The 142324-nt window shown below is 46.7% G+C and overlaps 9 protein-coding genes and 1 pseudogene across 19 annotated transcripts; 3 read left to right on the plus strand and 7 right to left on the minus strand.

Annotated features, from left to right (window-relative positions):
- Positions 1 to 21391: 21391 nt before the first annotated feature.
- On the plus strand, positions 21392 to 27538 carry LOC133924587 (inositol phosphorylceramide glucuronosyltransferase 1-like). Of its 2 annotated transcripts, XM_062370185.1 has the most exons (10): positions 21403 to 21990; positions 22390 to 22510; positions 22611 to 22796; positions 23891 to 24039; positions 24676 to 24783; positions 24885 to 25022; positions 25126 to 25266; positions 25606 to 25885; positions 25954 to 26077; positions 26587 to 27538. In XM_062370185.1, exons 1-10 carry the CDS (start codon positions 21757 to 21759, stop codon positions 26726 to 26728), a joined length of 1623 nt encoding a protein of 540 aa, XP_062226169.1. In that variant the 5' UTR covers positions 21403 to 21756; the 3' UTR covers positions 26729 to 27538. The 2 variants fall into 2 exon arrangements, with proteins under 2 accessions (XP_062226170.1, XP_062226169.1); XM_062370186.1 differs by lacking the exons at positions 24885 to 25022; positions 25126 to 25266 and having other exon boundaries at positions 21392 to 21990.
- Positions 27539 to 28488: 950 nt separating this feature from the next.
- On the plus strand, positions 28489 to 30256 carry LOC133924588 (phosphoenolpyruvate carboxylase kinase 1-like). The gene is made up of 2 exons (XM_062370187.1): positions 28489 to 29687; positions 29882 to 30256. The coding sequence occupies exons 1-2, from the start codon at positions 28871 to 28873 to the stop codon at positions 29935 to 29937; spliced, it is 873 nt and encodes a 290-aa protein (XP_062226171.1). The 5' UTR covers positions 28489 to 28870; the 3' UTR covers positions 29938 to 30256.
- A 14363-nt stretch (positions 30257 to 44619) lies between these two features.
- Positions 44620 to 51593, minus strand: LOC133924589 (putative wall-associated receptor kinase-like 16). 3 transcript variants are annotated; one of them, XM_062370191.1, is made up of 4 exons: positions 51497 to 51593; positions 46538 to 47428; positions 46187 to 46330; positions 44620 to 45985 (listed from the first exon to the last, which is right to left on the minus strand). In XM_062370191.1, exons 2-4 carry the CDS (start codon positions 47409 to 47411, stop codon positions 44790 to 44792), a joined length of 2214 nt encoding a protein of 737 aa, XP_062226175.1. In that variant the 5' UTR covers positions 47412 to 47428; positions 51497 to 51593; the 3' UTR covers positions 44620 to 44789. The 3 variants fall into 3 exon arrangements, with proteins under 3 accessions (XP_062226175.1, XP_062226173.1, XP_062226172.1); XM_062370189.1 differs by lacking the exon at positions 51497 to 51593 and adding an exon at positions 50452 to 50798; XM_062370188.1 differs by lacking the exon at positions 51497 to 51593 and adding an exon at positions 50407 to 50798.
- A 9090-nt stretch (positions 51594 to 60683) lies between these two features.
- LOC133925547 (auxin-induced protein X10A-like) lies at positions 60684 to 61046 on the plus strand. Its single transcript, XM_062371438.1, has one exon. The coding sequence runs from the start codon at positions 60684 to 60686 to the stop codon at positions 61044 to 61046; it is 363 nt and encodes a 120-aa protein (XP_062227422.1).
- A 2283-nt stretch (positions 61047 to 63329) lies between these two features.
- On the minus strand, positions 63330 to 65976 carry LOC133925548 (adenosine kinase 2-like; annotated as a pseudogene).
- Positions 65977 to 71999: 6023 nt separating this feature from the next.
- Positions 72000 to 73036, minus strand: LOC133925550 (adenosine kinase 2-like). Its single transcript, XM_062371439.1, has 4 exons — positions 72920 to 73036; positions 72742 to 72815; positions 72591 to 72667; positions 72000 to 72118 (listed from the first exon to the last, which is right to left on the minus strand). Exons 1-4 carry the CDS (start codon positions 73034 to 73036, stop codon positions 72000 to 72002), a joined length of 387 nt encoding a protein of 128 aa, XP_062227423.1.
- Positions 72531 to 74841, minus strand: LOC133925551 (uncharacterized). Its single transcript, XM_062371440.1, has 5 exons — positions 74219 to 74841; positions 73662 to 73715; positions 73282 to 73328; positions 72920 to 73169; positions 72531 to 72815 (listed from the first exon to the last, which is right to left on the minus strand). The coding sequence occupies exons 1-3, from the start codon at positions 74839 to 74841 to the stop codon at positions 73283 to 73285; spliced, it is 723 nt and encodes a 240-aa protein (XP_062227424.1). The 3' UTR covers positions 72531 to 72815; positions 72920 to 73169; position 73282.
- Positions 74842 to 79195: 4354 nt separating this feature from the next.
- On the minus strand, positions 79196 to 82066 carry LOC133924591 (phenylalanine ammonia-lyase-like). Its single transcript, XM_062370192.1, has 2 exons — positions 81593 to 82066; positions 79196 to 81239 (listed from the first exon to the last, which is right to left on the minus strand). The coding sequence occupies exons 1-2, from the start codon at positions 81955 to 81957 to the stop codon at positions 79493 to 79495; spliced, it is 2112 nt and encodes a 703-aa protein (XP_062226176.1). The 5' UTR covers positions 81958 to 82066; the 3' UTR covers positions 79196 to 79492.
- Positions 82067 to 95781: 13715 nt separating this feature from the next.
- On the minus strand, positions 95782 to 98430 carry LOC133924592 (phenylalanine ammonia-lyase-like). The gene is made up of 2 exons (XM_062370193.1): positions 97960 to 98430; positions 95782 to 97861 (listed from the first exon to the last, which is right to left on the minus strand). Exons 1-2 carry the CDS (start codon positions 98349 to 98351, stop codon positions 96115 to 96117), a joined length of 2139 nt encoding a protein of 712 aa, XP_062226177.1. The 5' UTR covers positions 98352 to 98430; the 3' UTR covers positions 95782 to 96114.
- A 35439-nt stretch (positions 98431 to 133869) lies between these two features.
- On the minus strand, positions 133870 to 136132 carry LOC133924593 (uncharacterized). 8 transcript variants are annotated; one of them, XM_062370201.1, is made up of 5 exons: positions 135981 to 136132; positions 135724 to 135746; positions 134831 to 134908; positions 134302 to 134406; positions 133870 to 134212 (listed from the first exon to the last, which is right to left on the minus strand). In XM_062370201.1, exons 2-5 carry the CDS (start codon positions 135736 to 135738, stop codon positions 134096 to 134098), a joined length of 315 nt encoding a protein of 104 aa, XP_062226185.1. In that variant the 5' UTR covers positions 135739 to 135746; positions 135981 to 136132; the 3' UTR covers positions 133870 to 134095. The 8 variants fall into 8 exon arrangements, with proteins under 8 accessions (XP_062226185.1, XP_062226180.1, XP_062226182.1 ...); XM_062370196.1 differs by having other exon boundaries at positions 134831 to 134911; XM_062370198.1 differs by having other exon boundaries at positions 135724 to 135749.
- Positions 136133 to 142324: the final 6192 nt, after the last annotated feature.

Raw genomic sequence — 142324 nt, forward strand, 5'->3', positions numbered from 1 at the left:
TTAATGGCAGTTTTTCCTTGAGCTCGCAACTCCAATTTCTCTGAGTGTTTGATGCTTCTTCTGGAGTTTCACCTTGAAGTCCCGGGGAGTACTCAGTCGGGTCGTTCCCGACCTTCCCATCCCCGAGGATAAAGTGGTCCTGATCGCTGTTGCTGGCGCAGTCGGCCTTCGAGCTCTCGCGAGTCCGCATTGCCTAAGTTAAGAACAAAGACACAGACTTCATTGCCCGGGAGATGGATCAATCCCGCTCGGAACACGCCGTGCCTAGTGAACACTTTTTCACTTTGCGACCACTCAGTTAGTAGAAGGGAGACGCGTGCGGGCGAGAATGTGACCAAGAGTCCTCGCGGTCCAGTAGTGCCCGGGCTTAAAACGGGCCGGACCGAGCACTGACAGCCCACCCCTGAGACCTGAGCTCCGGACTACCCGAGCAGCTCGAGTGATAAGATTACCCAGGGTACCCGAGGACTCGGTAGTGCTCGGGGTCCTTAAAAGCGAACCGAACACCACGACCACCACGAAGGGCTTCGGTCAGACATTACCGCACGCGCGCTACTCCTTTCTGCAAACCGTTCTGTCGTTCTGGGAAAAAGTAGACGCGCGGCAGGGTTTTTGCGTGCGAGGAAACCACCTCACCGAACAGATTAAGGCGCGAGAGCCCCCGAGAATGACTCGGGAAGATGAATTTACCGAAAGCAGACTTGCCTGAATGTAACCACTCACCGGACAGCTGTCGGCCTTCCGGCCCACCGATCCAGGAGGGACGTGCTTCCGAGCTCGGGTGCCCGGGAACTTGATTCTTCCAACGGAGCGCCCGAGTGCCAAGAGGCATACGTGGCTCCTGGGGTCGGGTGATCTCGACCACCCATGCGTAAGTGGTAGGACCACCCGAGGACCCTTGGGGCCGACCAGAGATCGGGGCATTGAAACCCTCGCGACCGAACTGCTCGTGATTGCCAGCCTGTGACTTAAGAGAGAATATAGAATTTCTTTGTCTGGTGCGCTCTATTAGTGCGGTACTTGCTATAGACTGCTCTCGTTTTCGACCCGAGACCTCTCGAACACCCAAACCGGTGGACAAGAGCGGACAGAGGCATAACCCAGAGGTCCTATGGTTCGATGGCGCCCGGGTATGACAGACTAGATCGAGCACCAACAGCCCGCTCCGGGGGCCGGAGCTCCGGACTACTCGAGCGGCTAGAACGATGGGATTAACCAAAGCACCCCAAAACTTGGTAGTGCCCGGGAGCCTGCCACGACACCGAACACACCACAGCCTACCATGCCGGACGTAAGTCAGCGGCGACTGCTCGCATGCATACCGATTGTGATTCTTTTATCAGCGGGGAAAATGAGAGAGCGAACTTTTTCTCGCACAACCGAGCACCTCACCAGACAAATTAAACATACGGAATCCAGACAAAATATTTTGACATAGTGATTGCTTATCGAAATACTGAATGTGCAATATTTACAATGTTGGGCGACAGCGACTTACCCAAGGGGCGAAGCCCTCGGACTGCTTGGGCGGGGAGAAGCCCCCGGCCTTGCTGACCTGAGCCGCGAGCACAACCATCTACGGGTAGAAGCGTCGGAGATGCTCGATGTTCCACAGATTCGGGAGTGGCTGTCCTTCCTCCGTCGCCAACCTGAAAGAACCTGCCCGCGGGACCGCGATCACGGTGAAAGGACCTTCCCACACAGGGGACAGCTTATTCATTCCTTCGCGCGAATGGACGCGTCGGAGAACTAGGTCCCCCACCTCGAGAGACCGGGCCCGGACATGGCGCAGATGATACCGCCGTAGACTCTGCTGATACCGAGCCGCCCGGACAGCGGCACGCCGCCGGCGCTCTTCCAGGTAGTCCACGTCGTCGCGTCTTTGCCGCTCCTGCTCACCCTCAGAGTATGCATGCACTCGAGGGGAGCCCAGAGTGAGCTCGGAGGGGAGGACTGCTTCGGCGCCATAGACGAGGAAGAACGGAGTCTCCCCGGTGGCGCGGCTTGGCGTAGTCCGATTAGCCCACAGCACGGCTGGCAACTCGTCCACCCATCCCTTCTCGTGCTTAGCGAGCACGTTATAGGTCCGGGTTTTGAGGCCCTTCAGTATCTCCGCGTTGGCGCGCTCGACCTGCCCGTTACTCCGAGGATGAGCGACGGAAGCGAAGCAGAGCTTGATGCCGAGATCTTCGCAATAGTCCCCGAACAAGGCACTTGTGAACTGGGTGCCGTTGTCGGTGATGATCCGGTTCGGGACGCTAAAGCGGCTGGTGATGCCGCGGATAAACTGGAGTGCCGTGTTTTTGGTCACCTTGATGACTGGGACCGCCTCCGGCCACTTGGTGAACTTGTCGATAGCGACATATAGGTATGCATAGCCCCCGATTGCTCGGGGGAATGGACCCAGAATGTCCAAACCCCAGACCGCGAAAGGCCATGACAGGGGAATGGTATGAAGAGCCTGAGCTGGCTGGTGAATCTGCTTTGCATGGAACTGGCACGCCCTGCAGCGCCGAACCAGCTCGGAAGCATCCTGGAGAGCCGTAGGCCAGTAGAAACCTTGCCGGAAGGCCTTCCCGACCAGCGTGCGGAACGATGAATGGCCACCGCACTCTCCCTCGTGGACCTCAGCGAGAAGATCGCCGCCTTCTGCCCGGGAGATGCATTTCAGGAGGACACCTCCTGCGCTACGCCGGTAGAGATCCCCATCTACTATGGCATAGCGTCTGGACTACCGAGCAACTCTTTCGGCAGACGCCTCATCCTCGGGTAGGAACTTTTCTTTCAAGTACCCTCGGATGTCAGACATCCACGAGGCATCTTGAGAACATTCGGCGAGCACAGCGCACTCGCCGGACGGCGGCGGCCTGACGGGGCTTCCCACTGAGGGAACCGCCGGGGTCCCCTGAATTGAGTTCGAGGTTTCCCCTTCATCCTGTTCGGCAGGCAGGACGGAAGGCCGTGCGAGTCTTTCTTCAAAGACTCCGGCAGGGACGCGCGCACGTGAGGAGGCCAGGCGAGAGAGCTCGTCGGCCGGAGCATTGTCGCGGCGAGGGATATGCCGCAATTCGAGGCCGTCGAAGCGTCTCTCGAGCTTCCTGACTGCAGCCACGTACGCCGCCATTTGAGGATCCGTGCACTGGTACTCCTTGGATACCTGGTTGACGACCAGTTGGGAGTCCCCTTTGACCAGGAGGCGACGAATCCCGAGCCCCACCGCAGCCCGGAGGCCGGCGATGAGACCTTCATACTCCGCCATGTTGTTGGATGCGCGGAACTGCAACTGTACGACGTACCGGAGCTCTTCACCCGTTGGGGAGGTGAGAACCACTCCGGCCCCTGCGCCTTTCAGCGAGAGGGAGCCGTCGAAGTGCATGACCCAGTACCCGGGCGCGTCGTGCCCGGGATAGGCAGAGACCTCTTCTGGGACGACGCAGGGAACGGGCGTCCACTCTGCCAAGAAGTCGGAGAGCGCCTGGCTTTTGATTGCCTGGCTACTGACGAAGTGTAGGTCGAACTCCGCCAGCTCTACTGCCCATTTGACAACGCGCCCGGTGCCTTCCCGGTTCCGGAGAATGGGTCCCAGTGGATAAGTGGTAACCACCGAGACCTTGTGCGCCTGGAAGTAATGTCGCAGCTTCCGGGAGGCAATGAGCACGGCATAGAGTAGCTTCTGCGCCTGGGGATACCTTGTCTTGGCTTCCCGGAGGACTTCGCTGACGAAGTACACCGGTCGCTGCACCCGGCGAGCCCGGACGGCGGCTCCACCCGGGGGGCTACTGCAGCCCCTAGGGTTGGCGGCACGGTCGGGGTTGGCCGGGCACTCGGGCTCGACTCCTTGGCTGGGAAGAGCAGTGTGCTCGGGCTCGACCCCTTGCCCAGGGGGAGCCGCGAGGACAAGTGAGTGGTCGGGGGCCTCTGGGAGCTAGGACCCAGCACCCGGCCCCAAACACTCGTCGCGCTCCACCACCAGCGCTATGCTCACGACCTGAGGAGTGGCCGAAACGTAGAGTAGTAGGGTCTCACCTTGAGAGGGAGCCACCAACACGGGTGGCGAAGTAAGGTACTTCTTTAAGTCGCGGAAGGCCTGCTCGGCCTTCGGCGTCCAGTCAAAACGACCGGATTTCTTCAGAAGCTTGAAGAGGGGGAGCCCTCGCTCCCCGAGCTTGGAGATGAAGCGCCCGAGGGCTACCATGCAGCCGGTGAGGCGCTGGACCTCCTTGAGTCGAACCGGGGGTCGCATCTGCTCGATGGCCCGGATCTTTTCTGGATTGACCTCGATCCCTCGGCCAGAGACCAAGAAACCAAGGAGCTTGCCCGCCGGCACCCAGAAGACACACTTCTCCGGGTTGAGCTTGAGGCGGGTAGAACGGAGACTGTTGAAAGTCTCGGCAAGGTCCTCGAGCAGGGTGGCACGGTCTCGGGTTTTGACCACGAGGTCGTCGATGTAAGCCTCGACGTTACGGCCAACCTGCGAGTCAAGAGTAATACGAATAGCGCGCTGGAAGGATGATCCAGCGTTGCGCAGGCCGAAAGGCATTGACATGTAGCAATAAGTCCCCACCGTGGTGGTAAAAGCAGTTTTTTCCTCGTCCCCTACGGCCATGCGAATCTGGTGATACCCAGAGTTTGCATTTAGAAAGCATAAAAGATCGCATCCCGCAGTTGAATCTATAATTTGATCAATGCGAGGTAAGGGGAAGGGATCTTTAGGGCAAGCCTTATTTAGGTCGGTGTAGTCCACGCACATGCGGAGCTTGCCGTTGGCCTTTGGGACGATGACTGGGTTTGCTAGCCAGTCGGGGTGGAGGACTTCTCGGATGAATCCGGCGTTGAGGAGCTTGCTGACCTGTTCGCGGATAAACTCCTGGCGCTCTGGCGCCTGCCGCCGGACCTTCTGCTTCACCGGGCGGGCGTCCGGACGCACCGCCAAGTGATGCTCGATCACCTCCCTAGGAATCCCGGGCATGTCGGACGGTTGCCAGGCAAACACGTCTACGTTATCCCGGAGGAAGGCGACGAGCGCGCTTTCCTATTTACTGCCTAGGTTGCTGCCGATACGGACAACCTGGGTAGCGTCTTCGCCCACCACGACCTCCTTCGTTGGAACAGAGGTGTCGGCGGCGAGTCGGGGTTTGGATGAAGAGGGTCCCGGGCCCCCTGTAGAGCCATCGACCTCGGCCTGCGCTGAGACCAGAGCCATGTATGACTGTTCAGCGCAGGAGACGGCGCCGCAGGAATCGGCGATCACAGAGATGGAGCCTGCGGGGCCGGGCATCTTAACCGTAAGGTATGCATAATGCACGGCCATCATAAACTTGGTGAGTGCCGGACGCCCGAGGATGGCGTTGTAGGGGAGAGGGAGCTCCACGACATCGAAGAGGACGCACTCCGTGCGGAAGTTGTCCCGGCTCCCGAACGTGACAGGCAACTCAACCTGCCCGAGGGGTAGGGAGTGCCCAGGGGTCACTCCACAGAAAGGGAGCGATGGCTTTAGGCGTCGGGAAGACACCTGCAGCTTCTCAAAAGCCTCCTTAGAAAGGAGGTTGAGGCCAGCACCACCGTCGATCAGCACCCTGCCGACCTTGACATTGCAGACAGTGGGGGACACTACCAAAGGTAGTCGCCCCACGGCTGCAGTACTGGCGGGGTGATCAGCCATGCTGAACGTGATCGAAGTATCCGACCACCTTAGGGGCCTTGCGGCCTCCTCGCTCGGGGTTACCGAGCACACCTCGCGTCGCATGACCTTGATGCCACGGCGCGAGGAAGGCGTATACGCGCCCCCATTGATGAAGGCGACGGTGTGCTCGGGCTCCTGGAAGCCGAGCTCTGCGTTGTCGGGGGTGACCTCAGTATCGCCTCCTCCACGGGACTCGTCGCGCTCCCTCTGGCGCTGCTCCACGAGTCCTTTGACCGTACGACACTCCGTGAGGTTGTGCCATCTGGTCTGGTGTATGGGACACCATTTACCTGGCTCGGGCCCCGCGGGAGCGGGGGCCCTCGCTGGAGCGGGAGTTCGGCCAGGGGCCGGGGCTCTCGCTGGAGCTGGTGCCCTTGCTGGAGACGGGGCCCTCGTAGGCACGGAGGCCCGAGGAGGAGCCCGAGCAGGGGCCCTGACGGGGCGTCGATCGACACCCGGCCGGCGCTCTTGCCGGTGATCGGGCTCTTGCGGTACCCTATGAGCGGGGACCTGGGTTGGCTCAACGGGAGCGGCCTCGCGCTTCCTTCTCTTCTTCTTTTCCCGCTTGTCGGAGCAGGAAGAACTTGGCTGGTCGGAGGCGGGGCAAGGAGCATGCTACGCCCTGGACTCCGCAGCCATGGCGCACTTATCGGCTAGTGCGAAGAGTTCCGCAGTGGTCTCGATCTCGTGCGTACCTAAATTTTCGAGCATCCGCTCATCGCGTACGCCCTGCCGGAAAGCAACAATAACAGCGTGGGGGGCCACTCGTGGAATGGTGTTGCGAACCTGGCTGAAACGCTGGATAATGCACCGTAGCGTCTCCCCTTCCTGCTGTTGGACGGCGTGGAGGTCGCACTCCAAACCGGGACGCGTAAACGTGCCCTGAAAATTGGCCACGAACTGGTGGCACAGGTCATCCCAGGAGCCGATAGACCCTGGGGGTAAGTTCATAAGCCAAGAGCGGGCGGAGCCCCTCAGGGCAACATGAAAGTAGTTTGCCATCACCTTTTTGCTGCCTCCGGTCGCTTGGACGACCGTTGTGTAGATCTGGAGGAACTCGACGGGGTCGATGGACCCGTCGTACTTCTCCGGCAGCTCGGGGCGGAACTTGGAAGGCCACCTGACCCGGCGGAGCTCGGCGGTGAAGGCACGGCAGCCGGTGCCGTACCCCGCAACGCGAGCGGGGGTCCTCGGTGGCGAGTGGTGGCGAGCCGGGGATCCCTGGCGGCCTTGGGCCGGGAGAGAGGAGGCCTGGTCCTCTGCCCCGACCCCCTGCCAGGTCTCCCGCTGACGCTCGAGAGTAACTCGGGCATCCTCGTGGCCCCTCCGCTCGTCAAGGCGCAAACGAAGGTCCCGGGCTTCAGATACGACCAGGGGGACGACACTCCACCTGGAGACCCCTCGGCCCGTGCGGGTGTTGCCTGTTGAGGAGCCGGCTCTGGCGGCACCATGCCGGGAAGTGGTGCGAGGACTCCCGGCCTGCACCTGGCGACGAGCAGTGCCGACCAAAGCGACGACATCTTGTATCCACCGGCCTTCCGGAGTGTTCGGCGTGGCCTGAACGGGCGGGTGCCTAAGGAGAGCATGTGCTGCAAGCAGTGCGCTCCCTGGTCTGGCCTCGCTGAAAGCGAGCCCACGTCGCGGTGGCACCCGACGCGGTCCAGAGGCGGACCTGGCGGCCGGGGTCCCGACCACCTGCTGGGGGTCGGAAAGTGCGTCGGCAGCGGCGGCGGCGGCCCTGATGGGCCCAGCGCCTTGATCCCCTGAGCGGGAAAAACCGCGCACGTGGATGGTGGCTGTTGCTGGTACGCAGCAGCGACTGGGCCTCCTCTGGCGTCGGGCAGCGCCCCGTCACTGGAAGTGGAGCCGGAACGCTAGAGGCGATGCCCACCGGCCATCTTTTCCTGTGGGAAGAAAGCGAAACAAACAATCCAGGGATATTCCCCCCTACCTGGCGCGCCAGCTGTCGGAGGGTGAACTCCTGTCGCAGGGATCCCGAGAGACCCCTTTTTAGAGATTCGGCCGGGGGGATGATCCTGGATAAGCTTGTCTGGGAAATAAGCGAGAACGGAAATAAATGCAGTGGCTGGTGGGAGATGATCGCCCTAGTGCGAGAAAGATGGGTGCCCCGGGGTTTAGACAGGTTCGGGCCACGCGGAGGCGTAACACCCTACTCCTGTGTGAGTGCTATATCTATCCTTGAAGGGAATTCTTCAAGGATGTATCTGGTTACAAGAGAGAGCCGGTGGGGAAGAAGAGGGGGCACTCCACGGCGGACGTCGCGGGGTGCTGCAACCTTCGGCTCCGGGACGGCCTGGGGATCATTACATTCCCCAGGTGCTGCGCAGCAAGTGGGAGGAGTGGCAACGGGACTGGTTTTTCGTCGACGTCGACCCCCACGAGCGCCTCGAGCTGCCGGAGGCGGCGGCGGAACCTCGGCGATCGACGTGGGAGGCGCCGCCACCAGAAGATGCGAGGCTGAAGCCGGTGCTGGAGCGCATCCTGGAGCTGCGCGAGTCCGGGCTGACCTCCGTCATGGTGGTCGTGGACTTCCTGCGCCGTCGGCTGGCGCCCTTGCGAGAGCGGGCCCGACCGAGCTGGTTCTATACCGGGCCGGAGGACATCACCAGGACCCAGATCGGCGCGAGCTGGGATCTGGGGCAGGTGGAACTGCGGGGGATGACACGGGTGATCACCGGAACGGAGGACATGGGCCGGACGGAGCTCCCGTGGCCGGAGATGGCGCTCTGCGCCAACTCCAACCGGGTGGCCATTATGGCGGGGCTGCCGGAGTTCGACGCCCAGGGACCTGTGGACCGGCCAAGAAGCCGGAGTCTCGAGGCCTCCGAACTCCCCGGGCTGGAGGAGCTACTTGGCGAGGAGGTCGCGGGCAGCTCGGCACGGGCTGGTGAAGGGGTCGCCGCAGGCAGCAGCCGCCGTGTCAGGGAGGAGGGCGCGACAGAAGTCGTCGAAGAGGTGGTGCCAGGAGATCGGGGAAAGCGTCCCCGGGCCCTGATCCTAGTGCCAGACTCTCCGCCATTGCCAACGGCAGCGGCGGCATTTCTAGTGCTGGCACCGCGTCTGGTGCGGATGGGGCCTGCACCGGCGCCCGCGACCCGCATGGCGGAAACCGAGACCCGCCCGGCGGCGCCCGAGGCCCGCGCAGCAGTTCAGCCGAGCCCCCAGCGGAAGAGGCGGCGGGAGGAGTCCGGACCGACAGCGCCGGACCCGGACATCAAGCTCCCAGCGGCCAAATGGCGATATCGGTGAGTCTCCTTTCTTGCTTTTCCATGGGCACTTCTGGCCCGATCTAAGCTTCGGCATTTTTCATTTGTCTCCCGTAGGCCGGCCGCAGGTGCTACTGCGATGGAGAAAGAGCGGGCGCCGAGACCAGAACCGAGCCCGCCTGCAGCTCCGACGGAGGCGGGCACCGGAACGACGGAGGCGCCAATCGTCGTGGCGGCCAGCGGAAGAGAGGCGGAGGCGACGGCCAGCGGGAGAGAGACGAAGTAGCCATCCGAATCTTTGGTGCCGACGGAACCTACCCCAGGCGCGGAGAGCCCGGGGCGGATGATGGGGGAGGTGGATGCCCTGCCGGGGCCGGCGGACAGGGCGGCCGATGCGGGAATGCGGCCGCTGTCCGAGTCTTCGGCTCCGGCGGAGCCTACCCCGGGCAGGCAGAGCCAGGGGCGGATGGCAGCGCGGGGCCGTGCAGAGAGCTCGGCCCCCCTGGAGGCACTCTGCGGAGAAGCCTGGGCCCCACCGGTGCCCGGCCAGCCCGCCGACCCTTTCCTGGCCGCCATTGAAGGCGTCAAAGTAGCGGTCGGGTGGCTGGGCGCAGCGGTGGATGCTAAGGAGGGGGAGCTTGAAGCTGAGCGCGCCCGCCTGGCGTTGGAGAAGGCGCAGCTGGCGGGCGCCCAGGAGGAGGCCCGCGTGGCGGCCGCGCGGGAGCAGAAGCTCTTAGATGACATCCGCGCGGAAGCCGCGCGGGAACAAGAAATTTTGAAGACCGTGCGGGCAGAGGCCGCGCGGGAACGAGAAGACGCCGCCCGCCTGGCTGAGGCATCGAAGCAGCAAGCTGCCGAGGCCCTTGCCAGGATGGGGCAGGCGCAAGAGAGGGAGATGGCAGTCGCAGCTCGGGACCAGGCGGCGGAGGATCGGCAAGCCGAGCTGACCCGCCGGGAGGGCGCGGCCGAGAAGACACGCGCCGACCTCCAGCGCTGGGAAGACGACCTCCGGAAGATCAGAGAAGAGATCCACCGCTGGGAGGAGAACGTCTCCATCCGGGAGGTGGACAATGAGTTGTCGGCGTCGGACCTCGACGCCCGGGAGAATTCGGTGGCCCAAAAGGAGGACGCGCTGGCCCGGCGGGAGGGCGAGCTGAGTCGCCGAGAAGGCGAACTGAGTCGTCGAGAAGGTGAGGCTGACGCGGCGGCGGCGGCCATGGCGACCAGGGCGGAGCAGAACGCGAAGCATGAGGCGGAACTGGTCGCCCGCGAACGCGCTTTATCCGAGGTGGTGGCCAAGATGAAGCAGGCTGCCGCCCCCGCAGCAGTTGGCGGTTCTTTCGGTCCAGTCGGGAACCAGGGACTCGAGGCGCAGCTGCGGGCCGCCAAGGAGAAGCTCGAGACCGCCTTTGTCTCGCGGGTCAACCTCGAGCATATGCTGGAAGATATACTCCGGCGGATGCGGCGGGCCGTAGAGAAGGGTGGTCTCGGACGGCTCGTTGAAGGCGAGAAGGGCGATGGCCCCGCACGACAAGTGTTGGGGCTGCAGTAGGTCTGCGAGCGCCTCGAGGCCCTGCCTTGGGCAGTCCAGGAACTCGCTGCCCGGGAGGGACGTGGCTTGGCACATGCAGTGGCCGAGCACGTTCTGGCCTGCTACCGAAGCAGGGACCCAAACTTCCCGCTGGAGCCGGCGCGGGAGGGAGTGGTCGAGGCTGAGGGAGAGGCCGCCCGGGTAGCGGTCCGGAGTACCGCCGCCGTGGTGGCGGCCGGCTTCAGGCGAGAAGTGCCGCCGCCACCAGCCCCCGGGGACGACTCAGAGGATTCAGCCGACGCCTCTGCGGCCGACTAGATCTTTTGTAGTCTTTTTTCTTTTGTTGTCTTGATGAATGTAGATGTAGGAGTGAACTCTTAGAAAATGCCTTGTATCTATCCTGTGAATATTAATGGCAGTTTTTCCTTGAGCTCGCAACTCCAATTTCTCTGAGTGTTTGATGCTTCTTCTGGAGTTTCACCTTGAAGTCCCGGGGAGTACTCAGTCGGGTCGTTCCCGACCTTCCCATCCCCGAGGATAAAGTGGTCCTGATCGCTGTTGCTGGCGCAGTCGGCCTTCGAGCTCTCGCGAGTCCGCATTGCCTAAGTTAAGAACAAAGACACAGACTTCATTGCCCGGGAGATGGATCAATCCCGCTCGGAACACGCCGTGCCTAGTGAACACTTTTTCACTTTGCGACCACTCAGTTAGTAGAAGGGAGACGCGTGCGGGCGAGAATGTGACCAAGAGTCCTCGCGGTCCAGTAGTGCCCGGGCTTAAAACGGGCCGGACCGAGCACTGACAGCCCACCCCCGAGACCTGAGCTCCGGACTACCCGAGCAGCTCGAGTGATAAGATTACCCAGGGTACCCGAGGACTCGGTAGTGCTCGGGGTCCTTAAAAGCGAACCGAACACCACGACCACCACGAAGGGCTTCGGTCAGACATTACCGCACGCGCGCTACTCCTTTCTGCAAACCGTTCTGTCGTTCTGGGAAAAAGTAGACGCGCGGCAGGGTTTTTGCGTGCGAGGAAACCACCTCACCGAACAGATTAAGGCGCGAGAGCCCCCGAGAATGACTCGGGAAGATGAATTTACCGAAAGCAGACTTGCCTGAATGTAACCACTCACCGGACAGCTGTCGGCCTTCCGGCCCACCGATCCAGGAGGGACGTGCTTCCGAGCTCGGGTGCCCGGGAACTTGATTCTTCCAACGGAGCGCCCGAGTGCCAAGAGGCATACGTGGCTCCTGGGGTCGGGTGATCTCGACCACCCATGCGTAAGTGGTAGGACCACCCGAGGACCCTTGGGGCCGACCAGAGATCGGGGCATTGAAACCCTCGCGACCGAACTGCTCGTGATTGCCAGCCTGTGACTTAAGAGAGAATATAGAATTTCTTTGTCTGGTGCGCTCTATTAGTGCGGTACTTGCTATAGACTGCTCTCGTTTTCGACCCGAGACCTCTCGAACACCCAAACCGGTGGACAAGAGCGGACAGAGGCATAACCCAGAGGTCCTATGGTTCGATGGCGCCCGGGTATGACAGACTAGATCGAGCACCAACAGCCCGCTCCGGGGGCCGGAGCTCCGGACTACTCGAGCGGCTAGAACGATGGGATTAACCAAAGCACCCCAAAACTTGGTAGTGCCCGGGAGCCTGCCACGACACCGAACACACCACAGCCTACCATGCCGGACGTAAGTCAGCGGCGACTGCTCGCATGCATACCGATTGTGATTCTTTTATCAGCGGGGAAAATGAGAGAGCGAACTTTTTCTCGCACAACCGAGCACCTCACCAGACAAATTAAACATACGGAATCCAGACAAAATATTTTGACATAGTGATTGCTTATCGAAATACTGAATGTGCAATATTTACAATGTTGGGCGACAGCGACTTACCCAAGGGGCGAAGCCCTCGGACTGCTTGGGCGGGGAGAAGCCCCCGGCCTTGCTGACCTGAGCCGCGAGCACAACCATCTACGGGTAGAAGCGTCGGAGATGCTCGATGTTCCACAGATTCGGGAGTGGCTGTCCTTCCTCCGTCGCCAACCTGAAAGAACCTGCCCGCGGGACCGCGATCACGGTGAAAGGACCTTCCCACACAGGGGACAGCTTATTCATTCCTTCGCGCGAATGGACGCGTCGGAGAACTAGGTCCCCCACCTCGAGAGACCGGGCCCGGACATGGCGCAGATGATACCGCCGTAGACTCTGCTGATACCGAGCCGCCCGGACAGCGGCACGCCGCCGGCGCTCTTCCAGGTAGTCCACGTCGTCGCGTCTTTGCCGCTCCTGCTCACCCTCAGAGTATGCATGCACTCGAGGGGAGCCCAGAGTGAGCTCGGAGGGGAGGACTGCTTCGGCGCCATAGACGAGGAAGAACGGAGTCTCCCCGGTGGCGCGGCTTGGCGTAGTCCGATTAGCCCACAGCACGGCTGGCAACTCGTCCACCCATCCCTTCTCGTGCTTAGCGAGCACGTTATAGGTCCGGGTTTTGAGGCCCTTCAGTATCTCCGCGTTGGCGCGCTCGACCTGCCCGTTACTCCGAGGATGAGCGACGGAAGCGAAGCAGAGCTTGATGCCGAGATCTTCGCAATAGTCCCCGAACAAGGCACTTGTGAACTGGGTGCCGTTGTCGGTGATGATCCGGTTCGGGACGCTAAAGCGGCTGGTGATGCCGCGGATAAACTGGAGTGCCGTGTTTTTGGTCACCTTGATGACTGGGACCGCCTCCGGCCACTTGGTGAACTTGTCGATAGCGACATATAGGTATGCATAGCCCCCGATTGCTCGGGGGAATGGACCCAGAATGTCCAAACCCCAGACCGCGAAAGGCCATGACAGGGGAATGGTATGAAGAGCCTGAGCTGGCTGGTGAATCTGCTTTGCATGGAACTGGCACGCCCTGCAGCGCCGAACCAGCTCGGAAGCATCCTGGAGAGCCGTAGGCCAGTAGAAACCTTGCCGGAAGGCCTTCCCGACCAGCGTGCGGAACGATGAATGGCCACCGCACTCTCCCTCGTGGACCTCAGCGAGAAGATCGCCGCCTTCTGCCCGGGAGATGCATTTCAGGAGGACACCTCCTGCGCTACGCCGGTAGAGATCCCCATCTACTATGGCATAGCGTCTGGACTACCGAGCAACTCTTTCGGCAGACGCCTCATCCTCGGGTAGGAACTTTTCTTTCAAGTACCCTCGGATGTCAGACATCCACGAGGCATCTTGAGAACATTCGGCGAGCACAGCGCACTCGCCGGACGGCGGCGGCCTGACGGGGCTTCCCACTGAGGGAACCGCCGGGGTCCCCTGAATTGAGTTCGAGGTTTCCCCTTCATCCTGTTCGGCAGGCAGGACGGAAGGCCGTGCGAGTCTTTCTTCAAAGACTCCGGCAGGGACGCGCGCACGTGAGGAGGCCAGGCGAGAGAGCTCGTCGGCCGGAGCATTGTCGCGGCGAGGGATATGCCGCAATTCGAGGCCGTCGAAGCGTCTCTCGAGCTTCCTGACTGCAGCCACGTACGCCGCCATTTGAGGATCCGTGCACTGGTACTCCTTGGATACCTGGTTGACGACCAGTTGGGAGTCCCCTTTGACCAGGAGGCGACGAATCCCGAGCCCCACCGCAGCCCGGAGGCCGGCGATGAGACCTTCATACTCCGCCATGTTGTTGGATGCGCGGAACTGCAACTGTACGACGTACCGGAGCTCTTCACCCGTTGGGGAGGTGAGAACCACTCCGGCCCCTGCGCCTTTCAGCGAGAGGGAGCCGTCGAAGTGCATGACCCAGTACCCGGGCGCGTCGTGCCCGGGATAGGCAGAGACCTCTTCTGGGACGACGCAGGGAACGGGCGTCCACTCTGCCAAGAAGTCGGAGAGCGCCTGGCTTTTGATTGCCTGGCTACTGACGAAGTGTAGGTCGAACTCCGCCAGCTCTACTGCCCATTTGACAACGCGCCCGGTGCCTTCCCGGTTCCGGAGAATGGGTCCCAGTGGATAAGTGGTAACCACCGAGACCTTGTGCGCCTGGAAGTAATGTCGCAGCTTCCGGGAGGCAATGAGCACGGCATAGAGTAGCTTCTGCGCCTGGGGATACCTTGTCTTGGCTTCCCGGAGGACTTCGCTGACGAAGTACACCGGTCGCTGCACCCGGCGAGCCCGGACGGCGGCTCCACCCGGGGGGCTACTGCAGCCCCTAGGGTTGGCGGCACGGTCGGGGTTGGCCGGGCACTCGGGCTCGACTCCTTGGCTGGGAAGAGCAGTGTGCTCGGGCTCGACCCCTTGCCCAGGGGGAGCCGCGAGGACAAGTGAGTGGTCGGGGGCCTCTGGGAGCTAGGACCCAGCACCCGGCCCCAAACACTCGTCGCGCTCCACCACCAGCGCTATGCTCACGACCTGAGGAGTGGCCGAAACGTAGAGTAGTAGGGTCTCACCTTGAGAGGGAGCCACCAACACGGGTGGCGAAGTAAGGTACTTCTTTAAGTCGCGGAAGGCCTGCTCGGCCTTCGGCGTCCAGTCAAAACGACCGGATTTCTTCAGAAGCTTGAAGAGGGGGAGCCCTCGCTCCCCGAGCTTGGAGATGAAGCGCCCGAGGGCTACCATGCAGCCGGTGAGGCGCTGGACCTCCTTGAGTCGAACCGGGGGTCGCATCTGCTCGATGGCCCGGATCTTTTCTGGATTGACCTCGATCCCTCGGCCAGAGACCAAGAAACCAAGGAGCTTGCCCGCCGGCACCCAGAAGACACACTTCTCCGGGTTGAGCTTGAGGCGGGTAGAACGGAGACTGTTGAAAGTCTCGGCAAGGTCCTCGAGCAGGGTGGCACGGTCTCGGGTTTTGACCACGAGGTCGTCGATGTAAGCCTCGACGTTACGGCCAACCTGCGAGTCAAGAGTAATACGAATAGCGCGCTGGAAGGATGATCCAGCGTTGCGCAGGCCGAAAGGCATTGACATGTAGCAATAAGTCCCCACCGTGGTGGTAAAAGCAGTTTTTTCCTCGTCCCCTACGGCCATGCGAATCTGGTGATACCCAGAGTTTGCATTTAGAAAGCATAAAAGATCGCATCCCGCAGTTGAATCTATAATTTGATCAATGCGAGGTAAGGGGAAGGGATCTTTAGGGCAAGCCTTATTTAGGTCGGTGTAGTCCACGCACATGCGGAGCTTGCCGTTGGCCTTTGGGACGATGACTGGGTTTGCTAGCCAGTCGGGGTGGAGGACTTCTCGGATGAATCCGGCGTTGAGGAGCTTGCTGACCTGTTCGCGGATAAACTCCTGGCGCTCTGGCGCCTGCCGCCGGACCTTCTGCTTCACCGGGCGGGCGTCCGGACGCACCGCCAAGTGATGCTCGATCACCTCCCTAGGAATCCCGGGCATGTCGGACGGTTGCCAGGCAAACACGTCTACGTTATCCCGGAGGAAGGCGACGAGCGCGCTTTCCTATTTACTGCCTAGGTTGCTGCCGATACGGACAACCTGGGTAGCGTCTTCGCCCACCACGACCTCCTTCGTTGGAACAGAGGTGTCGGCGGCGAGTCGGGGTTTGGATGAAGAGGGTCCCGGGCCCCCTGTAGAGCCATCGACCTCGGCCTGCGCTGAGACCAGAGCCATGTATGACTGTTCAGCGCAGGAGACGGCGCCGCAGGAATCGGCGATCACAGAGATGGAGCCTGCGGGGCCGGGCATCTTAACCGTAAGGTATGCATAATGCACGGCCATCATAAACTTGGTGAGTGCCGGACGCCCGAGGATGGCGTTGTAGGGGAGAGGGAGCTCCGCGACATCGAAGAGGACGCACTCCGTGCGGAAGTTGTCCCGGCTCCCGAACGTGACAGGCAACTCAACCTGCCCGAGGGGTAGGGAGTGCCCAGGGGTCACTCCACAGAAAGGGAGCGATGGCTTTAGGCGTCGGGAAGACACCTGCAGCTTCTCAAAAGCCTCCTTAGAAAGGAGGTTGAGGCCAGCACCACCGTCGATCAGCACCCTGCCGACCTTGACATTGCAGACAGTGGGGGACACTACCAAAGGTAGTCGCCCCACGGCTGCAGTACTGGCGGGGTGATCAGCCATGCTGAACGTGATCGAAGTATCCGACCACCTTAGGGGCCTTGCGGCCTCCTCGCTCGGGGTTACCGAGCACACCTCGCGTCGCATGACCTTGATGCCACGGCGCGAGGAAGGCGTATACGCGCCCCCATTGATGAAGGCGACGGTGTGCTCGGGCTCCTGGAAGCCGAGCTCTGCGTTGTCGGGGGTGACCTCAGTATCGCCTCCTCCACGGGACTCGTCGCGCTCCCTCTGGCGCTGCTCCACGAGTCCTTTGACCGTACGACACTCCGTGAGGTTGTGCCATCTGGTCTGGTGTATGGGACACCATTTACCTGGCTCGGGCCCCGCGGGAGCGGGGGCCCTCGCTGGAGCGGGAGTTCGGCCAGGGGCCGGGGCTCTCGCTGGAGCTGGTGCCCTTGCTGGAGACGGGGCCCTCGTAGGCACGGAGGCCCGAGGAGGAGCCCGAGCAGGGGCCCTGACGGGGCGTCGATCGACACCCGGCCGGCGCTCTTGCCGGTGATCGGGCTCTTGCGGTACCCTGTGAGCGGGGACCTGGGTTGGCTCAACGGGAGCGGCCTCGCGCTTCCTTCTCTTCTTCTTTTCCCGCTTGTCGGAGCAGGAAGAACTTGGCTGGTCGGAGGCGGGGCAAGGAGCATGCTACGCCCTGGCCTCCGCAGCCATGGCGCACTTATCGGCTAGTGCGAAGAGTTCCGCAGTGGTCTCGATCTCGTGCGTACCTAGCTTTTCGAGCATCCGCTCATCGCGTACGCCCTGCCGGAAAGCAACAATAACAGCGTGGGGGGCCACTCGTGGAATGGTGTTGCGAACCTGGCTGAAACGCTGGATAATGCACCGTAGCGTCTCCCCTTCCTGCTGTTGGACGGCGTGGAGGTCGCACTCCAAACCGGGACGCGTAAACGTGCCCTGAAAATTGGCCACAAACTGGTGGCACAGGTCATCCCAGGAGCCGATAGACCCTGGGGGTAAGTTCATAAGCCAAGAGCGGGCGGAGCCCCTCAGGGCAACATGAAAGTAGTTTGCCATCACCTTTTCGCTGCCTCCGGCCGCTTGGACGACCGTTGTGTAGATCTGGAGGAACTCGACGGGGTCGATGGACCCGTCGTACTTCTCCGGCAGCTCGGGGCGGAACTTGGAAGGCCACCTGACCCGGCGGAGCTCGACGGTGAAGGCACGGCAGCCGGTGCCGTACCCCGCAACGCGAGCGGGGGTCCTCGGTGGCGAGTGGCGGCGAGCCGGGGATCCCTGGCGGCCTTGGGCCGGGAGAGAGGAGGCCTGGTCCTCTGCCCCGACCCCCTGCCGGGTCTCCCGCTGACGCTCGAGAGTAACTCGGGCATCCTCGTGGCCCCTCCGCTCGTCAAGGCGCAAACGAAGGTCCTCAGCTTCAGATACGACCAGGGGGACGGCACTCCGCCTGGAGACCCCTCGGCCCGTGCGGGTGTTGCCCGTTGAGGAGCCGGCTCTGGCGGCACCATGCCGGGAAGTGGTGCGAGGACTCCCGGCCTGCACCTGGCGACGAGCAGTGCCGACCAAAGCGACGACATCTTGTATCCACCGGCCTTCCGGAGTGTTCGGCGTGGCCTGAACGGGCGGGTGCCTAAGGAGAGCATGTGCTGCAAGCAGTGCGCTCCCTGGGCTGGCCTCGCTGAAAGCGAGCCCGCGTCGCGGTGGCACCCGACGCGGTCCAGAGGCGGACCTGGCGGTCGGGGTCCCGACCACCTGCTGGGGGTCGGAAAGTGCGTCGGCAGCGGCGGCGGCGGCCCTGATGGGCCCAGCGCCTTGATCCCCTGAGCGGGAAAAACCGCGCACGTGGATGGTGGCTGTTGCTGGTACGCAGCAGCGACTGGGCCTCCTCTGGAGTCGGGCAGCGCCCCGTCACTGGAAGTGGAGCCGGAACGCTAGAGGCGATGCCCACCGGCCATCTTTTCCTGTGGGAAGAAAGCGAAACAAACAATCCAGGGATATTCCCCCCTACCTGGCGCGCCAGCTGTCGGAGGGTGAACTCCTGTCGCAGGGATCCCGAGAGACCCCTTTTTAGAGATTCGGCCGGGGGGATGATCCTGGATAAGCTTGTCTGGGAAATAAGCGAGAACGGAAATAAATGCAGTGGCTGGTGGGAGATGATCGCCCTAGTGCGAGAAAGATGGATGCCCCGGGGTTTAGACAGGTTCGGGCCGCGCGGAGGCGTAACACCCTACTCCTGTGTGAGTGCTATATCTATCCTTGAAGGGAATTCTTCAAGGATGTATCTGGTTACAAGAGAGAGCCACTTACAGAGAGCTTGAGGCTCTCGTGTTCTAGCTTGGCTTGAGCTGGTTCGAGCGTCTGCGTCCTCTTTCTTTTTTTCCCTCTCTTTTACGTGTTCTCCATCCTTTCCTTTTATAGGCGCGCCGACCTTGACATATCCTGAATGGGAAAGAGGGGATGCGAGTGCCAAGGTGCCACGGAGAAAAGGCGTCATCATTCCGTTTTGACGAAGTGACAGGGGCGGTGGAAAAATGTGGCGCGCATCCGACCACCCGCCACTGTGGATGCCCTGCGGCGCCATTAAGGGGGCCCACCGGGCAGCCTCAGAGGTGCCCGGTGCGCCCACCCTTTCTTGTTCTTCTGCCAGGGCAGGGTGGCAGGCGGAGAGCTTCGATCCTGGCAATGTTATCCCGAGGCATCCAGATAAAACGGGACGGGACCCGTGCATTTAATGGACCCACGCCCCCCTGCCAGTGCATGGCAGGGTCTGACACTGGGGCGTGGGCAGCTGAGAATGTCAGGAGGTCAGGCCGCGCGTGCCTATTAAATGCGGCATTGGACCCTTGACTGGCTGACACCCCGACGATGGGACCCTTCGAGTCGTCGGACGATCTTGCGCGAACCTTCGGGGAACCGAGTCCTCGGGGGCTGCCACGTGCAGCCCCGAGCACTCTCTCCCGAGTACTTGGGTGAGATCTTCGGGGAACTGAGTCCTCGGGGGCTGCCACGTGCAGCCCCGAGCACTCTCTCCCGAGCACTTGGGTGAGACCTTCGGGGAACCGAGTCCTCGGGGGCTGCCACGTGCAGCCCCGAGCACTCTCTCCCGAGCACTTGGATGAGACCTTCGGGGAACCGAGTCCTCGGGGGCTGCCACGTGCAGCCCCGAGCACTTGGATGAGACCTTCGGGGAACCGAGTCCTCGGGGGCTGCCACGTGCAGCCCCGAGCACTCTCTCCCGAGCACTTGGGTGAGACCTTCGGGGAACCGAGTCCTCGGGGGCTGCCACGTGCAGCCCCGAGCACTCTCTCCCGGTATTTGGACTCTGCGGATCATCGGGGAACCGGGGTGCTCGGGAACCTAGAGGCTACGGCCCCGAGCACCTTCCCCCGGGACTTAGTTTCTTCTTCTCCTGCAGGGTGGACCCCGCGGGATGGTGACATGTGGCGGACGGCCGGTCCGGTCTCGGGACTCAGGGACCCCTGGTTCCGAATATACCGACACTGTCATATACCAGAGAATTATAAGGTTTTTCTACTGGAAGGGGTTCAAAAAGTCAGTGAAAACCTTTGTAGCATCCTGTCTAGTATGCCAAAGGGCAAAGGGGAACAATGTATGTATCCAGGGCTGTCGAATCCCCTTCAAATTCCTGAAATGGCTTGGAAACATGTATCCTTGGACTTTATTGAGGGGCTGCCAAAATCAAATGGAAAAGATGTTGTGCTGGTGGTTGTAGATAGGTTACTAAGTGTGCACACTTCTTACCTTTGAGCCATCCTTATATTGCAGGTTCAATTGCACAATTGTTTATAGACCATATTTTCAAATTGCATGGACTTCCCACAGCCATGATTCCTGACCGGGATAGAGTATTCCTTAGTGACCTATGGCAAGCTATTTTCAAGGCTCTAAGGTTTCTTTGCGTTTTAGTTCTGCTTATCACCCACAAAATGATGGTCAAACCAAAACAGTGAATCAATGCCATGAATCTTGTTAGGTGTATAGCCTTTGAAGAACCAAGGAGATGGTCCTATTGGTTAGCACTAGCTTAGTGGTGGTATAACACTAACTACCATACTTCTTTGAAGTGCACACCATTTCAGCCCTTATATGGGGTGTGCACCCTCTTGATCATTAAGATTTTTATACCGACCCTAGAGTGTCCTGCTCGGGAGTTCTTGTATGACAAATAGGAGGTCATTACCAGGCTGAAGGTCAACCTTTCCCATACACAGGCTCGTATGAATAAATTTGTAGACATGAGGCATACTAAAAAGGAATTTAATGTGGGAAATATAATGCATATGAAATTACAACCATACATGTTAGCAGCATTTGGTCTGAGGGGCTCCCTAAAGCTCACCACAAAGTATTATGTTCCTTTTCTAGTTCTCTAAAAAATTAGGAAAATAGCATATAAATTGTTATTGCTAGATGGGGCTCAAATTCACCATGTCTTTCAACGTTAGTCAATTGAAGAAACACATGAAACGCATGTTGTCCCTAGTGTGGATCTATCATTGGTTGATGCTCATGGAAGGATCAAATCAGCTCCAGTTGAGGTGCTAGAGACCAGATCAATGCCAACCTGATGAAGCCACTGGGAAGAGAAAGGACTTATAAAATCTGCTTTTCCTTTTTTTTACAGGAGCATCATCAGCAAGTGGTGGTCTCAAGATCTATCTTCAGCCGGATAGCCTGGAGGTTCATCAAACACTGCAGCTTCTTCAGCCAACAACATTTGAGGACAAGTGCTTTTTTATAAAAAGGGAATTGTCATGACCCGAGCTAGAAGATGGACACTGAAGATCTATTGGTACCGTTTTATATGGATTGGACGGCTACCACCACGGCTTACCTTATTACCGCGGGAGTCTATGAGAGAGATGGTTAATTTTGTTCGGTAGACAGTTAAGTGAGCCGTCGGTTAGCTGCGTCAGATTAAGTCTGTTAAACTGATTTACTTAGCGTAATCGCGTTTATGTCTGTAATTAGGTGGGGAATATATAATCTCCAGTTACTTAAGAATCTGTAAGACTCTTGATGCTAAACTCCAGAACCCGTGTGGGAATGGACATCTACTTACCCCTGGCCCTTAAATTTCTTCTGTTATTGAGCTGTTCTTGACGGATTGCACCTCCGATCGAGTCGCGGGTGTGACAGCTCCGATCCGATTCCGAGCCCAGCCGTTCTCCCGCTGCGTCGCACGTGCACCCACCCCACCGCCAGCGCTCCCCGCCCTCTCCAGCCGTGATCCCATCCGGGCCGTCGGATCCGGTCCAGATGCGGTCGCCGGCGCTCCTGGCCGCCGCCCTCGCCATGGTGGCGCTGCTCGCCGCCGGCGCCAGGGCGGCGGCGGCGGCGGCGGATGAGGCCTACGTCACGCTGCTGTATGGCGACGAGTTCGTGCTCGGCGTGCGCGTCCTGGGAAAGTCCATCCGCGACACCGGCACGCACCGCGACATGGTCGTGCTCGTCTCCGACGGCGTCTCCGAGTACTCGCGGAAGCTCTTCCAGGTTCGTGGGTGATCTAATCGGCTAGTAATTTAGTGACTGCGGATATTTGGAACGCTTCGGTGAATCAGTAGCATCGTGTGTTGTGGTGCCTAGTTGCGCGGGGATGGAATTGAAAGGCGTTGCTCATTTTAGGGGTGCTCATTTCGATCTCCACTATCAAAATTAGTTACAATAGGTTTCGTGCTGAATTCTGTGGTACTGACTGGTGTGGAGTTGGATGGGGGAAAATCATTCTTCCAATCCATTTAACTTTGAAAGATACCATGCTAGACCATAGCTATTGGTCTGACCTCCATTAGTCAACACATCAGCAAAGTAGCAGTAGCTTCAGGCTTTCAGTATTTCTGTACTTTTTGGAGCTCTGATCTGGTAGTGAAACTGACGTTACATAAATTTCAGGCAGATGGTTGGATTGTCAAGCGTATAACTTTACTGGCGAATCCTAATCAAGTTAGGCCAAAGAGGTTTTGGGGTGTCTACACCAAGCTAAAGATATTCAACATGACAAGCTACAAGAAAGGTACATTTCAGCGAGGTTTCCAGCCTTTCAGAGTATCTTCTGTATCACGGCTCCCATTTCATTTTTTGTTTATTGTTCTAATAAGGTGCTGCTTTGCCAGTTGTTTACCTTGATGCAGATACTGTAGTTGTGAAAAGTATTGAAGATCTCTTCAAGTGCGGGAAGTTCTGTGGAAACTTGAAGCATTCTGAAAGAATGAATTCTGGGGTGATGGTTGTTGAGCCCTCTGAATCTCTTTTCAATGATATGATCAGCCAAGTGGGTCGTTTGCCTTCGTACACTGGAGGTCACTGCACTCCCCTATCCTGTTTGTCCTTTTTTTCTTTGCGTAGTACATTTTGAGAAGGCCATACTAGATCATTTTCCTTTTTTATCTGGCAACTGTTCTGAAAATACAGACTGATTGACCGTAAACTACTCTTTTACAAATTGTAAGCATTTCGGCACTTTCATTTCTTGATTTCAGGTATGCTAGTGCATGTGGAGAAGAGTTTGTATCTAATAACTAATAGCTTGAGATTAATTTTTAAAGAAAAATATTTTATTTGCATATGGGAAATGGCAAATTAGCCTCAGAGAGTATTTACACACAGTGTTTAGAAATAAGCCCTCCCATGTGTCAATCAAACTAGCCGAAGGGCATGGTAGTACAGTACGTGAAAGTATTCATGCAGTTACCCTCACCAGACACACCTGCACACTACCACCTTCTAATTACTCCTGAATTGACAGCCCTGAAGCTCTACTTGGCCTACTGCTACTAGCCTCCATGACAATCTTTTCGCAAGTTTTCCAGTGGCAACACCTCTGCAGCCTTCAGTTGTGCCATTCCTGGTGGAGGAATATAATGTGCAGTCCGTGGCCACACATGAACAATTGTAGATGCTTTAACACTGCCTAGCGCCTAGAACTGTGTGATGTTTGTATGTTGCTACATAGCGGTATACTATTTTCCAGCCACTACCATCTTTGTTCTGTGGCCAGACAGTTGCTACAGACCTGCTGCAGCTAGACCATTAGTCTCTTCTATTATTCCCAATGATGTTCAAATCCTATTATGCTGGGAGGCTAGGATTTCTTCATGATCAATATCTCTGTCTTTACTGAGTATTTTTGAAGTCAGGGCAAGATGTCATCATGGAAATAGTACTAACTCTTGTTTTCATTCAACATTTGCTTCGACAGACCTGTATTCTCTAGAGAATTCTTTTAAATGGTGAATCATTTTGCTAGGGTTGACATTGTCACTTAGTACAAACAGGCTGTGGGTACCACTTATGTGTGATTAAAAGTAGTTAGCTTGTCTTCTTTTAATGTATTCAGCATGTTGGTGATTCCATATTTTGAATCTAATCTGGAATGCTGAATGAATTCATGCAGGGGACCAAGGTTTTCTTAATTCATACTATTCTGATTTTGCGAACTCCCATGTTTATGAGCCAGACTCACCTTTAACTCCTGAACCCGAGACACAACGCCTTTCTACCTTGTATAATGCTGATGTTGGTCTTTACATGCTAGCCAACAAGGTAAGACTCCTTATGTATAATTGTGCATTGATCAGGCCCAGTACATTGGCCATTCATCATGAGTAAATGGTAAATAAAAGCAGTACAATAATGCAACCAACAACATGATCACTTGATTCACCGCCACCACTCATGTCAGTCACCGCATGCTTGATTCACTATCAAGGTTAACTACAGTTTCGTCATCCTTTTAATGCCATCAATCTTATGTAAGTTAATTATAACAAAATCGTTACTTTGTTAATTATATAGAACTTGTTCTGCAAGCTTTATCTGAGGAATACTACATTTAATCCATCTTGTTGTGCTCCCTAAAAAAGACTTGTGTCACCCAAAATTGTGAACCATTGAAGTATGCAAACTGCTTTAACAAATGTTTGAATTGGTTGGCTTGGACTTTTTTTAGGGAAAGTTTTGGACTTTATTAGCAGGATTATTTTAGTCTTTTGAATTTATTGAAGAAACCCTTTAATATCACATCTAGACACCTGTGTTTTAGTTGTGTTCTTATGCTAGTTTATGTTTGGTGCTGGTGAGAGTACAAAACCTAACCGTTTCGGTATCTTTGAATATGTTTTTAATTGTGATATAGCATGGTGCTTGGTTCTGGACCTTACTTTTTATCTTCTGCTATAGTGGATGGTTGATGAAAAAGAACTAAGAGTCATTCACTACACGCTGGGTCCCCTTAAACCCTGGGACTGGTGGACAGTTTGGCTTGTAAAACCTGTCGAAATATGGCAGGTAACCCATTTCATTTATCTTTTGCTCACTTTTATATGCAATTTCTAAGTAAATGATTTCCTAGCATGTTAGCAATAGAGTTATGCTCTCCGCCATTGCAGGATATTAGGCAAAAACTTGAAGAATCTCTCCCGGGAACTGGTGGCGGAAGGAACCCTCATGACCAGCTGGTGGTCAAAATTTTGTTCATTGTCCCATTGTCCTTGCTGTTATTTGGTTACTACCAATCATGTTTTCAGGTTATACCCTGTTCCTTCTAGCCATTTTTTTCTTGAACATTGTAGGCACATGCATTTGAAGAGCTGTAGCCTTCTCATCTCATCTACATAATGTTTCTGACAGACAAACAAGGAGTTGTTAAGTATAAGATCTCTTTGTGCATTTGCTAGAAGAGCTCGCTACAAATACAAGTCTGAAGAGCCACTTCCATCGTATTCAGTGGTTGGTGTTCCATCATCTGCATTTGGTACTTCTAACCAAAGGGTTAGTCCTCTATTCTTCAATAACAAATCTGCAACCACGTGAAATTCGAATGCTATTGAATGTTGCTTATTAGACCAATGTGTCACCTTTAAGAACAATTATGAAATCTAAATATACTTTGTTTCATGATTTCAAATGCCTGCTTAAGCCCTAATTTCTTATATTTTGACTATCGGTTAAGTGTCCATCCTGCACAGAAGTACAAAATTGGGCTTGGAAGAGGAAATCTTTTTCTATTTGAATTTTTAATCCTGGTTGTTTTTCATCTTTGTATGATCTGCTCACTGAAACATATTGATTATATGATGTCAGCTTAACGATTGCTTGAAACTTCTGCAGTTCTCAAATGGGACACATTCGAAACTACCTTCTTATTTTGGAGCAATCTCTGTGCTAGTCTGCTTTATATCCGCTGGTTTCTCTCTTGCATTTGCTTTCGCTATCATTCCACGGCAGGTTATGCCATGGACAGGTTTGCTACTGATGTTTGAGTGGACCTTTGTGGCATTCTTCTTAATCTTTGGGAGTTATCTCCGTTTCGTCTACCGATGGGGAAGTATTAGTGCAAATCATGCGGGATTTAGCAATTCCGATTCTTCAGAGAATCATATGGTTTCAGGTATGTTGAACTATATAACCTCTTGTAGAGTTTCCTCCTATGTAGCAAATAATTTTGGTCTTTTGTAGGCCATCAGCGAAATATGTCCGACTGCGACATGGATGCAACATTTTACTGGATAGGGATGGCGGCTATAGCTACTGTTACTGTATTGTTACCAACTATATTGGGTATAACTGCATTATTCACAAAGTAAGACACCTGCCCCTTACTTTATCGGTTTATCCCCCCTGAATATAAAGAACATAGGGAAGAAAACTAAATGGGCTCCATGTTAAGAATTCCCATAGGACTATGGAATAGAAAGGGTTCGGAACTTGGGATTGGGGACTACATTGAGGTGATATGAGGGTGTTGTATAGGAGCTGTGGTCTGTGGGTGAGGATTAGGGCCGTACCTGTGAACTTAATAAATCATATAATTAGTCTAGCACAAACATTGCAAATTGATTAGCTGATTATTAGAAGGTGAGTACGCCTCTTCCATTCCTGCAGGGTGGCTTTGTGAGTAGAGAGTGCCAAATTCTATTTCTAGCCTATACACAAGGTATAATAACTAATACACACAAAGTTATTAATTCCTTTTAGAAGGACTTTTGAGTTATATAGCCTATATACATCTCATCGGTGTAAAGAATAGTTCTTGTTTGGGTTTTGTCTTCCAGTAAGTGATGAGTTCGTGTATGTTCTTTCCTTTGGCAGGCTAGGATTAATGGTCGCTGGTGGTGTTGTGCTGGCTTCGTTTATGACATACGCCTCAGAGCATCTTGCTATCTCAGCCTTCCACAAGGGTCAGAAAAACAGAAATACGTCAAGAACTAGAAGCTTTTGTTTTCTATGTTAGTAGTTTTGCACCTGCACCATTCATCCAGTTAGGGCCTGTTTGAAGATATTGTGTTTAGTTGCCGCATGAGAATATCATATAAAAATGCATATAAATGGATTATTATAAAAAAACTTACTTTTTTCATCAAATAATCAAAGTTGGAAAATTTTTATAAATTAGTACATTAAGAATATTAGTGAATTATTTTTATTTTTGAGAATTTATTTGAAGCATAAAAAATTATTAGAAGTTATAAAAGTAGGTTTCTTTTAATTAAATGGGTTGCTTGTGAGCTTAGTTTGCTCATAAAAATATTTAGAATTTTTAGGTCACTTTTATACTCTTAGATAAAATCAAGAATTAAATTAAAAAAAAATACACACATGCAATACACGAGCTCTTGCATACGCTCGGTCTGGATCGCTAGAAACAGATCGAAATGCATTTCCTGAGAGCTAGGCTCACACAAGGATTTTGCACGATCGAGGCTTGGTCCGATCACTTGATAGGCAAGGCAACCGAACACACCGACTTGCATAAGCTCACCCTGGCCAAGCGCTCGGCGAGGCAATCAGACACGCCCTTAATGGTCCATAGATCCATGTTGTATTGTAGGTTTGTACACAGAAAAGAGTGACGGTCCCGTTTTCACACGTAGCCACCAAGGTTTCCATTTGATGTCATGTTGTCAACCAATTGTAAATAGGTTCCGGCGTTTTCTTGGCTGTTCAGTAAGCATGGCGCTTGCAAACCTGCACTGTAATATTATTGTCCAAAGCATTCACTGCCATTTGTTTCTTATACAGTGTTCATCACTCCGATGTGTTATGTGATGGCAGTTTTGTGCAGGTAACATAAACAGTTTGCCGCTTGGTTATACTTGCCTTTACACAGCACACTTATATCTACGAGTACCAGATAAAAGTCATTACCAAAATGGAGCATCCATATGCTGGTCCCAGAAGAGAACATTTTTATGTTGTCAAACATGTAGGAATACTCAATACCAGTCTCTTTCACAGTAACTTTATCACACAGCACAACATAAATAATAGAGCACCAGCAGAAATTTATAGGATACAAAAGAGACTCAAAACAAGGATGAATCTAGCTAAAAAATTGAGCGAGAACATATCAATGACCAGATCTTTGCAACTTAAAAAAAAATAAATCTACTAAAAAATAAGAATTTGAGCGGAGCTATGCGCCTATGCCCTTGCTGGACCTCTCCTGGTGATCTCATTTCTAATTGAGGTTACAAGCGGAGTTAGTGCCAACTTTAAATTAAGAGCACTGCACAGAGCCAGCCACTTGTGAAGCCTCGGATTCTCAGGAAGGCAGAAATCCCATTCCCATAGGCCGCGTCAGAAGGCAGCGGCTTATATAACTTGGCTGCCTTATCAGGCCGGACAGGGAGCCCTTATCCTCCGTTCCCGTCACGTACGGCTGGCTGGTTGGCTGGCCGCGACGGGGAATCGGGGACAAGCCGGTCATTTTTGTGGCCCTCGCCGCGCACATGCGAGCCCCCGCGGGACGTGGACGCGCCCCGGCGCGATTGGCCGCCGGTCCCCGGCCGTACCTCCTTGTCTGTCCGTCCGGAGAGGCGCCACTGGTACGGCCTTCGCTGTGCGGCGTTACGGTTAACGAGCCCACGAGCCCATGCCAATGCCAGCTGCGAATGAAGTCCGGGCCCTCCTCCTACACGCGACCCGCTAGGATTTCTCCCTTCCGTTATGGTGGGGCCCTCTGGATTTGTACGGCCTGCCTCCTGCGTTGAGGTGGCTCCCTTGGCTGCCCAGTGCCCACCAGTCACCAGCTCATCTCGTGTCTAACTAACTAGCGACATGATCAGCCAGGCACGGTCTTTGCGTGGTGAGGCCGACGCTGGGTAAAACTAGGAAACTCATGTGTTCTTTAGGTGGGAAACAAGGATAAAATTTCACAAGTATATCTTCCTCTTGTACAAGTTATTCGTCACAGTACCCGATCTGTATCCGGGCACGTCCGCACCGGAACCGGCGCACGAGGCGAACATCGGTGCACGGGGCTATATAGCCGAATATTCTGCGCGGCTGCCGTTAAGTAGGCGACCCCCACCTGCTGGGATGGAACTATCCCGAAACCAACTTCCAGGAGGCCAACAGATCTACGCCGTGCCCTATGACTGAGGAGCTGAAGCGGGACTACGACATCGGCGAGGAGATCGGCCGCGGCCGCTTCGGCGTCGTCCACCGTTGCGTCTCCCGCGCCACGGGGGAGGCTTTCGCCGTCAAGTCCGTCGACCGCGCGCGCCTCTCCGACGAGCTGGACCGCGCGCTGGCCGAGCTGGAGCCCAAGCTGGCGCAGCTCGCCGCCGCGGGGAACCCCGGCGTCGTCCAGGTGCGTGCCGTATACGAGGACGACGCCTGGACGCACACCGTCATGGACCTCTGCGCGGGGCCCGACCTGCTCGATTGGGTCCGCCTCCGCTGCGGGGAACCCGTCCCGGAGCCCGACGCGGCCGCCGTCGTCGCGCAGCTCGCCGAGGCGCTCGCGCTCTGCCACCGCCGCGGCGTCGCGCACCGCGACGTCAAGCCGGACAACGTCCTCCTCGACGCGGACAAATCCGGGGGCGGCGAGGGCGCCCTGCGCGTGCGGCTCGCGGACTTCGGGTCCGCCGCGTGGGTCGGCGGCGGGCGGCGTGCCGAGGGGCTCGTTGGCACGCCGCACTACGTGGCGCCCGAGGTGGTGGCGGGGGGCGAGTACGGGGAAGAGGTGGACGTGTGGAGCGCCGGGGTGGTCATGTACCTGCTGCTCTCCGGCGGCGCGCTCCCGTTCGGCGGCGAGACGGCCGCCGAGGTGTTCGCTGCCGTGCGGCGGGGAAACCCGAGGTTCCCGCCCAGGCTGTTCGCCGGGGTGTCGCCGTCGGCCAAGGACCTGTTGAGGCGGATGATGTGCCGCGACGTTTCTAGAAGGTTCTCCGCCGAGCAAGTCCTCAGTAAGCACTATACCACTACGTATTCACATTACAATATCAGATTCCTTCACACGATTTGTTTAGATTAGTGGATCATTTTCAATCTCGATTCATTGCTGCATTTAGAATATTTCTATTGCTCAAAATAGTCAAGCATAATCCAATTGCTTATCTGCTTTCCAACAACTTATCTAATTTTGGACTAAAAAATGCAGGGCACCAGTGGATCCAGAGCGGAGGTGGAGCCCGAGAAGTGGTGCACCCAACCTGAGTCCATGTCGAACCAGACCAGACCCGAATCGTGTGTTACCGTATAGATACGTTGTGGAAGTCCCTGACGAGCTTTGTGCATACGCTACGCGACCGCGGCGAGGAGTGGAGAGCATCGATCGCTGCACCCGGGTACGATGACCTGGGAGGCCCTCTGGTTGTCGTCTTTTCTCTTTTCTTTTAGTGCCTTTCTTTGGCCGCCTCTTGCTTGGGAGAAGAAGCAGCTTTAAAATGTAACGAGATGATGTACGTCTAACCAACCCTGCATGTGTACAATTGAATAAGAAGAGTTGGAGTGGTAGCTCTGAGCTTTCTCTAAATTTGCGTCGGTCGTGCGTCGCTACGAGGCTGATTGGTTGTTTACGTATTTGTAAAACGTATTTGGTTACGTATTTATGTTTTTAGTTTAGTTTTATGAATGCAAATATATGTTTTTAATTTAGATTGTTTATGCATATGGGTCTAACTTGTATCACTATTATACTGCAGTCCTCTAGGCTGTTTTAAATTAATCAACCAACATAAACTCAGCTAGTTTTTATTTTCAATAAATATAACTTCGTTTAATCTCCGTATAGTAACCAATCGCACTTAGCTGTTTGGAAATGCCAAGACTGAGGAACGAGATTTGGTGAACCACATAGGCCGGAGCTACTTATCCGTAGGTAACGCTTTCAGGCCATCCGTTTCGTTCCGCTTGGGGACTGCACTGCGTTTTCGATTTTCAAAGGCATCAACTGACGCTTGAGATCGTATGTTACCAAGTATAGGTAGCAGTGATTAGCTTCATTTTCGTATATGGAACTGACGCTGCGGAATTAACCATGGTTTATCGACAGCGACCGTCGACGCTCAAGCGGGAGAATCAAAAGCACATCGCTTTTTCTACTGCACACATTTGGTTCCAGTTCCTTTTCGAATTTCCATAAGCAAAGCAACGCAGAGAAAGGAATCGATAAGGAGGCATTTCCCCCTCGCGCTTCGCGTGCCTTATCACCTACCCTCTTCTTCCTCTAGAGGACAGGAGGAATCGTGAGACGTGCCTGCCGTGGGTTTCGATTCTCGCCGTGCACCCTACCGCACCACAAGGGCATATCCTCGGTTTATCCTCCTCCTCGGGCGCAGCTGCTCTGCTTTGTTCTCGGTTTCAATCCTTTACTTGCTTTGCAAGCGACCCATGGAATCCGCGCAAGAGATTTGGTAGGAGGTGGAGGCGGAGGCGATTCCCTCCTTCGTCGCCCCACGATTTTGACTGTAGTGCATGCCGCGTGCATCGAGTGGCTTGTGTTGGCATTTTCTCAAAGACCTGATAGGTTCGTGCTCTTATTGGCTGGCGTTTCTCAAAGACCTCGTAGGTTCGAGCTCTTATTGGCTTCTTTTTTCTCTGTCGAATACAGGAACGGGATTTGATAATTAATAATTAAAAAATTATTAAAAATACGATATATTCTGATAATGGAGTATCATCATATACATATATGTTACACATATAATGGTATAATCGTGATAATGGTATGTTTAATAATTGTAGATTAATTATATTTCAAAATAGTTTATCGTGTTTCACATCGAAACTATTCTTGAATTAGGGAAAAAAGACATCTAGACAACACAACCCGAGAAGATTATGCTACAGACTTGAAATGGATGGTGTTTTAGGTTCAGGGTTCGACGGGGACAATCTTATTTTTCTGGCCCATAATGAAACCACCGGTCGATTTGAATTTTCTAAATTCCCTTCTAAAATGGAATCCAAAAAAGAACTTTTTGGATCAAATAAAAAAATGATATACAACTGGTAAGTATAATATGCCTCTTCAACTTAGACTATATAGGGAGAATGATGTGTAAGTTAAGGAGGACAAGCGAAAGAGAGGCTATAAGAGCCAAACAGAAGCAATATGAGATCGAATAGAAGCAGAAACAATACACTATCTCTATTCTCAAATAGATGTCGTCCTAGAATACGTGCAGTCAAACTTTAGAAACTTTGACCACTAATATACACAAAATTATTAGGATTTGGTATATGAAAATGATAGTAATAAATTTGTCATGAAAAATACTTTGACATCATCTAATTTTTATCAACTTTTACCAAGAGATAATTATCAAAAGTAATGGTCAAACATGTTTGTTGGAGACCGTATCGATATCCTAAATGATAAGTAAAAGAGAACGGAGGTAGTATTAAGATCCGTAGTAGACTAAAGCCACTACTAGATTCATCTGACAAGAGCTTTACGATCTAACCATCCATAATGCCAGATAACTCGTCCATATTCATAGAATTAGATAGGAATAAATCTACATTTTTTTTCAAAGGGAAGGCCTACACCCCTCAGCCACAAAGGGACTAAGGGGTGCCTCTGGGGGTGGGATCTGAGGATCGAAACCAGATCTCCTACCTGGGAACAGCCTCCAGAAACCACTCGATTCAGCTGCCCCCTTAGGAATAAATCTATATACCCCTGAACTATTGAAGTTCATCTATTTAATCCTTTAAACTATAAAATCAGGTATTGAACATCCAAACTATTTAAAACTGACTAAATAACCCAGGGTGGTCTTGGAGGGTGGTTTTGTTGTACATGGACATATACGTGGTCGTGACTCAGTTAATAACATGTGTGCCTTCCTTGTCAGAGAGAGAAGGGTTGTCTTCTTCTTGATTGCGCAGCGGGGAGCATCATGGCTGATCCGACCAAGCTTTTGGCTTTCAGCGTGATCAAGTGGTGACGGACAGCGGTGGACCACCTTCTCATGGCAGGCCACATCTCCCGCGTCACGTCTCGCCGAAGATGTGGATTGATGAACGGTAGCATGGTGGCCGCAATGGGAGGGCAAGTAGAAATATGTTATCATTTATTTAAGATAAGTTATTATTAATAATATTTATATTAAGTTAAGTTTGATTCTTCTGAACATGTATATGTATTACAATTGATGATTATAATTATGACTAATTAGATATGTATGCTTGTCTTATCATGTGTAGGTGATGGATGCATCTTGATGGTTAACGTCAGGATGATCGAGGCTAAGTGGAGTGTTTGGTGCCGTGCGATCAAGGAGGCCAGATAAAGTCAAAAGTAATCATAACTGTACATATAGAGATCAAACAAAGCGTGAGAAGACGGATGAAGACAACGTGTTAACAAAGTCAAGCAAAAATAATATCGGTGTAAGTGACGAAGTGGCCCGATGGATCGGAAGTATGAGAGACTTACCGACTGTCGAGATCGTATGACAGAGTATACGTGTGGATATTTGGTGGCTTGCTTAAGATGTAAGCAAGTGACGGTGAGTCATGCTTTGAGCAGCGTGTGAGGTAGTTTCGCAGGTTGGTCTTAAAACTGCGGGAAAGTGTGAAGTACATGTGACATCATTGTGAAACTTGCATGAAAATGAAGTTTAAGTCATGAAGGCGCCATTACTATTTGATGGAAGAGAAAAAGGATGGACGAAAATGTCATCGATGGTTGATAGAGTGTATTGGAAGGGAAAGGTATTTGAGAATAATCTAGAAAACTTAAAGACCAAGAAACCTAGGCTATAAATAAAGGGGAGGGTTGGTTGAGCCATTTGAGAGTTTTGTGCTATGGTTTTAGAGAAGAGTGAGAGAATAGCTTAGTCTATGTATAGATGAGAGTTTTTTTTTGAGCAAAATATATTGTAATCTGCTGAAAATAGAGTGTTCCTCTGCTTGAAATAAAGTTTATGTTGCCTCTTATGTTTGTATTCATTTCATTCTAGTTTATCTCTATTGCCTCTCTTATTTCTTTGCGAGTTTTTCAGTTTTTATTGTATTTTTTGTGTTGATTTGAGAGCTGATTTTTTTCACTATGTTGAAGTGGTTCTTCTTATTGCTAGAGGTATAAAATTCACATTCAAAATTGATCTTAAATTCCCCTGCCTCTGATTCATCAACTTGAAGAATTTTTTCACCCGGTGACTATCTCATTGGTTTTAGGTGTTTCTTTCTTATCCCCTCTAGTTGCTATTATTGGTCCTACACAAGCCACACTTCGAGATCCATATTTTTATGTCGCTGGTGTCGCGCAATATGAGGGCATGGAGGGAGGTGGGCCAGGAGGGCGTTGATGGTGTCGTCAAGAAAGGGGAGAAGGCCTCAAAATGAGCATATTGCTTAGTCTGCCTCGATGTGGTTGTCATTAGTGATAGAGAAATACAGAGAAGTGAAGAGAGTAGAGAGATGAAGAGAGGAAGAGACTGATATGTGGGTCCAAAGTGATGTGGCAGGCTATATAGGCAAGTTTGTCCATGTCAATGCGTCACGTACGCAATACCACCCTCTAAAACCACCTAGACGATATTTAGTAGGTTTTGAATAGTTCGGGATGTTTAATACCTAGTTTTATAGTTAAGGGTTAAGTCGATGAACCTCAATATTTTAGGTATGTAGATTTATTCCAATTAGATAGAGGCGCATTCCATTATAATTGTTATTTTCTAATACAATTAATAAAGACAACATAAGTATATGATTGTTATTGTAAGGAAGACCTAAATCTATATAAAATCGTATCTGATTCAATATACATAGTTAATATACAAATATCTTTATTTTAATTAAATAATTGCATAATTAATTTTACGAAACAACTATGGTAAACAAACATCGGACGACAGGTCACGTTGGGACTTGTGCGGACAGCACACTGCTCCCTTGTGAGGTGTTGGCGTGTTCTGTTCCTTGCGGCCTCAGCCTCTCTGAGTCTAGGGCAATCACAACTTGCACTGTACAGTTGGTCGTTAGCAGCTCTGAGATATCTCTAGCGGTACTCTAAAGATTTATTTTTTAATATTCGCTACTTTATTTTATATTACATTATATTGTTTTTCTTCTCTATTTTAATTCCACAGACATCCATTGTGAACATTGTTACAGGAAACCAAATCTTCCCACAAATTTGCAGGTCCACGGCTGCTAAAATGCCACACCCGCATCACTGATGTGGCCGGTGAAAACCGGCTCTGCTGGACTCAGCCTGATGTTAGCAAGGAACAGTCTGGCTGCTGTATACACGACAGAGATCTAAGTACAAATGAATTCTTCGCTGTATGTAGTCCCGGTCTCCCGGATGCCATATGTAGTACTTTCTGCCTCTGAATTCTTCGTTGTATGTGATTAAAAAACAGCAGGAAATTGAGAAATTGTTCGAGCAATTCTTGTACATGTACAAACATCAGAGGTTATTGCAAGGGAGCCTGTAAACAGTGCCATGTACAAATCAATGAATTCATTTTTACTTACCAGCAGGGATCTCTGTCTTACACACAGCAGCCAGATTGTTCCTTGCTAACATCAGAGCTGCACCATAAAAAAATGTTAGTCAAAAGACCACGGATCTCCACTTATTATGGTACGTTCGTTGTATTCCGTGACAACTACCAAGGCTGCAATTCATATCAAGGAAGTTAGTTAAGACAAGAATGAATTGATGATGTTTGGATGATCAAACAGACGAATCGATCTGTTCATCTCCGTGGCCACATTTTTCTAACACTTGAGGATGGGAAATAAGTATAAATCGATAAACAAATAGAAAACACGAATATCCAACATGCAGTTCAGAACGCTAGAGAGGGGGAGAGGGACAGAGAGCACAGAAACGATTTTGGTGTCGGGTTGAATAGACTGTAGCACAGGGGGAGATCGATGCAATCCTGCAACAAAACAGGAGGAAATTAGGAAATGGATAATAATTGACCACCAAAACACACTGGTTACAGAAGGGGTGGGTGGGTGGAGGAAATGGATAATAACTAGGCTCATGGTCGAGGATGATACAACGGTCAGATGCAAAGATGACAACGGGTCTGCCCTTGTTGAGTTTTGCTGGAACAGATTCGATCTGAAACCCGATTTGTCCGACCCGAAACCTGATCCTGAACTCAATACAGGGGCAAAACCACCCCGTCGCCGGCCTCGACGGGACCTGAAACCCAACGAATGACCCGAAACCCGACCGGCTCATCTTCCCCGTGCGGCTCCCTCGCTGTCGGCCCATCGCCCTCCCTCGTCGCGCCTCCCGCACCGTCACCCTCCCTCGCCGCACCGTCCCGCTTCGACGATCGCGGCACAAAGACTAGCCGGAGCACATCCGCTTCAATGGCCACGGCACGAAGGCAACTCGACAACGCGATGGCTGAAGACATCTCAACACTGGCGCAACAACTCGATGGCCGGAATCCATGGTGGAGCCCACAATCGCATATCAACAAGGGATGTGCGCGACGACAGTGGGCGGCCGGAGCGACGAGCTCCTCCCCGCTGGACTGTTGTGCGAGCTTCCTCGGTGCGCGGACACCCCGATGTCCGTTGTGTCATCATGGTCGCGATCGCCAGCGATGCGGCGGACCTCCTCGCACTGGCTACTACAGTTCTCGCAGGAGCTCAAAGTGCGGGGATCGGGCCCGGCTCTGGGCCAGGGCGGGGGGTGTGACCACCTAGGGCTCAAGTCAGGGAGGGGTCCAACCCAAAGATACTCTGTCTCAGGAGTCAGGCCCAAAACACAAAACTCACCGCACATCCACGTACGCGCGGCCTGACTCAGTCTGCATCCCGATGGCTCAAGAATCTTATGCACTGTTCGTGAAAACTAATAATTCGTAGCGTTCGACTCCACCGCATATTGTGAGTAATTTTCTGCTCTTATGTATTCGGTGTTCCTAAATCTACGTTTTTAGGTAGGATACCGTTCCAGTCAAAAGGTAATTAAACCCGACGATTATCAATCAGCTCTCAATCAAAACACCTGCAGTTTTAAGTCAAAAGCTAAAACTAGGCAATTATGCATGTGTTGTTCTCCAACAACCTGAAGTGTCTTCTCTGAACAAGTCGAAGGACTTAGTGGGCCTCTTCATGTAATGTTTTCACTTTATCTTTTTCTTCTTGATAGGAAAACCTTGAGCACTAGCCAAGGTGTTTGCTAATGTTGAGTTAAATGGTTTTTTTTCTCTGAATTAAAAGTGTTGCAAGTAACTTTGCCAGATGGTTTGATGTTAGCACATAAGATTCTTTAGTTCGTTACAGCTATAGATTGCTATCCAAATATCTCTGTTACCTATCAGATATTCTTAATTGTACCCGTGACTTCAGCCTCAGCTGAAAGAAGTTTCTCAAAATTAAAATTACTGAAAAAACTATTTGAGGTCAACTATGACACAGGAATATTGGATGATTTGGCTATGTGCTACAGTGAGAAAAATGTCTTGGACAACATTGATCTCGATATTGTTCTTAATGATTTTGCATCAAGAAATATCTGAATGAGTTGTTTTTATGAAAGACATTGGATGTTTGTGATCTTCTTTTTTGTGAAGTATTGTCAATAGAGTCGTTGAAGTTTGATTCTTATTTGAGGTAATTATACTAGTTTTATTTTATTGTTTTTTTAGTTTTTTATTATAGTATCGATATTATTTATTAAAAATTAAGAACATGTTGAAAGTTAACTACTTGGTTTATCATATTAACGATATTCATTTATATCACCGATGAATGATTTATAAATTATACAAGTAGAAAAAATATTTAACATTAAAGCGCTACAGTACTGAGTTCGTCCTGCGGCCCTCGAAACTGTAGAGCCGGACCTGGCGGGAGCTCGCGATGGAGCTATTCGCCTATTCGACACGCTGAGGATCCGTAGCTCCACACCCCACCGCCAACCAGCGACGAGCACACGGATCGTGTGCTTTCTCCCAGCCAACACGCGACCGTGGGCTGGCCCGGCTGGCTTCCTCGGGAGGGAGGTTGGGTGGGGGCTGGATTGGCTTTTGGTTGTGTCTGGGCTGTCGCGACTCGCCACGCCAACAGAAGACTGGGGCAGTGGGCCCATGGAGCGTGACTTGCAGGTTGTGGGTGCTTCCGTGGACTTGTCCTGTGGACCTGGTCACTAGTAGCTGCTCCAGGCCAAACCCTCGAGTAGGCTGCTTGACGCATGAACCGGGTCCAGGAACAGAGATATACAGAAATGTATTTGAGTGGGTGCGTGCGGTGGACCTGCTGGCGTCAACAAGCCATTCTGCGCTTCTCGCTCACTCGCTGGCGGACGGGCAGAATGAGTGACGCACGGGTTTTGGGTTTCGTGACACCCGCGAATGAAAAAACAGATTCGAACTCAGATCGGGATCAGGTCAGGGCTCCGATCTGATGGCCCTGCGGTGCTGTTTGCACCCGAACCTACTCCTATTGGGTCTCAAACCCATGGGGATCCGACCCGACGAGGAAATTGCCATGCTTAGTCAGGTGTTAGGGAATCGAGACGATCTGATGGCATAAATTCTGCAGTGACGTGGACTCGTGAGTTTTGGAGGTAAACGAACTGTTAGTGGGGATGACATGTATTGATATCATAGATTAGTGGTGCTACTAAGTTGGGACAAGAAGTACATGCAACGATTTGTCGATCAAGCATTGATCGATCGACGTCCGCAGGCACATCAAGCCGAGTTGTGCTGCTAAAAATTCCGAGGTGTAATTGATCGTGACAGATGAAAACATGTCGCGCCTTGTGCTGTCCTTCCCTGGATCGATCTGCCCACGAACCGGACAAGCAGACGCCAGCCACCGCCCACCAGGCGATCGATCAACCGCCTCGAGTCGACGCGCCAGCATCCTACGTGCAGCTTCAGCCGCGTCTCTTTGGCAGCGTGCCGAACCCCGGATGCACGCGACTGCGACGGCTCGGCACCAGCACGGCGCGCTAGGGACGGGAGACAACCTCGGTAGCACACGGCCGCGTGACAATTTGCATTGCCGCGCGCCGCCTGGCTGACACCCCCCGTACGCGGCGATCTCTGCGCCCCGCGCGCCCGTGAATTGGGTGGGGCAATGCGCCTGTTGGGGTCGATGGAACACCGAGCTGGGACTACACGCGCCCGCCCCGCGCGCATGGAAGAAAACCGTTGCAGCGGCGCCGGCCGCGGGTGTCGATTCCGATGGAAGTCCCCTGCGTTCCCTTCCCGCAGAGCCCACAGGAGCTTACAGTTTTACACGACTCAGGAAGTCGGAACACGATGCCAACTGGCTTAGGGCCGTTTGGATGGCTGAACACGGAGTGTTTCTCGGCGGTTTCAGCAGAATTTGTAACAAACAAACAGCGTTGGAGGAGAAACGTTTCCCCGTGAATCGGCCGAAACGCTCCTAGCAAAACAACTAGGCGTGTGAAACGGCCTGAGGCCTGTTTCTCCCGTTTCACGGCCCATTCCTTCCCAGTTTGCCCCCACCGCCCCCCCCCCCCCCCCCCCCCGCCCGAGCTTTGCTGTGCCCGACTCCCCGCCGCTGCCGTTGCTCCCCGGCCGCGGTACCAGCCTCCGCGCGTCGCCCCTCCAGCCACACCTCCGCGCGCTGCTCCTCCGCAATCTATGGAGACCGTATCCGATGGCTGGCGAAGGCGGCGGCGGCAGGAGGTCAAGCTCGAGGTGGTTGCCGGTCGCCGTCGTCCAGTTCTCGTACTGGACCACATTCACGATCAGCTGCAGCCATGGCAACCAAACAGAGCTCAAATGAGAACACCACAAGATAGGCCGATTTAACGATCCGCCGCTTGCTGCTTGGGCTGGGGATTCGCTAATTGGAGAGAGAGAACGATGGTAGACTGCCTTGATAGGATAAGGACGAGGATGGTGCAGCGTTCAATGGTGGCTAGGTTAAGTCCATGGACCATAGGTTCCACGTGTAAGATGATCAAGGGGTATTGTTTATGTGAATGTGTTTTGTTAAGCGTGCGTTTGGTTGGCCGGACAGAGCCATCCGGGAGTTAGCCGTTCTACTTTTATGCTGTTTGGTTGATGGACATAAGCTCAATGGGGCTATCCAGTATGAGAATATTCCTTTATTATGTTGGATGGCTCTGTTCGGCGAAATCGGTCATTGAGCTCATTCAAGTTTTCGTCCGTTCGTTTGTACGTATGAATTCGTGTTTTTTATTTAACTCTCAATTTTATCTTGAGTACACGAGTGGTCTAAAAATTCTAAATATTTTTTGAGTAAATTAGAGTCCATTAGCAACTCATTTTAATTAGTATGATCCAAAAATCTTAAATTAATATTTAAGTAAAAATTTTAAAAAAAATTCGTAACTTCTAGCATTTTTTAATACCTCAAATAGATTTCTAACAATTAAAAAAATCACTATATTCTTCTTATGTTATGTACTATAAATATGAATGGATCGTCATATTCATTCTAATCTCTACCAACTAAACAGAAAATTGGCTCATCCTATCCACTCTTATTCCACTAACTAAACAGAAAGCTAGGTCGTCATATTATCCATCTCAACCAAATAGAAAATTAGATCATCCTATAAAAAAAATATGAATGATCATATCCCATCTAACTTCGTCCTCAAACCAAACGCACTCTAAGTATTTGTCTTTTTTATATCTAGCAAAAAAAAATTTAATTTGATCAATTTCTCACTGAAAAAATTTAAATCAGAATAAAGGTAAATTAATCAATTGCACCACCATCATCTCTTTCAAGAACCATAATATTTTTAGTAGAATTTAGATGCTTACCAAACATGCCCTTAGTTAACTAGGCTGATAACGAGCTGGTCCATACTTCATCGAGTCATGGGCAATCACATTGCATTTTTTTATTTTTTAAATAAAAATGCAAATATATATGATATTTTGAAAATTACAAATCTAGACTCATATCGTCCGTTAGAAGCGTGATATGGAGTTGTTACCTGTTGAAAGTGCGACATGTCAACGTAGCATGCCAACATTGACAAGCATGGCTACCTGTTACCCTTCGGTTGGGAAACATGCATATGTCGCATGTTCACTCATTCATTGAATGGGGACATGTACTTATAAGTTTTTTTCTTCAAATCCATTAGAATTGATTAAAAAAGAAAATTATGATATATTTATAGAATTGATTGCTTTTTAGATATTTGGCATCGCAATGCTGATGAAAGGGTTGGTTGGAGTCCTTTGTTGTAATGCTGATGGAGGAATAAAATCGGAATAATAAATCGGATATAGGATAGAAACATAGTAAAATAACAAATGTGCATAATACATTATACACACAACATAGCCTGTAAGCTAGTCCCTAAAAGCAGAGGGGATGACCTCCTATTCTAAAAAAGTCACGGCACCCTACGGTCCTATGGTCTCACGTGGACCACTGAGTATGTGAGCAGGTCAGGCAGGACAACTATCCAAAAGGCTAGCCACTGGGAGCTAGAATCACGTACTCCTCCTGGGTTTGCTGCATGCCTACAGGAGGAGTGCCACCAAGCTTGGAGGGTCCGATCTCATCCTACGTATGACTTAAGCCAAGGAAGGTTTAAAAGCCAGCCAAGATATTTGTGGTACTCTCCTTGATGACTTGCTCCATGTACTCCATCGTGTCATGATGCCATTGTAATCCGCGTACTCTACAAGTGGTTTACGGAGCATAACATGTTAGCATAAATACGAAAATAATGAAAATTATTATGTATTCTTGACAAAGGTAAGTGTAAGATGACTTCACCAGGAGTAGCATAAGGTGGCTTGGAGGAGTTGCCACCGTAGTGGTTACTGAGAATAGTGTAAGACGACTTGGAGGAGCTGTCGCAGTAGTGGCAACATTAAGCACGTGAAGAAATGTCATATAAGTAACGTACCATGAACTAGAGTAGAAACCTCTTGGTAGGTCCATACATCTCAAACCCAAGTAACGTCCTGTACATGGGCCGTCCCTCTGGACAACTGCATCAAACCATGTTAGGATGTCGTCGTGTCAAGAGGGACTTACATTTGTCAGACCCGTCGCTTGGCCCACACAGGGTAGGCCAAGCAGGAGCAAGACATCCTCAAGTATAGGCGTCACCTCTCCTCACGGGAGATGGAATGTGTATGTCTCCGGCCTCCACCTGTCCACTAGCGTAGCGAATAGGAAACGGTCAAAACTGAACCATCGTGTGGACTCTACTCGTCCAAGCCTTGCGTCCACCATGACAAGCCTGCAGAGTCGAAGAAGCCTAACCCCACGCAACCTGCAAACAAAATATAATGTAAGTCAGAGTACCTCATGAACACCAGAAGCATGTGAAGGGAATGAATTGCAAACTTGGGGATCAAACACTCATCCAACCTCATGAGCTCATCCGGAACCCACGATCGGAGTACCAGGTGCTCATTAGCATTAACGATGATCAAGTACGAGTGATACCTTTCATCCATGCATGGGTCAAGAAGCTCCAGGTGGTCAGTAGCCATCCTTGAGAAACCTATATCAAACAATTACATCAATCCCCAAAAAAACTATGTCTAACAGTTGCTTTGCATTGTTGTATAAACCTATACCTAAAAAATCTAGGTCTAATATCACAGAATCCTATATCTTTTGCCTAACCTATGTCTAAAACTAGATACGACTGCTAACCAAACTATTTTAAGATAAGAATATTTACATTCACCAAAGCCTTGGCCTCATGATCTTGACATGGGCGATACAACCGAAGGTTCGAAGGAAATGAACCGCCGGCCACACACCGTGCTTTTCCGCATCAGGAGTTTTGCCGTTGATGCTACGAGTTGGGCACGATTGAGAACTTAAACATCAATGTTCAAATTGCATCTACATGTTCTTGTTAATGTTCTCGATTCGCTTGCAGAAAAAGCCTTCTTGGAGAGGTCAACCGCGTCTTAGCACGGTTGATAATCACGGAGTAATGGTGTAGTGGTTGCAAGGGTTCTCGATCTGTCTTGGCCAGAGCTTTTGGATCATCAACATCGAAACTCCACCAATAGACTTATCATATTACCTTTGAAAGATCGAGCAAACGCGCATCAACCGGAGAGGAGTAGCCGGTGAACCCTCCGCATGTAAAACGAGGTGCACACGAAGATGCGCACAACACGACACCACAAGAACGGCGATGTACCAATCAACACAATGGAGGGCACCACCACAACACCGATGCGCCACCGTGCTGCAAAGGCGCCTTACCACGCTACCAAGGCGGCCAACGGGCCACTACACAGCGCCACTGGGATGCTCGACGTGTGGAACAGGCAGGCGAAAAGCATGTCCAGCATCGACCGCCTCCGCGCCAAAAACCTGTGCGACGTGCCATAATGTACGCACTGCCAATCCACCTGCAAAATGTGCACGAAGGCACGAGCACACAAGCCACCTGGGCGACAACAGGAGCATCAGCCATCGTGCAACCCAATGGCGTGTAACCCAATAGCGATGGTGAGCGCCTCCACCCGGAGGGCAGGAGCCCAATCAACAATTGTCAAGTTTTTAAAATAGTAGTATTTTTTTGGAAAATTGCAAAAAATAATAGTCAAATTCATAAAATTACAAAATAGGTACTAGTCGGCACCCGAAATGTTGATAGATACCTAGTCGACATTCCGTGTGCCGACATCCTATGTGGCAGTGAGTCTGGGGACCTGTTCGCACACTGGCAGTGAGTCTGGAGGCCTGTTGGCATTCCGTATGCCGATAAGTCCTATGTCCCGCTGACAATATTCAAAGAAAAGTTCATGATCTTTTGATATGATCTCAGATGAAGATGATCTTTATATGAAAAATATGGCTATCGATGAGATCTATAACTTTTCAATTAAACATTGTTCCATCTGAATCCATTTAGATGCTCAAAAGGTGGCTACACGTTACAGATCTAATTTTTTAATCTGAAATTTATAACCACCTTTTAGGCATCTAAATGGATTCAAATGAAAAAGTGTTAAACTATAAAGTTATAGATCTGGTTGAGATTCGTAATTTTCATATAAAGATCATCTCCATGCGAGATCATATCAAAAAGGTATGGATTTTTCTTTTAATATCGTCTGTGGGATATAGGACCTGTCGACATGCAAAATACCGATAGGCCCTCGGCTCACTGTCACGTAGGATGTCGGTATATGGAGTGCCAATAGGTACTAGTTGGCATACCGTATATCGACTAGAGACCTGTCGGTATTTCACGTGCCGACATGTACCTATTCTTACAATTTTATAAATTCAGTTATTATTTTTACAATTTTTCAAAAATACTATTATTTTAAAAAATCGCAACTGCCTACAGAGCTCAAACCTCACTGGCCCTCATTGGAATCCCACACGGACATCAACGCCTGCCATGTAGCTCTAGCTGGCGCACTAGCACGAGAACTCCTCAGGCCGTTGGACCACGAGGTCGAAGTAGAAGTACCTCCCGCCAGCAGTGATTTCCTCGAATGCGTGGACGTGCGCCTCTGCCACGACCGCCACATTCGTTGTGCCCACGAGTCAGGCCGCCCACGAGCGCACCCAGCCCTGCAGATAACAGATCCGATCGGGCACATGTCGGATCTACACTCTGGCAGGCACACAATGAGGAGGGGGAAAGGAGAGAGATTGGAGTAAGGAAGGGGAGGGAGAGCAAGAGGGGGAACCTTAACAGCAGTCGCTCTAGGCCACGGTAGTGGGAGCCCGACGGTGGAGTTTTGCCCCGTGTCGCTTCTTGGAGAAGACGCGGGGTCAGAGAAGCTTTTCCTCGTTTCCTAACGGACTGAACTGACAAACGAAAAACACGGAAGCAAATGCTAACTCCTAAACTAACTACTAATCTAAACTACCACAGGATTACATGTTGTTCAACAATAAACAAAATACATACTGGGACAGCAGAAACAGACTCAGAAATACAATACTTTGTGTCATTGACACTAGATAGCAGCCCAGCTAGCAACTGCCCCTAGGCTATATGCACCTCATGATGCAGAGGCCGGAAATGTCAATTCCGTTATCAAAAAAAGCTAGCAAATGCCCCTGAATGAATAGGAGTTTTAATGGAGCAACACCATATGTTTCAGTCACCTCGCATAATACGAACTTCTTGGGTTCATGGGCATGTTGTCACCTTCCTGTGCAGGATACCCAGTGGTAGCAGCTTCTATTTCAAAACTAGCAGTTGATGTTCCACCGAGAAGGCTTTGAGTCTCCACCTCTGTTTCGAGTTGTACCCAAGGATGCAATGAAAGCTTCCGCAGTCTGCTGAGCTCGTCGGCTATCTCCTTCATGGAGGGCCTATTGCCGCCGCACATGTCGAGGCATTGTTTGGCTAGCTCTGCAAGTCCCCTGATCAATTCAGCGCTCTCTTGCCCCTTTATGTTGCTCTCTAACACGGCATCGAGATTGTTCTCCTTCATAGCCAATAGGAAATTTGATGACAGGCTTCTGTGCTTCTCGGGCCCGTCTAGTTTCAGAGGCACCTGGCCGGTGAGGACCTCTAGAAGGATAACACCGAAGCTATAGACGTCGCTTTTGTCTGTCAACTGGCATGTTTGCATGTATTCAGGGTCAAGGTAGCCGCAGGTACCTTGAACCATTGTGACATACTGCTCTTCGTCGGACGGGGCTAATATGGAGGCTCCAAAGTCCGACACTTTGGCCATGTAGTTGTGGTCGAGAAGGATGTTGGCAGTCTTCACATCGCCATGGAGAATCGGGGGAGATGCATATGAGTGTAGGAAGTTAAGTCCTTCAGCCGCTTCATGAACAATCCTTAGGAGGGTGCTGAAAGAGATCTGCAATGCTTGGTTCTTGCCATGGATAAGCTCATACAGTGTGCCATTTGGGATGAACTCGTAGACCAACATCGGAACTTCCACCTCAAGGCAACAGCCCACGAGTTTGACGATGTTCTTGTGATTGATTTGAGAGAGTATTAGCATTTCTTGACCAAATTCCTTCTTTTGCCTCTCGTCAATCAGCGCACATCGCTTAATGGCAACAGGCATATTGTCCTTGACTATCCCTTTGTAGACCGTCCCATGGCCTCCCTTCCCAATGATTCTGCTCTTATCGTAGTTGTTTGTGGCATGTATAAGTTCAACTTCAGTAAATACCGTGAAAGCAAGGCCTTTTTCTGACTTCATCTTCTCAAACAAAAGCAGGCCTCCATGCTGGTGAAAATACTCCTGCTTGACTTTGTTCAGTTTTCTCTTTTGAAGAATCATGTATCCGGAGGAGGAGAAAATCACGAGAACAAGAAAGCTTACTGTAACTCCTGCATAGTAGCATCAGATAAGAGCATTGTTAGAAAACTCTGTCATTCTTTTTTCTTATAGAGAGTATACACCATTGTTAGTCAATTTGGCACACCGCATGTTTTGGTCCGGTTTTACAATCATGTTAGGGTATTGTTGTTAATTTATATTTAAAATAAATGATATAAGAAGTTAATGGTCTAGCTAGCTGTGCGCGTTACCGATTATTAAGCCGGTATCAGGGTCACATGTTTTGTTTTGCTTGGAGAACTTCCTTCCTGCTCGACATGAGCACCGGTATCCTCCTACTGTGTTGTGGCAAACGCCGCCCAAAGGGCATGGGCCGTCATTACATTCATTGACATCTGCAATAAGATGAGCAAAAATAAGTATGATAAATACAAAGTTTAGAGGTTAATCATTTTTTTAACGGCGTCTCCCTACCACGTGGTCTTGGTAGAAGACCATGGGGCACGGGACAGAGGATAGAACCCCCAGAGGAGGAATGGAGGATATTGTGCACAATTGTGCACATACACATACATCATCCGAGAGGTAAGCCAAACTAGTACCTTGGCATCCATCTGGAAGATAAGGATTGCCTTGGAACCCTTTGGAGCAGTTGCACACGTACCCTGGTCCATTGGCGGAGTTCACACACTCACTGTTCCCGCTGAGACATGCGTAAGTTCCCGTTTCATTCCGTTTGGCCTTCTCACACGAAGTCTCATTTCTTATAGCCCAGTCAATCACCATAGGTACCTGCCCAGCATTCGTGTCGTTGAACTTGTTCGTGGTGATGTACGCGGTGCTAAAGTTGAATGCCTCTGCCTCCACCAGTACGGCATAGCTGCACCGACTGAACCTCAAGATCTGGCTTGCGTTGGTAACCATATTGAAGTTGACCTTGTAGTTGTCCATGCCCCTCGGTATCGCTGTCTGGCAGCAGCCTATGCCCGAGCAGGAGCCATCCGTTAAGTCTGACAGGTTGCCGCATGTCGAGACACACCCGCTCAGGTAGCTCCCTTCGTCACCGATGTAGCCGATGGTGTTGCACCCGATGACGGTGAACTTGTTGTGGATGTCCGAGAACCGGTAGGGGGTATTTTTAGACTTGATCCCCCAATAATGAGAATCCATGTCCCCAGAGGTGTCGTTGTAACAGTATGTCGCGATCTGATTGAGCACCCGGACCGTGCTATTAGCCAAGGAAATATTGAGCAGCTCAAAATTCTCACCGAAGATTGGCTTGGAGATGCCATCTTGGACTTGGCACTTGACGCTAAACAATTCTTCTAGTGAGCAATTCACGCCGATGCCGAACGGGTAGTGTATCTCAACATCGCCACACTGCTTTTGGCATTGAGGACTAGGAACTGAAGTTGCGGGGACATAATGTGTCGCAAGAAGTAGAAGACCAAGTCCAAGCTGCAGAACCACTTTCATACTCCTCGGTTGGATAACTAGAAACCATGTTATTGTAACGTACAACTTAATTAGTGGCTCCAATTTTTGACACCTAAGTTGTAATTTGTGCACTTACAAAAATTGTATATGTACCCTAACAAATTACGCAAAAATAGGATTATTTGCCATCGTAAAAAGAAAAGAAAAAAACTGAAAATAAAGATAAGCCTAATCTCTTGGGTTTTTTCGCCTACAGTTCACATAGTCCATTTTGCTACCCAAGTATTCTGTTTGTCCGAATAACCCCTATTTTTTTATTTGATCTACTTAACCTATCAAGTTCTAAAACCGTAACCCCTTGAGCTGTTTTTGCTAAATGATTTTGCTAGCATAGATGGTATTAGACGGTGGTTTGACACATAAGCGTCACAAGTAGATTAGTGGTGGCGCACGTGCATGACAGACAGACCCTGATGCATGCTGAATGTCTCCCACCAAGACTCCTTGTTATCCCTGTTTGCTACAGATCTTGCGAAGCTCAGCACAAGAATTATGGTCTGTTTGTTTGTATTTCTGTTTCCAGTTTCTCTGAAAAATTGTGCTTTTAGTTTTTCTGAAAAGTTATTTTTGAAATTTAGCTGTTGAATTTTACAATAATTTTTGGTTTCTCAACACACTACTTAAAAAACTAATCTTAGCTAGCTTCTCAGCTTCAAGTTCATTTCTTTAGAAATAAGCTTCTAATTTTTCTAGAGATCTTTCCGCAAACCCGTTTGTTTAGATTTCTTGGCTCCTGATAGAAACAAAGTCAGAAAATGTCTGAAATAATCGGACACTAATCTTGGGAATAGGTACATGAAGGTGTATATTCAGTGCATGCAGGAGCGGAATGGGGCCGTAGCCTCGTCCATGGGTGCTGGCGTGTTACCGACCTCAGAGGATCAAACACTTGATCAACCCATAGAACACCCAAATTCCACAACCAGAGACAGGATTAAGCAATCAAGTCGATCACACCGTGCGGGATACAACTCCAGAGAGAAACAATAACAATCCTAACCGAGTAGGAGAGGGAGGAAACTGGAAAAGGAGGAACACACAGAGGAAGGGAGCTCAGGAAGAAGTAGAAGTCGGGAGCCAAGGTAGAAGAAGTGGACACATATCCTCTGTAGTACCTTGCATTAACAATAATTGACACGCGAGCCCGATACCAATGACTGTTAATACATCTATAGTTACCGCAGAGGATCTTGGAGGAGAAGAAGCCGCCCGCCAGTTCATGTCTTCTATTCTTCAATGGTTTCTCTCCTAGATGAAGTCTCATTCTTACATCTGAATGGGCCACACCGACCCAAATGCGGCCCAATCCGTAGTCAGGGCCGAGCCCAAGACGGTGACATGGCGTGGCTGACTCGATCAGCAAGCAAGGCAGCAATGGGGAGGGGGAACAACGGCGCCGCAGCCAGGCTGCTCGGGCATTCCTGTGCAGCAGCCAGTTCATTTTCCTCTCCATGGATCGAAGCATACTGCTAAGTGATACCCTAGGCTCCAGGCAGTACCGGTCCGCGTGGCCTACGTCACCGTCCTCTGCAGCGCGGGGTAGGGCGCAGGCTTCAGGTTTGGATGCTTTACCAGAAAAGCGCAAGCGCGAGAGAGAGATTGGGAAAGAGTCGTGGGAGGAGTTAGAAAAGGTGACATAAGAGAAAGGATGATGTGGTATCTACATGGCAAAACCACCCAGCCAAAACTCTTCAAGGGATTAAGACTACTTACAATGGGAGTTTCATTCTCATTAAATACAGCGCTATGCCAGCATTTTTGACGATGTGGCAAAGAAGTAACGAAGAGAGAAGAAAATGGTTTTATTTAGATAAAACCACCTGGACACTCTTTCCAATATAGTCACTCTCTTGCATGTGTTACCTATGAAACAACAAAATGAAGCAATACATTGTAGGAGACTATTTCAATCACCAACTAAATGCACTTTTGGTTATGTGACACTCTTGAAAATACAAATATAAAACCTGCTATTGGGAGTAATCTAAGTGACCCGGTTTCACAACTTTAAAGAGTTAAGTAGGCCATATTAAACTTCAAGCGTTATCTGAACAAACACGAGATATGATAGTAGTAAAACAGACCTTTTTCTTGTACAAATATTTGTCGGTGTAGATGTCTTGACATGATGTACACGCACAACTTGTTTTTTAATTTGTTTGTAGTGTGCTAGTACAAATGCAACTTAGCTACAGCTATAGATGAGCATAAGTTCAGAATTGAATTTCCTGGTCCGGCACCACAAATGTTTGTTAGGGGAGGATCCGTTGGTGCCTTTTGATAATAAAATTTTGAAGCGTGTCTTTGTCCTGATTTCTCTATACCCTCCCTGTGAACTTGCTTGCCACCCGGAGGTGTCATATATAATTTATGATGCTTCCAAACTTATATTTTGAAGTCGAAAATATGATATTTCTGTTGGACGTCATGTTTTGTAATTCTAACACTAGAGTTACCCTTTTTTAAGAATAACGGAGGAGGGGGGGAACCCTGCCTATGTGAGCACCCGTGTTCATGCCCGGATGGATAAGAGCCTCTACTGACTTAACAGTAGTGTTAGTTAATCGCCCTGTTCCGTTGAAGGTTAGACAATTCCATCAAAGTCACGTACTGGTATAATTTGATTCTCTTACAAAAATCATGTAACATGTCGTGCATATATTAGCATGGTTTTAAAATGCCGAACGGTTCACCGTTCTATTAGGAACTACACAATCGGAATGCATACTTAAAAGGCCTGGTTTTGTGGACAATCATGGTTTGAAGCGTTTTGTAGGCACTGCCTATTGCAAAGGGATGCAAACTACCGCATCTGACATAATAAATAAGTTGTACAAAATTGTCTCGGGAATAAATAAGAGTTGTTTCTTTTGTCAACCATCTAGAAAATGCAGCATCAACCTTCAAGTATGCAGATGAATCAACTAAAAAGTTGATAAAACTAAACGGTAGAGAATAACATAGCAAAATTCACCTGAAATAGCAAGGGAGTTCAGTTTTCGTCGAGTAGAAGATGTACCTCAAGCGGTATGGTTTGGCCAAGAGGTTTATCTTTCCTAGTATGCCGAGATCGAGCACTGAACCTTTGAAGAATTTTGCTTTAAGTTGTTGGTTCTAAGTTCTAACAGAAGAAAACACCGAACGTGCGTGTGGTATATATGAATAGCACATCTCGTTCTCAACGAGTCATCGGGACCGAGTCAACTTTATTAAAGTCTAAGCCTTACCAGAAAGTATATATATGTCGCTGTCTGTTGATTTGTTCCTGCTGAAGACTACAAGAAGAGTTGGAAGCATTCTTTTAAGCGGTGGCGGGTCAAGTGCGTGCCCCTTGTTCGACGTAAACATGCAGTGTTGGAGACGTGGAATTTTTTTCCGGATATTTTCCAAAACAGTTTTGACAAATGGACTTTTCAGCAAAAGATGTTTAGAAATTGATCTTTTACACGACGCCACTACTTGTGACATTGTGACAATGCATTGTGGCGGTAGCGCAAGGTGAAGCCACCGGAGCGTGGTGACGGCGCAAGCCGCAGGCGCATGAAGGCATGGGCCAGTGGGCCGTGGCAAGCAAGGAAGCAACGGAGTTGGAGGCAGGCCGAGCTACAGCCTGCATATGCGTGAAGGAACTGTGGCTGGGGCGTTGGGCTGAGTTTCGGGGGACCCAACGAGCACCTATGGGCTGAAATGAAAATCCAAGCCTAACCCGACTCAGTTCGTGTACCCGACCCAACGGATCCATGGATGAAAAAATAAACCTGAACCTAGACTTATCAGATATAGAACACGTGGGTACCCGAACCCACGAGTCTAACTGTAATCCCTAATTGCAAAGGATGTAAACTACAGCATCTGACATAATAAATAAGTTGTGCAAATATTTCTCGGGAATAAAAAAGCATTCGTTTTCTTTTGTCTAGCATCTAGAAAATGCAGCATCGACCTTGAAGTATGCAGTTAAATGAACTAAAAAGCTGGTAAAACTAAACGCTAGAGAATAAACATATAGTAAAATTCACCTGAAATAGCAAGGGAGTTCAGTTTTCGTCGAGTAGAAGATGTACCTTAAGCGGTATGGTTTGGCCAAGAGGTTTATCTTTCCTAGGATGCCGAGATCGAGCACTGAACCCTTTGAAGAATTTTGCTTTAAGTTGTTGGTTCTAAGTTTTAACAGAAGAAAACACCGAATGTGTCGTATATATATGAAGAGCGCATCTCGTTCTCAACGTGCCATCGGGAACGAGTCAACTTTATTGAAGTCTAAGCCTTACCAGAAAGTCTATATCGCGTGATGTCTGTTGATTGTTCCCGCTGAAGACTACAACAGAAGACTTGGAAGCATTCTTTTAAGCGGTGGCGGGTCAAGTGCCGAAGTGCGTGCCGCTTGTTCGACGTAGACATGTGTACTGTTGGAGACTTAGCTCCTGATTCTTGAATATTACAATGTGCATGTCGTATATATGCAAAGCATATCTCGTCCTCAACATGCCATCGGGCACGAGTCAGCAACTTTATTAAAGTCTAAGCCTTACCAGAAGGTATATAGCAGTGGCGGGTGCAAAAATTTAACAATGGATATACATATCTAGCTAAAAAAATTATTTGATAATCTCAGGAGAAAACAGTATCATTTATTAGTATGAAAGCGCATATTGTAAAATACTCATGCATTGATCTTTCATTTCATGCATCAATACTAAGTAGTAAAAAATGGAAAGGACAACATGTTACATGATCACATAAATTAAATACTAGGAATAAGTTTTGTCTTTTATTTATAAATTATGATTAAAGCATTATGAATAATAAATTAGCAATAACATCTTTAAAGAATTGAATGTGAGAAACCAACAAAATATATTTAAGGGGATCAAAGCTCTACAACTAGTAGCTCTATCAAAAGTGGAGTCCAATGGATGTGGTTGCGCTCGCACCGCCCCTCCCTGCCACGCTCACCACATCGCCAGACTCAGTGTCATTGCCATCCATCCCATGCGTGCATGCATTTGGGTATTGGGCCAGTTGCACATTTGGGCAATTAGGGATTGAGTGTTGGCTGTTGGGCGTTGGACCACTAGCTTAGGGGCCTTGCCGACTTGCTGTGTTAGGCTTGTGCCGGTGGGCGCTGTGGTGTTGGGCTGGCTGCTCGGGTCCTCGGGAGCTGCACCTGCGGTAGTGAGAAAATGGCGAAGGTCGGAGAGACTAAGGAAAATATGATATATACTTATTTTTTTGCAAAAAAATTATGTATACATCTGTACTTCTTTGTCCTCATGTAGGCCCACCTCTGTATATAGCAACCCTGCTTTATATAAAGCAACGCTTACAAATCTTCTCTTAAGTCGTCAGCGAGAATTAATCAACAGACAATGACGCAGTTGACTTTACATTAATTGAGCCTCTCATTTTATGATGAACTTCAAGGATAGCTCATCCAACAACCGGTGCAAGGAGTCTCATATATAGCATCTTTATTTATTTTTTATTTTGGGACTACAAGATATACGTACACATATCATTATATACGTACACCACACTCAAACACGGGCCTGCGTGTTTCTTTAAAAATTCTTGGTGATTACAACAACACCAAATATAGGATACAACCTTAACTCAAACTACGACCATATAATTAACACACCTCAAAATAGATAGGGTTAGAATTTTTTTGAGGCCAACAGATTGTTCTCAACAACCGAGCACAATTCAGTGTTGTCTAGAACTGTGGCACACTCAGCACAGCTAAAAGAATGTAGCACAAACCAATAGGTACCGAACGGTTGCTGCATAGGAGCAGACTGCAATGCGTGCTTTTGCTGAGGTACATGTTTCTTAGCAGGGAGACCTAGCTCGTGGTTCTAGTAATCCACACTTTCTTCCCCTTCCTATATGTAACCCCGTGTTGATGACCAAGTCATTGATGTATTATTTGAAACGCAGAATTTAATAAGAATTGAGAAGACAATTTTTATAGTAATACTTTTTTAAAAGGCTTAGAGTAACTTTTTTCCGGACTCTAGGTGCCACTTCTTCGTACTTCTCCCGCCATAAATAAATAAAAACGAGTTGAAATCCCGATCAAAACTTTGTGCTCCTTACAGTTAATTGATTAATCCTCTTTGCTATGGTAAGCTGAGGAGAATTGTTCATACCACATCGCACCGGAAGTTGCAAGTTTGAATGCTTCCATTCTCTGCAAAACGATGACGCTGGAACTTGGAATCAGTCGCCACTCGCCACGATGGCCTAATGTATCGCAGTTTTTTTTAATGTTGTTCTCATTTGTGGTAGAACGAAACCCTGCAGGGGCCGCATCACACTGGCACGGGTGCAGGGCAAGGCGACCTTCTGTAGCGTGGCCGTCAGCCGCTCGCTACCTGCCGCGTACCGGCGGTCCGGCACACTCCTGCCGCCGTCCATCCTTGCAGCCATGAAGTGGAGCAGGCGCGCACACTCGTACATCTCCGCGGTCTCCCGCTCCGAACTGGTACGCGGTGTCCGCTCGCCAGTGCCAATTGGAGTCAGACGACGAGCGTGTCCATGCTGCAACGCTGGCGTGGGCGCGGTGCTATCTGGTGGCAGCCTACCCAAGCAGAGTTCAATTATCGACTGTAATCGGTCAAAATTTGCGGTTATCGATTTTACCGCTCCGGTCCGGTTTCAAAAACCGACCGATAACCAAATTTCAATTAAAATTTTTAAAAATAAAAAAATCCTAAAAAACTAGACACAATTCTAAGACTTTCTGTGATTTTTTTTTTTCAAAAATAATGTCATTTGCATCGTATTCTATAGGGAGAAAGTTTGAAAAAAATAAAAAAAAGTTGAAACGTACGGTTCAGTTATTAACTCATGTTAAGGAAAAGCTTAACATGCAAACACATATTTTTCTTGCATAGTAAGTATCATAAGAGGATCTTTAAAATTGATTTCACTTCATTTAAAGTTTTATTAATTTCTCTATAATTTTTATAAAGTTTACAAGTATAAAGTAAATATGTTAAGAAACAACACTGTAATTAACCTTTTCATGTCTACTATTATTTTCCTACATAAAGCATAGTATAAATAAACTAATAAAAGTGATTTCACTAATTTTAGAGGTGTGATGGATCAATTATGAATTAATCTAGTCGCAACACATCTACACAATCTTGCATGTTACAGTAACTAATTCATGAGTTTATGTATTTTTAAAAGATATAGTATCATGTAAGAAGACTCACAAAATTAGTTTCATGATTTTTGGATTAGCAAAGAGTAAACTATGCATTTAACTTAGTTTAACAAATATATTTTCTCACAGAAAATTTTCAACTTTTTTATAAGTATAAATACTTTTATCATGTAGATTATGTTACAAGAAAACCAATAAAATTTGTTCACTTGACTTGAAGCTTAGATGAATTAGTTATTGATTTTACAAGATTAAGCTAATTTTTGAGTTTTTATTGTACTTCACTGAAAATCGAGAAAACCGAACGGTTACCGACAATACGAAAAATTCAAGAAAAACGCTCGATAAATCGAGAAAATCGCTCGGTAACCGGTCCAATTCAACTAGTTACCGAGAGACGATTCTGACAAATTTTTAACAAACTTTCAAATTTTAAACAGTTATCACAAAAATCACGAATTTTCGATAACCTTCCAAACTCAGTAACCGACGGCCGGTCAGTAAATTAAACCTTGCACCCAAGTCGCGTGCCCCCGGCACATTTCCGCACGCAAAACGGCCACTCGGCAGTGCCTCGTACGGGTGCAACTGCTTTTTTTTATGCGAAGGGGTTATTAAACTTTTGCACAGTACATCCCCATTTTATAGAAAGAACCTTAGACAATATAGAAATTGCATGAAAAATTCTGACTTTCTTTTTTGATGCTGCGATCACATAAAAACATAAACTTTGAAGCTCAATAGCTAAATACATGGCAATTAAATCATGAGCCGAGATCATTAAGAGCATACTGCGAGTAGGAAGTGGAATTAATACAATGAATTCAGAAGCATCAAACCTCTCTTTTTCGAAAGAATCGAAACACATCAAAATGGTACTAGCCGTACTTAATAATAGAAGGATTTGGCAGAAATATGTAAAATTGTCCCTCCTAAAAAAATTATTCCAGAATAAATGGGCAATAGTTAGGAGAGGTGCGCCAGCGGCGAGCTGAAGCAAGGTTATTAGATACTTAAGGAAAGCCCGGCCAGAACCACATGTGCAAGTTTCCCTGCATGTGGCTCGTCCGTGATAACTTCTTCGGATTTACGTGAACTAGCGGAAGCCGGCTCAAAATATCGAGCTTCAAAGAGGATAAAACACGAACACCCCACCATTCACCTAACAAAAACACCAACACAAGCTTCACAGGACCGCTATTGAAGAGCTCGACGAGGACAACGACCGTGACGGAGACGCCCAGGAGAATCAAAACGTGGCAGAACGTCCCCACAAATTCCATCATAACCCTAACACTATACTATACAAATTAGGAGCTATTACTACCTACCCTAGAAGCTACATCCGGCCCCGATCTGCCAAATCCCCCACCTCTCCGATCCAGAGCACTAGGAAGATAGCTTCCCCAGCTACAATTTCAATAAGGCGATCAATAAAATCCGACGTCGATCTTGCCACCTGCTATGAGAATCCAGAATTACTTCTACGGGTCTAGTAGGTTGGATCGGCGGTCCGTTCAGCCACTCTGAGTGAGTGGGTCAAATACTTGGGCTAAATGAGTTGAGCTCATCCCCGCCAGAAAGCCTCCGCGTGACTCAACCAACGACACACATATGACCAAGCTGCACTTCAATTTTGCGGTGGACGGTGGCAATTGCACCACAGCCACAGAGTCCTAGCCTGGATGGGGGTGAAGCACCATGGGAGCGACCCAGACCTGCTCCATCAAGCAATTGGAGGGCCATGGGTCGACCCGTTTTGCTGAAGTTGATTGGCCCCATGATCCGATGGGTCCCATGGGGTTGACCCAAATTGTTTTGGCTAATCGTTGTGTCCAGCGGTCCTATCAACTTCCTGTAATCTGTATACAACGCAAGCTGCTTGATTTCGATATCTCTGTCTCATGTGGCCCGTGTGTGGTGCCGACCTCGCCGAGACCACGACGACTTTCATGATGTCAACTTCACCGTCCGCTGTGGCCTGCACGGTGCCACCATAGCTGCTTTCGTCAGCTTGCATGATGCCGTCGCCAGCCGTGATTATTAGCACGGTGTCATTGTCGGTGTATCAGGAACTGGGGGTCCCTGAGTCCCGAGACCAGGCCAGCCGTCCGCCACGTGTCACCATCCCGCGAGATCCCTCCTGCAGGATGAGGAAAATCTAAGTTCCGGGAAGAAGGTGCTCGGTGTCACAGCCTCTGGTCCCCAAGCACCCCAGTTCCCCGATGACCCGTAGAGTCCAAGTACTGGGAAGAAAGTGCTCGGGGAGGTGCCCGTTCGCCCCCGAGTACCATAGTCCCCCGATGGGCTGAAGAGCCAAGAGCTCGGGAGAGAGTGCTCGGGGCTGCACGTGGCAGCCCCCGAGCACTCGGTTCCCCGAGGGTTCTACAAAAGTGCTCGGGAGAGAGTGCTCGGGGCTGCACGTGGCAGCCCCCGAGCACTTGGTTCCCCGAGGGTTCTACAGAAGTGCTCGGGGCTGCACGTGGCAGCCCCCGAGCACTTGGTTCCCTGAGGGTTCTACAGAAGTGCTCGGGAGAGAGTGCTCGGGGCTGCACGTGGCAGCCCCCGAGCACTCGGTTCCCTGAAGGTTCTACAGAAGTGCTCGGGAGAGAGTGCTCGGGGCTGCACGTGGTAGCCCCCGAGCACTCGGTTCCCCGAAGGTTCGCGCAAGAACACCCGATGCCCCGACGACCCCGAAGGGCCCGTCGACGAGGTGTCAACCAGTCAAAGGGCCGAGGCCGCATTTAATGGGCATGCACGGCCTGACATCCTGACACCCTGACATTCCCAACTGCTCCCGCCGCAGTGTCAGTCCCTGCCATGCTTTGACAGGGGAGCATGGGTCCATTAATTGCACGGGTCCCGTCCCGTATCATCCAGGGTATCTCAGGATAACGTTGTCAGGATCAAAGCGTTCTGCCTGCCACCCTGCCCTGGCAGAAGAACAAGACAGGGTGGGCGCGCCGGGTACTCATGTAGCCGCCCGGTGGGCCCTCTCAACGACGCCAGGACGCCCACAGTGACGGGTGGTCGGATGCGCGCTGCGTTTTTCCACCGCCCCTGTCACTTTGCCCAGAGGGAATGATGATGCCTTTCTCAATCGTGGCGTCTTGGAACTTGAGCCCCCTCTTTCCCATTTGGGGTATGTCGTGGTCGGCGAACGTATAAAAGAAAGGGATCAGATCAGCAAGGCAGGAGCGCGACAGAGATACGCGAGAAAACATCCGAAGACAGATCGAGACGATCAAAGGCAACATCCGAAGAACACCGCAAGCAAGCTTGAGCAGAGCTAGAGCAAGGGAGCCTCAAGCTCTCTGTTAGACAATATATTCTTGTAATCAGATATATCCTTGAGGGATTCCCTTCGAGGAAGGATATTACATCCATACAGGAGTAGGGTATTACGCCCCCGTGCGGCTCGAACCTATCTAAACTTCGGTGCATTTATTTCTCTTTGCACTAGGTCGACCATCCCCCACCACCGGCCGTTGCATTTATTTCCACTTCCATTTATTTTTCCGACGAACTCATTCAGGATCATCCCCTCGGCCGAATCTCTAAAAAGGGGTCTCTCGGGATCCTTGCGACAAGAGTTCATCCTCCGACAGTCATCATCTGCTGCGATGGCATGCTTAGGGCAATTACAATGGTGATGGATAATAGCTATCTCCAGGGACGGAACTAGATAAAAATGAAAGGAAGAGCCAATTAGAATAAATTAAGTATCAGAGGTGTCAAATAGAGGAATTTTATTATTATATATAAAAAGATTTGTGTTATATAGAGGAAATCATCAGTCATAGGAGGAGTCAGGGCTCCTGCTAGCTCCTCTCTGGCTCCGTCTCTAGCTATCTCTTATTATTGTGATATGCAGAGAGAACAGAAGTAGTTAAAGGTAGAGATGAAGCTAATGTGAAAGAAAATCTTAAAGAGCTAGCTCTTAAATTAGAGAAAATAAAAAATAACTTTAAACATTACGAGGTACAAGAAATTAAGAATATAATCTTTTAATAAATATGCTAGAAGAAATAAAAGACAGTAGGTGAAGATAACCACTCTTTGTGCCGTCGCCGTCCTCGTCGGTCTGCTGCTGGGTGACCTCGTCTTCCGCGACAGCCAGTTCAGTTCATGGCTGTCCCCGCTGCCCAAGGCAGCTATAGCGTCTTGAGGGAACTTTATGGCAGCGACGGCTCGATGCAGGCCACAAATGAACCGCCGGTGACACGTCTGGAACAGCAGGTGGAGGAGGAGCGGGGTTCGTCACAGCCGGCGGAAGGAGTAGCCGGCCCACGCCCACTGCCCACCCTAGCTAACCGTTCGAACCGGTTGCTTGGCTGCCGAGTCCAAGACTCCAGAGACCGAGGAGCAGCTCCAGAGCTTCCTCCTTTCAACGCATTGAGTGCCGTCGTCACGCCGTCCAATGAGGCCGTGATTGGCCGACCCATCCGGGTCTGGCCATCCCTCTCCGTCCTCCCACAGCCGCAGCCGCACGCCCTTGTCCTCCTCTCAAGGGCCAACCAAAGCAATGTGTGCAAGAATCCAACTCCCCTTGCCAACTTCTAGGCCGAGTTCGTTATTCCATTCCCCTTCCATTATAGGAGAGAAACAACGAGGACCGAGAATCTTCTCTTCTCGATCTGTACTTAGAATGAATCCTTTGCCCGTACTTCTTCCCCAAGCAGATAAAAAGCGAAAGAGTTGCACGCGGGACAAAAAGGACTACATGATCATGTACCATTACCATCTCCATACGTTCAAGTACGTGTACGTACGCGTTGTCGTTGCCATTGCCTTTTCCGAACAGCTCTATATATGTTCTTGCGTGGTCAGCACATGCATGCTAACAAATTCGCGTCAAGTTGTTCATCGCAATGCCTGCGCAGACTATGCATTTCTCGACCAGATTTAATACAGTAGGTTCTTTCTTGCAATAAGATTATAACTGTAAGATCAACTTTTTTGCATGTGTGGTACTTGCAACGTTAAGTTTTGTCATGTTTACATTTGTAATCAAGAACCTTTTTATTACAACAAACCAATGAGACAGATATTATCTTCATCTCGAAATAGATGATGTTTTAGAATTAAGTATAAATATTAAAGTGAATGATAAAATGACCATATTATCCTCTTTTAATACAATTTATTGCGTGTGAAATTAGATTTGTATCGAGAAAAAGTTACTTAATGGAGGGATAAGATTGGAAAATTTGAGCTAAAGTTACATCATAATCGTGGAATGTCATATATTTTAAACATTATAGAAAAAACTAAAATATCATCTATTTTAAATCAAAAGTAGTAATACATACTAGTATATGTATAGTGTACTACTCTTGAGATGACATCAAGCAAGAAGAGTTGCCCACACACAATGCGTGACGAGAGGAATCCCCGTATGGTAGTTGAGAACCACTCGCAAGTTGCATACCTGTAATCTAGACACAAGTGTGCATGCCATTTACCTTAAAAAACATATCAAAGGAGATATCCAAATTATTGGTACAAACTAGTAAATAAATGTAAATATACAAACAGTGAATGTTGTATGTCTGATCCTTATACAAACACTATAGTTAATCTCACCCTCTCACTAAGAGAGATCTACACTTCTCTCGTACTACATCCGTTTTCTTTTAGATATTATTTTAGCCTTTGATATATAGAACAAGATTACTATAAATTATCTTATGTATGACATGTTTACCCCTCTTGGTCTTTCCAACATTCAATTAATAGCACATAAGCCACTAATCCACCACACTCGTTAAATTAAAACTCCGCTTTTCAATAGCCTTTAATATGAGCTCTAATAAAATATCACTTAAAAACTAAAACGACATATATTTAAAAACACAATTAAAATTTTAAAACGGCATCTATTTAACAACGAAGACAATACATCTCTCAAGTGTCTTTTAATTTCCAGCTCACCCTACCGGTCTAACCTACATACACATAGCACAAACCTCAAGGCTAACCGTCAGCATTTACCAATCCACTGACAACGGTGCAATCCCGTTGTATTGTATATATACCCACATTGCCGCATACTCACCTGGATATATACAAGCATGAAGGGCGGATCCAATAGGAGATTCCTCAGGGCCTTCCTCCATGCGTGGAAGAGGCTCGCCGCCGCCCATGCGGCCGGCGGGTGGGCTCACCTCGACGCTGCCGGCGGCGAGGCCATCCCGAAGGACGTGCCCAGGGGGCACACGGTGGTGTACGTCGGGGAGGAGCTGCGGCGGTACGTGGTCAGGGTGTCCTGCCTCGACCACCCGCTGTTCCGCGAGCTGCTGGACCGCGCGCGGGACGAGTACGACTTCGCCGCCGCGGACCCGAGGCTTTGCATACCCTGCGACGAGGACATCTTCCTCGCCGTCCTCTGCCATGTCGACGACGAGCGAGAGTGGAGGCTAGCGTTGTGCAGCTGACCACGGTATCGGCCGGCCAGAGCTGGCCGTATGCATGGCACCGGCGTCGGTGATTTTTTTTTTAAATGAACTGGCAGAAGAGCTTCCCACTAAATTGATAAAGCCCATTCAGAGCTGTTCCAAAAACGGTGCTTCGAGCATGTTTACATGCTGTCAGGTGTATAGGGTGCAGGGATGTAGAGCATATTACTTCTGGTGTTCCATATTCTGTGTTCGATTCTTCAAGGATGCACCACGAAAGGTGCTTTGAACATTTTAGCTGCAACAAGGACCGTGCGTGCACGCAGTCAACTGCAGAAGGGGACACTGCCATTTTCGGTCTGGTAGGACTAAGATTGATGAATAGAGATGAGGTGAATAAATATTTTATTAAATTTTTTGAATAGGATGGTTTTCCCTCTTTTTTCACTCAACGCACCTAAAAACTCAAACAAAAGCAAATAGAGAGAAACAAATAAAATAATTGATAACATGTAATTCCATAGATTAGATATAAACACAAGATTCTATTTAATGTCATTCCATGATCCTAGTCACAAAAAGCTCACAACTCAGAAAGAAACTAAAAAAAGATGGTCATCGAGTGAAGAAACTCTCTAGGTTGATAAATTAAAGGAAAGGGAATGCAAAACCTAAATTTGTATTATTATACATGCATTTTATGCCCCTAGAACAAAACGATTAACTTCACAAGGATGAAAAAACTGCATCTCAAAAAAGAAAACGAAAATCACAATAAAAAAATCTTGTAAAAAAAGTAAAAGAACCAAAAGAAAGAGACTAGAAAAAGATGAAGACATGCTCATACGAGAAGATTAACTTCATTAAGCACACATGTCAGCAGTATTTTAAGTAGATTACAAGATGTGTTTCTTTCATAAAAAAACTCTAACATACCACAAAGACTAAACCTATCCTCTTATCTCCTCCAATTTCTATCACTAAGCTCTCAAATGGCTGGTTCAACTCATACATACAGTTTTACTCCTCTATTTATAGGCTTAGTAAGGTAGCTTAGACCTTAAACTTTCTTATTCCTAAAATACCCCTCGCTTACAATTGCCTCATACCTATCACCGAGATATTTTGGTCCATTTTCGCTCCTTCAATCGAACGGTCGTGATAGCTTCATGACTTAGCTTCACATCGATGCTAGCTTCGTGATAATGCCACGTGCACTTCACCCCTCCACAGTTTTGAGATCAAACCACGAAACCATCTCGCATGCTTCTCAAAGTATGACTCACAACTGCTTACTTTGACCTCAAGCAAGTATCCCGATATCGACACGTGTACTCTATCTTGCGATATTTACCACCGTCTTTTCCGCTCCTGATCTCTTGAGCCGCCTTGTTACTTGCACCGGTATCCCGTTCGCTTGACTTTATCAACACACCGTCTTTATCCTTCCTTCCAAGCTTTGCTTGACCTCCATGTGTTCAGCTAGGATCATCATTTATTTCACCCGGTCTCCTTGATCATCTGGTACCAAGCACTCTGCTTGGTCCCAGTTATCCCGCCGTCGGTCATCAAATTGCATCTATTACCTACATATCATGAGACAAGCAGACATGCATCTTCAAATCCATATAACTTTATCATAAGTTAGTTCAAATTAAATTCCTGTTAAAAAAGACAGTCCAAATAAAAACGTGAACACCGGATGTTCCGGTGTATACAGTCTTTGAACATCCGATCATCCGATGAGTACAATAATTTCTACTCTAAAAATCTCTTGAAAAATCCTCTGGTGAGTTCAAGGTCCATCATTAGATCATCCGATGAGTATAACTACATCAAATCTCATTTTGCACCATTTCTGTTAAATGGTCTAGTGAAGCATCCGATGCTCACACAGCTCATCATCATACTATCCGGTGTGCATCTTCTCTCTACCATCAAAAACATATTTCTTAGAAAATTGTTCAGTGTTCACATCCTGAACACGAGACCATCCGGTGTAGTATTCAAAATTTTGTCACGAAAGAAAGAATACTCCAGCGTGTACTACCTCTAATCACAGAACTATCAGGTGTGTAAAACAGCTCTAATACTAAAAACCTGCATCTCTGTTCAATGCTCCGATGTTGTCTCCAAACGCTCATCGAATCATCTAGTGAGTATAAATTCTTACATACCGGACCATCCGCTATGTATAATTTTCTCTAGATTTTAACAGAATTATGTCAAACTCATTTTCTTTGATAATAATTATAATTATGACACATATACATACTTATACAATCAAAACATCATCAAAATCAAAATGATTCTTTATCAATCACTCATAAACAAAATCTCATTTCAACTTAGTTTCTCATGTCCATACTTCGAGTATTTTTCATGGCTGAGCTTTCAACCAGCAGCTATTCTCACAAGAACTGAGATACACATTACGCAATCACGTATGGTTGTCAATATACCACGCACGCATGAAGGAAGACGGATGATGCATTCCGCATTCGGCATCATTTGGCCTGTAGATTGCAGAAAGTGAAACCAGAAACGTGCCGCAAAAATGGATAGATAACTGCCGCAAACATTGATACACAGGAAATCTCATAAAACGGTGTGGCCTATAGTTATTCCTCTCTCGATGTGCTGGAATCTCTCTAGTTGAAGTCGGGCTTTTCAGGTAAGTGCAGCCAGAACGCTGGATGATAACGTTCGCAGCGTAACAAGCAGCTCTAATACACTCATCGATGCTCTTCTCTTGAACCGATCGAGACAGAAAGCCTCCAACGAAGGCATCACCTTAAAAAAAACAAAGTTTAATGTCAGAAAAAAAAAAACAATGCAAAACATAAACATCAAAAGCATATGCGGAATTCTTTTTACCATTACTGCTAATTACATTTTTTTAATGGAGCGGCACATATTTAAGAAAGTTTATGGTAAAATAGAGGATGCTCAAGGAAAAGAGAACTGCAATGCATGATTTAACACTACTACTGAAAACTATCGTGTACCTGCTCCATTGGTATCGACAAGCTTCTCCTTGGGCAAAAGGATCACAGGGTATGTTTTCACCTGCAAGCATAGTAGTACTTAATATTATCAGGATAAACATTTACCTCAAGTAGCCAAGGTCTCAGCACATTAAAATGATGTGAATGTCAAGATTGTCGATACTGATAATGTTCCGTGAATAATCCGTATGCTTTGAACATAATGCAAGTATGATAACTATTATAGTGTCATAAAGCCTGTCTGTGAAACCAACAGGACCACCGAAGTTTGAAGGCAGGAGACTTACCTTTCTATCATCAGCCCAACAACTGGATCACAACCTTGAGTTATCACAGTAATCCTCTTGTGTGCCCCTGAAGCCTTCGGTAATTGTGAGATCTTCAAAGCAATTTCCTCAACATTCTCAGTCTACAATTTGTTATGGGCAATTTATTAATACTTTATTAACCTAGTGAAAATAACAAGGGACAGATGAGTTGTTATTACCTCCCAACCACGAACTTCAGCAAAGGTCCTTGCCTCAATTTCATTTCCAAAGATGTAGTCCACATACCTACGTTTGGTAACGTAAAGAATTTTAGTAAAATTTTCTGTAGTACAGCAAAATTGGGGGGAAAAAACTAACATGCACAAGAGTTGAAACAAAGATTTACACCAAAAGCTGAAGCTTTTATATGCTGCTATCGGATAAAGGTCACATAACAAACATCATTATGCATCCAGTACTTACGGAAGAGTTTTCTCTTGGGCATCACTGAAAAACTCGCATATAAAGGGAGCAGAAAGGTTCATCATAAAAATCTGCAAACATTGCAATCAAATGCGACAGCACTAGAACAATCGTCTCCTTTTACTAGCATCATTTTACCTTGTTAGTTGCAGCAGCATGCTCAGCAACAAGTTGAATAGAATCCAGTGACACCGTAAGGAAAAAGCCGGCAATGTAAATATATTTTGCCTTCTCAACTACAGTCAATGCAGGGGCGGAACCAGCCCGGAGCTAAACCCCAGGCTGGCCCATTCAAATTTGGATCAAATCTTAAAAAATACTACTGTTTCTACAGTAAATAAGAGGTGATTTAGGCCCATGACCCAGGCTGAAGCCCAGGCTGCCATGGGCCTGGGTCCGCCCCTGAGTCAATGCGTGTCATTCTCAAGAAACACGATACATCAAACAAAAACATCTAGTGCAAATAAGTAGCGGGGATGCTAAATAAGAAACCGATGGCAACGACTTGAAGTTGAAGGGATGCGTGTTGGAAGGTACTATGTTTCTAACTAACATATAGCATATGAACTAATGTTATCACAAGGTGTAATTTTGCTGTTGGCGCATGCATCTGCGCTGCTCCAGAGCACTACCATGCACATAACAGAAAAACAAAAAGTAATTAGTACAAAAAAATCCCCAAAATGATGGGATGAATTATGTACCAGACTACCAGTATGTTAGATTTCAAGTAGGAATCAAAACATTGTCTCAATAACAAGTCCAGACAAGATCGATTCAGATATTGTTTGTGCCACTTGTACTGGAGTGCTACTTAAAATAACCCCCAGAAAAGGAAGAATAATGCTGTTATTCCACTCAAAAAGCTTAGCTATGTGCAAAGCCATAAAATGTTGTAGTCTATTAAACTGAACATCGAAAAGAAGATGTTTGTAGTCTGCAGAGCAAAATGGGCAACTGGAGCAGTTCCTAGCACAACATTACATGTGCTAAAGTGTCCAAAATACATGATGAACCTTGTTTGTATTGAGAAAATAGGAAAACTTTAATGTTTTCGTGGGCCTTTTTCTTTTGGACCGGCTGGCCTGTCTCCTCTTTGTGGCCCGGGCCCATTCACGGTGAGCTCTTAGACTCGGCTGGCGCTAGGGTTCGGCCACGGGTCTCAGTGGGGGCTGGCGGAGATGCTGAGAGCGGGAGGCTCGACGGCGGCGCAACCATCTCCGGGTCCATCGGGCTTGGGATGTTGGATGGCGTCGCCCTGCGCCTACTTGAAGGTCAGCATCCTCTCGGAAACGGCAGAAGAGACTGGAGTATTCCTCTCGGTTTTTCCTCTCTAACCTCTCTAATCCCTCTGATTTGGCTTGATTTCTGATCTGGGACCGGAGCTTCTACCTCTCTGGAGTTGGTGCTTCAGCATTTGGAGATCGAGTGGAGGAGCAGCTGCTCCTGGTGTTGTTCGGTGCTGCACCGCTGAGGCTCGCCCGCACTGCAGTGGTAGTGTGGTAGAGGCACTGTATCTCCGTCTTCCTCACTCCGGCGGCAACGACGGGTTGTTGGATTTCTGGGACAGCGGCATAAGCCGTGCCTTGCCTCTCTGATTAATTTGTTTGAGTGCGTAGCACTGTGAGTATATCAACCTTCCTCTCTCTTTCTCGGTTAAATTGGACAGCTTAGATGTGCATGCTTAGTTGCTCTATTCATGATGCTTATTGTGGAACAATTTGGGAGCAGAACATTTATAGTTCTGGAGCCAATTGTTATTTCATTTCTGAGAGCACTAATGATTCTTTGTCACATCTGCTGTCCAATTTATACATTACTCATGATATGTGTTATTTCAGTCCTCTGTCCTTTTTCACTCAGATCATGTATATTGTTGATATACTATCAATATCTTATATACTTATGTATGGAATTAAGGAATCCATGCTCTTATTTTCACCTTTTATACAACAATCCAGAAATCCAACTGGTTCTGTGATGGCTAGCTCTGGCTCTTCCACCCTACCACCGTTGTCCTCGGACGTGATAAAACCTGAGATTTTCGATGGAACCGGCTTTAAGAGCTGGCAGGCTCGGACAAGGCTGTGATTCATGGAGCTCGGACTATTCTGGGTCCTCACCGAAGAGCTGCCCGCCCTTCCGGGGGAAGTCGTGCAAGACGAGGTCGAAAGAACGCGTCTCAGCGCGTTGATGGCTCGTTGGGAGAAGGCAAATGCCTCAGCCCTAGCACGTCTCTTGGCCGTCCTATCGAACAGGCTCTTTGACGTCTACGTAGGGTTCGGGGAAGCACGAAAGGTGTGGACGGAACTGAATGACAAGTATGCTGAAAGTGACAACGGGAACGAGTCCTTCATGGTGGCAAGCTACCTGAATTTTTGTATAGGAGATGGCAGATCAGTAATGGAACAAATCCATGAGTTACAGCTGATCGTGCGTGATCTAGGCCAGTATGGCTGTGTTCTCCCGGAGAACTTCCAGGTTAATGCTATTCTGGCCAAGCTGCCCACTTCTTGGCGTGACTTTGTCACTGCACGTCGGCACTTGAAGCAGCGATTGACTTTTAATGAGCTCATTGCTGCTATAAATGTCGAGGAGAAGTCTAAGGTAGGCTATGGTGGGGTGAAGGCGACTGCTCAAGCTAATCTTGTCGAACACAAGAACCATCCTGGGAAGAATGTGAAGAAGGAGAAGGCTAAGCCTGGTTACTCTGGACCGAAGGCAAATACTATGAAGAAGAAGAAGAAGCCTGAAATTGTCTGCTACGTCTGCGGCGGGTTGGATCACAAAGCCAACAGATGCCGCGATCGTAAAGGCAAGGGGCCAACACCTGAACAGCAGAAGGTTGCCAAAACCCAAGTGCATGTGGCAGTTGCAACAGCCAATGATACCGGCAAAGGCGACTCCACTAGTGGGTATGTACCTGAGGCCTTTATGGCAAATTCACTAGTAAGTTGGTGGGTTGATACAGGTGCTACAAGGCATATTTGTGCTGATCAGACATGTTTCTCTTCTCTCCAGGGCGCAGACGGTGGATCCGTACTGATGGGGAACGGGGTCTCGGCAGCAGTGCACGGAGTAGGACAAGTGAGCCTGAAGCTGACTTCCGGCAAAACTCTTGTCCTGAAGGACGTACTATTTGTGCCTGCCATGACCCGCAATCTACTCAGTGGATCAATGCTGTGTCGGCAAGGAATAAAATTAGTCTTCGAGTCGAATAAAGTAGTGATGACCAGGTGTGGATCATTTGTAGGGAAAGGATATGATTGCGGAGGCATGTTCCGCATTTCTATTCTTGATAGCTCTGCAAACATTTTTTATTCTTCATATTCTAATAACAACATTGATATTTGGCATTCTCGCTTATGTCATGTTAATAATGAAGCAATTGTGCGTTTGAGCAAAATGGATCTTATTCCTACATATAAGTATAATAAGAGTCATAAGTGCGAGGAGTGTGTGCAAGCTAAGCAGCCCCGCAAACCGTTTCATACGGTCGAGGGGAGGAGCACCTCGCCACTAGAGTTGATCCATTCTGATCTTTGTGAGATGAATGGAATATTAACCAAGGGTGGCAAGAGATACTTCTTTACTCTTATAGATGATGCCACTAGGTTCTGCTATATCTATTTACTGAGAACAAAGGATGATGCATTAGAATACTTCAAAATCTATAAAACCGAGGTGGAAAACCAGCTGGGGAAGACAATAAAGAGACTGAGGTTTGACAGAGGTGGGGAATACATTCCCAGGGATTTCTCCGAATTCTGTGAAAAAAGTGGCATAATCCATGAATTTACGCCACCATACTCACCACAGGCCAACGGAGTAGCCGAAAGAAAGAACCGAACAAATTATGATCTGGTTAACACCTTGTTACAAAGTTCTGGTATGGCTAACTCATGGTGGGGTGAGGCTGTTCTCACAGTTAACTATGTCCTGAACAGGGTCGCTCCTCGGAATCGCGAGGTAACCCCTTATGAAGGATGGAAGGGGAGGAAACCGAATCTATCCTTTCTTCGCACATGGGGCTGTTTAGCCAAAGTGCATGTACCCCTGCCGAAGAAAAGGAAATTAGGACCAAAGACTGTCGACTATGTCTTCATAGGGTATGCACACCAGAGCACATCCTATAGATTCCTAGTGGTCCATTCTGAGGTCTCAAACATTGCCGTTAACTCGATAATGGAGTCTCGGGATGCGACATTCTTTGAGCACGTCTTTCCTATGCGAGCAAATGAAACTGCTTCCCATGATTTTTCTGTTGATGACCATGCTTCTCAAGGTGCTGATAACACGATACCTGATCTGGAACTTAGGAGGAGCAAGAGGCAAAGAACTGGAAAATCATTGGAAGATGATTTTGTCACCTATGTTGTGGATGATGAACCTCGAAACCTTTCAGAGGCATACGCTTCTCCGGAAGCGGAGTACTGGAAGGAAGCAGTCCGTAGTGAGATGGACTCGATTGTCTCAAACGGGACCTGGGAGCTAGTAGACCTCCCAGTTGGATGCAAGCCGGTCGGCTGCAAATGGATCTTCAAGAGAAAGCGTAGACCTGATGGTACTATAGAAAAGTACAAGGCCAGATTAGTGGCTAAGGGCTTTACGCAAAAGGAAGGAGAGGACTATTTTGATACATATTCTCCTGTAGCCAGGTTACCCACTATCCGTGTGCTCTTAGCACTGGCAGCATCTTATAATCTTCTTGTGCATCAGATGGATGTTAAGACCGCTTTTCTCAATGGAGAGCTGGATGAGGAGATTTATATGCATCAGCCAGATGGATTTGTGGTAACAGGACATGAGCGTAAAGTATGCAGACTAATCAAATCCCTGTATGGTCTCAAACAAGCCCCTAAGCAATGACATGAAAAATTTGATACTACACTAACTTCGATGGGCTTTTGTGTTAATGAAGCCGATAAGTGCGTGTACTATCGCTATGGTGGGGGTCGAGGTGTCATTTTATGTTTATACGTGGATGATATATTGTTGTTTGGGACAGACCTGGATATGATTAATCAAACTAAGTCTTTTCTATCTCAGAACTTCGATATGAAGGATTTGGGAGAAGCTGATGTAATCCTAAACGTCAAGCTTCTGAAGGGCGAGAATGGGATAACTCTCAATTAATCCCATTATGTGGACAAGGTGCTTAAACGTTTCGGTATGACAAAGTGTAAGCCTGTAGCCACGCCCTATGATCCAAATGCTAAGCTGAAGAAAAATATAGGCCATGGAAAAGACCAGTTAAAGTATTCACAGGTGATAGGTTCCCTCATGTACTTAGCCAGTGCAACTAGACCTGACATCTCATATGCAGTATGCAGGTTGAGTCGTTATACGTCCAACCCAGGGGATGATCATTGGATAGCACTGGAGAGGGTACTCAAATATCTTAAGGGGACAAAGAACCTTGCAATTCATTATTCTGGCCATCCTGCAATTATAGAAGGATTCAGTGACTCAAACTGGATCAGTGACTCAGATGATATGAAAGCTACGAGTGGATATGTTTTCACTCTAGCAGGTGGAGCAATGTCTTGGAGGTCATCTAAGCAGACCATCCTTACTCGCTCCACAATGGAGGCTGAGCTAGTGGCGCTAGACTCAGCAGCCGTAGAAGCAGAATGGATTAGAGAACTCCTTTCTGATCTACCGATAATAGAAAAACCAATTCTGGCTGTTCTCACCTACTACGATAACCAAACCGTTCTGGTTAAGGTGAAGAGTAGGAAGGACAATATGAAGTCTTCGAAGCACATAAAACGGCAACTCAAGTCGCTCAGGCATGCTCTAGAGACAGGTATAATCGCAGTGGATTATATTCAGTATGAAAGGAACCTTGCGGATCCTTTCACAAAAGGAATGGCTAGAACAGTCATTCAAGCGACGTCAAGAGGAATGGGATTATTACCCTATGATAAAGTTCACACCGGCAGTAACCTACCCTAGGAGATCGGAGATCCCGTGAACTAGGCTCTAGGAGAACAAGCTGTGTGGATAAAAGAGCAAATTGATCCCATTTGCTGCTATGCTCTGCTGTAGGAGAGGGTGAGCTGCTGGCTCTTAATGAATTTAGTGCCGAATGGCAATAGATATCGTCCTACAGAATATCTAGGAGAATTCACCTATGTGAGTGTGATTGTGTGGTCGCGATCACAGAGAAGCCGGGTACTTCTCTGAGTGGCACTCATGAAGAAAGGTACTTGGACATGACCATAACGTCCAACTCGAGAGCTATGGCTAATGCAGCCTCGTACAGGGTGTTGCTTGTGAGGAGGCTCTCACACCAAGGTTCAGGATCAAGGTATAGTCCTCCTCATCCTGTGTGAGCCAATCCACATGCAACTAGGTAATTTGTTCAAACCCGAAAGGTACATTCTACTCAAATCCTGTATATTAAACCGGTGACTACAACATTAAATTTTGGTGGGGATTATTGAGAAAATAGGAAAACTTTAATGTTTTCGTGGGCCTTTTTCTTTTGGACCGGCTGGCCTGTCTCCTCTTTGTGGCCCGGGCCCATTCACGGTGAGCTCTTAGGCTCGGCTGGCGCTAGGGTTCGGCCACAGGTCTCAGTGGGGGCTGGCGGAGATGCTGAGAGCGGGAGGCTCGGCGGCGGCGCAACCATCTCTGGGTCCATCGGGCTTGGGAGGTTGGATGGCGTCGCCCTGCGCCTACTTGAAGGTCAGCATCCTCTCGGAAACGGCAGAAGAGACTGGAGTATTCCTCTCGGTTTTTCCTCTCTAACCTCTCTAATCCCTTTGATTTGGCTTGATTTCTGATCTGGGACTGGAGCTTCTATCTCTCTAGAGTTGGTGCTTCGGCATTTGGAGATCGAGTGGAGGAGCAGCTGCTCCTGGTGTTGTTCGGTGCTGCACCGCTGAGGCTCGCCCGCACTGCAGTGGTAGTGTGGTAGAGGCACTGTATCTCCGTCTTCCTCACTCCGGCGGCAACGACGGGTTGTTGGATTTCTGGGACAGCGGCATAAGCCGTGCCTTGCCTCTCTGATTAATTTGTTTGAGTGCGTAGCACTGTGAGTATATCAACATTCCTCTCTCTTTCTCGGTTAAATTGGACAGCTTAGATGTGCATGCTTAGTTGCTCGATGATGATGAGATATGTAGATATATAGAGCAAATTTCTTGAGTTCTATAATTGTGATATGAGATAAGTTTGGCTCTGTGATTCACTGCCTTCCCCTGGAGGTTATTTGAGTGATTGACACTCTATTCCTGCACCTTAGGTCATCTGTGTGATCCCTGTATGTGTGCTCTTATGTTCTCAGTTGTGTTAGTTTCCTCTGGTAACGAGTTTTGATATGCTGGCAGTGTAGAACTGTCTTTGATAGCAGGTTGCTCATTTCCTGTTGTAATACAGTAGACTGCTAGCACTGAGAAACACTGGGAACTCTTTTTGATCTGTTTAATTCTTTTCAGTATGATGAACTGAAAATTCTGAGAGCTAGATTAGACTCTATCTACTATTGTGGCACTCTGAAATTTTGCTCTATTCATGATGCTTATTGTGAAACAATTTGGGAGCAGAACATTTATAGTTCTGGAGCCAATTGTTATTTCATTTCTGAGAGCACTAATGATTCTTTATCACATCTGCTGTCCAATTTATACATTACTCATGATATGTGTTATTTCAGTTCCTCTGTCCTTTTTCACTCAGATCATATGTATTGTTGATATACTATCAATATCTTATATACTTATGTATGGAATTAAGGAATCCATGCTCTTATTTTCACCTTTTATACAACAGTTTGTACCAAGAGACCATTAAGGTGAAAAAATCGCAAATGAGCTCTAGTGACCCATTTTCATTACCGAGTTGGGGGTTCTCTGGTTTCTTCAGATGTTCAGACTTGTAGCAGTTTGCCGCAGACAAGTTTGCAATAAGTAATCTGGTTACAAATAGAACAAAGTAGTTTAGAATCAAGCCACATTCCTTGAAGCGCAGACACTGTAGGAAGCACACCTTTCACCACCAACAACACAGACAGCACATGTGCCTGTGCCCACTGGGGCATTTTCATCCTCGTAACAATGGGCCTGGTTGAATAGATGGTGAGATTACAGTAGCTATTGGTGCAATGGAGCGAAGTATCATTGCATGAAGAAGAAAATAAATCAATAAAAGGGAACTTGTAACTTACATTAATACCAGCAGCTTGTGCATTTTTCTTCATCTCCTCACCAAACTTGTCCTTCCCAATGCAACCTATGTAACTTGTTGCACCAGGAATTTGAAGCATCCACTGAGAAGTAATCATGATTGCTATGATTTAGTTTCTTATGAACATATGTAAACAATCAGAACTGGTCATAAGCTAATAGCTTTAGATCTTTATGATTTAGTATCTTCAGAGCTTACTTGGGCACCCCTGAAAGAGTTTTGAGTAGCTCCTCAAAGAATCAAACACAATAAATACAAAAAGTGAGAAAATGAACCATGAAGCAGTACTTGTACTTCATACATTTACTTCATAGGTTAACATAGAAAGTGTAGTAATAATACCTCAAGCAATGTATTCAACATTATTCTTGCTAGCCAATTCATCATACCTGGCATAAAACAGAAATAAATGTTATCACACATCCACACCGTTTGTATATTTGAATTGTGTTATTTATTTGCGTAGTGCCAATTTACATATAAGAAATTATGTCACAGCGTCTGGATTGGTCAGTTCAGATACCAAGTTACTTACTTCGAGCCGTGTACATATCTGACCATACAAAATTAAAAAAACATACCATGCTTTTCTTTCTTCTCATGCTTAATGTGATAATATCTAGACTTTATTTTCCATTCTTTATTCACGACAAACTGGGAAGAATTCAACACTCAACAATATTTGATAATGCAAGGAAAGCTGAAGGGACAAAGAAACTTACATCGGCAAATGCTTGTCCTCAGCGAGAATGGCATTGCCCGGCTTGACATCATACCTAGAACACAGGTGCAGAGAGAAACGTGTCAATTTGCTCACTATGACTGCAGGTGCTGCCTAACTACTCCGTACAAGCAACCGAGAAAGCATGGTCCAATCCAACACAGATAGTTCTGATGAATTAACATAATTGCAGGTACAATTTTCGCAGACCCCGGCTTAGATAGGCAATGAAGAAGAATCAGCAAAAACGATGCAAACAAAAGAGTCTAAATGACGGACTAAAATGATCCAGCTACTGGATTCGATTATCTAAGTAGCGTCACAAAGGTGCTCTGCATATTGCTGGTTACTTCAGTCGCATGTTACGGACTGATTATTCAGAATTTCAGAGGTCCGATCTCTAGAACCCGCGCGCCAGATTGCAGGCGAATATAACCGAGCCTCGCACGACACCAGTAAAATATATACTCCATAGAAGTATTGGCAAAAAAAAAAAAAGGAAGCACGGTCCAGAGATCATAAGGTGCAGGGAGAAGTGGTCGAGGAGGAAGCGAGTACTTGGCGAGGAAGGCCTCGTCGACGACGGCGGAGATGTCGAGGACGGGGTTCCCCATCCCCAGGAGGATGCTCTCGTAGCTGCCGCTTGCCATTTCCTCCTCTTGAGCCGAGCCGAGCGCGGCGGCGGCGGCGGTCGGCCCCGCGATATTTGCAGAGAAGATCGTCACAGCAGCAGGAAGAAGAACCGCCGCGTATGACACAGGCAGACGTGCCGACGGCCCGACACGCCACGCGCTCGCGAGTAGTCTCACCGTGTCACTATTTCTAGAACCCGGTCCACTCAGCCCACGCATCGGCGGGTCATCATCTGCCGTCCGGTCCGGCGCGCCGCGTTGCGCTCGGCTACTGGCTACTCGGCCACGCGCGCGTGGTGGCAGGCGGGGAGGTACATGCGTTGGGCGTGCAGCCGTCGCCTCGTCTGGAGCCTGGACGCACCGCATGTCCGCCGCACCTGCTGTGTCGTGCGGTGCGGGGGCAGCACAGCGGAACTTGCTGTCGTCGTGCCGCAGCTCGGCAAGCGCCCGGCAGAGTGCGCCCGCGGTTTTCCTGGTGGGATGAGGTGCTGTACGGTTGTGTGCGGCGCGAGGTGCTCCACCTCCACGGGAGGTACATGCATCCGGCATTCGGCGGCGACTCGAGGGTGCACGTCTGCACGGTGCCGGCGGTGAAGACCAACGAGGACCGGCGTTATGGTACTTGTCGGGCTTGGGAGCGACATGGCTCACCCAGTACGACCGAATAGGCTATGTCGTGTCCCGTGGATCGGACCCGCGCGGTGTAGAACAATGACCGGCCCAGTAGTTCCACCAGTTGGGCCCAAGACGGGCGGCACTGGTGATTTTGTTTGGTTCGGCATCTCCATTGCACAGGCGACGGAGGCGAGTCCCAAACACACCATGGCACAGGCATCCCCAGCAGTTCCCAATGTGTTCGCTTTCGCGAGTGGAGTAAAATGACGCCTTCCATAATCCAAATGAGTATGTTTCTTAATCAGTTCTCTCTCTTTTTCTTAATGAGAGACGGACCGGATTAAGGTGCCATACTTCCGTGCCAAACCGGATTGTGTGAAGGAAATTTTGTTAGCAAATCTAAATCGTCTTCAAGCCGTACACAATTGCATATTACATGGTATATATGGACGGGATTTCTTATCTTATTGCCAATGCCGGTCTCCATGCCGCACAGATTGTCTAGCTAGATTCACCGGTCATGGTTTATTGAGCAGCCAAATCAAAGGCCAGATGTTTTGATTATTTTAGGATTTTTCAGTATTTTTTTTTTCCTAACACGTCCTATATATCATGGTGGAGATCCAGTTAGTAAATATACTAGGTTAGTGTCCGTGCTTTACGTGTAAGACGTGGGAGCACACGGAATCCACACAGGGGGTATGAGAGGGGACTACAGACCACGACGACGCACGATAGAAAAAAAAATTACAAACGTTTTAAATAGGTGAGATGATACCATATGATTTAGTTGAACAATACCACTACCCTGAGATCTCACTGGTGGAGTGTGGTGGTTGGAACTAACTTGGTTCAGCAATATTTATCCATCTAAACAAGCTTGAGGTCAAACCGGTGCTTTCCTCACCTACCTCTCTCCAGGTCCAGGACGGAAGCTCACCAACTAATTCCGTCAATGTCCTCAGTAGCCTAGCCTGACGAGGCAGAGCTTTTGTTTGGTAGATGACAACAACATGCCCTTTCCATTAGTTTTGTTTAATCAGGATGCATGGTGAAGAAGCCAACACCTATCAGATCTCAGCTTCCTTGCTTTTATCAGGTTTATATCCTGATCCATGCGATTTTTCTTTTTCCTGCTGTAGTTTACACGTCTGATTGTGCTGAAAATCACTGCGCGACAGAGTGACCTACCGATCCATTGCCACAAGATCGGTCGCAACAGAGTGGCCTACCGATCCATCGCCACAAGACGTGAATGTCTTTGTGCTATGTTTGTTTTGCCGGCAATCAATCCAGGCCAGCCTTGCGGCGAGGCCACGAAATGCGCTGCATGCATGCCCAAGTGCTCAATGCCATGAGTCCATGACAACTAACGGTTCACGTGCACGGTGCACCAACGAGCCAACGACCACCCCCATCTTACAGAAGAGGTTCCAGTTTCAGAGCTGCACGCGGATCCAACAGAATGCTCTGTCTTTGCTGTTCCTCCACCTGCTTGCAGCTCCCTCGGATCTCACTCCTCGTTTGACAAAAAAGGGAGAATCTTGCGTGCTCGCATATTCTAATCCGGTGCGGATTAGCTCCATGCATGTTGATGCCTCGACATCTCGAGGTCTCCAATTGGTCGGCTTCGTCGTGACAGAGCAGGGGAAATATTCAGTGTGGTCACTCATGTGCACCATGCTGATGGGTTCATGCATCTACTAGCACTACGACATGGCACTCAGCAAATGGCAAGTACGTGCTTGCCATCGGTTGACGTGCATCTTCGCCAAACAAAAACTATTGTCTTACATGTTCTAGCAGTTCAATCATTCCATTCTCTGGCCATTACGTCAGACCGAAGGAACGCAGAATCCTTTAGGGGTTAAGGACGTGGTCGTTTGTTCACAGGAGGATCAAAGATGGAAGCACATGGTTCTTGACCAAACTTTAGCTGTCCCGAGCATATGACTTCAACCGATGAATAATTTTAATGCTTGTATGAAGTGGGGTATTAACAATAAACAACTTCATCGACGACAGCTGGGCTGTGTTTTGACAGTCCAATCATCATTCTGTCGACTAAAACTTTTATACCTTATCAATATGGAGGTTTTCTAACCTGTTCAAAATCATCTACTTTGAAGGAGCCCTGGTTCAAACTTGTCAGAAAAAAAATCCATGCTACGTCTGCAGTCTTCTAGATGTATTTACTCGGTGATTTCTGCTTTGCCCATTGTTTCTCGGCTTTGTCAGTTGAAAACTGTGTTCAGAAGTTATTGTTGAAAGAAAACCACAGAGAACAGTCTGATCTGTCCATAACTTTTAGTTTTCCTTCGGATAGACATGCAGTACTAAAGTCAGTTATTTAGGTGCTCGGTGTTCTTTTCTGAATTCTTGGTGATCGAACTACTAAGGGTAGCCATCACGGTTGGTGTAGATATGAGATAACGACCAAATGGCCGAACGTTAGGTGGCCACTGATCACTATCTTTAGTTTATTGTTTATATAGCTAAACATATAAACTAGAAACAAAAGTTGTTTATATGGAGTGACATCTTGGTTGATAGAGCCTTCGGTTGATCCATTAGATTCGAATCTGGATCCGGGACGTCTCTTCTCCATAGTCTTTTCTCTCTGGTCATGTGAATACCAACCTAAAGAGTTTTAATCCCTCTCTTAAGCAGGGGCAGATTCAACAGGGGTAGCGGGCTTAGCCTCCTACCTCCCGAAAACACTTGAGAGCCTCTAAGCCTCCCTACAATTTTTGGGTATGAAAGAGAAAGAAGAAGAGAAGAAGAGGTGGAGAAGGAGGAAGGAGGAGAGAAAAAAGAGCAGAGAGGAATAACAAGTTGAGCCTTTATAAAATTTAGCTCTGGATCCGCTACTGCTCTTAAGACACCACCTAGGTTCAAATTTTTTTTAACTCCGAACCCACCCCCGGCGTCTTCATTGGAGACGTAAATGGGTGCATCCCACGCCACCCCCCCAGGAATCGAACGTGGGTGGCTCAGGGGCTTGAGCTCCTTGCTCACCCCGTCATAGCCAACCGAGCCCAGCTCGGATACACCTAGGTTAAAATTTGGATCCCATAGGGACATCTTTTCTCCCAGGCCATGTGAGTACCAACCTAAAGAGTTTGGTATCCCATCTTTTTATACAAAACTACGTGAACGTCTTCTCTCCGAGTTTGGTACCCCATCTTTTAATACAAAGCTACGGGAAAGTCTTCTCTCCGTAGTTGAAATTTTTTTGTTTATATTGCTTTTTGCTTAAAAAAGTGCTTAATCGAGTATTACAGTACTCGCAATACAGATACAGATTTGATTACTTATGTGTCTATAAAATTCCCGGTACAATTGTACATGTCACTAAAACGACCAATTGCTACAGCATAATTATGCTGAAGAAAATGGACAAAGCACAAAGGTCCTCCTCTTGGAGGAGAAGAAACTGAACAGAGGGAGTGAAAAAAGGGAATTGGATAATCTGCCACGCAACATGCCTAATTCCCTCCTCGTGCAGTCAACTCTTTCGGCTCCACTGACTTGCCCCCAAGCATTATTCTGGGGTTAGTCTATAGATTAGTTTGCGTTTGGTCATTTTCGGGAAAAAAGCAAACGCTTCATTTCTCACCTTTACTGTTTTACAAAATTTCTAACAGAATAAATACCTAGCTTTCCACACATTTAACTGTCTAGTCGTAGTTACAAGTCAGAGAGGCGCCAGAATGTGTAGCAGCCGGGTGACATGTGGATATGGTAATGAAATACAATAACACATTCCTTATGTCTGTTCAGTCAATGAAGAATGTTGCCATGGTCAGTCAAAGTTTTACTTTGCTTTGCCAGACTTGGTTTAACTTCTAAAATATTTAGCCTCCATTATGGCTGCTAATGATGCACAAAATTACAAATTTACAATGATTAGTAAAGGGGGCAACTCGTGCCCAAATCCGTTTCCCTTCGACTGAATACGGAGCACTATCGCACTGAACTGGTAAATCGTTTTCTTTACTTGTTTGTTCATGTCAAAAAAGAATTTATCCCCCTTGCAACACTAGTTTGTATGATGTATTCCTACGTAGGAGTACCAATAGGGCTTCGTCGCTGCCCAGCAAGAGCACACGAGGAAGGACTTCCGTCACTCTCGGTGGTTAAGATGAAGTGATGATGACCCCAATCAGAAAATCACCAATTTTGGAGAAACAAATATAAAAGTTTCCAGACCCTGTAAACAAGTTCAGGGTGTCTGATTCTCGTGTAACAATAGAAAACATTCCAAGACAGGAGGAGCTCATGTATCTAATCAAAATAGTAGTATGCTTTACTTCGAAAACGCAGTAACAGATCCGAAAGCTGCGTGCCAGGCCATGCACACCGCAGGCCATGGCATTGCAGCGATCTAAGTAAGAACAGCAGACAGAACACACGGTTACACGGATCACTGTAACAAGCTCAAAAAAGACGAACAGAGAGATGCAACATATAATCTGCGCAAACAACGTTGCTCTAAGAAGTCTTCAGAATCCTGAAATCTTCCCGTCTTTTATTTTCATGCACAGTATGGTCTTCTCTTCTCCTCCTGGCGTCCGTGTGCAGCTTAGCAGATGGGCAGGGGCTTGCCGTCCCACTCCTTGAGGCACTCGAGCATCGGGTCGAGGAGCTTGCCCTCGCTGATGGCCAGGAACACCTTGTTGCACTCCTCGCCGGGGGACTTGAGCTTCTCGCCGGTGAGGTACACGGCGCCGAGGTCCTGGCGGATGAAGCGGTACAGCGGGTACGAACGGCTCTCCTTGATCCTGTTGGCGATCGGCGCGGTGCCGGTCTCGAAGGCCACCCGGGTCGCCTCCATCTCCCTGGGCAGCGCCTCGCGCAGCTCCTCCTCGAACTTGTTGATCTTGGAGAACACGGAGGCGCTGGGCTCCTTCTCAGCCTCGCCGTTGACGAGAGCGTGGTCCACGAGCACGGCGCGGATCTTCTTCATCAGCGAGGAGTTGGCGCTGCAGGGGTCGTCGTAGTAGCCGTACACCGCCTCGCGGTCGATGGCGGTGAGCAGGGCCTTCTCGCTGAAGCGCGCGCTGTGGAGCTCGCCGTCGGGGCTCGTGGTGAGCACCCTCCTGGCCACCGTCGTCACGCAGTTCTTGATGGCGCTCTTCAGGTTCTCCTCGAGGTGGCGCAGGTCGACGGCCTGGCACAGCGCGACCATGTACGTGGAGGACATGAGCTTGAGGATGTCCACCGCCTCGGCGGTCTTCCTGGCGGAGACGAGGCCGAGGGAGTTCACATCCTGGTTGTGCTGCTCCGCGCTCTGGACATGGTTGGTGATCGGGTTGGCCAGGTACTGGAGCTCGGAGCAGTAGGATGCCATGGCGATCTCCGTGCCCTTGAAGCCGTAGTCCAAGCTTGGGTTACGGCTGCCGGCCAGGTTGGACGTCAGTCCGTTGTTGTAGAACTCGTTGACCAGCTCGGAGAACTGGGCGAACATGAGCTTGCCGATGTTGGCAATGGCGAGGCGGGTGTTATCCATGGACACACCGATGGGGGTGCCTTGGAAGTTACCGCCGTGCAGCGCCTTGCCACGGTGGACGTCAATGACTGGGTTGTCGTTGACCGAGTTGACCTCACGCTCGATGGACTTGGTGGCGGCGCGGATGACCTCGATCTGGGGCCCGAGCCACTGCGGCGACGTGCGGAGCGCGTACCGGTCCTGCTTGGGCTTCAGGAGCGGGTCCATCTCGTTGACCTCCTTGGCGTGCTTCATGAACGAGCTGCCGTCCAAGATGTGCTCCATGATGGCCGCGGCCTCGATCGACCCCGGGTGGTGCTTCAGTTTGTGAGTCAGGTGGTCGGTGTACTCGGGCTTGCCGTTCATGACCTCGCAGAACACGGCGGACAGGACTTCGGACAGGACGGCGAGGACGTTGGCGTCGAAACACACCATGGCCGCGAGGGCCGAACCCACGGACGTGCCATTCACGATGGCGAGGCCCTCCTTGGGCTGCAGCTTGAAGAAGCCGCCCTCGATGCCAGCGATCTTGAACGCCTCGGCAGCGTCCACCTTCCTGCCGTCGACGGTGACGGCCTGCGCGTTGGGGCGCCCGGTGATGAGACCGGCAATGTAGGACAGCGGGACGAGGTCACCGGACGCGGTGATCGTGCCCCGGAGCGGCAGGCACGGGCTGACGCCGGTGTTGATGAGCTTGGTGATGGCCTCGAGGATCTCGAAGCGGATGCCAGAGTAGCCCTGGAGGAGGGTGTTGATGCGGACGAGCATGGCCGCACGTGACACCTCGGACGGCAGCACGTGGCCGTCGGAGCCATTGCCGAAGATTCCGGCATTGAGATGCCTGGAGAACAGAAAACAGTGCGTTCAGCAGTCAGCACGGTAACATTCAGGAAACTCAGTAGTTCGTGCCAAAAACTGACTGCAGAAGAGCTAAAACAAGTGGCACAAAGTTGAAAAATCCGTAAGTTGCATCAGACAGTCAGAGCGAGCTGAGAGCGACGCATGTACTCATCGCACTAAACGGGGGCCCTAATTGCAATTGCAACTACCGACCGATCGCTGCCACTGGAACGCATCACATGCATCATTGTACTCCAGTAGCAACGTTGCAACAACTAATCCTAATCCTCTGTACTTTACTGGAGTGGCAGTAGTAAACAAAGATGAGGTTTTGATTAACGAGGAGTTAATTACCTGAGCAGCTCTACCTGGAGCGCGGGCCCGTCCTTGGTCCGACGGTGGGATGTGCCGCCGAAGCCGGTGGTGACGCCGTAGATGTCGCCGCCGTTGGCGATGCAGTTGAGGATCCACTCGCTGCTGGCCTTGACGCGGGGGCGGGCCTCCTCATCAAGCTCGACGGCGACGCCCGAGGCGTCCTTGGCCGCGGCCACGGCCGCCACCTGGCCGACGCGCAGGGTGGAGCCCTCGATCTTGACGACGGGCTCGCGGGACTGCGCCACCATGCGCTTCACCTCGTCGAGGTGGCTCCCCGTCAGCTCCGCCGCGGCCTTGCCCCAGCTGAGGGGGTCGCTCTCGACGATGGCCGTGTTGCTCGCCATCTCTGTGGGTGGTGGCGGAGGAGGAGAGGAGGGGTGTGCGTAGTGCGGTGCGGTGGTGGAAGAAGAGCTGGGAGGCTGAGGAGGACTCTGAAGCTCTTCTTGGAGGGAAACGGGGTGGGCTGGGGAGCTTATATAGCAACGGGAAGCAGGGGGTTTAGGTGAGGCCGGGTGTTGGTGGGTTAGTTGGCGACTGGCCGACTGCTATGGTATGGTAGGGTGTGTGGTGGATCTGAAAGTGAGATTCGTATTTCTTTACCCTTTTTTTTCTCTTGACAAAGAGTATGTGCGAGCAGGTGTGTGTATGTTGACATTGTTGGGTACGGTTGAGCTCCGGTGTGTGTTCGTTGGAATCGAAGAATAGATTGGGATGGAGGCCTTTGGAGTTTGGATGACTCTAGTCGTCTTTGAGCGTAGTGGAACTCATTGACCAGCCTGATTAATCCGCGGCCATCCTGATCCTCAGGTAGTCGAACTTGGGATCTTTCTTCCGTTTCTACGAGAACTGAACTGTTTCTTGTGAGATTTCTGCAAACGCTCGCATTCTGAGTACGGCCCTAGCGGTCAGATTTCTAGGTACGCGCACTCTCACCAACCCTCCATGAGTATCACATCAAACAGGCAGCAGTCTCACGGGCATCGATCAGGTTTCTACGGTGGTAGAACTGAGCGTTGATTTTCGATCCCATGGAATGCGCACGTAGCAGTGTTAGGTGGACACTATTTTTTTTTTCGAATCGCACATCTTCAGTCTGAATCAGAGTTTAATATCTATATTGTATTTTACGTGTTTAATTTTTCTTTACTAAGTCAGACATCTAAATTCAAATCAGATTATGATAACTATGTCCTTCTCCAAATAACTTGTAGGTGCGGCACTACCGTAGGATCATCGCTCCGGACAGAACGCTACCCGTTTGCGATCACGTAGCAAAGCGACGAGGCCCATTTCAGCGGCGTGGATCGATCAAAGCGGGGCCGAACCGAATCGATCTCACCAACCTCAAAGGGAGAAACAAGAGTTGTTGCTTGCTCCCTTCACTCAGCCGTTGCAAACCAGGGTTGTTGGGAGCTCAATAATTGTGCTTGTCGACCAACCGGATCGCGTCCCTCCTGGCAGCCTTATTCTTTTCGTGGTTTTTTTACGTGCACATAACGTCACGCACCGTCCTATGGTCGGCCATGGTGCTTGCAAGCGTTTAATGGCCCGAAAATACAAGAATGGGCTAACTATTATTTGCAGCGGTTCGAAATATCATGGATTAGTCATCGATCGATCACATATTCACGTGTGTTGCCAGGCTAGTTTAGGTGACCGGTCGCTCGTTGCTCTGGTGGAGATTGGGGGCTAACAAGAAGGCTGACAGGCTGTGCAATGTGCCATCTCGGTTGTTGCCCTAGCATTGTAGTAGCATTTTCAAATTTGTCAGTTGCTCTGCACGTACAGCTGAAATCAGAACGAGTCGCAACAACTTGGGAATTGCTCAATCATAGAGGATAATAGATAGAAGAAGAAGAAGCGAAATTAGGAAATCAAGCACCCGTTTTATATTAGCTCAAATGGGCCACGAGGCCCAGAGGAACTGAAATGGGCCTATTACTGATAAGCTCCAAGCTTTTTTCTTTTTATTTCTAACCTGTCTTGAGCGGATTATGCGCCCAGCCCAAAAAAAGGAAACTTCCTATGCGGTGTCAGGCTAAAATACAAAAATAGACAACATACGTCAGCGTATTTGCGAAAATAGATAATATATTGGCGTATTTGTAAATCTAGCACCTGTATTCGGCACTTTAAAATCCGAAAACTCAATTTCGGTACCTCAAACTCCGAAAATACATCGGGCCCACTGATTTTGACAACTAAAATACCGAATACGGCACTGTTCACCGTATTCGGCACCTCAAATACCGAAAACCTGCTGTATTCGGCAACTGAGGTGCCGAATACCGTATTCGGCACCTCAGTTGCGGAATACGGCTTCTACCGTGCAGCGAGAAGCTACCAAGCTTCAGTAGAACGCAGAAATGTGTTAAAAATTCATGTTTTTTATTTAACTCACGATTTTATTTGGAAGTATAAAAATAGTCTAAAAATTCTAAACATTTTCACGAACAAAATAGAGGTCACTAGCAATCCATTTTAATTGGTTTGATCCAAAAAGCATGAGCCAATATTTAATTAAAATTCTCTAAATAAGCTAACTTTTATAAATTCTATCAAATTTTAATGCCTCAAATAAATTCTCAAAAATCTAGAAAAAATCACTAATATTCTTCTAATGTGATGTACTAATTTATAAAAATATTTCGAACCCTATGTTATTTGGTGAAAAAATAAGTTCCTTTATAATGATCCATTTATATGCATTCTTATCATTTCATGTCATATTCTCTTTTAATTCATTTCATGTGACATTCTCTTTTTAATTCATTTCATTTCATGTACTAATATTTTATTATTTCAAACTCACCCAATACATTTGACGATGAGATGTGCTAATATCCCCTCTGTTTGACATCCTCATTTATATGCATTCTTATCATTTCATGTGATATTCTCTTTTTAATTCAATTTAAATAAAAATAAACACATACATTCTCTTTTAATTCATTTCATGTGATATTCTCTTTTATCATTTCAAGCTCACCCAGCACATTTGACGATGAGATGTGCTAATATTCTTCTCATGTGATGCAGTCAACATGAACATATTGAGATTGATTTTTCATGCACATTTGTTGTCTGCACTAAGGAAGCAAAATATTCCTAACCAAACATTATCACTCCTCGATAGATAGAAACACCTTCGCAAATGCGCAACATACTCTTGCCTTGTCATACTTTTCATCTCCTCAGCCGTATATCTTCACACCACTCCAGCTATGACAACAAGGGCGGTCATCCTCCACAAAAGAGATTCACATGAAATGAATTAAAAGAGAATGTATGCATTTATTTTTATTCAAATTGAATTAAAAGAGAATATGACATGAAATGATAAGAATGCATATAAATGGATCATTATAAAGGAACTTATTTTTTCACCAAATAACATAGGGTTCAAAATATTTTTATAAATTAGTACATCACATTAGAAGAATATTAGTGATTTTTTCTAGATTTTTGAGAATTTATTTGAGGCATTAAAATTTGATAGAATTTATAAAAGTTAGCTTATTTAGAGAATTTTAATTAAATATTGGCTCATAATTTTTGGATCAAACCAATTAAAATGGATTGCTAGTGACCTCTATTTTGTTCGTGAAAATGTTTAGAATTTTTAGACTATTTTTAGACTTCCAAATAAAATCGTGAGTTAAATAAAAAACATGAATTTTTAACACATTTCTGCGTTCTACTGAAGCTTGCTAGCTTCTCGCTGCACGGTAGAAGACGTATTCGGCACCTCAGTTGCCGAATACAGCGTGTTTTCGGTATTTGAGGTGCCGAATACGGTGAACAGTGCCGTATTCGGCACTTCAGTTGCCGAAATCAGTGGGCCCGACGTATTTTCGGAGTTTGAGGTACTGAAATTGAGTTTTCGGATTTTAAAGTGCCGAATACAGGTGCTAGATTTACAAATACGTCGATATGTTATCTATTTTCGTAAATACGCTGACGTATGTTGTCTATTTTTGTATTTTTGCCGTGTCAACCGGCTGCTGGCCTGACGCAGGTCAGCATTGAGATTAGCGCCAGACAAACTCGGACGGCTGCCATGCTCCTCAACTTCTCTTCGTCCCCCGACCTCCAGACCCTTCCCCAAGCTCGCTTAATACAATGTCTCCCGTCGCAGCTGCACAACAAATTTGGGTTCAAACTGGATACGGATCTTCTGATGTCAGGATGACTTCATTGCTGATGTATAGATTTAGTCTCATATGTCAGCGACGTCACGTGATGTTAAGGGATCTTCGTCCCCAGGGTTTGTGTGCAGACAGCTTTAAAAGGATGGCCGGGATGCCAGCAATGACAGACGATGGCACCGTCGTAGCTGTAGACGGCAAGAGAACGGTGGACAGGGCCAGTGGTGAGCGCAACTAGTCAACATCCTATCAAAGACCGATTAGCTAGCGGTGACCAGCAGGTACCCGGTACGGCTTAGTCACCCGACATATAGGATACCCGGTAAAAAATGTATCGTTGAATGGCTCCAGAATTTTAGAATTTTGTTTGGAATTCGGACACAATTCTGGAGATATCGATCCAGATTAACTCCATCGGGATGGGCCATAACTAGCATGTCGAAACCACCCTGCATTTTTTTCACCTGTCATTTGTCCTGTTCACGGTGTAAGTATGTGCAACTGTGCAAGCCAGAAGTTTGGTTTGGAAATGTATGCGGCTGACCTACAAAATTGTAGCCGCACGCTTGGTTTCACCGTGCTGAGTTTAGTTCCAACCACAGCCGTAGAGTACCACACCAATCCTCTACTGAAACTTTGAATAAAATCATTTAATAATCTCGTCTTACCAGGAAACTTAGGTTCTTAATTTTCTTGTGAATCAACACTCGGTTTGATAGTTTGCAGTTATTTTAATCTAAAACAGTCAAATGAAGATGGAAGATAGTATAGTACTACTCAAAGGTTCAAGGAGGGCAAGCACGGTGCTGAAGAAATCCAGGTGTTTCTGGCGCGCCATTCCTCAACAGAATATGGGTCAACCAGCAAAAATCAAAAAGTATATAACATATATAATTATATTTACTAAAATAAATAATATATCATCGTATTTATAATTGTAGCATGCGTATTTGACACTTTATTTATAAAAACCATTTTTCAATACACGAGTGCTGAATATGGGGCTGACCACACCATTTCCAACACACGAGGTGCTAAATATGGCATTGTAGACCATACTTGACACTTTATGCACCAAAAATCAAGTGGTACCGAATATGATCCATATGGTCGGGATTGTGCGGTCACGGTTGTGTGCTAAATGCTCTTGTAACACATGTGTTTGTGTGGTATCTGCTCTAATAAATTCTTATAACATGTGTGCTTGTGTGATAACTGCTTTTACAATGTGTGTGTTTGTGTGGTAATTATTTTTATAAATTCTTACAACGCGTGTACTTGTGTGGTAATTGTTCATAATAAACTCTTACAACAAGTGTGCTTATATAGTAATTACTCTTACAATGCGTGTGCTTGTCTTGTCTAAAGGCTAAGTCAAAATATAGGTATGGACATATATCATGGTTTGAGTCTAAGCACATTAATGTTAGTAATTGCCAATTTTTGACAAAATTAAAAATTATTTATAAATTTAAATGTATATTTCAAAATTCCTAATTTACCATGTAGTCTCAAAGGCTGTGAGCAGCCTTAATATTTAGCCATGTTTGAACATGTATAATTTAAAATATAGTAGTACCAATATTCCCTATTATAACATTGATCTCAAGATGCATAGTGCATAGCTATTGATTACCTAGATCATCTCAAGATGGTGATAGAAAGTGGCGACATAAACTAGCGGAAGAATGTTAGTTGCACCATTCCATGCTATTATGGTAAGATGGTTGTCGTCTCGGACGTGACGATTGAAAATTATAAGGATGGGTAGAAGCAAATCCACTATCATCTTTAGGGTCATCAGTGTCCTCCGAAGATGGAGACATCGGAGGGAGGGGTCATTGTGGCATAAAATCATTGTCTTCATTGTCATATTGAGCTATCACGGTAGGAGCATGTCCTTTTTTTCTTTGTTGGTCATATACCATGTCGACGTGGTGTGTGAACGTCCTCTTGCAGTGTTTTTTAAACCTTTCTTGTATTGCTGCTGAAACGTCGAGGCATTAGTGGCATGAAATCATCGTCCTCATTTGTCTCATTAGTTTTTGGTTAAATAGTAGATGGCGCCCTTGTACCCCTTAGGTTCACTGATCTTCGTCGTCTTCTAAGCGAACCAAGCATCACACCCCCACCGAAGAGCATATACATTACCAAGAAGTTTGGGATTTCTTTGTTGATTAACTAAACGTCTTCTGAGAACGTATAATGCAAAAGAGGAGCATTCAAATCAATAGAAAAAAGATAAGCAGAGTGACCAAATAGAAAATGACGAATCTGGATATAGGAAGCATGCTGGTCGAACAATATCGCCATACTTCTTTTCCTCGTAGAGAAACCTAATACAAAAGGATGATCGGCTAATTCGCACACCCTGAGATACATTTGACGTCATTCATGCAAGAGGACCCTAAGGTCATTAGTGGTTACATGCTGAAGCAGAACGGTTAATACGAAACAGAAGGGTCTTGTACTCAATGTGGACACGACTTGGATTAGGTTGTTCTCCTTAAAGGGATACCTTCGTAGACAACTTGCAATGAGGCATTTATGCTATATCAGTCGTTGTAGGTGTTAAAAAAAATGTACTAGAAGATCCCGCCATAGATTTATTACTCCTTGACTACAACGTTCTGACTCTGCACCAAAGCACGAATCCCTTATTATTTTAGAAACATTAAACAATTAAGCTTTAGATGTTGAAGTAATGCATCTTTGGAAGCCATGTGCTCCTCAATGTATCGATCGTGAAGTACGGTGATATGTACTGTGATTCGTCGTTGTCGTCCATATCCTTGCAAGCGGCAAAGACATGGGAGCACATGATATGGTGCAAAGATATGGGAGCATGGGAAGTGGTGTGGTAATTGATCAGTATACCCGTTTTAGTCTACACCTCCTCCAAAATGGATTTTGGTGACAAACATACGTCTGTGCTAACAAGGGTGATGAGAAGTTGGACTATGAACCTCGCATCAATGGCGTGTCTCTCATTCCTAATAGGCTCTTCGCAGCATGTATGTGGGGTGTGTCTACTAATCATAAAATAGTTCTCATATTTTGACTTATGCGCTCGTATGAAGTAAGGACAATTCGAGTGCTTGATATACCTGACCTCATACTCCATATGGTTAGATCGGACGTACTTGTGGTCCCTTCTTGTGATTATAGCATAGTTATAATAAAGTGGATGACCTCATCCCTGTTATAAAACCGTTGTCCGACCTGAATATCGATATTCTGGTATCCCTAGTTAGATAGGATGTTATACTCAACGACGACACAATCCAATAGTCTAGCACCATGAAAGTACTGAATCACCGGCACCGGTTCATCGTTGTCAGCAGTTTCTTCATCCCTGCTACCACTGGCTTCATCATCCATGCATACTGCATCTACCTCAGAAGGGTCCACTCCAGCTCCCTCTGTACTATAATTGCCCTCCCCCTCTTCATGCATCACATGTTGGCATGATCTTTGATCCTTCCACGCTAGTTACTACATCACCCTGCACCAGTCGTGATACTATGCTTACATACACCTCAATTTCAAAGTTCTTCTTTAATGTCTTACGTGAGTATAAAGCTCATGTGTTGTTCCTTCTCATCTCAAACAATGTATGGACAATGATCGAGCTATTTAGAACAAGTTGTGGCCACACACACTCTAGGACAATATTATAGGACTATTGGTTCACACGCAAAAGACTCATAACATGTGATTTTAGGCTATCTAGATCAATAGGTAGCTCAATCGCACTCTCTATATGATGGTAGATCTGAATTGATACGAGTCTCACATACAAAATAGCGAGACGTTCTTCATAATAAATATGGATAATCATATCATATCTGTTAAACAAATATAAATGTAATAAAATAACTACTTCCATGTACGTACTATACACAACTACTTACTCTAAGTATTAATTAAATATATAATCTAAGTACTCTAATTTATCAATTTAATATAATTTATCAAATGTAATAAAAAATTAAACAATCTATTTACTCTAATTACTATTAATAATCTAAGTATTAATTATATATATAATCTATGTACTCTAATTTAACAACTTGATATAATTTATCAAATGTAATGGGATGGATTAAATAATCTATTTACTCTAATTACTATTACTAATCTAAGTACTAATTACACACATAATCTAAGTACTTACTATAACTGATTTCGCGTTGCTCCTCCTCCTCTCCTGAGCTCCTCATTTGAGCTCTGTTGCTCGCCTTTGCTGCTTTTTGTCTCTGCTCGTCGGCTGAGCTTCGCTGCTTGCTTTGGTTGCTCCTTGCCTCTGCTGCTCCTCCTTACTCCTCACTTTATAGCGAGTAGCGCGTGACACAATTAGCACAAAATCCAACACTACCCAAACCGGTCGCGCCGAAAGCACCGACAACATCAAAGTGACCCACCAACGTGATGTGACGCGACAACAAGGCAACGTCATGCGACCACATGGCAATCCCTGCCATATTCGACACCTGAGATACCGAATATGGCACTGTAGACCATATTCGGCACCTCATGTGCCGAATACACTTGATTTTCGATACATGAGGTATCAAATATGATCTACAATGCTACATTCGGCACCTTGTGTGCCGAATATAGTGTGGTCGGTCTATATTCGGCACATCGTATACTAAAAATGGTTTTTGATAAGTATAGTGTTAAATACGTATGCTGAAATTGTAAATATAATGATATATTACTTATTTCGATGAATAAAATTGCATATGTTATTTACTTTTTGGATTTTTGACGGGGTCAACTTGCCAACGCGTACTACAGACTGCACACGGCTGCACCGATACGTGACCGTACTGGATTCTGGACGCCAACAGCGAGCGGGGAGGCGGCCAGGCGAACGCCGTGGCGGGGCTGCCAATCTGCCATGTGGAGTGCGGTTCTCCGAAACGAAGGGCCGTGACGGTTGGTTTGACACGGCTCGCGGGACGTGCCCGTCAGGTGCCAAAGCGGCGTCAAATTTATCGGCTGTGGCGTTGGTGGCTGTCGTCGACCCCGCGCGGCAGGTGCCCATGAGATGACCAGCTGTTCCCCTGGATTCAGGGCTGATCTAGTCTGAGCTATCACACGTTCGCGTTCATCCACTTTTCCTTTTGCACTGAGAACACAATTCAGAACCCTCCTTCTCACAAGAAGGCAAACCTTGTACGTTGATCGAATCTTTGTCGCGGTTGATCTCTTCACCGCCAAACCATCCATGTGGGTGTCGCCCTGCCACCCGTTGGGAGGGTTGTCTTCCCAACGGCACTCCCACATCATATATAAATATATACCGGCATCAACAAAACAAGATATAAACTTCTACTCTATTGTTCCATTCAGAGTTCAAAGAGACTAACTTACCCGTACCAGATGCGCCCTCTACTTCCTCTGCGTCACAATGAGTGTACAACAAAACTGCAAAAAAAAAAGAAGAAGAAGAAGAAGAAGAAGAAGAATTCGTGTATCAAGCATCACGAACATCAAATTCTGAACTCAATTGTTAAGTTTTTTATGTTATCACTTGACTGTTTCTGTTTCCAGAATGATCTGTTGACTGGATCTCCTAAATTGGTTGTTACAAGGAAGGAGTTGCTAGTTCTGAGTTTCTTGTATCGTAACCAGCAAGGCAACTGCTGATGTTTCACCGTGAAGTTAGATATGCTTTGGAGTCGGTTCCTGGGCATTGGATATTGTGGTGTATCTAAAGTTTAGGATTGCTAGGCGGTTCCGATATGAAGATTGTTATGTGGGTGTGGCATTTTGTGTCCCGTCCAACCAAAGCGATGTGAAGGCCGACAGAGGTCACCTGAGATGAGAACAAAACAATAAGAGCCTTGAAGCTTTCAATGTGATTTCTTTATTTTTTTAGATTATTTATGTAATCAGGGATGTACCGTACTTTATCTTTAATATAACTAGCAAAGTGGCATGCGCTAATAGCGCGGCTAGACTCGTTACATCAAGCGCAAAGCTACAATACCCGACCCGAGTGTACTGGCACCAGGGAAAAAAATAAATCTCGGTTATCAACAATTCAATTTCGCTTATTGTGCACCATATAATTCTAATTATATGCACCATCTAGACCTAGATGCGTTGAAGTGTGCACTCGAGTTTTCAGAGCTTTAGCTTCGCCCATGTGCTACATTATATTTCTTCAGCGTTTTTAATTTGTAAACGTCATGTTATGGAGCCGCACTCTATCTCAAAAGGATTTAGGTGATGATCTTGAAGGATTAGGATAATTTATTTTAGTTTAAGATGCTTCAGATTTTTAGGATGGCATGGTTGGTGAATGTGAAAAATACATGAATGATCGATAAGGCCATTTACTAAGATATTGCCGCACCACAACAAGTATTTTGCAATTGCATATGTTACTTTGGCCTATATTTCTTTTGACTCTTGTGCTGCTTCAACTGTTGTAGACGCTGTTGAGATAATGGGTTTGTAACCACCAGTAGTAATATGCTCTCGTTGCTGACAGACATATATGTCATGCTTGTGCTCAAGGTGGCCTGCACATTTGTGTAGCTAGACTAATTATATTCATCAAATTTGATTAAACCACTTCGTACTATACCAATGAGAAAATGAGGAATTTTATGGAACAACTTCGAACGCCAGTTACGCATATATTGGATTATTCATGAGAGTACCACCATTTACTAAAAATGGGTATAAAAGCATGATATCTGGAAAAACCTATTGACCTTGGTTAGCGGTTTATGCTCCTTATGTTTAGTTGTATGTATAGTTCTAGATGATTGTGAGCCATCTCTATTTCATATTTATTATATGAAAAAATAATATTTATAATATTTAATTTATATTTTTTATTCTAAATTTGTTAGGTTACCTAATTCATAATATTTGTATTTTAAAAAAATGTTCTTTCTAGATGATGAATGGACAACCTTTATCTTACTTGTTAGTTGAGAGAATACTTAGAGAAAATGAGCTACTATTTTGATGGGTCCAAAATCTGAATCACTTTTTTGGCTATTGGATTTATATGAAGAGCAGAAAGATGTTTGATTAGACGTTGATGTAAGTTTAAGTCACTTCATAATAGATTGTGAAGAAATCATTTTGATGTTTTTTGATGAATTGGAAGAAAGAAAATAGTGAATCAAAAAATGCATTTACAATTCGTGTGAGAAGCACTTATCTCAATATAAAAATATCCACTTTCTTCCATCTCTCTCTCTCTCTCTCTTTCATACCCAACAATTAGTGAACTAAGCAAGTTTGCAAAGGATGGAGCTATTGATTTTTGACGTGAGGCCCGCGTTACAGACAGCGTGCATATTGTATTGTGTGGCTTATTTGCATGATGAAGAATTGAAGATGATGTTTTTCTTCGGATTAGAGAGCGTGTGCTTCTTGTCCGCTCATTTTGTGTTGTCTAGCCTGGAGCTTGCTGTTCCTTAGCACTTCCACATCAAGCCATTCCCGAACATTGCATCGGAGCACACCACGACCTCCGTGCACTTTGTTCCGAGCATACCACATAAGCCTCCTCAAGCACCACTGCCTCGAGGACGTTGTCATCAGACATAGCAAGAGAGTATTGCCACCCCTGAGCGCGCCCTACCATTTAGCTCTCTTACAGATCGATCGGTTCCAACATGGCATCGTGACACATCCCACTCCATGGTTCTAGTGTTCTTTCGCCATCAGGATTGGCCCATCTCAATTCTTGGCGGCCAGCGAGGGACACAACGACATCTCCCTCTATGTCTATCTCTATCTCGTCGTGGTACAGTAGCACATCACCAATGTTGATCCTTATGTAGTGCCACCACGGGCCGAGCTCGTAGGCAGCCTTGGCCATCTCCATTGCTCGCTCCCTCTCCTCACATCCTCTCCCTCCATGCCCCCTCACAACACCTCGCCAATCCGTACACAGTGGCGTCGCGACCGACCTATACGCGATGTAGTAGGTGCGTCGGCACTTTTGCGTAGTGGGGATCATCGTATTTCTATCGGATGAGTACGCATCAAGCCATGGGTGGTCGGATTTGGATCACTTAGTAGCCATTGGCATGGGCCCGACAGATGCAGCACATGATGAGAGGAGATGCGCAGTTCGTGTTTGGAGCTTGGCGTCGGTGAGTACATGGCGATCGATGGCCTCTTCCTACGGTTTTCACCGTGAAACCCTATTACTATGTTGTTTCCACGTCATCACATTACAAACTTTGCTCTCAGTGATGACGTTATCCTTCTTGCTAGAGGCCTAAGATGATAGCTTCTCACGTCCACTTCGTCACGACCAACGCCAGATTTCCATCCATTGTCTACTCATCATGGCCTCGTGAATATGCAACCTCCTATGGAGATCATATCAACACAAAGTTGCCAATGATGTTGATTTCTTCTTCTTCTGTTTTTAGACGCAAACCTTCATATTTTAAAGTTGTATTATATTACTATTGCTATTTGTATCTATCGATATCAAATCAATATTTCATAATATACATGGATTCCAAATATGTTACGTGTAATCCTTATCGTTATAATCAAGGACCACGACAATTAGCGGTATGTACCTTTCTTTTCTTCCACCGATTAACGTGGTAATTTTGTGACATTGAAAGCATACATGGCTGCTCATTTTAACATTAATAGCAAGATGACCCACATTAATAGCATGGCTAGCCTCACTGAAATATTTTATCACGATAACATTTGATTTATTGTATTTTACATGGACTCTTTATTTAGATATTTGATTTTTTTCTAAGACTATATTTGATATGGATCCTTCTTTTTTCTATTCTAACCCCAATTTTAATTATTATTTATTTTATTTTATTTGGATTCTCTATTAGACATTTTTCTTCCCAAACTGTATGGAAATCTAATTGCTAATTTCCATAATTGTTAATCCCAAATTTAACTATATATTAATCGTATTTGATATGATCTCTTTAGTTTAATCTAAACCATTAGATATCCATAACAATGAGTTATCTAGATCTTTTTTTCTTTCAAATTAATATGGTAATTTTGTGATTAAAAAAATATGATAGTCCTTTTGTTTCTTAAATATTAAAATAATAGATGAACCGTTTGAAATATCAGTATATATCTTATTCATATGAAATCTACCGTATCGAATTAAGGACACGTATACGATAGATACCTATTCTTAAGATATATCATATTTATTAAATATATATAATTATTAATTATCTATTTTTCGTGGCAATGGAGGACATGATGGAAAAGACAATGAAGGTTTAGGTGGATATAACTTCAACAACTATGACTATGGTGGCTTCTACGAGGAGCGCTCGGCTTCCACCTAGGTTTGTACCCCGGATATGGCATTGGTGGTTGGGTGACATTGTCACACCATATTTTAGTTGTGTCATAGTTTTTAGGCTATTATTTGGTTTACTATTACAATCATGGTTTGGCACAATTCCTTACATCTATGGTCCTGTGTCATAGATACATTTGCTTGCAAAACTTTGTCATAGTAGTGGCTTCAAACTTTTCTTTTTGCCACACATTTTGTGATTGTAGTGTTTTGCCTAACTTTAGTTACAGTAAAACTGGCACCAACCAACACATGTTATCCGCAGTGGAGGGGTACTTCTTGGGCATGGCTGTTCATGTGGATAAATTACGGACATTCTTCCACACAAAACTCGTGGTGCTTTTGTAATTTGTCTTCATTAATTTGCGCTTTTTGTCATGCCCCCCCCCCCCTTTTAATGATAAGCATGCAGTGCTTTGATGCAGGGTTATGTGGTGCCTGGGATAGTTTAGGTATCAAATTTAGCTGGAAAAAGCATGTCCATGTGCTATTGCAAATAAGACGAATTTGACTCTAATACAACTATAATTAGGTGATACATGCATCGATAATCCAATGCACTTGCTGTACCGTGTCGATGGGGCTAGGAAAAACAGAGACAACCGAGTCACTGACAACGTAAGCACAAAAATATCTTTGTTTATCCTTTTGCACCTTGATATTTGCACATAACATGACATGCTAATCATAATTTTTCTTGTTTGGACTGTATTGTTCTTAAGGACCAGAACATTGCCATGAAAACTTATCTCACACCGTACCCTTTAACTTACATCAACAGAAGTTGTAGGGGATGCCACTACCAAGCCATGCAAATTGCAAACTTGGCAATGGTATCGCAGACCGGAAAGAACGTTGCAAACAGTAACTTGAAAGAAAAACAAGACGTATAATCAGCTAAGCACATTTGGACACCTTCAGAATCCTGGGCCTGAATTCTGGAACTCCCTATCTCTGTACTATCATCTTCACTCCATCGCCTTGGTGACTCGGTCCTCTGTTCAGCAGATTGGCAGGGGCTCACCGTTCCACTCCTTGAGGCACTCAAGCACGGCATCAATGTGTTTACCCAGGTTCATGGCGACGAACACCTTGTTCACCTCCTCGCCGGGCGACCTCGTCTTCTCCCCGGTCAGGTACTCCGTGCCGAGCTCCTCGCGTATGAACCGGTAGAGCGGGTACGACCTGCACTCAGTGATCCTGTTGGGGATCGCGGCGGTGCCGTTCTCCACGGCCGCCCGGGCGGCGTCCACCTCCCGAGGCAGCGCTGCGCGGAGCTCCTCCTCGAACGTGGCCACCTTGGCGAACACCGAGGTGTCCACGTTGCGCTCGGCCTCGCCGTTGGCCAGGGCGTGCTCGATGAGCACCGAGCGCATCTTCTGCATCAGCGGGTAGTTGGCGCTGCAGGGATCGTCCGCGTACGCGAACACCGCCTCGCGGTCGATCGCCTGGAGCAGGTCCTTCTCGCAGAAGCGCGCGTTGTGGAGATCGCCGGTGGCGCTGGTGCTAAGGGTCTTCCTGGCCACCGTCGTCACGCAGATCTTGACGGCGCTCTTCAGGTTCTCCTCGAGGTGGCGCAGGTCGATGGCCTGGCACAGCGCGATCAGGAACGTCGAGGACATGAGCTTCAATATGTCGACGGCCTCGGCTGTCTTCCTGGACGAGATGAGGCCGAGAGAGTTGACGTCTTGGTTGTGCTGCTCTGCGCTCTGGACATGGTTGATCACAGGGTTGCCCAAGAATTGGAGCTCAGAGCAGTAAGAGGCCATGGCGATCTCCGCGCCCTTGAAGCCGTAGTCCAAGCTCGGGTTGCGCCCGCCGGACAAGTTGGAGGGAAGGCCATTGTTGTAGAAGTCATTCACTAGCTCCGAGAACTGCGCAAACATGAGCTTGCCGATCGCTGCGATGGCAAGCCTGGTGTTGTCCATAGACACACCGATGGGCGTGCCCTGGAAATTGCCGCCGTGGAGTGCCTTGCCACGGGACACGTCAATGAGCGGGTTGTCGTTGACGGAGTTGATCTCACGCTCGATCGACTTGGTGGCAGCACGGATGACCTCAATTTGAGGGCCGAGCCACTGCGGCGACGTCCGCAGCGCGTACCTGTCCTGCTTCGGCTTCATCAACGGGTCGAGCTCGCCGAGCTTCTTGGCATGCATCATGCAGGAGCTGCCCTCTAAGATGTGTTCCATGATGGCCGCGGCCTCTATCTGTCCTGGGTGGTGCTTCAGCTTGTGGGTCAGGTGGTCAGTGTACTCGGGCTTGCCGTTCATGACCTCGCAGAACACGGCGGATAGGACCTCTGCAAGGACGGCGAGGATGTTCGCCTCGAAGAGCACCATCGACGCAAGCCCGGAGCCCACCGCCGTGCCGTTCACCATGGCGAGGCCTTCCTTGGGCTGCAGCTCGAAGAATCCGTGCTGGATGCCGGCGATCTTGAATGCCTCCGCGGCGTCAACCTTCCTGCCGTCGGGAGCCACCGCCACAGAGTTGGGACGGCCGGTGACGAGCCCCGCAATATAGGAGAGCGGGACCAGGTCGCCGGACGCGGTGATGGTGCCCCTGAGCGGCAGGCACGGCGTCACGTTAGCGTTGAGCAGCGTGGAGATCGTCTCGAGGATCTCAAAGCGGATTCCGGAGTACCCCTGCAGCAGGGTGTTGATGCGGACGAGCATCGCGGCGCGCGTGGCCGCGGCCGGCAGCACGTGGCCGTCGTCACCGTTGCCAAACGCTCCAGCGTTAAGGAATCTGTAAGAGGAAACATGCAACGTGCGAAACGCATTAGGCCTCTAAAACTTGTGACCGTTGAACGGGAAAACATTTTTCACTCTGTTCTTAATGCTTACCGAATGAGCTCTCTCTGCAGAGCGCCGCCCTCCTTGGTCCTCCGGTGGGAGGTGGCACCGAAGCCGGTGGTGACACCGTAGCTGTCGGTGCCGTTCATCATGCTGTTCATGACCCAGTCGCTGCTGGCCTTGACGCGTCCTCGGGCGGACTCGTCGAGCTCCACCCTTGTCTCGCCGGCCGCGGCCACGGCCGCGACCTGGGCGACAGTCAGGCTGGCGCCCTCAATCCTAACCAAAGGCTTCCGGTACTCCTCCACCATCCGCTTCACCGCTTCCAGATGGCTCCCGGTCAGGTCCTCCGCCGCCTTCCCCCAGTTCAGGGGGTCGGCCCGCGGCTTCGCCAGGCATAAACCGTTGCCATTGGCGGCGACGTGTCCGTTCTCACACTCCATCGAAACGGCAAAGAAGTAGAGCAAACAATAAGCTAGAGACCTGTTGGTCCGTTTGGAACTCTGTAGGAGACGTGGAGTGGAGAAGAGCTCGAGTAGTAGAGGAAGCAGAGGCTCTCCTTGGAGGGGAATGGAGCAAGGGGAGGCGTTTAAATAGGCAGGGTGGGTTGGGGGAGGGGGGTGTGGACGTGGGAGGGGGCTGAGTTGACCGCTGGCTTGGTGCGCCCGAGGCCGCGCAGTCGGACGGGGGTTGGTGCGGGGCAGAGGCGCAGGGCACGCGCGCCCGCAGCTGTGTCGCACAGATGCCTCGACGTCCTCGGCGAGGAGGGCGGACGCGGCACACGCCTGTTGCGCCTGCTGATGGTCCCCGTCTTCCGTTTCCATACCGCCTGGGCGTGCGTTTTTTGCCGTTTCCGGGACATTTTTCTTCTAAAGCTGAGCCTGGTACGACGTTAGTAGTGTTCTTGCGTCCCAATGGAAGGGTGCTTTTCTTGCGGCTGTACGTAGCTGGGTTGAGTACTGCTTTCGCTAACCACGATGCAACGAAGTTTATCCGTTTCTCTGTGTCATCTCTTTGTCTCGTTCTATGTAAATTTGTATTCAAACGTTGGCCACTTATTCATTATAATGGGATCCCCATTATAATCTCTAGTATCGTCATACTTCTGACGTAGTACTCTGCAAGGTAATTTATAACACGTACGGTACTTTACTAACCAAACATGTGAGACAGGTAAAAAATAGGAAAATTGATAATATATGTCACCGTATTTAAAATAAGATAATATATGGACGTATTTACAAATCTAGCACTTGTATTTGGTAATTAAATTTTGAAAAATATGGGCCCGAGACATATTCGTCACCTTAGGTGCCGAATACAACCATGCTTTTGACGCACATGTTGTTGTCCCTGCTTTTGGCGCCCAGTCAAATCATATCATGTCGCTGTCACTTTTTTTATCTCTCCACTTTTCGCTATAAAATAAAATGATAAAAAATACATATAAATGAAGCATCACAAAGACTTAATATTAATACGAGAACCAAAGTTTTGTGCATATTAAATTAGTTTTTATTTAAATTGAATTAAGAAGAGAATATCACATGAAATAATAAAAATATATATAAATAGAGTATTACGAAGGAATCCACTTTTTCACCAAATAACACAGGGTTGAAAATATTTTTATAAATTAGTATATCACATGAGAAGAATATTAGTGAATTTTTCTAGATTTTTGAGAATTTATTTGAGGTATTAAATATTGCTAGAATTTATAAAAGTTTGCTTATTTGAAGAATTTTAATTAAATATTGCCTCATGCCTTTTGGATCAAACCAATTAAAATAGGTTGCTAGTGATCTCTAGTTTTCTCTTGAAATCGTTTAGAATTTTTGGACTATTTATTACTAAAAATTGTGAATTAAACTTCAACTTCTCGCGTGGCGCACGACACATACCGTATTCAGCATATGAGGTGCTAAATACGGCACTGCTCACCCCTATTTGACACCTGAGGTGCTGAAAATAGTGAATAGTATAGTATTCGGGTGCCGAATACGGCCGGGTTAGTTTTTTTTATCGAATACAGATTATAAATTTATAAATACACCGATCTATTATCTATTTTGATAAATACATCAACCTATATTATCTATTTTTATATTTTTACCATATGAGACATCGACAAAACCCAAAGACGGGAGAGCACACTATTCTTGGGTGCTACCTGCTAACGGGAGCGGATCAAAGGGCCGAGGGGGCTTAATCTCCCCTACTAGCTGGAACATCATTAAAAGAAAAAAGTGGAGAAGGAGCAAGAAATAAAAAGAAAGGACAAGCCCCTACATTTTGCTTGCGTTCGCCACTGCCCGCTAGACAGCCTTCCAACAACTACAACCTGTCTAGAAAACAGCGTTCGGTATTAATCATGCATCACATGTTAAGGTAGTATTTGGTAAGATAGAATAATTTTATTTATATATTTGAGATAATATAATTTATATATATATATATATATATATTTGTTTAGTATGTAGGATGAAACAAATCTATTTTAATATATTGGGTCTACAGTCAATATCACGTTTAAAATGAGACGACTATATTTCACCGTTTTTTAAGAATGACCCCGTTCTAAATCTTTAAAAAATATACCTTATTTTTGAATCATTCTAACTCATTGTGTTTCATAAAAACAGCTAAAAACAGAATATATCCACTATATCTCATCCCAACACACGAACTAAATACTATCTAAGTGTTTAATGTTAGTGATGCTTCTAGTGTTCGTATAAAAGCCCGCTAGTTGCTAAAACTTGTTCCGAGAGTGCTACATAATTGATGCAAAAAAAGCCCTGAAAATTTGAGTATTTAAATCACACCGGGCGACTGCTTACGTCTTGTAAAAATACATGGAGAGGAAAAAGAAAGAAAGAAAATCTTAAACAACAGTTACACTATGGCATGGTTCTACTTACGAGAAGCAAGCAAGTGGACTGTGCTGCGCACAACAACAGTTTTTTTTAAACAACTCGAATACCATAATTTTCGAGCGAATCAAAATTGCAGCTGAATTTTGTCTTGCTGTAAAGAACTAGCAGCACGGTCCCACGTGTTTCACGAACAGTTCGCACGTATCAGAGATACTGCTGTTTCAGTCATGGACTCATGTCATGGGTCACCCGACAGAAACCGGCGCGGAATCACGTTTTGCTAGTGGGATACCAACTTTTTGGTAGTGTTTCTTCTGATTTAATATTTTTTTAGCTAGTGATTTTTAAAAAAAATAATTTTGTGGTTAAAAATAATTTTTTAAGTAAATATTATGGAGGAAGAGATTACGTGAGAAAGTGAATTAGAAAAAATCATTATTTTTAACTCTTATATATAATTTATTTCAGAAAATCACTTCCATAAAATTATTTTAAAAGTTAAAAATTATAAACTGTTATTTAACCGTGCTCTCGCTGATTTTATTATAAAGAGGCCCCTAACGTTATATCGGAAGCTTCTTCTGGAGAAAAGGAAAGGAAGACACCTTTTGTTCGTTTCTCAATCACCAGTGTTGTTTCCTTCACGGAAATGGTGTGGGATTCAGGTCGAAATGCAAAGCCACTCTGATGGGAACTTCCGGTCTGGCTGTGTTAGTGGAATCCTGCCGTGCACACACTTGACCTGACCATAGGACGAATTTCTGCGTGATTTTCTTAGAATCTGACGGTCGGGTGTTCTCCATTCAAGTGAACAATACGCTAAAGAATGGACTAACCAGCAAGGCAGACGAGATTGCGGAGTAACTACGAAGAGTTTCGGTGTCACGACTGCACTGATCAAGTGATGTGCTGTGAGTTGTGGGTGCAGTGAGTCCGAAATTGCAGCATAACTTCCTGTGGTTCGTATTCAGATTTTCCAACTGGACTTCTGTAATCATCCAGTAGTCGTTTAATTAGGACGGCTGATCCATTCCAGCAAAGGGATCGTGCGATGCGTGTAACGAGACTGTGCGCGTGTAATTTTGGGAAAAATCTGTAGCTTTTGGCATCGCTCAGTGATCAGCCATTTCTGCCGGGTCCAAATCGAGCCAAAAGCGTCCTCGCATGCGGCCGTGACGCCATGGCGTGTCGCGCGCATATAGATTCCATCTCTCTCGTGTTCCACGCCAGGCAAGACGCTTGGTGATCGGTCCGGTCCGGTCTCTAGCGATTGGTCGCCTCTCTCTGGTCTCAAGAAAGACGAAAGGGACCGAAAGGGATTTCTACTTGTGGTTTTGCGCCTGGTCAGTCATCTGCATGCACACCATGATCTTCATGGCTCCAGGAATGCGAGAGAAATTACCACGATTATGATGTTACCTCCACCTTTTCTTTTTAAAAAGAAATTGCCTCCACTGACTTATGATGCAGTATGAAAGTTACATAATCCTACTACTAACATTGACTAGACTTGACAGTTGAGTGGTCAAGTCACCAGACATGCATGCAGGTCTGGTTCAAGTCAGTCACGTACGCACATATATTAGCATGTTCTTTTCAAGGGAAGTTTCATCTCTCTGTTTTCTTTTTAAACTTTGTCGACTAAATAGCAAGTGGCTTTGTCATAATATTTTATCACGATAATTTTTAATGTGGTTAGCTTTGTCATAATATTTTATCACGATAATTTTTAATTAAAATTAGCCTCTTTATACTACTGTAGAATTGGCCATAGATGACGATTCATCATTGCCGTTGTGCAAGAACCGGTAGTGAAAATATATCACTGCTGGTTCTTAATCTCTCATGTCCGAACCATAATAGAACCATAAGAACCAGCACTGATAGTCGGTGCTGGTTCTAGCCATAAACCATTATTGATAGTTCGTTCGGATCCAAAATTTTGATTAATTTTAGTTTTGGCTCGTCCTCACGTCCGGCTCTAGAGAATTTTTTTCTCGGCTCTCCCTTTGTCTTATCTCCTCACCACGTCCCTCTCTCTCTTCACCTCCTCTGCCACCTCCCCCACTGGCCTCCTCCTCCTCCTCCCCTCACGAGATCCATGGTGGGATCCGGTAGGGATCCACTACGGGATCCACCCATGGATCTTGCTAGGAGTAAAGATAGCAGTCGTTGAGTTGGAGCCGGGAGCAAACGATGGTGCGGTGCAGATGGCAAGCTAGGGGTGTTGCGTGTTCTGTTGTGGTGGCCTTCGTGCTGCCGTATCTTGATGTGTGTGTGTGTGTCATCGAGCTGGGGCCGACAGCGAACACGGACAGCAGCGCTCGACGAGCGGCGACGGATGAGCGCCACCATGGAAATCGTATGTCAAATGCTTGCCAGACATCATGCGTAGCGATAACGACAACTTGTACTACATAAGCCATTCATGGCGTAGGTGGGGGGAGGGTCCGTGCGGTACGGTGTGTTTGGCGAGGTCCATAACGGCTACCCGAGCTCCATGATGGCGAGCAACATGGCAACGAGCTCGAGTGGCTTCGGTTCAAGCTCATATTCTTTTTTTCCAGGAAACGGCTTCACTGCCAGGTTCACAACCGACAGTAATAGCGCTTGACTTTCACTACCGAGTATTCACTACCGGAAGCAAAACAGGCTGTGAAAGCCGATTTGCAACTAGTAGTGTTCGCACAATCTGTAGTAGTGTTAGCCTTTTTTATAAGGTTAGTGTCATTTATTGTTTCGCGGATCCAAAACTCGTTGTTTTATGGATTCAAAATGTTGTATTGTATAACTGTATATGTATCATGGGCGTGCTAGTATACCAATATATATGAAAGAATAGGAGACAAGATGTAATTAAAACATGTAACTTAATTCATTCATTATTGAAATCATAAAGTACAGTTTCATAGATACAATGTCTCACATATACACAAATACGCACACGCTATCGACTATTTTTCTTTTGACGATTGCTGATTCTGGTTCCCGTGGTCTCGCAAGATCTCTGGTTAATTACGTTCGGCTTTCCGGACAACCTCCGATTAAGCTATTAGTGATCATCGTCAGGTTATCTCCGAGTCTGTAAGGCTGTAGATACACGCATCAAAGACAAAGCATAGTGAGTGTTAGACAATAAATAAAAGAAAAAGAGGGACAAACAATCTAGCATGAGCTTTATGGATTGTTTATATATATCCCGAGTCATCATCGGCTAAAGAGCCTCAGAAACTGTAATCCCTCATCATCGGCCTCGACCTCACGTACTACAAGGAAATATAGGGGGAGAGAGTCTAGCTACACGGCAATTCACCAGCTACAACCTCATCAGAGCCTGGCGAACTGCACAGTGTCACTACACTCCTACCTACCACCTGCTGACCTCAGCGGCATCCCATAGGCAACAACATCAGTGTCATTGGCCATGTCCGCAAGCAACCAGCCACAAAGGTGACTCACCACACAGGCAAAGGGTAAATAACAGTGAACCACAAAGACCATGGGTGCAGTAACTGAATGTACTTAAAGTTGCTTAGAGGGGGGTGAATAGGCTTTTCTGAAAATTAAAACTAAACAGTGGATTAAACAGATGCCGGATACTCCGGTGAAGGTCAGATACTCCGATCTGTCCGGAGTATCCGGTCTAGTCCGGATTATCCGGTCTATACAGGATCTCGAGAACAACTGAAGTTAAACAAGTACAACTAAGGTCTAAAAGGTGACACTAGTTTTAATATCAGCACAATGCTTAAACAATAAGAGATACTAGCAAGATGATCAAAAAACTAATTATATGGGAAAAATTCCAAAACTACACAACTAGTAAAATTTGCACAATTGATGAGACAAGAAATGATCCCGGAGTTCAGCCACCTCACAAAGAAGTGCCTACGTCTCCGTTGAGGAGCTCACAAAGAGCCGGGTCTTTTCCAACCCTATCCTCTTCTAGCGACCACAAAGATCAAGCTAGATTTTCTTACTCAAGTCAATATCGATTACAAACTTCCCGTGGCATTTCACAATGATTAGGTGCTCTACGGGCGACGCCTTACCGTCTAGGAGCATAAGGCTCCAAGAGAAATGATCACAATGTATGTTTGATGATGAACTCAATGCTCAATTGACTCAACTTCACTCCAAACAAAATCTCTCAAATTTGGCGCAAACTAGGCACTAGAGATGTTTGGAGGGCTTTTAAATGATCTTGAGAAGCATTGTGAAAGTAGAGCTCAGCAGCAACAGCAAGCATAAATGCTAGGGGGTATATATAGCTCACCCTAAAAAACTAGTCGTTACTGTTCTGACATACCTACCCCGGAGTATCCGGTCAACACCGGAGTCTCCGGCCTGGAATCCAAAACGGCGTCAGAACGGTGTCAAAACTAGCCGTTACGGTTCTGTTGAACCGCCGGAGTCTCCGGCCCAGACTTAGTTACCACGGAGAGAAAGTCTGGAGACTTGCCGGACTCTTCAGCCTCTCCAGGTACCGGAGTATCCGGTGAACACCGGAGACTCCGGTCATTTAAATTAAATACTAACTGAGCGACCTTTGCCGGAGCCTTTCTCGGAGACTCCGGCCAAAAACATTTTCTTCCCGGAGTATCCGGTGAACACCGGAGACTCCGGTCTTTTTCTTTCAAAAATAAAAGCTTAACTGAGACACTTTTGGTGGAGTCTCTCTCGGAGACTCCGGCCAAAAATTCATCAACTACCGGAGTATCCGGTAAACACCGGAGACTCCGGATAAATAAAAATATTCGGAACCGAGGCTTTTCTGGTGGAGTCTTTCTCAGAGACTCCAGTCTAAATACTGTGAACCAGAGTATTCGGTGAACACCGAAGACTTCAAACTTTGTACACACAGCCAATTTTTCCCTACCTACGACAGAATATCATGTACACCTGCATTTGTCAAAGCCTCGGAGACAGATTTCGCTTCTTTTATAATTTCCACCAACTAACCTAGCTACGTACATATGTAATGTGTTGAACAGTTTGAAGCATCCTCTACTGCGTAGGTAACCTCAGTCTCCCCCAAAACAGAAGCCGCATAGCTGCCATTTCCCGGTGGGTTGGTGAGACACGTGCATTCATATTACTCGACGTGTTCAACGATCAGCGGCGAGCTACGCAGGGGAGGGGGCGGACTTGATCTGCGGCGGCGGCTAATGGCGACCAGCCGGCCACCAACGACGCCTTGGTCCTCGTTCGTATTATATACCCACCGCGAGTGCTTCGGGCTCTGATGCCCGACCGTTTCCCTCACACATGGGCCCGTGCGAGTTCGTCTCCCGGTAGCCATGTCTCAGACGATTGAAGCATGCATTCTATCATGCAGAATTCTTCTTTTTTTTGAACGATCGGCGGGATTATATTGATAAAGTAGAAATAAAAGTCCAAAGATATATCAGCCCATCAGGCCAACAAAACCAAAAAAAAAAAGGAAAGAAGGATGAATAGGGTGAGAAGCAATTGGCCTATGCCGCAGGCCAGCCAAACAACGAATTACGGAGGTTGAGCCTCCTCCAGTAGATTTGAAACGCCAGGAACTAGAGCTTAGCGTGACAAGGTTTAGATCTTTGGCTGCCGTACGTTCGAGCTTCCTCTTTAATCTTTGCTAATAAGCTTGGAACCGACGATTCCTTCCGTTGGAAAATTCTTGCGTTGCGCTCCTGCAGAATTCTTTGTATGTATAGCTGCTCAATTCTGTTCATTTTTTCTTCTTCCAACTTTGCCTCCGTCGCTGCCCTTTTTTTCTTCCGAAAAATAGCCGCCGTTCTTATTCCATTTGTGCACAGACTGATAGAGCATGACTAGCCTATTCGATTATCAGTGCACAAGCAGAATTATCGTGCTCTGCGAATTAAGGTGATCTCAACACACTGTCCCATCCTTCACACGAACCACAAATGCTTCGTTTTTTCCCGAGTAGGTGCGGCGCACGCATCGATCGAGAGAGCTCAGCACCGCATTTCTGTGTGGTGCCTGGGTTGATGCATGCGGAGCGCAGCACGACGAGTTTGTGATAGGAAAAGACTAATGTCACCACCGGCATTTGATCGTGGTTCACTGCTTGCAGAAACGAAACTAGTGTTGCACAGCGCGAGCTACCAAACGACCCCTCAGTTAGGACTTAGGAGCAGAGTTTATTGTAAGTGCAAATTAGCAGAAACTATCTTCTACCTCGCTCCTAGTTTTGAAACCACGCGCCGCTCCTAGGGGCGACACAGGCCGCTCCACACCCCCGACGCCACCACCCCCTCTCACCTTCTCCCTCCTACCTGGCTACTGCCAGAGCCGGTTGCTAAAAGCCCGTGTAGTGGTGAGGACGGCAACGACAGGGCTTCCCCTTCATCCCTCACTCTCCTCCTCTCTCCTTTCATTTCTTGCAGGTTTGGCTCCTGTGGCTGCTGCTCTTGCTGAGCGCTTGCTGGCCGAATCTGACCACCCTAGGTCTAGATCTTGTTCTTTCTGGCAGTCCCGATGGCCGTCGTGGCCGGATCTGGCGTTGGGGGGCCATCCATCGGTGTCGACCAGTCCGGGAGACAAGGCCCCCACCGCCGTCCTGCAGCCACTTCTGTCACCGTGAGAAGCCACAGGGCGATGATGACGTTTTGTTGTTGTCGACATGCTGAGGCCTTTCATACCGTCCTGTGACCACCGTGGTGTTCTGCTGAAGGTCGGCCGTTGTTGAGGCGCACTTGCGGCCCGGGCGTGTTGAAGAGGGCAGGCCACTATCTGTGTGTTGAGATTGGCACACGCGTGTTGGGCCTTGACAGTGAGTTTGCCGGCAGGTCAGGTTGTTATGGTGGATTGCTCTGTCGTCGTTGTTGTTGGCCACTGAGAGCGTGTATAATGAGGGGACATCAGCTATCTAGAAAAAGAAGCTACCTAGTATTTTATCTGACGTGGAGGAAAGAGAAACAAAACAGAGAAAGATACCGTCGATTAATTAAAAGATGGTCTAAAATATAAGACAAACACTCTTATAGACAATATTTCCTCTATTGTATGGATGCTGTCTATTATCTGTGGTCTTAACTTTTCACATATCATTTAACAACTAGATATCATTTAGATTACTTACAATCAACTCACGCACTAGATTGTCTATTATATTATATATATGTAACATAAAATCGTATTACAGATAAGAGCTATATGTACTATTGTACATGTCCTGATGAAGGTTTGAGGCCGCCGGTCTGCTTGTGCTGTGTTGCTGCCTATTGCTGTTGGTGTTGACCCGTGGCTGTTCTGTTGCTGCCCGGCTCTGCCTGATGCCGTTGTAGTCTGCTGCTGATAGTCTATACTCTCTCAGATCTGGCCGTGTCACTCACTGCTGGTGTTGCTACCATCTGTGTTCCTTCCCGTCCCGTGTTACTGCACGGTGGTTTGGGGATAGAATAGGTACGAGGCGTTATGGGACTGCTGTCAGAAGCTAGATGAGACGGGGGAGACACGATTGAAAACCTTGCCTGGCTTTTTACCAGTGTTGACGACAGCAACATCATCAGGCGCCGCTCTCCTCTCTTGAGATGTTGTCGTGACATCTTTCCTCGTCTCACCCGTGGGAATTCTCCGACTGAAAGCTTTGTCCAAGCTTCTGGGCGTGCGACGGTGGCGTTTTAACGTCGTGTTCTCTTTAAAGGCGTCGCATTGAAAATCCATCATCATAGTTTTTTTGGCCACAGACCTCTTAGTGCAGCTTTGATCAATTCGGCGATGACTTTGATATGGGTTCACGATCATGGTCTGTTTTGGAAGTCGGAATTGTTGTGGCCTTTGCGACGAGCTGAGCAACGATGACTAGGGTCAGACCCTGCTATTGTAGAGCTGTGTTGAGTAGTTGATCTGACGTTAGTTGTAGTTAATCCAATGTCATACTGTAGTTGATGAGTTGTATCATTTTCGAGTCAAGTTTCTCTTATAAATTGAATCAATTCTTTCTTCTAATAAAAAATCGGCAACGTTCCTACCATCCTTTCGAAAAAGGAGCAGAGTTTATACATACACCTAGACTTAAAAACGGTTCGGATATTTTCCGTTCTGGATTCGGAAAATGGATATGAATGATCTTATGAGGATATAGACATAGATACGGATATTTTCAGATTGGATACGGATACAAATATTTCTTATTCGGATAAGGATACGGAAACAAAAACATTTTTTAGTCGGATACAAATACGAAAACAGGTAATATCTGAATAAAGATACAGATAATATTATATTCAACCAGCTCATTTAATAAAAGCTCATCACCATCGCCATCATGGCAATAGCCCACAATGACTCTAACTACTTATACTATATTTTTATTTTTGCTATTTTTATACGTATAACTTATTTTTCTTACGTGTGATGTTATACTATATTGTTATTTTATTATTTTTATACAATTTAAGGGATCTTTATAATTTAAAAGATATTTAGATTCGTATTATGTTCAATTCATATTCGCGCCGTATTTGTTTTTGATATTATTCGTATTTATTTTCATATCCGTTTTTTCTCCAATTAAAAATAAGAATAATAATATGAAATAACTATTTATATGTCCATATCCGATCAATTTTCACTTACCACACTTACGTTGCTTATGACTCATGTGTCAATCGTCATGGTGAGTCACGACTCACGACGTTCACCATTCGTGGGGGAACCTGCTACACGCATGCAGTTCCATGCCCGTGCATCCAGGGTCCAGGCTTCCATCACTGCAGGTCTGCAACAGTGCGGCTGTAGCCTGTGGTGTTCTCCTTCCGCTTTAATTTCCGGCAGGCAAGCGGGGGCGTCGTCGTAGTCACGTCGCCAACAGCCACACCGCGCTGGCTCGAGAGCGCGGTGGTAGGTAGCAGCAGCGAGCGCACACTGCGCGGCAGCGGGCGGCCTGTATGGTGGGAGAATATTTAACTTTTTGTTATTTTATTAAAGTAACAATTCTCTATTAAGACTGATAAATAAAATCTCTAAATTTATGAGTTGTAGATCGATGACAAATTTATCACTCTAATAAATAATAGAGTTGCAAAAAATCAAATGTCCGTCGGGTGGTTTGGTTGGCACGCCGGGCATCCACAACTCCCACCAAACACACATGCGGCGCGCGATCAAGAACGGTTGGCGTCCGGGGACGCCACGCGCGGCGGTTGGTGCGGCCTGCGGTGGGTCGCGAGTGGGCGCCGACGCTTGCTCGCTCGCCGCCGGCCCACATGGTTGACCTGCACGGCTGCACGCCACACAACTAGGCACGGGATCGAACGAAGTACCTCTCGCGATTGGATCGGTTGGTGCATGGGCGCGCATGTGCGGGCTCTGGTCGGTTAAGCTTTTCGGGTTAGTTGCCGGAGCAACGTAGCTCGGAGTGCTCCACTTGGATCAAAGGGAAGATTCTTTAGACAATGGAATCGAAAGGAAGATGCGCGGTGACAATGTTAACTAAAAATGACCCATGTAATTAACGAGAAATAGTTTTTACTATTAAAGGTCTTAGTATGATGATTGCTTGACTAAAGGATTAAGAATTATGGGTTAAAATATCATCTCATCTCTCTTCCAAACTGATTTATACTTGCATTACGATGAGCATAGGTCAATTGGGTCATTGGTACAACGTGAGACATGCTCTAGGGTTTGCTTGTACGAGAAAGTGAATGACTGACATGCACTAGTGTTTGCTTGTAAGAGAACGTGAATGACCTGCTTGTGTTGTCGTGTGCTGTGTGCCATAGTTTGATAGTGCTTAATTAAAGTAAATGGCTGAGTGCTCCACCGACATGTAACTATGCAATAATGATCATACATAGTACTATAATGCTCCACCGACTAGAAGTGAAAACACATGTGTAATCGGATTGTATATAAATGAATATAACTTATTTTTTATCATATTTTTTTTTTCAGAGTTATAATCGGATACAAATAGTGTCGGATATTTATTTCTTTATCATGTATACTATCCTATATTTTTTCTCAGAGTCAGAGTAGATAATGTTGTAAGCTTTCAGTTAGTCGGATAGATGGAATTTTTTTTAGTTTATTTGTATCCTCACGTAACATATTAAATAATATAGAGGTGCAATCAAAGTAAGCACAGAGAAAATGGTCGCTGAGATATAAAAACAAGAGCATTTAGTATTATCTTTCTCTACATATATGTGATAATCTACCTATATATTATTATATTTTTTAAATGAAATCATAATAGGTTTTCTCGTAACAACTAACATTTAGATAGTTTGGACAGATATCAGTCATCATGTATCATATCTATTTTTCTCGGATCTGAGGTCAGACACGGATAGTGTTAAATAATATCGGATAGTCATTATTGCATATCATATTTACTTCACAAACCTTCGGTTAGTCGGGCGGGTGGGAAATACCCGTCCTGTTTTAACCCCTAGCCATGAGTTGAGCCATGCATGGAGCCACACGGTTGGTGAAAGAAACTGTCTTTCATGAACAAGGTGCGGCAAGAAACAGCTCGCTAGAGTAGCTAAAGCTTAGGGAAGAAAAGGAGAGGAAAAGAATACCCAGAGCGATTGTCAAAATTTGTCCCCTTTGCACCGTGTGCCCCTGATCAGTATTTATATTGCTTTCCACAACGTAAGGTTACAGATGTGCCCCTAGTCGGCGGTAGAGATACAAGCTATTGTCTATACAATTAGGACACATGACCAGTTAGTAATACATCACCCAGGTTGAAGGCCAAAATATCAACCACCGTGATGATATTACCTAGCCGTGGAGGTTACTGTGGCGGTGAGTGGCCACAGTGTTTGGTCGATCACTGACTACAGCGCCGATCTCGTCCGATGTGTCAGGCAGCCACCACTTGCATCGGCATTAAATGTAGGTTGCATCATGGCAGACACCACGTGGCCAGTGGGCCCATTCCTGCATGCCTTATTGGGGCCCTTATCCCTCCCCTGCTCACAGGGTCCATGGCCTCCGGTGGTCAGTAGCCTCTAGGAGTTCGGAGGTCCACGAAGGCATAGGCTCCCAGGGCTACTCTGGAGCCCAGGAGTTTCGAAGGGGTCTAGGGCCCGACGGTCCCCGGGCTCTATACTATCAGAGCCAAGGGGTGTCGGGGGTTCTTAATGGCCACCCCCAATAGCAGCCCCTCGCGTGGATGGCCAGCGGAGCGATCATCCCCACGTTCTACCAAGCTGGACTTCTGATGAACCTTGGCCCTGTAGCTATGAGGCCCACGGCTCTTTGGTGGCTTTGAGTCACTTGAAGCACTGGTCCAACGGTCGAGCCGAGCGGATAACGTTACCTATGGAAGCGGTCATTAAATCCAACCTACAGTTAGTGGTGCAGGCACGTCCTAGCAGACGGTAGTGGGGCACATGATGTCTTGGCGTTGGAAGATCGTGGAGAGTGGTTTCGCCTCCCCATGATCGTGGGTAAAGGGACAGGGCGTGCGCGCATGCCCCCAAGGAGGCAATAATTCCTCCTCTGTCTTTATAAGATGGGGTCCTGGCCATGAGGCGACTCAATCCGGCAACCTTGTTTCCAGATGTCCTTGCCTTAGTGAGGGCCACTTCCCGGTCGCTGTACTCCCTACTTCCATTGCCGACGAGCGGACCTCGTCGCCTCCAAGGATTTCTCATGGCTCGCTCGGGTGCTCGAGACAGGGTCATTTCCCTGGTGAGGGTCGCTATACATCAGGGGATGCCATCATCATGCTACCCACTTTGTCCATCACCTCCCACAGTGCAGGAATGGCGTCCACTGCCGTCGACACAAGCGCGCCAGCGATGGGCGGGACCATTGACATGCGTGTGTCGGTAGGGACCCTGGCAGCATCGATTCATCCGCCGCTACCTGAGCCACCACCGGGCATGGAGCTTTGTCGTGCCAGCAAGAAGTACCCCTGTCAGACCAGCACGCTAGGGGTATCCACCATCACCGAGGCCGAGCTTGACCAGATGGTTGAGGAGGTAAAAATCCCCTCAAGATCTGTCGCACTGAGCCCCACAAGGGGAAGTTGTTCCGATGCCTTAGGACCATGAGTTTGTGGTCTTTGAGGCCTTCTTCTAAGCGGGTCTCGGCTTCCCGATAAGGTGCACCAGTATCCTTCTCCTGGCTGCCAGCCCAAGACATGTTGTTGCTGGGGGAACGAGCCAGAGCACCCTGGCTTCGCCCCTTATAGGGTGGATTCGGAGCCCCTCGCTCGTGCTTAATGTTGTTGATGTCATGTCGCTGGCATTGCTGGGACCTACGTGCTCCAGCACACGTGGCCTCCTTGGAGCACCTTTTAGTCGACAGGGGCGACGGAATGTGCGAGGATCTATTTTGTGAGGTCAGCCTAGAGGGCTCGACGTAGGGAGAACACATCACGATGATGACAGACATGGCTGTCAAGCTAAATATCATGGATAGAGATTTTCTTATCCACTTCATTATGACCAATCTCCCTCCTGAGTTTTCTCCTTTCAAGATCAACAACAGTACTCAGAAGGAGAAATGGGACTATGAGCGACTTGATCGCAATGTGTATCCGAGAGGAAGAGAGGCTGAGGACTGAAAATAAAGATTTTGTTAATCAAGTAAGCAGTCCCAAGAACAAAAGAAAATTCCAAGTGGATTATAACTCTAAGAAGAAGTTGATTTTCATTGCTAAGAACGATAAGGCAGTGCAAAGGGCACCCCAAGCACCTGCTCCTTCTGCCCCTAACACTGAAGAAAATGAGGATGATGGCTGCCACTTCTGCAATAAGAAAGGACATTACCAGAAAGACTATCCTAGTTTCCTGAAGTAGTTGGCAAGAATGGGAATTTCATACCGTGATAACCCTAAGAGAGAGGGGAAAAAGTATTAGAGTTGTCAACAGAAGGAAGCTGAAGTTGAAGTCGTCGGATCACTTTCATTAGTATTAGATAACGACTTCATTCTTCATCTTAATAATATTTTCATGTTCCTTCCATTAGGAGGAACCTTATTTTTAGCTTCTTCGTTGAACAATTATGATTATTAATGTAATTTCAAAAATAATAATTGTATCATTAAGTTTAAATTCAGAAATTATTAGTCCTAGTTTCTCTGAATAAATTCTTGATGTCTTTAAATATTTGTGATGTGATTAGTAAGACTTGTTCGAAACTGTGACATTGCCTCTAGGCAATGTTTCGATGGGGAAAATAGAGCATCTCAGTAAGGAAGTGATTCTCCACCCTTTTGAACTTCTCTAACTCTAATCATTGCATAGTTTGAGGGGGGGGGGGGGCTATTGAGGTTTCTGAAATTCCTAATGAAATACCTAACGATGAGCCTCAGCAGTCCTAGAAGAGCCCAACTAATATAAAGAAACGTTCTCCTAATTGGCTTAATGCCATGAAGGATAATGATGAATGAGGCTTAGTAGAAACTCCCAAAATAGCCAAAATAGTAGACTGTAAATGGGTCTATAAAACAAAGAGTGACTCTAAGGGAAATATCGAGAGGTTCAAAGCAAGGCTTAAAGAGGAGAGATTGACCATAATGAAGTAAAATCATAAGTAAATTGATAACTACTTTTATGTAAAGTTTAGAAGGGGAAATTCACCATCTTAGTCATGATAAGGATCACGGTGAAGCTTTTATATTCTTTGTATTGATGTTTGCCAAGATAGGTCCAAAGGCATACATGGATAGAGTGATGAAGAAGTACAATATGCATAAGTGTTCTACCTCGTCTGCTCCTACTGTTAAGAGCAATAAATTTGGGACATTCTGATATGCGATGTCTAGGGAACCATTATAAAATTGATTAGATAAAGTCGGTTCCTTATGCTTCAGCTGTAAGAAGCATTATGTACACACCCTAATTTTAGTTTTCATAATTGTGATACTTGGTAGATATCAGTAAAATCCAGGACTGGACCACTGAAAAGCCGTTAAGAAAGTCCTTCGCTATTTGCAATGAATTAAGTACTACATGCTCATGCGTTAAGAATCCGTTTGCTAGGTGTGTCAATACTAAGAAATCCACAACATGTTATATCGTCACCCTTGCTAGAGGAACTATCTCATGGAAAAGCTCCAAGTAGACACTTACGGCATCATCAATGATGCTTTGTAGCATGTCATGGGGCTACTGGACAAGCTGTATGATTAGATAACTTATGTCATGTTATCTCAGAATTAAGAATGTAAGATAGCTGTCGGTGGGTGAACATCGCAAGCGGGGATCCTGATGGACCCCCTTTGAGATTTGGCCGGGGGGCTGATTCGGGATCTACCTCGTACGTGGATTTAATGCGAATATATGAGATGTAGGCAGGACGGATAATTATCTGCTAGTGAGAGTAAATGCTCAAGGGATTTTAGACAGGTTCGGACCGCATGGAGTGTAATACCCTACTCCTGTGTGTATGCTATTAATGCTCTTGGAATGCCTCTCTCTGGATCTCTTGTGTTACGAGGTATTTTGTCTAAGTCTAGAGTTTCGGTCTTTAAGTGCCGATCTTTCTGACCTTCAGCTGTGAGCTAGAACTTCTGAGACTTGTTCATCGGGCTTTAGACTCGTTAGACCTCTTGCCGTATGCTCTAGCTTGTTCTTCTCTGGAGTGCACCCCCCTTTATCCTGTTGGGGGAGGCTCGGCGTGCCCAAAAATAGGGGCACGAGTTCCCATGAGCCATAAATGAAAAGCAACCATCATGGGGCTGCAGCTTGATGTTACAGGAAGTTAAAAATGCGCCTTTGGCCGGTCTTATCGCTCATTACGCCAACTTTAGCAAGTACAGGGGGGCCACTGGGCAGCCGCCGAACAACCCCGTATGCCCGCTCGGTCAGAGCAGGTCTGACACAGTAGGGGGGCAGGCGATACACCTCGAGCCCAGCGACAATGTCTCCAAGCCGTTTCTTTTATGGGCCCCACTGGGTGACATGCGAAGGGACCCGTCGCATTAAATGTCCCCACGCCTTCCTGCCAGGCGGTGGCAGGGCCTGACGTACTCAGTACGACAGGCGTGGGGTGAGTGGTTGGAAGTGATAGGTCACGCTCCCTCTTAAATACAATATCGTGCCTCTCACCAATTGACACATCACCGCTGAGCCCTTGTGGGGTCCACCGGCAAGGGGCTTCTCAGGTTCTCGGGGAAATCTGGGTGCTCGGAGACCACTGTTCATAGCTCCGAGCGCCCTCTCCCGGGTATGTCTCTTCTTGGGTCCTCAGGGAACTCCGGGTACTCGGGGACCACTGTTCATGGCCCCGAGCCTCCCTCCCGAAACTGCCTCTTCTCAGATCGTCGGGGAACTACGGGTACTCGGAGACCACTGTTTATGGCCCCGAGCACCCCTTCCGGAACTGCATCTTCTCGGGTCGTCGGGGAACTCTGGGTACTCGGGGACCACTATTTATGGCCCCGAGCACCCCTCTCAAAACTGGCTCTTCTCGGATCGTCGGGGAACTCTGGGTACTCAGGGACCACTGTTCATGACCCCGAGCACCCCTCTCAAAACTGGCTCTTCTCGGCCCTCGGGGAGATAGTCCCTGAGGGAAAGTGTCATGTGGCATTCTGCTGTCCTGGCCTCAGGACTCGGGGACCCCTGGTTCCCATGTCACCGACAACAGCTTTACGAAATAACTTATGTTATACTCAGTTTCTATACGAGTAACAACAAGTCGATTATGCTGCCGAACACATTGACATTAAGTATCATGTTGTGAAAGATAGAATCCAGGATCAAGCAATCAATGTCAAGCATATAAGTACTAAGTCAATACTTGCGGTGCCACTCACTAAAGGCTTACCACCCCATATTTTTCATAATTATATTGCCGGTATGAGGTTATTGGAAAGCCTATATTCTAGATAAGTGGACCATAAAGTAAACCAACTCGAATTAATCACCTGGAGAATCATTATTTATAATCACAACCTCGATGATTAACCAGAATATCATCCCGGTAGTCCCGACACATTTTTTGTTGCCAAGATCGGAACACATACCTTTCCAACATGTACATCACAACAAAGCTTAAGAAAGAGCGAGAAATTTTTCATTATATTACAAGTTCTTAAGCATGCAACAAGTTATCACAAAATTACAGCAAAAGAGAGCTAGGAGGAGACTAAAACCTGCACAACTCCTAACCAGCAAAAAAACTAAACAGCAAAAGACTAAAAGCTATACAACAAAAGGGGATAAAGCCATATGCCCTTAGTCTCCATCACAAAAGCACGACCACCCATAGTAGGATGCACTACTCTTGCCCATCACCTACATCGGCGGGCACGAAGTAGCCAAACACCGCCTCTCCCTCAGCAACAGAAGTACCTGAAAGCGCAAGCATGAGTACGAAGGTACTCGCAAGACTTAAACCATATAAAGCATATATACATAGCTCGACTCCAAGGATTATGCATTGATCATTAGCAAGGATGAACCACATGTTAAGTAAAACATATGACCTAAGCATCCTAGACATATGTGTGAGCGACTGAAACTTTACCTAAACATATGAAATCTACCCTGCATCTAACAACTGAGCAAGTTTAACTGTAACAACATGTATATCAATAAGTAACAAGTGCCCACATCACCATCTCCCACATACCGAACCACAAACCATACTCGAAACTCTATAACCGGGTGCAAATGAAACAAAAGCATGCTCATGACCGAGAGCGCATCAGTTCGAACTGTTTATACACCCTGCAGGAGGATACTCCTAGACCCATAAGACTTGGGGACCATACGGCTTATGCGGCATGCATCGCTCAACCTTTCCCAATCAGCCGCAACCGTATGCGGCATGCATCGCTCAACGCGGCGGTACTAGAACTACTCCCGGAGCAAACTAGTACCACTTACAAGGCCGCCCACTCACACCGTCGATGTTCAGGCCCCACAGAGCCACAATTGCGAAGGTATTCGGCTCGCCTTACCATTAGATCAGCATGTGGTGAGTAAGTTAAGTGCTAAAGCCAACTACCCCGACGATCGGCCTTAAACGATGCAAGCGACCTACGGTATCTAGTTTTCCTCTATCGACCTAACCAGGGGAACAACACATCCGGGCAAGACAAAACACCATTCTAGCACCGCCCATACCTCGTCTCATTCTCACCACTCATACAACCATCTCAACCTCAACAAGTGTATGTAACCATAAGGAGGTCCTATGCTTGCGAACAACGGGATGCGCTGTCGTTCGACTTCTATTGAATGACCTAAGCATGGCTAAGTATATAAGTCAAACTCATACCTAGACATTGACAACACCTCAAGGCTATAAGGAATATAAATACACAAGTATTCAAAGTAGAAGAATGCAATCGGCGTAGGTTCTACCCATTGGTACCTGGCACTGACTCACTAAACATGCATACATACATAAGCACATTTCATCAATCTTAGACTTATCCAAATTACACAAGAGGGATCAATATGCTTAGTTGCTTGCATTGTTGCCCTAGATCAGAAAGGTGGGGCACGTCGGGATCAAACTCAGCCTCTGGGATTGTCGGATCGGTGTTCTCTAAAAAGAATAATACGTGCAATACTATGAGTATGGATGAAATGCAACAATGCATGCCATAAGATGCGCAAAACATGCTAGAAGTGCAAACATGCGAACTAGAACAAAATTGAAACTCAAACCAATTTGAAAAATTGCCGAAAGTGCGAAACCTCCGGAGAAATCTCCGTAACCTCCGGACATATGCGGACTATCCGCAAAATTATGCAGAACATCCGGACATTTGCGCAACTCAGGCAAACTCCGGACTTCTTTCCAGATACTCCCGACATGTGCGGACCCTCCAGACTTTTGTCTGGACACTCCGGACCTGGGATGAAAATGTGTTTTCAACGATTCGTTGATCGATTCAACTTGAACACTAGACACACTCTATCTAAACATGGTCATACACTATATAAGGGGTTTAGATTCAATTAATTACGAAATGTTAAAGATTTAAACCATTTCAAAGACTCATTAAACCTCAGCGCGTATTTCATTAACCAACGGAATTTAAACACTCATCTCATGGCTCATAGTATTTTTAATGTGTAGAGCATGTTAATACAAGGCTAACAAAAATGGTTTCATAATCTTAGGACATGGTAATAACTAACCGAGACCTAAATAAGCCGAAACACATTTAATTAAATCACTAATTCTCAAAAATATTTTTTGGGGTTCCAACATTTTTAACACATAGTTCACACTCATACTAAGCTAACACAACTAGTCTCACGTCGTTTGGAATTCGGATGAATTAATTATGAATTTTACAAGCCTCAGCGCGCCTGATGAATAGTAACTACGGGCCCTCTGCACTTTTGCGGACTATCCGCACCTTTTTGCGGATGTTCCGGACTGCGAAACCTCTGGATAATTTTTCGGAGATTCCGGACTTTCCAGAACTACTCCTATTTGAGGGGAAACTTTGCTAAATCTATTTGCGGTCTTTTTCACTCCAAAGGGAGATATGTTTGGGAGAGTTTAGAGAGTCTAGAACTCAACTAACCACCTAACAACTCAATTTCTAAATCAAATCTCATCTAAATCCTCATTTTGATCCAAAATCTCAAAAACTCATGAACTTTGCTAAAACTCAAAATCGACCAAACAAACTACGAATTCTTGCCATAAGGAGCCTAAAAGACTTACTCAAGATGCTTGTGGAGTTGGGTGACCGTCGAGAAGTGGAGGAAATGGAGAGAAATCGAAGAACTCCGGTGTTTCTTGTGCTTCAACCATGAACACCAAAAGACATCAAATCTGGCCCGAATCTTTTGAGAAAAAAAATGAATTGGATGGATAAGTAGCTTATGAGCTCTAGAATGCAATGGTACCATATGCATACCTTCAATCATTCTCTAGAGCTCAGATTTGAGAAGGAATGGAGAGAGGGCTTGAGAGAGAGAGGGAGAGGGAGAGCTCCAGCTGCTGCACGGGGAGAGAGAGCACGTGAGAGTGAGGGGAGCAGGTGGGAGAGAGAGAGAGAGAGAGGGCAGGTGGGGGCTACCTACTTGAGTGGTTGGAGTGTGGGGCCACATGTGGGGCCCACAAGTAAGTGAAAATGGTCTATTTTCGCTGCGAATTCAATCCTTTTCTCTCCCGGATATCTTTCTCTCATCCAAATGATTTCAACGAATTTCATTAGTATTCCTAATTATAATTACGCAAAATTAAACAAAATGCTTAAAAAGCATGATTATGTTTAATTGCGTGATTAAGAATTTAGGACGTGACAATATTGGTGTTTGATCTCGGCTCCATCATGGACTATCAGACACCGAGTCCTAAGGGGGAGCCCATTAGTCACATACGCACCCTGATCAGGGGTGCGGCTAGCACGTTGGTTGCGGTCCCATCCCGTGCAACACCATATAAATAGATGGGAAGGGGGGTCCGACTGGATTATGATTAATTCACTCATGTCTAAGTTGTCTCTCTCATATCCAAAACCCTAATCCGATCCTTAAGCGTGCTGAGACCAGGTGAAGACCAACGCCGCCATCGGCCACCACCTCATCGACTATGTCCGAGCTTCACTAATGGACTGCACGTAATCAACATTTCATCGACTCATCATCTACATCATTGTTCTACTCCATCACCGACACATCTACTGATCCACATTGGCATCACTAGGCTCTGGTAAGATCTAACACTTCCGTTGTTGTCTGTTCAAATCATTGAGCTAGGACATCATGTTAATTACCTAAGGATTAGAAGCTAACATGAATCTAAAATTTGGCTTTCAGATAGCCTAAACTCGATAATAGGGCCAAAAAAAAACCCATGTAGGAATTAGCCTAGCCTATGAAGATGACAACCATATACAAGCCTTCTCTTAATTGCCTCAACCCTAAATTTCCCACTTCACTCCTTTCCCCATCCATCTCTCTATTGCACAATGGTTTTCGTCACCTACCTCTTGCCCTTCATCCATCCTGCAGCCTACCTATGTCACCTACATCAGAGCTTGGGGCTACTGCCCTACACCAGAATCCCACATCAGCGGGAAAATGATGAATCGATAACCCGTGAATAGGGATAAAAACAAAAACAGTAAATCCCGTTTCGCTAGAGCTTGTTTTCAAAGTCTTCCGCCCGAAGCAACCAAAAATGATCTTCCGAGGGAATGGAAACAAAAATGAAAACTATAAAAGTTCACAGAAAAGATTTTACGCTCTTCCAATCATTTTTGATATTTCTATTTTAGGGTAGGAATTATCGTCGGTAATTACCATTTCTCCCCAGCTAACGTATGTCAATTGTCAAGTGTCAACACGCAAGGGCCTAGGCCCAAGCGGCCAAGCCCAACTGCTAGCCCAAGGCTTCTACACTTCTTCAAGTCTTCTGTCAGCTGTCTTGATCGACAATCATAGCCCAAGGCTTTATTCTATTGTGATGCTTTTTGGACTCACGGTGGAGGCATAACTCTTGTCTCTTAGTGACTTGAAGGACACGATATTTAATATATGCATAACCCATGAGGCTATGACTATTTACTGCTTTGTTAATATCTATGATGATGCATTTATCACCTTGTTAAACTGCTAGTACTTTTTTTAGCCATGCTAGTATTATATTTGTCATAGGAAGTTCACTTTCGATGGTTCGGTGCTTTCGGATTTGAATTATTGATTCTCGATCGATACTACCATGTTTCAGCCCCGACAAAACCATTTCTGATTTTATCGTATTATCAACACCATATTCATTTCTAGCATTACAATTATCGACTTTGTTTCCAAGAGAAAATGTGAAATTGAAAATGGTTTAGCCCTTTTCTGGTTGTCTTCGTATCAGTTTCATCCCTACCCATGAAGATGACAACCCGACAGCATGGTCCAAGCCCTAGCGGCGTGACTCAACAAAGAAGACTACCCAGCGGCAAGAGGGGCCTGCAACAATGCAACTCTGTGGAGATGTAGGACAAATCAGAGAAGGGTTGATGAGGTGACCTCCTAGTTTGCGCCTTCACCTAATTCGACGACAATTCAAGAGCAACGGACAGATGACCCCATCGTTGGGCGGTGGATCTCAGCAGCTGGCGGTGTGAAAAATGGGGACACCAACAACAGTGGGATGACGATGCAAGCTCAGGCATAGGGGCACATGCCAACTGTTCATGCTTCTTTTTTAAAGGGGGGGGGGTCATTTTTTTCTTTGAGGATTTTAGTTCAAAGCACTAGGGATGAAAACGGTACAAAAACGATAAAAAAGGGATAAACCACTTTTACTTTCACATTTTCTCTTGAAAACAAAGTCAATAATGATAACACCGGAAACGAATATGACATTGATAATACGAGAAAACCAAAAATGGTGTTGTCAGGTCGGAAACATGCTGGTGTCGATCGAGGATCGATAATTCAAACCCGAAAGCATCGAACTGTAGCTCTGAGTGCTAGCTCTAACTTATGGTGCCTTATTTATGCACTACTAAAAAGAATGCCCAGCAAGCAATTCAGTCGTAGCTTCTTCTGTTGTATCATGTGGGCTAAGTGATAGGTATTTGGTAAGTGCTTCTAGGATTCCAACTTTAGCTTACCACGGCCGACTGGGCAAATAGACAACAGGAAGTTGGGCTGGGAGGGTGGGAGCCTTGGAGGCATGTTGGGCTGTGGGTCGCACCCGAGTTGAGATGGACCATGGGAAGTAGAAACCGGAATTCTAGACAGTAATTTTCGGCCCAAAATTGAAGAACTCGAAAATGATAGAAAAAGGCCTAAATCATTTCCGCTATTATTTCCGCAGAGTTTTCTCGTTTCTATTTTCATTTTTTCGATATATCATTTCCAGCTGCTACTGTTGAAAAAATTCGAAAACGATCTTCATAATACCGAGAATTATCGTTTTCATCCCTACAAAAGCACCATGTAGTGCTCGGGCTTCGGGTTTTTCCATCAGGAGGGCTCAAGTCGTAATCTAGCATTTGTGTCAGGGCTCGAGCTTGAAGATTTTTGGTTGGCTTTCTTAAAACCTGATCCAAGCCCGACCCAGCTTGATGTTTGATCAGGTCTAGTTTGGCTTTGGCCTACACTAAATAGTAGGGACGGTAATGAGTACATACCCACTAGGTAATACCACCCCATACTCGTGCTTGTCCTAATCAAACATGACTGCTATAATACCCATACCTGCCCACAGTACATTGTTTACCCATACCAGTACCCAAGAAGGTAACCGGTACCCTATGGATTACCCACACCCGGCGACGGCTAAGAAGCTGCACGGGGCGGCAGTGGCTGGGAGACGGCATGTGGCAGCAGCGGTGGCAGCTGAGAGGCGACACGAGGTGACAGGCCAAGGTAGTCGACAGAGGTTGCGGCACTGGGCGATGCTGGCACTGCGACGATCGTCAAAGGCACTACCGCACTGGGTGACTCACCGAGCTGCCACGCACTGAGTGTCAAGGGCCCGAGCGGCCAAGCGGGACTATGACTGAGGAGGCTAGGGTGACTCACCGACCGCCCAAGCGGGACTGTGGCATACTGCCTATGGGAGGCTGGGGCCTAGAAGCGATGTTGCATCGACGCGTCGCTATCACACTGTGGTAGCGTGCGGCGGTTGGGCAAGGCCACGAGGGGAGGGAGACCAGACTAGAGATTACGGAGTGCAAATTGGGGAATAGGGTTTAGGGGCAATGAATTGGAAGTTGGGCAATAGGGTTAGTCCTTAACCGGTTAGGCTTTCTTACGTGGGCGGTGTGCGGTAAGCCGTTTGGGCCAAGCAACATAGGAGTTGGGATGGTGGCCTCGTGGGGACTCTAGACGTATGGGTAAACGGATTTAGATACTACGAGAACGTACCTAGCTAAACCTATTCCATTCGATAGGTGAGATTTTTACCCGCTAATAGACTCATGGGTTAAAAAAAAAGCTCATAGCCAATCTCTAATATAGTAATTAACCATCAGATAACGAGTAATATGAAGCTATTGTCATCCCTACTAAATAATGCAGACGTGATCGGCCCACGAGCTACAGCTCCATAGCCATGTTACGTTACATGACAAGAAATAATCTGAACCACTACAAAAGGATCGGACGGCTGGCTCCATATCCGCTCGCAACCAATCGTAACCCATGAGGAACTTCCTCACTGTCACTGACATGCGGGAAGAGATACTTGTGGGGCCCATTCATCAGTTACTATGTAGTAAGCGCCTATGCGGAGGGCACCAAGGAAAATCTCCGTCCGCTGCACTACAAGCCTTGATCTGAGCCACACGATATGATGGAACAGTACGCAGCGAACCCAGTTCCTGTTCCACTGATATGTGAGGATCTGTGCCGGCGAATGCAACTACGTATCCTCTTGCACACATATAGGTTATCTTGATTGTTTATCTTTCTTACATGATAATTATCTATTTGTTAATTCTTTTATCTACTTATGATTTTTTCACCTATATTTTCATATAAATCTCAATACAGATAAATGATTCTAATAAGACGTGCGTCCGCAAGTTCTAGCGAAATTTGCGTGTTCCTCGCGTGCCGGTGATCTCCTGCCTCACCTCGACGGCCGCCGCACGCCAGCCCACTGAGGGAGGCGGAACCGCGGCGGAAGCATGACCGGAGATCCGGAGCATTTCTATGCTCTTTCGTCCGTCTCAATTGAGCTGCATACGTTCTCGAAAAAAAGTTGAGCTGCATGCCGATTGCAGGCAAATGACATGGCTGCAGTTTTGCAAGAACGTCGCTGCAAAGGACTAGTATTTGACACGGCTTGCAAATTCTGTTTCTTGTGTCACTTAGCGAAGCTAATCTGGCCATTGGAATGTCTAGCGCCTGGATCTTGATCCGGCAAGAAACAGGAGTAACAGCTTGCATAGCTTTGCGACTCTACACATGAAAGAGAACAATTTCGTTCGGAATCGGGCTGGACAATGGAATAAGTTGGGCTGCAATGTTACTAGTTAGAGAATCCAGAACTGCAATGTATCTCGAACTGTGAAGTTTTGCAGTCAGCAGTTGCGGAGACAGGAAGAATTCGTTTGAAGTTTCTGAATACAGGTCTGACAATATAACCAGAGCAATTCATTACCACACTATAAATTCATCCATGAACTTCGTCAAAGCACTCAGATAGCTCTCATCAACATGAACGCGGACATTAGAACCGTAAACTCAAAGAATTTTATAACCGACACACTTCAGTATTGAGTATTGACATAAAAAATCACGCGAGAACAAGAACAATAGGGCACTACAGTGATACAAGCAAAGGGAAAAAAGCACACAACAGCACTGACTATTTTTTTTAAAGACAGCTTTATTACACTAATCATTACATCAAACTGATACAGTCACATAAGAGTTATCTTGCGTCTCTGTGCAGGCTGCATAACCAATATGAACACAACCAACTTAATATGTACCAACTGGAGAACGTGCTCATAAATCAAGACGACCCTGCTACTTGGTGGGCAGCGGCTCGGGCGGCGCGGACTGCTCCGGCGCGCACCCGCCTCGGCGCGACCACGGCTCCGGCCGAGCAGGTAGCACCCCAGCGCCAGGAGGATCACCAGGAGAATCGCCGGGATCGATATCACGACGCCAAACATGGCTGAACCTGCCCGGTTCCCTCCTCTTCTCTGCAAGACCCGCGACTCCGCGAGCGAGGCCACGAACTCAAAACACGCACTCGGCGTTCTGTGCTAGAAGCCTACAAGGAACAAACGATAAGCACCGAACCTGAGACGTAAAGAGTGAGTAGCGCGACTTCTAGGGGGTATCCAGCCAGAATGCGAAATCACTGATGCGAGCTGTGTGATGACAGGTGACCGCAACTCAGGTCGCGGATTGCTTCAGCATCGGTGGCAGTAGTTTTTTTTAAGTACAAGTCATCACACTTACTCACGCAGTGCGTCCTATAACACTAAACTAGATTAGAGACATAAGGTCACGTGTGCATCAGAGAAGACTCGAACCCGGAAAGGCAGTAGTGGACGCTTCGGAGTTCGGAATCACCTGAAGTACGAGCCATTGGTCGTTTGACCATACGATGGGCAAGTCTGGACGCTTGGCTTGCCTGGAAGATGCCAGGAGAGGCCAGGAGCAATCGTTGCATCCATGCTAAGGATGCATTCAGCAGGGACAAGTCTCAACCGCCTGCTCAACTAGACATCTAACCAATACTGCTCCTCGTTTCCTGTACTGCTTTTGGGAAATAGCAAAAAAGAATTGCATTCCAACTAAAGGCTGCCTGGTAGATTTCTGCATTTGATGGCTTACGGGCTTGCGACAATACAAATACAACAGATATCACTGTTGAGATAATCCAGCTGCACGTTCACTGTTTTTCCTTAAATTAGTTTGCTTCATTTCCTTTTCTCTGTAATTAGAAGAGCATGGCCACGTCTTTGAGCTGTGCGAGTTTGTTGGAGCTCGTTCGAGCGCGTCGCGCGGCATGACCGAATGTGGGGTGCATGCCGCGCATGGCGGGCGCAACGCCCGGCCACAACTAGCTTAGGTTGTTCTCTAAATAGCAAGAGGAAATACAGAAAACGGGGCTAAGTTTTCGCAGCACCAATTCAGCGCTCTCCACTCTTGTGTTCGCGTGCGTTCTAGGAGCTCACCGCCTGCGAGATTCGGGGTGAACTCCAACAATCACAGGTTACTGCTTGACCACATGACCAAGGCACGCAGCTTCAGGAGAAAGTTGTAAAAATACTGAATACAACAGAATTGTGGTATGTTGACGAAACACAGCGGTATAACAATCATGTACAACACAAGAGGTCATATCTTGCACACATCATTTTTTTTCTTCTTCACTAACAGAAACACCAAAGACTTTTACCTTACAGGCAAGATACAGAAAATGGCTACACGGTAATAATTGTCTCATTAGTTCTTCTCTGGTTAACCATAAACAGATCTCATCTGGTCATGGTTATGTATTGCCTTGCATAAGATAGTTTCCACCTTGAAAAATCGTCTTCAGATTACTGCAAGGCATAGAAAATCAACCAGATCGGCATTATATTCCAATGAACCAGTGAGGAAATTCTTCTTTCACAAAAGAAAAGAAAACCAGTGAAGAGACATATAATATTCAAAAAGCTAGTGATGAAATGATAGACATGTGGTAGTTTTGCATAGCCAAAAAAAGTGATTTCAAGATTTCCAGAATGGATGTCATTTCACAAGAACATGCTCACTGGAAGTTGTGTGCTTGGATGTGCTACTGTATCTACTCCGTTATATTCACGAACTAGCATCTTCACGTAGCCATTTGAGTTCCTCACAAATAACCAATTCAAAGGAACATATGACAAGTTGGAAACACTTTTTGCACATTATTAAATGCCAAACAACTGAACAAGAGTAGACGAAACAGAAATTGCTTAGTCTGAAGGACAAGAAAACTGTACCTTTCAAAGAACCCAAGGAGATATCGGAGAATGTACCAGAAAAGGCAAATCATCAATATATCTAATTATAGTCATGTGATAACATGTTACAAATCTTTTATCGATATTCATAAGTAATTGGGAGCACTTAGTGGTAAAAGGACAATAGCACTGAAAAACTTTAGATATTCTAATATTCTTCGACACAATCAGAAAAACGTCCTCACTTGCATGAAGACAGTAGAGATATTCTAAAATTCTTCGACACAATCAGAAAACCGTCCTCACTTGCATGAAGACAGTAGAGATATTCTCTTCGATGCAGTAAATATCATTATCTCAGTTCCTAGGACTATCTGTGTATAGTGGAGCTGAAGTTGACAATGCATATGATATGAACATTAGCGTCTAAAGAAATTGGACGTTCAAAAGCGAATAGAGTGTAAAACTCTTACTTGCAGGATAACCAGGGTTGCATGCAGCTTTAAAAAAGTTGCTTGAAGACAACATGATCCAGGGGCAGGGTTAGCTAAACTCATGGACACAACGGCAATACTTTCCCTTCTACTGAAAAGGGAATTGGGATTCCTGTCCTACCTGTTTAGTGTTATGAGCTTTCAAACATCTGTTGAGTTAGTGTAGCTTTTGGTTTAAGTTTGCAGGTCTATTGATCTCTTTACGTTCTTATTTTCCCTGCATGTGTCAAAAACAAAATGATTCTGTCAAAAGCCTAATGTTAAATGAAACGTTCAGAGTTCCTAAAAATAGAGAGAATTGAGTTACTTAAAGTCTGGATTAATATAAGAAGGAAGTGATAGGTTAAGGATGGAGCCCCATTAATGATTGACAGACCACTGCAAGATCTGCAAGATAAATTTCTGAACTTCCAAATCAATGTGTAAATTGATATGCAAATTATATTCCCTGGATGTTCGGTGCTAGAAAATCACAATCTTACTAGCGGTTATTTCTCAAATGAAGCCCAAGGATTCTGGTTGGCAACCAAGTAAAAACTATAAGTTATGTTACAGGCTATCTAAAGATGTGAAATTGCTGCAGTAAAAGGGAGAAAGACTGCTCTTTTTACACAGAAATAATGAAATGCAAGCGGATAAATCCTAAATTCCAGAATCCATCCACACGGATTTCGCAAGCAAAACGATGAAAATACAACTAGACAGAGCCGGGTACTAAATCTACAAAGATAACAGAGAGGGAACAAGAGAAGCAATCGGGAAAGGATACTGAAGAGGTAGCGCTCCCACCAATCGAGCATGTAGAGGCCGATGGTGACATTGTAGAGGTGGGTTTTGCGCCCGATCCAGTTCATCCTTCTCCCCGCGAGGCCCGGCACCGCAGCTCACCTCGCTCAGATCCGAAAGAAGCGGCGGCCTGCCAGATGTGGAACTGTGGAAGACCACGTCCGTCTTTTCACCTCGAGGCATCATCGACGGGAGTTCTGTGGGCTCGACTAATCTTGCCCGTTCGTTCGCAATTCAACGCTCCAGATCCAATACCCTGGGATCCTTACTGATACGAATCGTCGGATCTAAAGCGGACGGTTCCGATCAAGGTCCCCAGATGGATCAGATCAGGCTCGATCGTACAGTACAGACCCCGACAAGGAAAATGCAAAGCCAGCTGAAAGTCGCTCAGAGTGGTGCAGCCAGCTGAAACTCTGATCTAAACTATAGAAACTTGGAGTTTTTTTATTTTAGTTTTTTTGAAATTAATATTTTAATAACAGCTCGTATGCATCTAAATTTTCAGAAACTAGCTTCTTTTATTACGCTAAAGTATCTGACGTAACTCTCCAACAGTGTTTTCAAAGGTTTTAATGGTTCTCTTTCCGTTTTCTCTATTTTAGCAGTGGTGTTATCGTACTTTAAAATTCACGAAACTTTTTCTGTATATCCTATAATTAATGATAACTCCATTTTAAAAGGATTCACCTCAATACCCCATCTAGGTTTCAAAATAAAAAAACTCCAAAAATAGCTACTTTTAGAAATTATAGCAATTATTAAGGCCTCAAATAAATTCCTAAAAATCTGATAAATTTCACTAATATTCCTCTCATATGGCGTAATAATTTCTAAAATTATTTCCAACCCTAGGTTACTTGGTGAAAAAGTGAGTTCCTTTGCAATACTCCATTTATATGTATTTTTATTATTTCATACTATTTAGCCTTGTGAGCGCCCTCTAAATAATTAGCAATTATATTTCATTTTCCTCAAAATTTTGCCAACGCTTAATGCAATATGTACAAGTCCTATTTGCAAACATGCACATCCAATACAGTCATAGAATTTGAATTATTCAATTTCCAATGTTGTTATATGTTACAATTTGTTCTATAACAATAATACTTAGGTGACTTGTGGAGCCAAAAAGAATTGCCATTTGAGGTCTAAACCTTACCAAATTTATTGTATGAATAGTTCAGAATATGTTTTAGCCGAACCACACATGAGTTTTAGGAAGACTAATAAACTTTAAATTGCGCATGTTCAAATATAGCTAAGTGCTATGGCTACCCACAGCCTTTGAGACTACAGGATGAATTAAGCATTTTGAAGGATATAAATGGGAAAGAAAAATAAAGTAAGACAGAAGGATATAAATGGGAAGTATATTTATTTAGAACAAAGGTGCATTAAAATAGTTAATAGGTTCTGTTATATTATATAAATATAGCCTGGAAAAAGGATCAAATTTAAACTATGATGTTTTGGACAATATTATATAAATGTAATGAGAATCAGATTTGTTGTATTCAAGTGGATAGTTTCTTTTATATTAGTCCTAGCTTTCTTTTAGATTATTCTTATTTTGAGTCAGAGAGGGAAATGTAAACTTATCTAGAATAGATTGTAGTGTCAATGTATTTATTAACAATATTACCCACTAATTAATAGTTCTTCTTTAATTTATCATGGTGTCAGCTGATTAAACTTTTATATCCATAGAGAGGCGCACATATGTATAACACACACACACACACACACACACACACACACACACACACATATATATATATATATATATATATATATATATATATATATATATATATATATATATGGGGCATATATTTCCATTTTAGTATAAAATAGAAGAATTGTGTATGTAGATGTAATATGGAATAAGGAAAAATTAAAGATTATTGGTTGACCTTCACGTGATCTTGCAGTGATGCCAAGAAGTAGCAAAATAATTGGTTTTTCTTTACTTAGCTCAATGATTTCTTCATCAGGGAATTCAATTACCTCAGTGTGATCTGTGAATTTTATCATGTATATGTGGTCAACTGCTCGATAATTATTTTTAGCTGGGAACACTTGGAAAAACTTTATGAAATATACAACTCCTTCTCTAAGGTGTGGCTTGAATTGATCTATATGGCGTTGTAGCACTTGAGCTTCCATTGCATTTCCCTGTACATTTGCATAGAAAATTACTGTAAATGATGTATACTCTTTTATTTTTTTCTAAAGTACCTAATGTTTGTGGATACCTCTTGATCCAATAGTACAAAATCAAGTCTATGGACTTTTTCTGGTTTTTCATCCAGAATATATTCAGATAATCTTGTCACGAAAGATATATTGTCATTTCATACTAAAAGCTCTGTCGTGTAATCACCATCGGATGGCTCATTCCAATCCACAGTTAAACTACTCATGTATAATGGTTACCACTGTTTCATTCAATGTAACCTAAATTGTGTATAGATTCTTGATGAACATATCTCATGGCTTAAACCTAAGAACATTAATGTTATCAATTGCCTACTTTCAACAAAATTTGAAATTATTTTCTAATTTAAATGTACGTTTCAAAATACTTAATTCACCCTGTAGTCTCAAAGGCTGTGGGTAGCCATAGCCTTTAGTCATGTTTGAACATGCGCAATTTAAAGTTTATTAGTCTTCCTAAAAATCATGTGTGTGGTTCGACTAAAACATATTCTGAACTATCCATATAATAAATTTGGTAAGTATTAGACCGCAAATGGTAATTCTTTTTAGCTCCATAAGTCACCTAAATATTATTGTTATAGAACAAATTGTAACATATAACAACATCCGATGCCATCTTTGACTTTTTGGATGGTCGGCGGCGCCATAAACTCGATAACCAGCACCGCGGAGATTGAATAATTCAAATTCTACGACTCTATTGGATGTGCATGTTTGCAAATAGGACCTATACATGTTGCATTAAGCGTTGTCAAAATTTTGAGGAAAATCGAACATAATTGCTAATTATTTAGATGGCGTTTACAAGGCTAAATAGTATGAAATGATAAAAATGCATATAAATAGAGCATTGCAAAGGAACTCACTTTTTCACCAAGTAACCTAGGGTTGGAAATAATTTTAGAAATTATTAAACCATATGTGAGGAATATTAGTGAATTTTCTCAGATTTTTGGGAATTTATTTGAGGCCTTAAAAATTTCTAGAATTTCTAAAAGTAGCTATTTTTGGAGTTTTTTTATTTTGAAACCTAGATGGGTATTGAGGTGAATCCTTTTAAAATAGATTCATCATGAATTATAGGATATAAATTTTTTTTATGAATTTTAGAGTACGACAATCCCACTACTTAAATAGAGAAAGTGGAAAGAGAAAAATTGAAACCGCTGAAAACATTGTTCATCCGAGTCACGCCACGGGGTTTCCGCCAGCATGTACATTTTGTTCACGTCAATGAATATAGCATGACTATATTAATAAGTCATGACAGATATTTTGGTGTGATAAAAAGGTTAGTTCATAAAAATTTAGATACCTAGAGCTGTTATTAAAATATTAGTTTTAAAATGGTTAAAATAAAAAAAAAACTCAGAAACTTGCGTGTTCCCGAGAGGTTCGGGACGCATCTAGGAAAGAGCACTTGTAAAACTAAAGAGGCGACTTCGAACCCGGCGTTGATTCCGTCGGCCCTTGCCTCCGGCGGCCTCTCGGGCGCCGGTGTGTGAGGGGCTCGGCCGAATTGACGCCGGTGTGGATAGTAGAGGTATATGAGCTATAGTTTGGAAGGGTAAGGTAGGGTTCAAGGTATGAGCTGTAGTTTGGTAGGGTAGGGTAGGGTTCAGGATGATTTTGCGATGCCAGTCCGGCTTAGGTTCGTCAAGGTCGTCCTGGGTGAGGTTGTCGTCGTTGGTGTGCTCTCCGGCGATGGCTTGACCAGGTATATACCGTTGTATCGGGTGCTTGTGTATGTGTTGCGATGTGGGTGGGTTCCTTCTCCTTTTTGGATGCTTTGTGTTTTTGGGTCGCCGGACTCGTTTTCAGTGACGACAGGGTGCTCGTTTGGGCCTCCAGCTTCAGTTCTGAGGTTGCGAGTGTCGGAGTTGGCTCTCCTCGTCCGAGTCCGACGAGGTGGCTGTCGATAGGCTTTTACAGTGGCAGATGTGTTCTGGTGGACTTCAGAGCACTGGCTGTTGCGGCGATCCAAAGTTTGGGCTTCCTCGACGGATTCAGATGCACTTCAGCTCGCCGGCGAAGCTCAACGGAAACGAAGAAGAGGACCTTCAGGGATTTTATTGTAATTTCTTACCTTTTCAGGGTCCTATCTGTAATCCGGGGATGTACTGTGATGACAACTTAATATAATTCCCCTACCCTTTCGCAAAAAAAAAGAAAAAACTTGCATGTGGTAGTGCGTCTCAGTATGTGACTGTCAGGTGCGGGCATTGCCCAATCGAAGAATGTTAGGTAGCAACTAGCAAAGATCACATTACTTACACGAGTTCTTGCAAACTCACTATATTTACTTGTCTATGTCGCGCTAGCCGGTTCGTCGCTTCAGTTTGACGATCAGGGATCCGTCGCCGCCGCCGTCTGGTCCCCAGGTGCCACTGCTTCCAGCAGCCCCCGAGCCGCCGCACGATGGTTGCCTGCATCTATGGCAAGTTAATCTGCATGTTCTCATGCACATCGGCCCTATATCGTCGTGCCTGAGGTTGCAGGCTTGCACTTGTCTCGGACACATGCAGTAACTGCAGATGCATTAACCGTCACTGACACGTGTGCAAAGGATCCGGCGGAGTTGTATCAGCTGTGCTTGTGTTCTCTTGCGGCTTGTGGTTCCTCCGCTGCTGTGGCCTGTTTACTCGTTGCTGCCCGCCGACGTCTCAGCCAGCGCCGCCACCCTTGTAGGTTGCTGCAGGGCGACGACGCGGTTCCTTTGTCCAGGTGGAGGTGGAGGCGTGGAGCAGCCTAAAATCGATCGTCTCCTGTGTGTGGTCACTGTTGTGCGCTTTATCTACTTGTGATGTTCTTTCCATAAACTTTCGCGAAGTGTCCTTTGGAGTTTGGAGAGTATATATGTTCTATGCCCATCAGTGTTTGGCCATCCTTCAGTTGCGCGTGTGTCGTTTCACGCGCTGCGCTACGCCTGGGACTCGAAAGTCCAAACTCATAACGTAATCCTAGCCTGGAGAAAAGAGAATTGCTGCCGGCCGACGCGAACCTGTGCAGAATCCGGCACGCCTCCTCCCCCTGAGCTCTGCCCACCATCCGCGACCGGCAACCTCTGCCCACTGGGCCGCGTCTCGCTGCCTTGCACCGTTGCAGGGCGCACCCAACGCCGCAGCACACCCTTGCTGAGGCGTTTGGAGCTCGCGGCGGCCATGGCGCACAGCGCAGTGGTGCACGAGTGGAGGTACAGGCCATCAGGCAGGAACAACACAGATTATACGGTAATGCAAGGATTAACGAACAAAGTGGGACGAGACCATACACAGAAGCGCAAGCTCAACATTCCGTGATCAAAATACTGCAGTTGGTACATACTCCAGCTAACAACTAATGAAAAGTGTGTTCATGCGCCATCACCATGCCACATGAGCGCCGGTTCCAGACTACCAGTTAATCCTCCAAAACATACTTAAGCTACAATGTTCAACAGAGACAAATGGCTTCCCCAAGCACACAGCAAGAGCAGAGCTGCAAGGTGACTTGTTGGACGCTCACTTTGGGTTCCTCAGCACGATGATGACGGAGTCGCCCCTGAGGAACATCTTGCTGATGAACCTGTCCTTGTTTACGGGTAGAGCCTTCTTCTTACCCTTGCCAGTCTTGGGGACCTGCAAAGAAACGAGTCACAATCAATTAGATTTTCACAAATACCTTCTAGGGTCGTGGGAAAATCACAGTTTGGAGCTCAGTTCGGTACCTCTGTCCACATTTCCCGCACGTTTTCGAGCACCATGTTGCAGTGACGGTCAAACGCACGAACACGACCAAGTAGCTTCTTGTTGTTGCGGCAGTTGATGAGCACCTGAATACGTTCGGAAATTAAAGTTTGAGCTTGGTTGACTAATTGCAGACAAAATGCAGCAATAGAACATCAAATTGGCAACAAACATGCTTAACTGTTCTGAAGAATAAGAACAGAAGATATACAGCAACACAAATACTGTGACGACAGCATGAATAAGCTGTAAAACTGACTTCAGCATGCACGAAGGATACTAAATACAGAAACAAAGGACAATTTTTCTATGCACCAATGAATATTTCAGGATTTCAACTGGGAACAAAATGAAATGAGAATTAGTGTGCACAACAGAAGCCGAGCCATGTATAAAGTCATAATCATTCACCTACAGGTGTCTTACACTTGGTATGGAACCCAAAGAACAAAAACTAACAGCACTGGTTTATAGCAAAATAACTGCAAGGAAATAGGATAAAGTTCACACCTGGGTGTTGTTCTTAACACTCATCATTAGGACAGACAGAGGACCTGTGCTAAATTCCTCCTCCTCTTTCTTTCCAGCCTGCTGTAAATAATTGAAGAGCGACAGTGTTATCATTGTCTAGGTATACAGATATAGGTTAGAAATGCAACAGTCACATAAATTATACATACCAATGATTCTACTGAAAACTGGATCTTTCAAAGATATCATCACAACATCTGTGCTCATGCAGACAATGTTTCAAGCATACAAAATTTTGGTCACATACTCACATACATCCAGCTCTTGAAAAGCTGGTCAAACTAACAAATTGAATCATAACTGAAAGTTTTGGACCATTTACAAGATTCAGAATATATTTGCAGGTACCACAATATCATAAGGATTATTTAACTGAAAGATGCAGCACATAGCTTAAGTCCTTGATTACTTACTAACATTGCTGTAAGAAGCCAGTACGAATTACCGGGACCAATTTCATTTCACTTGTTCGTTCAAACAAAAAAAAAAATCCGTTTCTCTTGTGAAGCAGACATTTGCAAAATATTTTTAAACGCACACAAGTGGCAGATCCAAATTTTTTTAAGTGCATAGAAATAGCAACTTGCTTCAAAATTAGAAAGTAACAATTGAATGTACTTGTTGGAAGCCAATTCAGGGCCTAAGAGGCAAAAATTTAAAGGCTCTACCTCACAAGTCACAACTAACTAGCCTAGTTCTAGGGCAAGGAAAACAAAATGGGAAATACGAAGCTCAAAATCTTCCCATGCATCTTAACCTAAAATTTTACCTTAACGAATCGAATTTCCTATTATGATCTCTGTTGCTAAAAGCGTAGCAGCACATCCAAACAAGAGATCTGTACTCTAACAAGCACAAAGAGAGGAGCTTACATTCTCATCCGCCATCGCCTTGCCTGCTGCGAAGGGGAAAACCAAGGGCAACCTGAGTTAGCCAAGCTGACGCGCGCTAAAAACTTTAAACGCAAGAAATCAAACCAGATGCTAAAGAAAGACCCTAACCGGATGCTAAACGGGAGCTAGGAACTAAATCAGAAATCTTGCAAGCTAAAGAAAGACCCTAACCGAAAGGCGCGCCCTTAGCCTTTAGGATTCAGGATCCGTAATAGTATACGGCCCCGCTTTCGTACCTCCGCCGCGACGCCGGCGAGCTGCTCCGGGTGTTCTTGGCGCGCTTCGAGAGGCGAAAACCTTGGGATTTTTGGGCGTCCTTGCCTTCCCTCGTCTGTGTTTGAGCGGCCGCGCGGGCAGGAGTGCCGACCTTTTTTTTTCCTCTAGGAAATTGCTACCATACCGTTATGTTAAAATCAGTTTGCTAAAATACTATTCAAAATTATATCATTACTAAAATACCATTATTGTTCATCCAGTTACTTCAAAATAGCATTATGAGCTAGCTGAAGCTAACGGTGATTTCCAAATGGCGACGTCCTCCTAGCGATATCAACAGGCTCAGCGCCCTTCCCGACGAGCTCCTGCCTCCTGGTCCAAAAGCGCATCAACGACTCGCGCGCCGTGGTGTCCACATCCATGCTCTTCTGGCGTTGGCGTTAGCTCAACCCCACCCGCTAGCTCCCCACCTTCGACCTCTTCATCTCCGCCCACCTCTTGCTGGAGTACGAGGGTACCCTATACCTCTACCATGACGTTAGGTCCCGCGACGGCTATAGCAACGGGGGTGGCAGCGCAGAGGGACAGGGCGCTCGCAGAGTGAGTCTGCCGCTGCGAGGACCGCGCCATGGAAGCCTATGTGTGCAGGCTCGCCTGCTTCCTCCGCTCCCTGGAGTTGTGCCTGTGTGCTAGGTCTCTTCGCCTTCAGTTCTTCGTCGCGCCGTCGCCGGTGGCGGGAACGGGAACAGGATGGCATCGTGCCTCGCGCTCCGCCGTGTGATGGCCCAAGGTCGAGCACTTGGCCATCGACGTTGGCCCATGTGTGATGGCAGGGGGCAAGCAACAGCCGGCCACTGAAGCTGCACCTGAGCGCCACGTCAACGATGTTGGTCTGGATCTGGAGGTTGGCGACGATGAAGTAGGCGGGGAAGGTGGAGTTGGCGTCGATGCCGCTGACTTTGGTGGCGGTTAGGACCACGTACGTAGCGGGGGTGCTCGGCGGCGAAGAAGGCCTCGACGTCGGCTTGGCGGGTAAGGTTGAGCTCGGCAGTGTGGATGACAATGTCAGTGATGCCGAGGGAGAGGAGGCGGCGCAAGATCGCCGACCAGACGAGGCCCCGATGATCGACGACGAAGACTCCGGTTGAAGTGTGAAAAAAAAAAGAGTCCGACGAAAAAACTCACGGAGTTGGATGATAGTGCTATTTTGGGTAACGTTGATGAACAATAGTGATATTATGGCAACAATGTATTTTTGGTTGGTATTTTAGCAAACTAGCTTCAATATAATAGTATGATGGCAATTTCCCTTTTTTCTTAAAGAGGCATAGGCAGGGGCGGACCGACCAATAGGGCGAGGTAGGGCGGTCGCCCTACCTTTCCGGCGACGAGACCTTCACGTTGATCTCTTTGCATCGTGTATTTCACCCCAGCAGTGTTGATTCATGGCGGAGCAGGTGACTCCGTCCTACCTATAATTTTGAGTTGGGTCCGCCTCTGGGCATAGGACTACCAACTGTGCCAGCACCATCAGACTATCAAAGGCAGTTGACTTGTTGGGCTGGGCTATTTGATGGGCCTCTTGGCGGACTGGGCCCGTTGGCCCAATGGATAAGGCCCAAACTATGAAACTGAACTGCAGAACTAGCCTAACAAAATCATATTTTGAGACAAATAAAACTAGACCAACATAGAAGAAATTAAACGGTTTTTTTATTTTATTAGTAAAAAATATATATCTAAATTCGTGACGAAGAAAATTTAAACTTGTGTGATCTAAGTGTATATCTACATCATCAACCAACTAAGTTAAGATCGGTTCCTAACAAAATCATATTGAACTCCCGATAAAATAAAAGCATGTTGAACTCGATACTAAATGAAACTGCGAGTTCCTCCACAACAGTAAAGTGGTTAGATGATGCTTGGCTCCATCTACAAGAACTAATTGCACTATTTTAGTATAGTGTCAATGAAATATGTAGTTTTAATTCATTGCAATGTTCAAAGTAGCTAGTGATATGCAGTTCTGAACTACTGATGTACTAGATTTCCAAAGCGTCAAAAGCGTCGTTACGTCCAAAATAAGCCCCAAACATAGCTATGGCGGTGAAAATGGCACTTAGTACTACCGTGGCTATAACAGCTTAACGCTATTTATAGTATTGGAAAAAATGATTCAGAAGTACTTTTGGTGACAATATGCTAGCATAATTTTTATGTGCCGAAATCTGAATATGCGTAAATTGTGGATTTTCGTTGTGCATGCTGTACCGTGCAAGGTTCACAAATACGTTTGGATCCCGAAAACCGCCCGCTAGTGGTAACCGTGGTAACTGCATAGTAATTCGGTAGAAATCAATCAAACTTTATTAAATGTTTAATTTTTTAAATTTTGAATTTGAGTTTGATCGGTAATCGTTCGGTTTATGAATACGGTGTGAACTGAATCGTCCAGTAACCACGATAACTGAGTAATTACCGATGATAAATTAAACCCTATTGCAGGGCTGACATGAGTGCCTTAGGAGGCCTAGCCACAGCAAGAAGGCACGACGAGCCGTATTATGTCGGGTCAGCACGGCTACAGTACCGAGAGTTCGACGGCAAGCGGTGGGGGTGGGAAGGGAGTGACGAGAGAGCGCGGGAGACGATGAAGTCAAGCGTGAACAACAAAAAGCTACGAAGGAGAGCAGTATCAGGTGCACGCGGCGATCGTGGCAGCGAAGTCGAGCAAGAACGACGTGGAGCCACGGCACACGTGCTCGATGACCGTTAGGGCTAAGAAAAAGCTCACGGCTCACAAGCTCGGCTCGAGCCACATTGAGGTGAAGTGAGCAGTCAAGCGTGCTACGACCTTTCCTTTTTCGTGCAGTGGACGGTTCAGAGAAACAGAAAACGGAGGGAAGCTAGTGTTCACGGACGGGGAGAGGACCGGGTTCTTAATTAGATTTGGCAAGAAACTTCAAATAAGTGCCGAAAATCTAGCTATCGGGGGACAGAATCCGGCACGCAGTGACCTTGGGTTCCAAATGTGATGGTCATGGATGCATAAACTAGCGGCAGTACAACTGCGTGTACAAGTGGCATGCATGCAGGCATTCCGCGTCTGAAAAATATACGCATTCCAATTCACTAAGGCCCTTGGGGACACTAAGGGAAGAGAATGATGGGCACGGAGCATGCCTGGGCTGGGGGCAGGCAGCAGTCTGGTCAGTGAAGAGTACATGTGGGAGAATGGAGCAGCTAGCAGCCGTAGCACTCCTGGCGCTGACTGCAGCTACAATGCATGCTTGCTATGAGTTCACCAAGGCATGACATGGGATAATTGATATCTTTTTTTCTATGCCATCGTCTTCCGAGAACCACCTAAGTTTCTGACTAAAAAATGAGACGGTTTCGGACCGAGGAGAGTCATAATCCAGCATAGATGTTCGGGAACCTCTGCTGTTTTCAGTTGTAGCTAGCCCTTACTCAATGCTGCTCTTTGGCCATTTCGGAACTGGGAGAGTACAGGCAATTGCACGGGCAGTACGTTTGGGTATGCTTGTCTTCTGGGCCCCCAAAACTTGTCGGCCGGGAAATTGCTGTTGGTACCACTACTGTAAAACACCTTGTCATTTTTAACTTTCAATGAACAACAGGTTTGGAATAAGGATTATCACTGCCGATGAAAGAACTAGCAATGATACATTTTATTATCATCGGTTAATACAATGTACCAACAATGATAATTCGACATCTCAAAATGCAAAAATTGCATATATTTTTTTTGTCTAGCCTCAGCTATTACTAGCCATGCCATATGAAACAAAAAGCAACACCCAACAATATATAAGCATAGGAATTGAGCCAGCTCAGTTGATTAAAAGTATGAAGGCACACCTAGACCACACGAGTTTTAATCATCTTGGACGTGAACTTGAGTGCTTATATTTTAAAGAAAATGCATGTGTGCATTTGGATGCATTGACGTCTTGTTGATGCAGAGGTTAGAAGTTGTACCATTACCTAAAAAAAATCAATATATAAGCATAGTTTATTCACCACATCTCATTAATATCATAGTTCATTCACATCTCATTCATACATACCACATACGCTTCGTTATTTACATATAGGATCTACAAGATTATAAAATAGTTCAAGTTTCATTCACATGTCTACTTACTAGAAGGTAGCAAACTACCTAAGTCACGAGTTAATAACGAAGAAGTCGTTCGGTGGTTATGGTTATCCGGGTCATGAAACTCGCCCCTTGGATCGATAACTTAGTTATTGATGAATCCGGCGATCTATTCTTGAACGGCTATGACTTCATGGAGTAGTAGTCGACCTGCATTCAACTTGATGCGCTTTCATTAATGAATTAAAAAGGTTAATTTGTGAACATGCATAGAAACTAAAAAATAGGCATCAATATATAATTACACACATTAACCATTTTGGTCTAACACTATTTCCGGTGGATCCATGCATGACTGTACATATATATAACCCACATAAATTGTTGTCATGGTCCTGCCACATACACTGAAAAGATAAATGTAACTTCAGTGCCATGGAACAGGTCATTTAGTAGGAATTGCGAGAAATGAATATTATGCATATACCAGAAAATTGGTTCGATCAGAGAAATCATTCTTGTATGGGCTTGTCGAGCACTCTTTTTACAATATCATTTGAACGCCATGTGCGTGATTATGAATAGTAATTAAACTTATATGCAATCGAATGAAAGATTACTAGAGCAATAACAAAATGATCGAGTTTGCCTATTTAGCAAATCTACGATGGGTTAGAACTCTATTTGTGGTTTCCTTACTGAGTCCAAGACAACGAACTTGCTAATTTCTGGCTCGATGACAAGGATGATTATCAAGTGAAAAATGCATCAGAATGTGGAGATGTCAAACCCTGTATCAAATCATTAGCCAATGTCAAATCTAATTTTGAATGTAAAAGGATAAAAATGAAAATGTCAAACCATTTATCAAAATGTGGAGACAACTAGGGCTACACAATCGACTGGGATAGTGAAAACACATGCAATGTGCATGTATCACTTTGGATTGTAAATTTAACCTCAGATTAGAGCACAAATTAGCATAGCTATCATATATGGGTGGACTCAGAAATGGCACAAGTAAAACAACCACTCTGCACCTTCTTTTTATTATCTCAATGAATATATCATCTGATGATTATAAAAAAAAAGATTTAAAGTGATGATATTGGTGCAAAAATAACCACATCATCCTAGCCCACTCTATATATCTCATTATCATAGGCTAACAATATAATTTGATTGGAAATCTTAAACCCTAATATTTCTACCTACTTGTCAAACACGACCAACATGAACAATGGTTGTAGTTTGCAATGGGTGATCTTAATACAACATAGTGAATTGAAAAAATTATTCATTCGAGTTTAAAACCCATAGTGACAGAAAGAACAAAAACAATTTTACCATTAAGAACAAAAAACATAAAGCATTTTACCAGTAAGAACAAAAAACATGAAGTATTTTACCAGCAATAATAAACCAATTGTACTCTTTCTTTTATATCTATCCCTAAAGCTACTCATGACCTAATTGATTCACATCTTTTTAGCTCAGCAAGGATATATAACATGTAGAATACAAATTCAATATTTTATTTTTATTCACATCATTGTTATTCATGTTTCTTGCATACCAGAAACATGAATAAATTCAGTATTTCATTTATCTCAGTATTGCTTTCATAAATCATAATTAACAATTGATCAACATTGCAGATCATAAAAAATGCAAATCATAATTAATAATTGATCAACATCACATATCATAACTGATAATTGGTCAACATCACACATCAATTTTACTTCAATTCTAACTAAAATTATATTCATCAACATCTCACAAATCAACATCCCATCATCTTAGCATCTCATTCATCAACTAAAATTCTAACAAATTTATTTATTCATCATCATTTACCCTGTCATAATCTCATCTAACTCCAAGAAGGACTAACCGGGGTGGAGGGAGCTAGAAGGTGCGGCGTTGGTGTTGGCATGGATGATATCAGTGATGGTGTGGAGCACGCGTTGTGTCCCTCGGCTCAGTGATAGTGGTGTTGGGGTGTAGGAGCCTCGTGCGGTGGTGGTGGGGTTGTTGTCAGTGTCTAGGAGGGAACTGAGGCATCAGGGTGAAGAGCCATGATGTCAGGTGGAGAGGCTGGTAAGGATGATCCCAGGGCGGAGGGAGCATGGATGGCATGCATGTCGGTGGCTTGTTCACGCAGAGGAGGACATGATGGAGGTAGTACAGTGTTGAGGAGCTAGGGTGGCTGCGACGTGGAGTCAGGTTAGCATT

The sequence above is a fragment of the Phragmites australis genome, chromosome 7, assembly GCF_958298935.1.
Source record: "Phragmites australis chromosome 7, lpPhrAust1.1, whole genome shotgun sequence".
Lineage (NCBI taxonomy): Eukaryota > Viridiplantae > Streptophyta > Magnoliopsida > Poales > Poaceae > Phragmites > Phragmites australis.

Bases quoted from the DNA above. Each gene is read 5' to 3' on its own strand.
- LOC133924587 (XM_062370185.1), top strand. From the start codon at position 21,757: ATGCGGTCGCCGGCGCTCCTGGCCGCCGCCCTCGCCATGGTGGCGCTG. The intron at 24,784-24,884 runs GTAACCCATTTC...CCGCCATTGCAG, and splicing joins AACCTGTCGAAATATGGCAG to GATATTAGGCAAAAACTTGA. The intron at 26,078-26,586 runs GTAAGACACCTG...TTCCTTTGGCAG, and splicing joins ATAACTGCATTATTCACAAA to GCTAGGATTAATGGTCGCTG.
- LOC133924588 (XM_062370187.1), top strand. From the start codon at position 28,871: ATGACTGAGGAGCTGAAGCGGGACTACGACATCGGCGAGGAGATCGGC. The intron at 29,688-29,881 runs GTAAGCACTATA...TAAAAAATGCAG, and splicing joins CTCCGCCGAGCAAGTCCTCA to GGCACCAGTGGATCCAGAGC.
- LOC133924589 (XM_062370191.1), bottom strand. From the start codon at position 47,411: ATGAAAGTGGTTCTGCAGCTTGGACTTGGTCTTCTACTTCTTGCGACA. The intron at 46,331-46,537 runs GTACTAGTTTGG...ATCTTATTGCAG, and splicing joins TCTTCCAGATGGATGCCAAG to ATGTCAATGAATGTAATGAC. The intron at 45,986-46,186 runs GTAACGCGCACA...GCTACTATGCAG, and splicing joins TGATACCGGCTTAATAATCG to GAGTTACAGTAAGCTTTCTT.
- LOC133925547 (XM_062371438.1), top strand. From the start codon at position 60,684: ATGAAGGGCGGATCCAATAGGAGATTCCTCAGGGCCTTCCTCCATGCG.
- LOC133925550 (XM_062371439.1), bottom strand. From the start codon at position 73,036: ATGATTACTTCTCAGTGGATGCTTCAAATTCCTGGTGCAACAAGTTAC. The intron at 72,816-72,919 runs GTAAGTTACAAG...CTATTCAACCAG, and splicing joins CACAAGCTGCTGGTATTAAT to GCCCATTGTTACGAGGATGA. The intron at 72,668-72,741 runs GTGTGCTTCCTA...ATTTGTAACCAG, and splicing joins TGTGTTGTTGGTGGTGAAAG to ATTACTTATTGCAAACTTGT.
- LOC133925551 (XM_062371440.1), bottom strand. From the start codon at position 74,841: ATGCCGGATGCATGTACCTCCCGTGGAGGTGGAGCACCTCGCGCCGCA. The intron at 73,716-74,218 runs GTACTCGCTTCC...CCTGTGTTCTAG, and splicing joins GACGAGGCCTTCCTCGCCAA to GTATGATGTCAAGCCGGGCA. The intron at 73,329-73,661 runs GTAAGTTTCTTT...GTTTTATGCCAG, and splicing joins GAGGACAAGCATTTGCCGAT to GTATGATGAATTGGCTAGCA.
- LOC133924591 (XM_062370192.1), bottom strand. From the start codon at position 81,957: ATGGCGAGCAACACGGCCATCGTCGAGAGCGACCCCCTCAGCTGGGGC. The intron at 81,240-81,592 runs GTAATTAACTCC...TCTGTTCTCCAG, and splicing joins CTCCAGGTAGAGCTGCTCAG to GCATCTCAATGCCGGAATCT.
- LOC133924592 (XM_062370193.1), bottom strand. From the start codon at position 98,351: ATGGAGTGTGAGAACGGACACGTCGCCGCCAATGGCAACGGTTTATGC. The intron at 97,862-97,959 runs GTAAGCATTAAG...TTCCTCTTACAG, and splicing joins CTGCAGAGAGAGCTCATTCG to ATTCCTTAACGCTGGAGCGT.
- LOC133924593 (XM_062370196.1), bottom strand. The intron at 134,407-134,830 runs GTGTGAACTTTA...GAACGTATTCAG, and splicing joins GTGTTAAGAACAACACCCAG to GTGCTCATCAACTGCCGCAA. The intron at 134,213-134,301 runs GTACCGAACTGA...GTTTCTTTGCAG, and splicing joins TGCGGGAAATGTGGACAGAG to GTCCCCAAGACTGGCAAGGG.